The sequence below is a fragment of the Mustela putorius genome, unplaced genomic scaffold, assembly GCF_011764305.1.
Source record: "Mustela putorius furo isolate JIRA1106 unplaced genomic scaffold, ASM1176430v1.1 tig00003937_pilon_pilon_pilon, whole genome shotgun sequence".
NCBI classification, from domain to species: Eukaryota; Metazoa; Chordata; class Mammalia; order Carnivora; family Mustelidae; genus Mustela; species Mustela putorius.
The window spans coordinates 4962443-5106621 of record NW_025422082.1 but is presented as its reverse complement, the minus strand read 5'-3'; the positions used below and the strand labels follow the sequence as shown (position 1 = coordinate 5106621).

The following is a 144179-nucleotide window of genomic DNA, read 5'->3' as shown; positions in this document are numbered from 1 at the left end:
AACTTGTCATTTTCTAAAATCAGAGATTGATATATAGCTTTAAAAAGAGTGCATATACTATTCTTGTATTATTTTGGGATGTACAATGAAGCAACATTTTGCATATATACATAATAATGAATGTGGAAAGGTGGTTAAATATATAGACACATATAATGGTTCAAGCTAAGCATCCCAATAAGGTTATCATTTTGAATTTGAATTTGAAATATGAATATAGGGGACATATATAAATGAGTTACTATATAGGTAAATATTAGCACCTTGCCTAAGATCACATAGCCAGCTATGTAAAATATATTTCATTCATATGCATCATTTATATACTTCTAAACTATGTGACACAAAGGTCACCTGGAAACTTCCTATCTCTGCAGGAAACAGGGAGCCCTCCACACATTTCTTTTTTTTGTCAGTTCTAATTGTCTAGTCTCCTATGGCGTCCTCTATCTTGTACATTATCTTTTAATTGCACTAAGTAGGCAAAGTGGAAATCAATAGATCTTTGAGAACTGACTACCCCCTCTCCCCTCATTCTCCCCGCTCCTGCCCTCTATGCCACTGAATCCACAGGCATAAAGATATCAGTGAACTGTGGACTTACTGAAGTTTTCATAGAAGCTGAGCATGGAAGTTCAAATCTCTTTATGGCAAATTTCTCTCCTAATGTTCCTACCTGGGTGTCTCTGATCTTGCTAAGCATCTAGCCTTTCTTTTTTGTTCTCTTTCTCCCCATTTTTTTCTTTCCTTTTCTTTTTTTTTAAGATTTTATTTATTTATTGGACAGAGAGAGATCACAAGTAGGCAGAGAGGCACTCAGAGAGAGAGGGGGAAGCAGGCTCCCCACTGAGCAGAGAGCCCGATGCAGGGCTCGATCTCAGGACCCCGAGATCATGACCTGAGCTAAAGGCAGAGGCTTAACACACTGAGCCACCCAGGCGCCCCTCCCCCTATTTTTTTCTCTAAAGAATTTCAGTTCTTCTCCTTTCAATTTGCCGAGTAATTCAGTAAATCTGCATATCCCAAGTTTGCTTGTCCAAACCTATCAATGTGTTCTCAACATAAGGCTTTTCTCATTAACATAATGCACATAAGAATAGTTGGGTTTATATATAATATAAACCTTGTTTTTTTATTGGACACAGAATACTTTTTCTTAAATATTAGTACATCCAGGGTTACATTTTTGATTGCCCCCTACAATGCTCTTCCTATATACCCTTTCCTTCACCAGTGTTTAACGCCCATTTCTGCCACAGTGGTCTGCAAATTCTTGTCTCAGCTTCTCCCTCCTCTGCTGCAGACCCACACACAGATCTGCATACTGGATATCTAGATATGAGAGCTCTCAAGCACCTGAAGTTCAATATAGTCAAATCAAATCTTACTATATCCCAGAAAACTCCTGCTATTTCTTTTTGTGCTTTTTATATTTGTTAATTCCACCACTGTCTTCATCAACACCAGAGCCAGGAATCTAGAAGCCATTATTAAGTAAGTACTACCTTTTCCTTGTAATGAACATGGCGTTCCTAATGGAACTCTGCCTCCTCTAAAAGCTGTCGTTTCCTGTCCAGACTCATTAGCCCACCCTGAAACCTTCATCATTTTTTTTTTTTTCTCAACTCTGGAGACAACCAAATTAATTGACTCGCATTTGGTCTGTCCCAATTCCAATCCACACTCTTCTACCTGTGCCAGAGAGAATTCTCTAAACTACACATCTGATGCTCATTCCACCCCCTCACTCAAAGGTCAAGTCCAAGTACATGGAAGATTAAATATTAAAGCACAATGTCCTTCACAATCTGGCTCTAGGTGACTAGAGTCTCCTGTATTTCCATTCCCTTCCAGACTGCCAGGGTTGTGCTATGTTTCTCAGGGAACCGTAATATTTGATGTTTTATTTCTGTAACCTGTTTAAGTGTTGTTGCTTTTGCCTTGAAAGACCTTCCCTTATCTTTTTTTTTTTTTAACTTTTAAATCCTTACTTTTCCTTCAAGACCAAACCAATAAATAAATAAATTAATTAATTAAAAAATTCCTCTGAGAAGTCCTACTTAACTCCTGCTCTTTTCTCTCTTACTTAGCACGAATTCCATCTCTACCTCTGTGTTCCATAGCACATTCTCTATCACTTTATGAAAGCATTTGTTGTTTTACATTGTAATTATTAACTTAACACCTTGGTCTCCCATTAGAATAGAAACTCCCAAATCATGATGGAATCATATTCAAATTGATTTCTTCCGTATTTAGCACAGTGCCTACAGCAAGGTCAGTGGATGCATATTGTCACATTAAATAATGGGTGATTCTTACTGAACTATTGATATTTATAGACAAAGGGAATTCACATGGGTTCTTAAGGTGATCCTTTATATGACAAAAACTCTCCCCTTGACCATAGTTTAGCCAGGCTCCTCTGAAAGTCCCCTTCTCTCCACCCTCCCCACCCCAGTAGAACTTATCCTTGGCCTTGTCCTTGGCCTGCCTACTTCAGCTTTAGCAAGAATCCTGCTAAGTTGGTTTAGCAATAATATCCTTACTTTTGATATTTGATCATCCACAGTATCTGATCAAATTCCTTATCCCCCATGTTTGATGTATAAGCCCTTGGCCTGCCTTCAACAGGAATCCTGCTAAGTCATTTAGCAAGAGTCTCCTTACCCTTTATGTCTCCTCTTAGTACTTTGTCATTGCCTGACCTGCTCACTCTTCTCTTGGGCTGAAGTCCCTCCCTGTCTTTTTTGTATTCAGAGTTGAGTCTGATCTCTCTCCCCTATTGCCATAGTCTGGACATCTATTGCAATAATCTTCTTTCTCTTTAACATATGTCATGTGGACTCCTCTACCGTCTGCACATAAATGAAGATTTCTGAGAGGTATGCTGATCCTTCCAGACTGTGTTTTTCTACATAACTGAGTTTAACTAAATACATTTCTTCTTAGCCTACAAGATGGTTAACTTACCAGAGAATATCTAACTCATATGTCCGAATTTGTCCATATTTAGGATCATAGATAACATTTTTAATTATCTCATCAGCACATACATGTATTCACACTTAAACATGTGAAGGACTGGTTTTATAAAGAATGCTGAAGGGGGGCAGCTGGGCAGCTCAGTGGGTTAAAGCCTCTGCCTTTGGCTCAGGTCATGATCCCAGGGTCCTGAGATTGAACCCCACATAGGGCTTTCTGCTCAGCAGGAAGCCTGCTTCCCTTCCTCTCTCTCTGCCTGTCTCTCTGCCTACTTGTGATCTCTGTCTGTCAAATAAATAAATAAAATCTTTAAAAAAAAAAGAGAGAGAGAGAATGCTGAAGAGTAAGTACATCTAAATGATTTTTGACCACTGAAATTCTCTAATTGAGATAAATATGCTAAAGAAAGAAAATCACCCATATCCAAGTAATGTAAGCATTCATTGTATGCTGCTTTCTCTTATTTCCCTAACCAACATGATGTCCTTAAGCAGCTGCATACTTATTGTAATGATTTTTTTTTTAAAGATTTTATTTATTTGACAGAGAGATAGCGAGAAAGGGAACACAAGCAGGGGGAATGGAAGAGGGAGAAAGAGGCTTCCCGCAGAGCAGTGAATCTGATGCGGGGTTCAATCCAGGACCCTGGGATCATGACCCGAGCCAAAGGCAAATGCTTAACCACTGAGCTACCAAGGCACCCCTGTAATGATTTTGACACTGACTGAATGTCAGAAGTCTCTTCTGGGAACATATAAATTACAATATTTTTCAAATCAATCTTAACCTTTCATAATTATACTTTGGTTTTCTTTAAATATTAAAATACTTCATGCCTACATCAAATCAGATATTAAAACAGCACCTTTCATAGATATTTGGTTAAATATTTTTTAACACCTATGGTTAGATGCTGAGAATACAGGAGAAAAATTCAGACCAGGTTCTTATCCTCATGAAGTTTATTTTGTAGTGCAAGAGAATGACAGACAATAAATAAGAAAATATAAAGTCTACCAGATAATGATAAGAAATGTAGAGAAAAATACAGCAATTAAAAGAGACACAGTTTGTATAGAAGATGCTATTTTATATGGAGTAGTCTGAGAAGGCTTCTCTAAAGGTAATCATAGGGGGAAAATCTGAAAAAAGACACACACACTGAGAGAGAGTGAGAGAGATGGACAGACAGAAAAAGAAAGACAGAAAGAGAAAGAGAGAGAAAGGATTAGTTGGAGGGGAATCCCATACAGAAAAAAACCCCAGTGCAAAGGTGAGGTGGGAAGGTTGAATGAATTAAAACAGTAGAAGGAGGCAATAGTAAGAGAAGAGGCAGGTAGACAGGTGGTGGTGAGTCCAGCTCATTGTAAAGTCTCTAGCTTTTATTTTCATGGGACCACTGGAGGGATTGGAGCAGAATGACATAGCTGACTTACTATTTTAAAAGAATCCTTCATATTGTGTGTGGACAATACACTGTATGAGCAAAGGTATGAGCAGGGAGAGTAGTTAAGAGTTTCTTGTTATGATTTGGGGGAAGATGACAGCAAATTCAACTGGAGCTGTAGCAAAAAAAGCAATACAAGGGGGCTGAGGTGTTGACATATTTTGATGGTAGGCCTAGAGGGTTTGTTGGTAGATTCATGACTGAGTGGACAGAGAAAAAAGGAAACAAGGACGACTCTTTGGTATTTTGTCTGAGCAACACAAAGAATGAGATTACCATTAACTAAGATGACAGCAGAGTTGATTCTGGAAGGTGGGAGCTGGGTTGTAAAGCTACCAAGAGTTGTGCCTTTTTTACGTACACTACCTATAATTAGCACTATCTCCTAGAAAAGAAATGTATTGCACCTTTTTCTTTCCAAGATAGCCGAGGACTGAAAGCTGTAGGTGTGTCTATGGAGTGGTTTGTATGCCTGAATGGTCTGACCTGGTAACATACAGTGGGCTGTTTTCATCAAAGCCTAGTGGCTTTGGAGAGGGAAATTACGTCTCCCAATGTCAAGATGACCTATCTATATTTCACAAAGATAAGAACAATATTCTAATTAATTAAACCTCATGGCAGTTTGGCTTGTATAGAACTTGTGCCCAAAGAAAGCCTGTGTCTTTCTCCCAAGCATTAAATCACAAACTGCTTTCTTAGCCTCTGAGATTCTTCAGCATATGCAAGTACCACATCTAGCCAATGTGCTTCCTGTGCTTGCTTATAAAGAGTGCTAACATGGCCTCAAAAAGAAGAAACTTGTCAATGTTGTCTTTCTTAAAATAATAGGCAACTTTGGAGGTTGAGGTACACATTGGCATTGCATGTGACGTATCTCATCAGATGTCATTGCTCACAAAAATTCTATGAAATAGGCTGGACTGCCACAGTTATCATGGCTGGATAAGAATTCCAAAGTTTAAAAAAAAAAAAAAGAAGAAGAAGAAGAGGAAGAAACTGAATTCTGGAAATAGTAAGTGGCAGCACAAAGTTGCAAAGGTGATTGCGCCAGAGCCAGGATGAAGAACTCTCCAAACTTCAAGTGCAATATTCTTTACACCATAGCACACAGACATAGCCAATGATCATTTAACTCTGTATTTATTAATCTCTTTATGTAGGTTTTCTTTTGGAACCAGCAGCAACTCCTGCAGTCTACTTTATATATGAGTGTTCCTGGGAAATAAGTCAGAGGAGGCTATTGGCAAGTTGAGGAGGGACCTGCTTTTATTGAGTGATCATAAAATATCTTACATAAGCAACTGGAGACTATCCAGTTCTTTCCGGTTGCAGAGAAACTTGTCCTCCAACTCCTGGAAACAGGAATTTTAGATTCAGCCAATGAAGCTCAAGCAAATGGCATTACCTCATCAGAAGAGTATTTCATTGGCTCTTCACTTTCCAAGTAGCTTTAGAATGTTTCCAATACTTTAACCCTTGTGTTTATAAATCCGACATAGTGCAGTGTTGCAGCTAACTCTTATACTAAAGATATTCTATGATTATAAAATATGGTTAAATTGAAGAAGCAAATGCCTCTTATTTCCATTCAAAAATGTATAACTATACCTACGGTCAATTTGATTTAAAAAGAAATTGTAATTTTGCTTTTGCTGAATCATAATATCTCTATTTGCATGCTAGAAAAATATCAGTCCTTGAAAAAAAAAAAAAGAGCAAAGAGAACCATAAGTCGAGACTCTGCTATATGTGCTGTGGATTCTGAAGTAGCCAATATTTTCCATGGACCTCCTCACCCATTCATCTTTGTCAATTTGGGAGTTAGTGTCGGATTTAAGTGCTGGAGAGGGGAGTCAAAATATAAGTATGTGGAAGAAAATGATGAGCACAGCTAAGGGATTGGAACACAGCATTAAAGGGATTGAGGGATAGAGGATTCGTATAGTTTTCCATGAGCACATGCTCTTCTTCTTACAGGAATACCTTCCTAATTTCATGGATCCTTTAGGCAAAAATAAAATCTCATTTCTTTTATTTAAAGCAATCCTAGTAAATCTGAGCCCTCACATTTGTTCTTCTGTCCTATTCCATGACAGTACTGTACTAGGACCTAGTATATTGTTATCTAATATTTATTTATGTTGTCTATTATATTGTATATTCTATGAAGTCAAGATTTAGGAGTTATTGTGTTTTGCCAATCCTTCAGATCCTGGCACAATATATATCTGAAGATTGGTTAATATGGTGGTGATTTGAGTTAGATCTCGAGAGTAAGAATCCCAAAAGGATAGTTAATAGTTAACAGAATGAGGACATTTCACTCTAGAAAAGAAGGCCTGGATCATCTTCTTCTCCTTCCCCTTCCATTTTCTTCCCTTTCACCCTCCTCCCTCTCCCCCTCCTCCCCCTTCTCCTCCTCCCCTGCCTCTCCTTCCTCCTCCCCCTCCTCCTCCTTCTTCTTCTGTTCACAGAACTATTTGCTCAGTCTTAAGGTTGCCAAAGGTGTAATGAGCTTAGAAAAGATCCAGATTTGACACCCAGCTCCATCACTTTCTGTATTGTAATTTTGGATAAGCTATTTAAATGCCATGGGCTTCAGCTCCTTATCTGTAAAACTGGGAGAAATGGAGCCTAGTTCACAAAATAGTTGCAGGGATTAAAGGAAGATGCATAGAGCCACCTACTTTGCCATCTTCTTTACCATCTCTCCTTTACTTTGGGTGATATTTATTCTTTCTGGATGCTGAGAAAGTAAATTTTGTACTTAACAGGAGCTTTCTGGGATCGCTTCCTACTTTACTTATTCCTGCTTAGCTATGAGATATTGAAGGTCTTAACTTGTGGCTTAATTTCCTTCTAAGTCTCTAGTCAATCCCTATTAAGACAGAAAGAAGTACATTGGTGTCATCTGACTTGAGAATTAATGGATTTTGAATGATATTTGTTTTCACTGATCTGCTCCAACTCTGATGACCCTTGAGCATCTGAATGTCATGAGGGGTAGAGCTTTCAGCTTTACCTCCGAAATTTAGACCTCTCTGTTCCATATGGCTGTGTCTTGTCTTCCTGCTCAACTCCTCAGCTTCATTATGAGGTGAGGGTCTTGACCTCAGGTGTAGGTCACTTTATAATGATCTAGACATTGGCGTTGACACCTGCCTTTCCTTCAGACTGAGCTGTGCTATCTTCTCAGACTATGAGAACTATGTCATAAGTCCCACGCTTGACCTAGATTCTGTGTTATCACTAGTCAGAACCATTTGTCATGATCTCCTTGGGCATTACATTTGATTTCTGAACAACCAGTAGCAAATACACTCTTCAAGATCAGTTAATTCATTCACTTTTCATTCTTCCATCCATTCTTCGATCTTTTTCCTGAGAACATTAACTCTATTTCACCCTTGCCTAAGTGCTAGGATGTAGAGTTAATGCACCAGCATCAGTTCCACTGGTTTTGATCTGACCACGTCTCAACTTTACTGCATGCTGCACTTACCCCAACATGACTCATAGCCGAGTCTGAATTATCCTTAAATGCTACCTTATTCTGTTTATAGGAACAGATATTCAAATGGGAAATGAAGAAAATGTCGTTAACATATCTAAATGCATATTGAATAATTTGGAAATTTCCTGAAATCTTATTTACCACAAAGCCATGCCAATGGTCTTTTCTAAGTAGAGCCACTTATATTGTAACCAAAGAGTTAAAAAAAATATTAAGCTAGAACAGAGAAAACTTTAGAAGTATAGTCAAGTAGTATATTGCACTTGCCCAGTGAGAGGCAGACCAGGGACCAAAACAAAGTTAATGTAGGACTCTATCTTCTCTACACAATTGTTCTAACTTTAATAGATGGCTAATTTGTTATAGTCTTAATAAAGTTAATGGAAGTGATCAAAATCTTTCCAAGTACTTCTTGCTTTTATTTTAAAAATCAATATCCCACTTTCCATCAAATTAAAATACAGCATGAAGCCAATATGTAGACTTTCCTGAGGCTGTCAGGGTGTCTATTTAAAATGACCTAATGCAAGGACAATTACCCTAAAGTCTTGGTGACTCTCCAGTGCTAGACCCACTGGCTGCCAGCCTGTGTTCCCTGAGCCAGCTCTAACAAGAACTGGGGCCATAAATGGCAGTTGCTCCCCTCTGGTCTGACTTGAGATCGAGTCATATGCTCCAGTCCACATTTCAGTGGTCCCATGAAGTCTCCTTTTCTGCCAGGTTAACCTTGGATCTTGTAAGTGGAAGTGAGTCACCACCACAGACAGAATTTCAGTCTGGCTTATAGGATCCCAACTTGATTTCCATTTTAGAGATTTTTCTGCCTGGTTCATTAACTCCCCCAGGAGTGTTTTCTTCTTTTTTCTTATATCCTACCAAATCTCCATGATTAAGATCCTATTGTTCTGTATAGGTTGTCCATTCTTTTTGCAACAAATATTTATTGAACAACTGCAGTGTGCCCCTAGGTGCTGGATCAGAACAGGAACAGGGTGAGATCCCCCTTCCTTCATGGAGTTTACAGTTGATTGAGGTGATAGATCTTTAATACGACATTACTACAAGTGTAGTGAGTATTATTAGAAGGATAACTCCTGTCACCTCTACGGGCTCAATCTTGAATTTGCCCCAAAGAGGAAATTTCCTAGAATTAGTAATAATAGTTTACCTGATGGCCAAGAACTGTGCAATCAGGATTTCCTTCCTCTTTGATTTCCCCACACTTTGTCCTCCCTTCCTGAATCTGTTCCTCAGCACTGACCACTCTGAAACTCTTCATTGAGGCCCATTTCCCTATTTTGCTGTGCTTGGAACTGCCTGGCAATGTCTTTGGCTGACCTCTGTAGCAAAGTCAATTTTTCGAGCAAGGCTCTGGCTTGTGTGCCTCACGCTGTCACTGTGTTTTAGTCTCCCTCAGTCCATGTGGCAAAAGCCCCAGGATCCTGCACATAACAGCTCATTAGGCTACAAAGATCTCTGCAAATATATTTTCATGCAACCTTTGACTTGGAACTGATTTTCTCTGTGGCTAAACCATGTGGATGCCTTCCTAAGATACAATGCAATGTTTCTTTAAAAAATCTAATTCACCTGAAACTCCCTGCTCTATGACAACCTTCCTGAATGGGGTATGCACTATTTTCTCATGACTGAAATGAAAATAGTGTTGATTCGAGGTACAGGTTGGTAAGAGATAATGAATGGGAAAATGCTTCTGACTGCAATGCATCATGCACATGTGTCAAATATTTTTACAGTTGCTCTCTAAGAGATGCCCTATTGAGATTAGAGAAATATGACCATCAAGAGGGGCATGCTTATGTTCAAGAGAGTAAAATCCGTTCTTCCTTAACTGTTGATGTTTTCTTCCATGAAATGAAGGGATTGAGCTGGCTGCCTTTTGAGCATTAACATGGATGATACTATTGTGCTTTGTGGGTGCTTATGTATTTCAGTAAGATCAAATAATAGACAAATCTACTATCAATAACTATCAATATTTATTACACAACGAGCAAATACAAGGAAGCACATTGAGTGCTTGGAACATCCAGTGATTTCACATCTGATCTAGACCACTGAGGGAATTTTCTAATTTGGAAGAGAAGTAGCATATATGGAAAGGTGTAACTTTCAGCACACAGTTCAATATTATGTAAGTAATACTAGAGACAGAGATACAGGCATCCCTTTAGGGAACAATTAAGTCATGGAACTAAACATCAAGCATAAACAATATAGTCAACAATATTGTAATAATGATGTAATGGACAGATGGAAGCTACCCTTGTGGTGAGCACAGCATAAGGTATAAACTTGTCAAATCACTAAGCTGTACACATAAAACTAATGTAAAATTGCATGTCCACTGTGCTCAAATTAAAAAAAGAAATAAATAAGTGATACTAGAAGTGCAGAATGGGTACAAACTTTTATTGAGAGCCAATGTTTTTGTATCACTTAATCCTCTTAATAAATGTGCAGGATTTATTTTGGTATCCCTGTTTTGCAAATGAAAGGTATGGCCCTGAGATGACTTCCATCATTGATAACAAACCACACTCAAGTCAATTTTATAACAGATAGAGTATTTTTCCACTAAGTCACAGATCTTGGTAGTTCACAAACTAAGAAGAGTTCCTTACCACATAATCTGCTACCCAGATGCGGAGGGTTTGAGAGTGAAAGCAGTACTGTCAATAATTACGCCGGAACCACAGACATAATACATCAAAGACTTGGGCAAACCTAGATGTGTGATCACCCTTGCCATGTTTTATTTAAATATTTACTAGAAAAGAAAAGGATGGAGGCTTAAGTTAGAGCTGACAAGTGTCTCAATCAACAGTTTGGTGAAGAGCCCTCTCTCTGCTCTCCCACTGTCTGCAGCTCTGTTCTCAGACCTCCAGTCTTTGGTCTCCTTATTTAGATTCATGGTCTTGATAGCTTCCAATGCTGCTTCTTGCATAGGCCCAGAAGTGCTTTGTTGGAAATTTGCAGTGAGTTAATACTGTGGTGATGAACTCTAGGGAGTCACAGGATGGGTCCCCAAGTGAACTTTTGAGCTTACAGAGTTACCACCATACCTAGAGATAGCTGCCTTATACCCGTTACCTCAAATGCAAGGGTGTTCAGGAGTCACCAAGCAGCCCAGGTTTGTATCTTCACTTCCCCTCTCAAGTGTGATATCTGGCAAGTTCCTTAACTTATCTGTGCCTGAGTTTTCTCATCAGTAAAAATGGGGATGATTGTGGTGCCCATGGGATAGAGCATTGCTTCCAAAAGCATTAGCTACTTCTGGTATTAGTATCAGATAATTAGAATTATTATTTTTTTCTACCAAGTACAGGATGGGATAAATAGCTCAATAAGCATGAGTTCTGGACACTTGACAAAGAGAGTTATTGGTGGTAGAGTAGAGGAGTTGATGTTACAAGTCTTGGGTTCAGGTGCTGCCTTCTCTGTGGAATGCTTTTGGGAAGTCAGGTTACTTCTCTGAGTCTCAGTTCCTCATCTGCATAAAAACTGGAGAAATGCTGATATCACACAGTGATGGCCACCTCACAGGGGCATTATAAACATCAAAGTCAAGCATTTTAGATTCTGAAAAGTACTACATTAAAACGAATGATTGTAAGTTGTAATTATAACATGCTTTATTATAAATGATTTAATAATTACTTTCAGTAAAATGTGTATGGCACTTGGCAATATTCAGATATTTTTAAGCACAACAACACTGACAGCTCATGTATCGGCTATAATGTAACAGGTGAATCATTCATAAGATTGGAGATTGGATTAAGATCTTAAAAAAAATCAGTAACTATCAGTTTTTAGTGAGGTAAACTGTATCTATCTGAAATTTGCTTATGAGACAAAAGAGTTGTCAGGAGAGCAATTGGACAGACTGCACCCTCTCAAATACATGCCATATTCCAAAATGAAATATATCATACCTTCAGAAATACAGGCATGAAAGCATTACCAGGATTAGGGCTAGCTTTGGTTAGAAAAGGTTTGTGGGTGCATTGCAGAGAAATACGAGCGGCAATGCTGAATTTAGTTATACAAGTCAGCTTTGGCTCCCATTTGCAACTTCCGTCAAGCTGCCGAAGAAACCAAGAAAAGCAGAGTTCAGCAGTTGGTCAGAAAGAACCCCCAGGACCATTTTTTTCAGGGAGAAGTGACATATCAGGTGAGAGAGAAAGGCCTCGATGCTACTTCAAGTTACTATAAAAATCAGATTAAGTGCAGAAGTTCCCAAGTGAAAAACCTGCTAAAGCAAACAATCAAAAAATGTAATTTTGTGTAAAATTGGTACTGTAAAAGGACATACAGAGATTAATATCCACTGCCCTTAAAAGACATGTGAGCGTTTCAATCATCATTCCCGGGGCTTGTGTGGGCTCTGCTTCTTTGATGCCCTAACGCCATTATCCTGCTCATTATTCCCAGCAGGCAGGACAGTACCATTTTCCAATTGGAGAAATGGATTGGGTAGCTGCCCCAAGCTCGCCACTGGCCATTTTCAGGCGTGTTCTTTCCCGCTGGTAAACCCCACTATCATTCAAGTATGTCAAGCAGAGAAATTTTATAAGATGCTTTTAAACTTAAGTGGTTGAAAGGGCTCATGGTTGCCTAGCAACAGAGCTCCCTGGAGTACACAGTGTGACACACTGAAGAGGTCTCTAGAGAAGAGAGGAAACCTTCCTTCTAGCTGTAGCTTTCTCACCATATTAAGTGGGAAAAGCATTTCAGCACTGGGGAGAGCTCCCCCATAAAATGATGTGCTTGAACTAGATGATAAGTGGAATTCTATTCGCCATTTTGTCTGTGATTGGATGAGCCATCACGGTATTATTGTCTTAGCCTCTAAAACATGCCTCTTGGGTTTAGATCCTGATTTTATCATCGATTAGAGCATCTTTGGTTATTCTCAATCATATTCCTTACTCACCAGCCACTATGTAAGACACCACTCTGTCAATATAGTTCTTTTGTGTGATTTGCTTACAGAACAAATATTTCCTGAGCAAGCATATCATGTAAGGTGTTGTCCTTATGCTAAAGGAGTAAACACCAGTAAATCACAAGCTCTATATTCCACGAGGTTGCTGTCCTGCAGAGGGTGGACAAATTGTCTATAAATATCTTTGAAACATGGAGATGTTCATGAAACTTGAAGTGATGTTAGAGGTCACCTCACAGAGACTTTTGTTTGGCTCCAAAGTTCCCTCGAGACCTGAAAGGTTTTTTATTTTATGATGAGGTTTATATTGCTATGGGTCCTAGAAAGTCTTATGCCTCTCCCATATTTTGACAAAAGAGAAAATTGAGGCTCAAATTAAAGGACTTGCCCCAAATCACTTAGCTCGTAAGTGGCAAAGGTGGAATTTAAAGTCATTTTTTGGGGGTGCCGGGGTGGCTCATTTAGTTAAGCATCTGCCTTCAGCTCCGGTCATGGATCCCAGGGTTTTTGGATTGAGCACCACAATGTCAGACTCCCTGCTCAGCGAGGATCCTACTTCTCCCTCTCCCTCCGCCTGCTGCCCACCCTGCTTGTGCTCTTTCTCTCTCTCTGTCAGATAAATAAAATCTCTAAAAAACAAATTCATTATTTGATTACACATTTAACATTTTGACGTAAGTTAAGCCCTTGGTGTAAGGTAAAAATTGATAGATGCATGCAAGAGATACAAAAGTAAAGTGATGGTCTTTGAAAGGAGCGAAGAGTCGCAACAGGAAGGAAATAGAAGAAAAATCATGAAGAAGTGGTGTTTGATTGGACATTGTAGGATGCACAGACTTAGGTCTCCGAAAATGGTAAGAAAGACATTTTTGGCAGAGGGAATATTATAAGCAAAGAAAGCAAAATATGCATAGTGAGACCATACAGCTCAGGAACTTTGATTTCATTTAGTAAGGAATTAAGAGACAGTTCTTTAAAGCAAAAGAGTGGCACCATTATTTGTATGGTCTTGAAGAAGATTTACGATGGTATAAAATGCCTTTGTAAATACCAATAAGGCGGCTGCTGCAATCGTCCAGGGAAAGGCATGAGGGTGTCCAGCAGAATGCGAATGGTCAGGGCAGGAGGAGAGAATGGACTCAAGTGATTGTAGAGGCACAGAAAATCATATTGTGGGATGTGGTGAGAAAGTGTTAAAGTGATCACATTGGATAAAGTTTGGTTGACAGAAGAGTAGCAATGTTGGGGCTACAGCGATAGATTCTGACCTCATCTGCCCGTGGAAAGTATTAGTAGGATGAAGGTGGGTAAGTGGGTCAGGGAAAGATCATGTCGTATTTATAACTTTGTAGTCTCCACATTAAGTAGCAGGGACCTTAATTGCAGAGACCATGTTTTTATATTTTAATAATACCTAGCTAAATATATAGTATACATATATAATACATACACATATATATATGTAAAATATAGTATACATTCAGAAATTCAGTATACATTCAGTATACATTCTTCATGTTTCTTTTCCTTTTACAAGCCTTAGTGTACAAGCTAAGACTTCTGACACAATGTTGAATACAAGTAGCAGTTGGATGGGTCCTTGTCTCATTTCTCATTGCAGAGGCAAAGCTTCATATTCTCAACCATTAAATATAAATTTTGCTGTAGGTGTTTTGGCTGCTTGAAACCAGGTTAAGTAAGCATCCTTATATTACTATGTTACTAAGAATTTTTGTCAAAGATGGATGTTACATTTTATCCAATGACATTCTGTATATATCAAAATGGTTGTATAATTTTTCTTCTTTAGTCTGTTAGTGTGGTGATTTGTATTGATTAAATTTTAATGTAAAACCATACTTTTCTTTCTGGAATAAGCCCAACTTGATTGTGATGTATTATCCTCTTTACACCTGAATTTATTTTCTTTGAACCTATTTTGCTTTTGACTTTTTCAACCATATTCTTGATTGACCTGTAATTTTCCATTTGGAAATGTTCTTTTTCTGGTTTTGGCATCAGGGTCATTCTCATTTTATAAAATATAATGGGTGAAAGTCTTCATCTTGCTATTCATTGGAAGAATTAGTGTAGAATTGAAGCAGTTACTTAAACATTTGGGAGACTTCATTGGTTTGGCAGTTGGCCCTAGGGCTTATTTGGTGGGAACTTCTAAATTTTTATAAACTGTACCTTTGATATTTTAAGACATAAAATTATTAAAAACTTCCTTTTCTTCTTGTATTGGACCATGTCTCCTTAATCTTTGATTCTTCCCCTGTTTCCAATGTTTGGCATATTGTAGTTGCTCAAGTAATTTTTACTGAGTGAGTAAATGAACAAATGACTTATAAGTGGATTGAGTATATGAATACATGAGAAAATATCTCTTAATAACCTAGATTTTATATGTGTATACATATATCTCTACCTGTACTTACATATATATGTGTACATGTATGATTCTAATGTGTGTGTGTTTGTGTGTGTGTGTGTAAATTCTAATTTTTAATGAAGCATGGCTACAAGAGGGCCTGCGATGGGGCATGATAAAGCATCTTTAGCTTCTCAGTGAGGGAGTTGTAGAGTAAGTACACATAGGTTAGGTCAGAACTAACAAAACCAAATGTAGCCCTAATCTCTGAGAACACAAATAAGCCTTAATGAGATTCTCCACAAGCAACATTAATTATTTCTTGATCTGAGCTACCATTTATACACAAGGGAGTCTGCTCTCATGGATGGTGCAAATAAGGAGAACTTCTAGATAATGGATGTATACCAAGTCAAACAAAATCAGCATCATGTGGTCTATCCAGTGTAAACAAAATAGAAACCAACAAATGTTGCAGAGAAGACAGTTCCAGTCCCCAGATTAAATATCAATGAGACTTAAGTTGTATGTCAGAGTCCTATCTAGTTCAGTCGGGCTTTACCTGCAATTTCCAATGCTGTCGGGAGCTGGAATGCCAATCAGCAAATAGAGAAGCCCACACCAACATCTGGAAATTGATGGTTGAGGTTGTTGCAAAAGAACTGCTCAGTTGACGATTGAATGTGAATAATTACAGATAGAAGAGTTCATGGGCTTGGGGAAGTAAGACCAATTCTTGATCCTATCTAAAGGAGGCAGTCATTTCCTCTAGACTTCTTTGGTTTTATCTAATTCGGTCCAGAGCTGAGTCTTCACTTGATAGGCCAGGAGCTATAACAAAGCCTGTTGGCTATGGCAGGAATGGGCTCATAATTATGATATCAGAAAGTGTTCCAAGCCTATGTGTTCAGGGAGGTCTAATTCTAAGGAGATTACCCATTTTAGAGACAAAAGTAGGAATTGTATTGCCTTATTCTTTTGGAAACAATTTTCTTTTCTCAGTGGAATGTGAAATTAAGACAGGTAAACCTCTAAGTTATATGTAAGATATGGAATCAGAAATAACGCTTCCCAACGGGACTCTAATGAGTGTGCGTGAGGAGAAAGTGCAAGCAAATTAATTGCAGTGGGTATGCATGGGGAAGCACCAGCAAATTAATGGCCTCAAAAACAGAGCTTATAATAAACATCCAATGATGAGGGTATTCTAGCCAAAAAAGAATGCAAACTGCAACATGGATTCAAACAAGGGAATTAGGTAGCACACCTGCCCTCTGGTTCTCTTTCACAGTTATGAGACGATACCTTTCATTTTCAAATTCCTGAGTTAATGAATAATGTCTTGTATCTTATGAAAGAGCTTCCTTAAACTGCGTTGATTTGTTTGTACTCTGGGACATGACAGCAACCTGGGGGAGCTGGGAATGTGTCAAATATTTATTCCTGCTCTTTGATTATTAGTCTTTGCCTTCAGCTCTCCCTGCCCTTCACTGGGTATTTCAGTATTCATAAAAATATTTAACAGAATATTGTGGAAGAGAATAAAAATCGGGAATCATTGAGTTCATGAAGTTAATTTTAACATCACAGTGTTTGCTGACATGTACTTATATTTTCTATGTGCAGGTGCTGTCTTGATTGTTTGATTGCTTGATTGCTTGATAAATATTAACTCAATTAAGTATTACAATAACCTTATGGGGTGGGTACTATTATCATATTGGTTAACATGTGTAAGCGGTGTAGTTAAAGTTCAGATATAGGCTTTCTAGCCCAATCTATACATTTAACCACCACATATTTTGTCTCATAAAGATGTATGAATGCCACAGACAATGAATAGATCAAATTCTAATCTATTCAATAAACCTATCTTTACTATCTTCTGTGCCACTGAACTGTGCTCTAGATCTGATAAATAAAAGCAAGACAAGTTGTTAGTAGGATATAGAGACATACCCCCCAAGTTACAGTTACGGAAATGGACCCAAGTTCAAATTTTGATTCTAAGACTGCTCAAAAAAGTCAGTGCTCGGGGTGCCTGGGTGGCTCAGTGGGTTGGGCCGCTGCCTTAGGCTCGGGTCATGGTCTCAGGGTCCTGGGATCTAGTCCTGCATTGGGCTCTCTGCTCGGGGGGGGCCTGCTTCCCTTCTTCTTTCTCCGCCTGCCTCTCTGCCTACTTGTGATCTCTGTCAAATAAATAAATAAATAAATAAATCTAAAAAAAAAAAAAAAGTCAGTGCTCAACTAGAGGCTAATTCAGATTTTTCTAAGCCCCTGGCTTAGATTTAGTTGTAATCCAGTGGATTTCAGCCACAGCATTTCATAGAAGAATTTGTTCCTGCAACTTTTTCCATCCTGCTGGTGGAACTCCTTCATTGCTATGCCATTTTTTATTTTGTTTTCTGCTCCTGATCTAAGTAGACTTTTGCAGTCTATCTATTTCTATAGCTGGAGGGAGCTGAGAAGAAAAACTCCCACATCTTAGTTCAACCTTGCAGCACCTCCGTGTTGCTTAAATATATCCTTCGCAAGTATTCAGTTCTGGGAATGAAGAGAGTAGAGTCTCCCGAGAATTGGTGTTGCCAACCCGGGGCCCCCACTGTATAAACCAGACTAGTAGTGTCTATGCTGTGTGTGAGTAAATTCACACCAGCATAATCACGACAGCCAAAGGTAAAGGATGTGAAAGCAATCCGTGTGTTGGCTATTGCATAGAAAGGCTGTAACACAACGACACCGTCTCCTGCTCTCCCACCCCAGTGGATTTTTTAGTATATTATGCAACATTAGGTGGCTTAAGGCTGATGGCGATTAGGTTATATAGAATCACTGAGACTTCAGTGGCAGTAATGAGACTTTCCCACATCACAAATATTAGGTCCCGTGACTCCCAGGTCTATATTTGTAACATTTTTCCTTTTGCAAATAGCAGAGAGACCTGGTATTTTAGAGACTAGTTCTCAATGCCTCGGCAATTCTATATCAATTTTATACTTGAGACTGATAGGCTGATGAACCTAGGATATTGATAAAACCTAGGAACTGTTAAACACTGTAATCCTTCCCTGCTTCTGAGACCATACAATGCCAGAGCCATCACCGCTCAGGGCCCCTGCGCCTTGCCTTTTTTTTTCTTTTTCTTTTTTTTTAAACCAGTATGACTTGCAAAAATTGCTTATGAAGCTTTTCTTCACCCACCAAGCAATAAAATAGGAGGTGAAACATTTGGGAAATGCATAATGCTATATAAATTTAAGCACAGTTCTGTTCATTCCAAACCCAGAACTATACACATATGATTACCTGGCATGAAAGCAAGGAATTGTTACTGTTTAATTTAGGAGCAGAGCTGATGCATTCGAGAGTACATTGGTGCAGTGTAAAGAGCATGGATTTGGGTTCAGAAGGATCAGAATTTATTTTCAGTTTTGCCATTTACTAAGTATAGGGCCTGGACAGATTACCTTTCAGAGCTCAGTTTTCTAATCTACATAATAAAGATGATTACACACACACACACACACACACACTCTCACACCCCTAGAGATTGGAGAGAGCCGAGTAAGATGACATAGACAAAGTGCCTAGCAGTATTTCCATCTTAGTTTTCCTTAAGTTTTAAATGCTAAATCATTAGAGTGGGCAGTGCTCGGTAGAAGGCACAGGCTAACAAGAGAAACATCCCAGCAAAGTTGTCACAAAGGAAGAAGAAACCCTATGAAGGTCATTCTTTTTCATCATAGTTGTTTCTCTTGGAATAAAAATCTACATGGCCCCAGAATCGTGTTGAGTGAGTAGATGGAACGCTTCTTTTTTTTTTTTTTTTTTTTTTTTTTTAGATTTTATTTATTTGACAGAGAGAAATCACAAGTAGACGGAGAGGCAGGCAGAGAGAGAGAGGGAAGCAGGCTCCCCGCTGAGCAGAGAGCCCGATGCGGGACTCGATCCCAGGACCCTGAGATCATGACCTGAGCCAAAGGCAGCGGCTTAACCCACTGAGCCACCCAGGTGCCCCAATGGAATGCTTCTTGACACTGTTCCATATTGGGGCATTGTAAGTTCATTCATAATGGGAAAATTGCATTGGAGAAGGTATCAAAGAAGCATGGTGCAGTGGACACAATGCTGGACAAGCCCCAAGTGCCCAGGGATCTGGTAGCATCTGCTTGTTAGCTAGCAGATCACTGAGGCTTTGGGGCTGTCACTTTCCTCCCCAGAAAACATGAGGGAAATGGCCCAATGACCTTGATAGCCTTGAGCCAGTCTTTGAATTTGGGAAATGAAATTCCTTCATGAAAGATGGATTTTCTGCAGGTCAGCAAATAGGCCAGCTGCTAAGGAAGAGCTCTGAGCTTTCAGAGCAGGCAAGAAACCATCTCAGTCATTTCCTGAATGTGAGTTTAGTTTCAGCGGTCCCTGCAGTGCTGGCTGTTGGCAGAGCAGGGGACTCCGTCCCTGAGGAGTAAAGCACCCATGACCTCCTTCCAGTTGGGAGTGTTGGCTGGCCCTTTCATTAATATAGTTATTCTAGACCTTGAGGATTTTACAGCAAAGTTACCTGTCTTTAATAGGCATTTCACATGGAATGTTTTTATGCATTTTGAAAAGCTGGTTGGGTACTAAGATACTGCAATACATTGCTGTGCTCTCCCAACACCCTGTGAATCCAAATGTATCAGCAAACGTCTTCCTTCCCCTTTCAGCCGCCTCTTCGTTCATGAGGTTCTTCAGGGGCCGGCCCTGCTATTGCTTTTCTCATTAGGCATGGAGCATAGCATGGGCACTCAGCTGTTTACTCAGCCTATATGATAATGAATCAGTGGTCAAAAGAGCCTGTGAAATACAGATTTGTGAGTTAAATAAGTGGACATTCCATTCAATATCTACTAAGATATTTAAATTTAGAAAGAAGTCCTACATCCTACACAGACCCTCTCAGACTCAAGTAAGTAATTTTCACCTCCCTGAACTTGAACATCCTCTCTGACAAATGACAGAATGGAACAAGGTGATTTTCAAAATATATTCCAGTTCTAAATTCAATGTTTTTATTCTACATGTATATTAGAATTTTTGATAATCTCACAATTGTATTTGGAAAGGACACAGATTTAAGGGATAGTAAAAACTCTAAAATGACTTCCCAGTGCTCAGGTCAATTTCAAGTACTTTACACCTGGCTTTCAAATCCTTCACAACATACAGTTTATCACTTCAACATTCCCAAGGTTACTTTCAACATACAATATTCAATAGACACACAATATTCGAGTTACAGGTCACAGCCTATTTGTACATTCCCTAGCTTTCTAAAAACTCCTTGAGTAAAGGATTGCAATTTTATTTTTCTTTAAGTTCTTGTTAATACCTTGCCTATAGGAGGTGCTAAACCATATAAAAATATAAATGAATAAATGACATCCCATCTTACTTTCAAACACAGACAAATGAAGGAACACAAATAAGTAAATAAGGAAACCATATGAAAGTGTCAGGAAAGAAATAAGGAGAGGATCTCCTTTAACTAGAGTCTTGATTTAGATCAGAGAAATATAGGACTGATTGCAAGCAGGTAGGAACTTAGATCTGCAGCACATCGGTTGAAATTCTTGAAAAAAAACTCAGATCTATTGGTTTGAGCATATACACATTCAAACAGACTATTTCTGCACACTTATGCTAGGTGAGTAGCATATGAAAGGCATTAATTGTTGAAGATGGAACATCCCACTTTAAAACCTTTTGCTGTATGTTCCTGAACAAACCACCCAACACCTCTGGGGTTAATAAAACTGTTATTAAATGAGGAAATGCAAAGCATACAGCACAGAGTTTGACCACTCTTAAATGTTCAAACGTATGTTAATTCCCCCTCCACTAATTTTGTATTTCTATGAGATAAAAAGAAAAAAGTCATATGCAGACCATTTAGATGACCAGAAAACTTGGACCACGTTATGACCTGTGATCTTATTGGAGTCCGTGCCAAATGGATTTTGTTTGCAGCCAATTCTGGTCACTTCCATCTCTTTGCCCTTCTCTACATTAGCAGCTCTTCTAGACTGCAAATCCAGCAATGTGTCCTAACAGATGTAGCATGGGCCTGAAGAAGTATTATGGACTCATTTTTTAAGAAATGGAAATTAAAAGGAATTTTCTTGTGTAGCAACTGCTTCTGCATGAGTTTCTGGACGCTTTGACAGCTTTGCAGTTTCCAAGTGCAGAATTGTGTTAAAGGCCTATTTATCTGTCATCTCTCCTCTGCTGAACAAAAATTTAGAAAAGCATCATAACTCTCTATAAGATCCCTTAACTAAAGATTTCAGTATTTCTTCATGAGCCCTACTGGAAAAATTAGCTTGGCTTCTACTGGTTTCCACATCTTCCTGGAGGTCCACTATGGTCATTCTGTCATCACAGCTCCAAAATCTAGTTAAATCCGTTGAAATTGCTAAATCAGAATTTCTCCCATGGTATAGCTTATAACCTCAATAATTTCCTATTGCTGGCTACATCGAATTTACAACTTTCTTAGTTCTTCTGTCGAGTAGCTTCCTCCTCTCATTCAACCCCATCTTGCCTTGCTCCCCAGCACAAGATGCCCACAGTCTATTACTATTCTACCTTGTTAGTCTTATGTAAATGTCACCTTTCTCTGCAGTGTACTCTAAGCTCCTTAAAGTATCCCTATTTTTTTCTTCTCTCAAGTTAAAATTGGTTCTCACCTTGTTCATTAAAAACTTTTCTGATCAGTCCAAACCTTGCAATTCTGAGTTCCTTGCCCTACCTCCACACTCTCCAACCTCCTGCAAACACATGCATTTTTATGATTGGTTCTGAGAATGTTCTGTTTGGATAAAGTAGTGCCCTCTAAGCCAAGCATTCCCTTATTCCAGGTCTAGCCATGTGTCTTTGTGTCTATATTTTATGCCTAGAAGGGTTGTTATGAATAGGAGTAGGGCCTAGTGAGAAAGATAGAGGGAATGCTGTTCCTTCCTTCCTTCCTTTTCTTCTTCTTTCTTTCTTTTCCTGCTTGTTTTCTAAGACTGTGGGGAACTCAGTTTCATGAGATGTGGCATAACAGTTTGATGTAACTGGCTATAAGCTGATCTGATTTAGGGCCCATGTAATTGCACTGGGATAAAGAGGGCAGGGACGATGAATATTCTTTCTACTTCTGCATGAAACTAAGCAGAATTGTAACAAGGTAGCCGTCAGGGTCTGGGCAGATCACAGAAGCTGTATGTGGGGTAACTGGCAGGTGCTAATGAAAGGAGTAACAGGAAGAAACATTGCTGTTCTTTAAAAAGGTGTGGTTAGGGTTTCCAGAGGCTCAAAAAGGATGGTGAAGCATCCCAAGACTATCAGAGCAGGTATAGCCTTACCACCCTTAGTCTGAAGGGGCATGGGGGTGGGGGGACAGGGAGGGACTTCTGTAGGAGAGGGCTACACTTTGGTAGAGGAAAACAGCAACTTCCACCCCACCAGCCAAAGTAGAAGGATTGGGGAATATAAGGATTGCTGCTCGTCGTTCTCCCTAAATTCCTGCCTGCTGTCTCTGATCGGAAAAACCCAAAAGGAAGGCAGAGGTAGAAAGCAAGTCAGAGGGGCACATGGAGAGCACACAGTGCAAGCACCCTGATTGCTGGAAGCTTCAAATGACCTAGAAAAGAGGTGTGGACAGTGCAGGTAACAGGATTGAGACAGCAGATATGAGCAAGCCTGCACTGGAGCAGGCAGATGCGTGTGGTTGAAGCCTGTGGCTTGTTGACCTCATGTGAAAAATCCCTGTGGGACCTCGCAGAAGGAACTGGAGGACATTTTGAGGTGAGGATAATGTCTTCAAGGGCAGCTTAAGGGGAGCATGGAGAGGTCCACTCATGCCCAAGAATGTACCACTTGGCATATTGGCCCTAGAAGTCCAATCAGGTGGCATTTCTGCAGAGTCCGTACTCAGGTACACCTCTAATTGGAGTCACAGTATGGAGAGACTTGGGATATTTGGGTTCCATAATACTTTCTAGTCTGTGCCCTATCACCCAGGTTTGAATGACATACAGTTCTGTATTATTTATTAGGAGGTGTTTTCACAATCTAAATAGGAGAGTAAGAACTATCTTTTTCCCACATTTATCGTATATATTTAATACTATCTTTAAGGGCTGGGCACAGAGCGGATCCCAACTATAAATTTGCTATTGATTTAACATCCTTTAAAAATGAGAATTTAATAAAATCAGCTGAAGCGATAGATAGATAGATAGATGATAGATAGATAGATAGATAGATGATAGATTAAAGCAACTGGCTGGTTCTGGTTATTTTAACCACAAAAACTTTCTAGTAAATGACACATTAAAGATGCAGATGAGTATCTGTAAATGAGTTGCTATAAGCTGCTTTTTACGTATCTCCATTCCCAAGTGTTCATGCACTTAACAGGGGAAGAAAAGCTATTGCATTTTCTATACCTGGCATACACTGTGGCTGACAAGAACAAAGGATGTTAGATCATGGACGGGACTTAGTGAGAATGATTTTGGTCCTGTCTATGGAAAATTAATTCAAGAGAAATATCATCCAAAGCTAGAGTTAATACTTTGTTGTATGAATAAATTAGGTCAACTGTGTTCTACAAATGACTGTTGCTATGTAGTTCATTGATATAGCAGGGAAACTGGCTATTCTCATTTAAAATCAAATAATGAAAAACTGAGAAAACAAGATAGGCCAAACATTTTACATCAGCTGGATGTAAAAACCTCCCTATTTAGTCTACTTAGTATCCTACCAAGGATTTTGTCTGTTTTTTTAATGAAGATGCTCCTCTCATGCTGTTCATTACAGAAGCCACCGTTAGGTAAACAGTGACCAAGTATCTTCATCCTAAGGGCATCTCCTCCAGTAACAGTCAGGGCAGAACTCAGTCGCTGTCTGCTTAGGAGACAGGTGGACAGTGGGGCTGAAAATGTCCTAACCTACCTTCTGTCCTAGCAGAGAATGAGGATATGATGCCTTTGTTGTAGGAGAAGATAATTTGTTCTGGTTCTGACTGTTCTAGAACTCAGACTGCCATTTGCTGTGCTAATGGAGGAGGCAAAACAGGCATCGTGCTTTTTCTATCTAAAAACGTACATTATTTCTTTTTACATTATAAAAAATAATCTCCATCGGTTTTTAACTAGTAAATTATGCAGAGTAACAAAGAGAAATTTAATAGTCACCTTGTCTCCTTTATTTCCTGTTCCTCATAAAAATGAATATGTTTCAGGGCACCTCGGTGGTTCAGTGTGTTAAACTTCTGCCTTGGGCTCAGGTCATGATCTCAGGGTCCTGGGATCAAGCCCCGCATCAGGCTGTCTGTGGGGGTCCTGCTTTCCCCGCTCTCTCTGCTTGCCTCTCTGCCTACTTATGACCTCTCTCTGTCAAATAAATAAATAAAATCTTTAAAAAGTAATTAATGTGTTTCTTTTCAAAGATTCATTTATTTATTTTAGAGTGGGGGTGGGGGAGAGGGACAGTGGAAGAGGGAGAGAATCTCAAGCAGACCCCCGCTGAGCAAGGAGCCCAGAGATCACGACCTGAGCTGAAATCAAGAGCCAGATGCTCAACTGACTGAGCCCACTGAGACGCCCCCATAATGATTAATGTTTAGAGCCTGAAAGACAGTCTTTCTCAAGGTCATTCAGGTTCAAACCCCTATATCCTCACAAATGGGTTAGTTCACTCGGTGTTCCTGATCTATTTAAAGTTAGTGCTTGCCCCTTAACATGGGATTTTTTTCTTTATGTATTAATTTCAATTCTCAAGCTGGTATAAGTTCCTTGAGAACCAAGGTGATTTAAAATATTTTCTGTGCTTTCTATCAAATATATTCTCACTTCCCAAACCCACCCTAGTCCACCCAGCACCAAGTGGCTCTTCATCTCACAAAACAAACTGAGGGTTGCTCGGGGGAGGGGGGTTGGGAGAAGGGGGGTTGGGTTATGGACATTGGGGAGGGTATGTGCTTTGGTGAGTGCTGTGAAGTATGTAAACGTGGTGATTCACAGATGTACCTCTGGGGATAAAAATATATTATATGTTTATAAAAAAAATTTAAAAAAAACATGGTTTCAGATATCAAATAATATTTAAAGATTTATAGTGAAAGATAAGAGCCTCTGTCCCATTCTTTCCCATTCTTGGTTTCCATTTGCTACATACTGAACATTCAATTCTGTAGGTTATTTCTACTCTCAGCTACCTACATGTTTCTAAATAGGTTACTTATACTTCTGTTTATACTTATGTTGATTTCAGGAACTATCTGCTGCCTTCCAACTAAGAGAGATTCATCTCTCTTTTACCTGATTTCTCTCACCACTTCTGTTTCCTAATCTGGCCAAAATAGTTATAGCACAATTGTTTTAAATATTGTTCATATTTGACCAGCATAGTATATATGATTACATTTTTTTTCCTTGTCCTTTTTTCTCCAGCATGGAGAATTAAAATAGCCTCCTTTAAAATTTTTGTCTTAAACTTTCCAGGACAGGGTTTTTTGACGTTGGAACTATTGAAAGTTTGGTCTTAGATTTGGCCTTTGATGGGATGACGCAGGGCAGGAGGTTGCCCTGTGCTTTGTAAGTAGTTCAACCATGTTGCTGGCCTCATCCTACTTGATACTAACAGTACCCCCATCTCATTGCAACAACCAAAAATGTCTCCAGACATTGTCAAAATTTCCTAAGGGGGGAAAAAATCACCCTCTTTGAGAACCACTACTCCAGAAGAATCAGAAACACGTTTCAGAATGATAAAGACACCTTGTTCTCAAGCAGGTCCTCTTTTGTTGATTTCCTCTTGGAGACAGCGCTTTTGGAGCTGTCTGTGGTCTTGTGATCTGAGAACTGCTCCCTGGGGGCTCACTAGCACAGCTGACTCCCCTTCACCTATGTCTGGGAAACTCTCTTTGCTTTTCCATTATGTTGACTCCTTTGTTTACCAAATCTTTGTCCCCTTTATTCCTTCACTCTCTAAAATTTTGAAGCACATCCTCTGCCACCTTCCTGTAAGTGAACGACAGGGAAAATTTGGATAACTTACATGGTGAAAATGTCTATTCTATGTTCATCTTGATTGTTAAGTTTGGCTGAGTTTAGATTCCTAGGTTTGAAAAACTTTTTCCCTCAACGTGTGAAGATCTTGATCATCTTTTTCTCCTAACCTCCTACACTGCACTGAGAATTATAATGCCTCCTTGATTCTTCCATCTTTCTTGATAGCCTGTATTTTCCCTCTGGAGGTTTTGCATTCTCCCCTTTACACTTGATGATTTGAAATTTCACTCTAACTTCTAGGATGGGTACTTCACATCTGGGCAGTCACACATTCTAGTTTTGATTCCCGCCCCCTTCTTCTTTCTTCTCCTACTGGAAAATACTTTCCCTTCCCATCTCCTTCTTTCTTCTCCTACTGGAAAATATTTAGCCATAATTTTATGAGTAATGGTCCCTCTGTTTTCTCAATTTTCTACTTTGGGACTATGCTAGTTAGAGGTTAAATCTTTTCACTTCATCCTATGTCTTCACACCATTCTTTTCTTTTTTCCTCCAATCCTATTTCATTATGCTGTATTCTGGAAAATTTCTTTAGAACTATCATAAAGTTCACTTATTTTTTGGCTATATCCAATATGCTGCTGAGCACAACCAATGAATATTTAATTTTAATTATCTTGTGTATATATTTAAATCTACGGGTTACTTTTGTTTCTTATTTCTTATTTTGTTTCTTGTTTTCTGGTCTTTAACTCTTCAAATACATGTGCTTATTTTATATTTTGAATCAGATAATTCTAACATAAATTATATTTAGATATTTTAATCTGCTGTTTTTTTTTCTACTGACTCTTGCTTCTGATGCCCTAATCCCAACTCTTTTTTGTAATTTTCGAAAATGTCACATCCTATTCATTGGACCCTGACTGTGAGATAAAAATTGAGCTTGTCATTAAAGTGGCTTTTATCTAGCTTACATCTCTGAATTCACATTGCTCATTGTTCCTGGACTCAAAATTTCCTTTGCATTCTTTCTTTCTTTTTTTTTTTTTTTTTAAGCTTTTATTTATTTATTTGACAGACAGAGATCACAAGTAGGCAGAGAGGCAGGCAGGGAACAGGGTTGGTGGGGAAGCGGGTTCCCTGTTGAGCAGAAAGCTTGATGCAGAGCTTGATCCCAGAACCCTAAGATCATGACCTGAACTGAAGACAAAGGCTTAACCCACTGAGCCACCCAGGCACCCCTCCTTTGATTTCTTATCAATGCAACAATGAATTAGGAAAAAAAATATAAAGTTTTCTGAAATTTTTTTGGTATTCTGCTCCAGGTACATTTCTTTAGTTTCCTAGTTCACCACATTGCCAGAAAGAGAAGTTGCAGTTCTAATTCTACTTCATTCTTCTCTTATATCGAACCAAGGATTAACTGGGGGCAAACTGGCCAGATTCACCCTCCCACCTGTAACATCCACTAAAACATAAAGCTTAAAATTTATGAAACAACAGTTTTTAAGACACAAGATGGCAAACAATGAAGTATGGTTGAGAAACTTGAAACAAAACAGGCTCACTCACAGTTTCTAGGCTGCACCGAAAAGAAAGGGGAGCCCAGGGGGCTCTGGGTGGCTCAGTTGTTAACAGTGTTTCTTCAGCTCAGGTCATGATCCCAGGGTCCTGGAATCAAATCCTGATTCAGGGTGGGGGGTCCTTGCTCAGTGGGGTGTCTGCTTCTTTCTCTGTCTCTCCCCTCTCTGGTATTTGCTCTTTCTCTCTCTCAAATAAATAAATAAAATCTTTAAAAAATAAAGGGGTGGGTGGTGGGAGGTTGGCAGGCTGGGGAGATGGAGTGGTGGTAGGACTCTTGCATAGGAGATGGTACCAAAGGGGAGAGGGCTGCACAGAAATGGAACTCTGCAGATAAAAAGTTTCCCTAGAGTGTCTAGCAGGGCACTGGGCAGCACATATATGACAGGATACTACCTAAGGTTATATTAGCTTGCTGGGCTGCTGTCCCTATACCACAACCTGAGTGGCTTGAAAAACAGAAATTTATTTTCTCACAGGTCTGGAGGCTGGAGGTACAAGATTAAGGTGTCATCAGGGTTCGTTTCCTCTGAGGCCTCCTTCCTTCTCTTGTCTTCTCCTGATCTCTCCTCATGGTCTTCCCTCTGTGCCTATCTGTGCTCTCATCTCCTATTTTCCTGTTACGCTGGATTAGAACCCACCTTAATGACTTCATTTTCACTTAACTGCTACTTTAGAAGGCTTATCTCTAAATCCAATTGAATTCTGTGGCACTATAGATTAAGGCTTCAATATGTGAATTTTTGGGAGATTCAGCCTATAACCCTGCATTCTCTGCCCCACCCCCACCCCCAAATTCATGTTCTTCTTTCATACAGAATACATCCACTCCATCCCAACAGTCCCAAATGTCTTAACTCATTCCCACATATACTCTATATTCAAAATTTCATCTAAATATCATCTAAATCTGCTATGGGTGAAACTAAAGGTATGATTCATCCTGAGACAAAATTCCTCTCCAGCTGTGAATTTGTGCAACCAGAAAGTTAGCTCCTTCCCAAATACAATGGTGGGACAAGTATAAGATAGACATCCCAACTCTAAAAGGGAGAAATTAGAAAAACAAAAAGGATGATGGATTCCAAGCAAGTCTGAAACATAGCAGAGAAAATTCCATAAGATTTTAAGGTTCAGAAAAAATCCTTTTGGTTCCATATCCCATCCTCTTTGTCCAACTGGTTAGTAGCTCTGCCTTGTAGAACCACCTACCCAAGTGTTGTGGCCCCATTCCTTTGACTGTGGACAGTGACACTGACCTCTCAGGACTTGGCCTTTTGGTCCTAGATGAGATGACTATCCCTGCCAACTTCTTAACCACCTTCAGGATTATTCTTCCCTTTTCTTTTTGTTTTATTTTCTTTTTTTTTTAATTTATTTTTTATTTATTTTCAGTATAACAGTATTCATTATTTTTTCACCACACCCAGTGCTCCATGCAATCTGTGCCCTCTATAATACCCACCACCTGGTACCCCAACCTTCCACCCCCCTGGCCACTTCAAACCCCTCAGATTGTTTTTTAGAGTCCATAGACTCTCATGCTTCCAATTTCCCCCAACTCCCTTCTCCTCTCTAACTCCCCATGTCCTCCATGCTATTTGTTATGCTCCACAAATAAGTGAAGCCATATGATAATTGACTCTCTCTGCTTGACTTATTTCACTCAGCATAATCTCTTCCAGTCCCGTCCATGTTGCTACAAAAGTTGGGTATTCATCCTTTCTGATGGAGGCATAATACTCCATAGTGTATATGGACCATATCTTCCTTATCCATTCGTCCTTGGTTCTTTCCACAATTTGGGCATCTTGGTTCTTTCCACAGTTTGGCAACCGTGACCATTGCTGCTATAAACATTGGGGTACAGAGGGCCCTTCTTTTCACGACATCTGTATCTTTGGGGTAAATACCCAGGAGTGCAATGGCAGGGTCATAGGGAAGTTCTATTTTTAATTTCTTGAGGAATCTCCGCACTGTTCTCCAAAGAGGCTGCACCAACTTGCATTCCCACCAACAGTGTAAGAGGGTTCCCCTTTCTCCACATCCCCTCCAACACAGTCCTAGACTAAACACTGCTCCAACACAAGTTGTTTCCTGTCTTGTTAATTTTGGCCATTCTAACTGATGTAAGGTGATATCTCAATGTGGTTTTAATTTGAATGTCCCTGAGGGCTGGTGATGATGAACATTTTTTCATGTGTCTGATAGCCATTTGTATGTCTTCACTGGAGAAGTGTCTGTTCATATCTTCTGCCCATGTTTTGATATGATTGTCTGTTTTGTATGTGTTGAGTTTGAAGAGTTCATTATAGATCCTGGATATCAGCCTTTTGTCTGTACTGTCATTTGCAAATATCTTCTCCCATTCCGTGGGTTGCCTCTTTGTTTTTTTTACTGTTTCCTTTGCTGTGCAGAAGCTTTTGATTTTGATGAAGTCCCAAAAGTTTATTTTGGCTTTTGTTTCTTTTGCCTTTGGAGACATATCTTGAAAGTTGCTGTGGCTGATATCGAAGAGATTACTGCCTATGTTCTCCTCTAGGATTCTGATGGATTCCTGTCTCTCGTTGAGGTCTTTTATCCATTTTGAGTTTATCTTTGTGTATGGTGTAAGAGAATGGTCGAGTTTTATTCTTCCGCATATAGCTGTCCAGTTTTCCCAGCACCATTTATTGAAGAGACTGTCCTTTTTCCACTGTATATTTTTTCCCATTTTGTCGAAGATTATTTGCCTATAGAGTTGAGGGTCCATATTTGGGCTCTCTACTCTGTTCCACTGGTCTATGTGTCTGTTTTTATGCCAGTACCATGCTGTCTTGGTGATCACAGCTTTGTAATAAAGCTTGAAATCAGGTAACGTGATGCCCCCAGTTTTATTTTTGTTTTTCAACATTTCCTTAGCAATTCGGGGTCTCTTCTGATTCCATACAAATTTTTGGATTATTTGCTCCAGGTCTTTGATGAATACCGGTGGAATTTTGATCAGAATGGCATTAAAAGTATAGATTGCTTTAGGCAGTATAGACATTTTAACAATGTTTATTCTTCCAATCCAAGAGCATGGAATGGTCTTCCATCTTTTTGTGTCTTCTTCAATTTCTTTCATGAGTGTTCTGTAGTTCCTCAAGTACAGATCCTTTACCTCTTTGGTTAGGTTTATTCCCAGGTATCTTATGGTTCTTAGTAAATGGAATCGATTCTCTAATTTCCCTTTCTGTATTTTCATTGTTAGTATATAAGAAAGCCACTGATTTCTGTACATTGACTTTGTATCCCGCCACGTTGCTGAATTGCTATATGAGTTCTAGTAGTTTGGGGGTGGAGTCTTTTGGGTTTTCCATATAAAGAATCATGTCATCTGCAAAGAGAGAGTTTGACTTCTTCATTGCCAATTTAGATACCTTTATTCTTCCCTTTTCTATAACATGTTGCATCCAGGATAGCTCTACTGGTCCGTCCTATAGAATCTCAGAAGTCCAATGGCCTGCCTTCCTTTCATCCCATCTTTGTCCCTTTCGGTGTTTCTGAAGGTAGAACCTATGGCTATTCCTGGCTTCTGCTGAGATGGCTGGTTGAATCCATAAGTCACGCTTTGGTAATCTTTTAGCAAGTTATTGTGTAGTCATGTTCTTAGTGTTCTCTCTGGAATATTCTTTCTTAGTATTGCAATATGGATGGGCTTAGAATTTTCCAAATCTTCAAGTTCTGGTTCCCTTATGCTTAACAATTTCTTCTTCAATTTTTCTCTCTTCTTGCATTTTACTATAAGCAGCAATGAGAAATCAGGTGCCTCCTTCAACATTTTGTGTAACCAAATAACCAAATTCATTGCTTGCAAATTCTACCTTCCATAAAGTACTATGACACAGTTCAGCCAAGTACTACAACTGTATAACAACAATCGCCTTTCATCTAGTTTCCAATCGCAAATTTGTCATTTCCCTCTGAGACCTCACCAGAAGCACCTTTTACATTCATACTTCTAACAACATCCTGTTGCTAATGAGATCTGTGTCCCTAATAGAAACTTTCTTCACAGCTCTCCTCTTCTTTCTTGGTCTTCACCAGAATATCTTTACCTGTCATATTTCTGCCAATAGTCTCTCAAAGGCAATCTGTGCTGCTTCTAATATGCATCTTAAGGCTTCCAACCTCTCCTCATTGTCTACTTCCAAAGCTTCTTACACATTTTAGGTTTTTGTTACAGCAGTGCCCCAATTCCTTGAATCAAAAATCTATATTACTTTCCTTGAACCACAATAACACCATGGTTATTGTTTAAACAACAGAAATTTATTTCTTTGCAATTTTGGAGGCTTGGGGTACAAGATCTTTATGGGGACACGATTTGGCCCACAACGCAAATCAAAGGGAAAATTACATGGTACACTTCTGAGGCTGGGAATATGCCTGCTCCCACTAGCTCCATCAGCTGCCTCATAATTCAGAGGGCATCTGGTATAGTACTCGGTATTTCTCAGAAGGGAGGAATCAGAAGTCCTAGACTAAACACTGCTCTGGGCCTGCATAACAATCTTAAAATCAAGACCTGAAAATTGTCTCCAAATAGTTAACAGCTTTTCAGAACAAAGTTCAAGAATATGTATAGGAATAAAGGTGGCCTTCACTGTCGGTGGCATGTAACTAACATTAAAGAGGCAGGAGCATAGGACCCTTATGAGTAGGAAACACAATCAAAACCAAACCAGAACTGACACAGATTCTGAAGGACCAGACAAGGTCATTGCAATAGTTACCATACCTCATATATCTAAAGATTTCAGGGGAAACATAAAATATACAAAAGGTATTAAATGTTTGCATTGGTTTAAGACAGAGACAGGGATGATTTTGTTGAATAGAAATGGTTTAAAGAAACTTTCAAGGAGAATGCCTCTTCTCCCTTGCCTTTTCTCCCTTGAAGAGCTTTTACTGGGGCTCAGAGTGAGTTGTGTCCTGCGCTCAACAGGGAGAGTCACAGAATTTGTGGAGTTTGCGGGAGAGCTCTGATGCAGGAGTGTGTCTGAGGATGGACAGGAGCGAGCAGCTAGGGGAATCCGGTGTCCTACTCCCAGAATTACTGACATTTTCACTGTTTTCCACTAGTTACCCAAACTCATTGTGCTTTCTTTACATTACTTAAGAAAATGTAACATTTCTTTTAAAATAAACCACTATTCGATGAACTTATTTTATATTCTACACTGTGCTACTGATGATACAGGATTCTTCTATAGACAATCAGCTTCTAGCATAGCAGTTGAGTAATTTGAATAGGTAGTTTTAAATCGCTTTTTAAAAAAGATTTATTTATTTGAGAGAGAGAGAGAGAGCGTGTGTGTGCATGTGTGCATGCAAGTGGGGGAGGGGCAGAGGCGGAGAAATCCTTGAGCGGACACTCTTTCGATCATGGAGCCCAATGCAGGGCTCCATCCCCAGGACTCTGAGATCATGCATGACCTGAGATGAAATCTAGAGTCAGACATTCAACTGACTAAGCCACACAGGTGTCCCCTAATCATTTTTTTTAAAGGAAAACTTAAATGAGTAATTTTTCCCAGTTTGCTCTTATTATCATATTACTTCACTATATTTACATAAGAGTCAGTTACAATGTCTCAAACTTAACTCATTAACACCCCCAGGGCCACCTGGTTCTCCTTAACATTCTTTCTGGATGAAAGAACTGATGGAGCTTCATCTACATGAAACAGAAACCTACTGGCCAATATCAGCTTTCCCATCTACCTCAACTCTGGTCCCTCACTTAGTAAGAAAGAAACTATGGGAAGCCAGCCTCTGCTCTTTGTTTCTACCATTCCTGGTCTCAATGAAGTTTGGTGTCTTCTAATCTGGGTCAGTCCACTAGTTTCTCTTTAATCCAACTTTCATAATTATGACCGTCTTTTTCCCCTTCAAATACAAGTTTGATCATGTCACTCATTTAAATCCCTTAAGTAATTCCCACTACCTTTAAGATAAACACGGCACAGTAGATCCCACACAGCCTACCTTCATCTTGTCCTCATCTCATGCATTGCTGTAGACCTTATAATTCTCACCACTCACTACGATGTGGTGCTTGCACTTGCTGGTCTGCTTGGACTGGCTGATTCTCCCTGAAATCCTAATTCTCTTCTTGGCAACCTGTACATTTGTTAAGTTCTTGATAAACATTTGCCTTTCTGAAGGAGTCTCCATTCTACCAAATAATATACTCCTCCTCTTCCTTTCCCCGGTGGGTCCCATCCTCTGCCTTCCTCCTCTCTGCCTTCGTCATGTTATTTTAGGACCATCCATTCAGAAGCCTGTGTGTTTTCCATGAGGCTTGGGCTTCTTAGGGCAGAGCTTTCTATACCATATACCTTCCTGTGCCTAGAACAGTAGCTCAAATATAGTAAATGTGCCAGTGAGTACATGTTGAGGGATGGAGAAAATGAATAATTAAACAAGTAGAGGCTAAACTGTATCAATCCATATGTGTTATGTTTTTTTTTTAATTTTATACCATTTTTTCCCCTCTGAAATCTACAAGGACTATTGGTCTCTGTTTCTAGTTTTTGTTTGTTTGCTTTTAGAAGAGTCATGGAGGAGTCCTAGTGAAGAGCATTATAGCTTTGGCTGGAAATGATGTTGTGTGGATTTCCCGTTTTATCGTGCTTCTTCCTGAGCATTCTCTCACTTGAAAATGCAAGTGAGGGGTACCTGGGTGGCTCAGTCATTAAGCAGCTGCCTTCAGCTCAACTCATGATCCCAGGGCCCTGGCATCGAGCCCTACATCAGGCTCCCTGCTCAGCAGGAAGGCTGCTTCTCCCTCTCCCACTCCCTCTGCTTGTGTTCCCTCTCTCTGTGTGTCCTTCTCTGTCGAATAAATAAATGCAATCTAAAAAAAAGAAAAAAAGAAAAAAAAAAAAGAAAATGCGAGTGAACTCGGGAAGTAGTATGACACTAGATTGGGCTTGTGTCTGATTATGCATTTCTGAAGGTGGCATAATGAGTCGAAAAGTGTCCAGCTGGTGCTATTTCCAGCATGGAAACCTGTTAAGCTACCAGGCAGCATGAACAAGATGGAATGGATTGATTTCTTTGTCTTCTGAATTGGTTGGCAGTGCCTCAATATCGAGGTATCAAATTTGCTCAATGAGCTGTTTGGGAGATTATTTTTTCCTTTTCTCCACCAGCCTAAAGACTGCAGTAGATAATGATATATTAAATTATGTCCTCCTTCAGAGAGAGCATCAGACACATTTCTAAGCTCAAATTAATATCCGGCCACTTTCCCTGGTAGACTTGAAGAGGCATGACCTGAACCAGAACTTCAATTTTCTGGGTTTGTTTGTTTGTTTTTAAATTTCATCATCACTGGGTAATGAACATCAACCTGCATATCCAGAGGCTGATGCTGATAATATGAAAGAAAGGAATAGTTTAAATATGGGGTGGGAATGACTTTAAATGCCAGAAAATTTACCCAAAGTTTTTGTATTTTTCTATCCAGCGAATCCTCTTTGTTGGAATGAAAGTAGACCTTTGAACACCTTTTTCCTCCTGTAATCATCATTTTGAAAACCTAGAGACTATAGGAAAATGAAAATAATACCTTCCTTTTTATCACAAAAACATAGGCCTGCCCATTGCATTTTGTCAGCCATTTCCTTTTCTAGATCAAAGGTGACTCTTCCAGGAATAAACTCCTAGGTCATTAATTTGGCGGTCACCCGTCATGTCCCTGTCACACTGGTGTGTGAGAGGTCAGTTTTGAAACTGGAGTGAGATCTGACTGTGGCTTTGGTCTGAGGCTTACATTCAGATTTCAGGTTAAGCATTTACAGCTGTGTGTCTGAGCACCTCTTATCTTTAGTTTCCTTGTCTGTAAAATAAATAAAAAAAGAGTAATGCTTTTCTGTGAAAAAGTACACAGAGCTTTGCAGCAGGTATCTGATGAGAAATGTGTAAAGGTCTAGCAGGTGCCTGGAGTCTGAGAGGTGTAGCATGAATACCTCTCTTTCCCTATGGTGGCCATTCATCAGGTGTGCTCTTCAGTTTATTAAAACAAGGAAGAAGGCTTCATCAGAGGGTGGTGCTGCCTCTTCATTGACTCTTGCCATCCCCTGATCCACCAGCTGCTGCCCAGAGTCAATTAATTCTGTGGGTTTTCTTTCCCTGGGTACAGACACTGGAGGCAGCAACAGATGTCTTTCCCAGGCATGCTAAATTGAAAACCCTGGTTGAGAAAAGTCTTCTAGAACCTTCTAGAAGTGGTAAGACACAGAAAACATTCCTTATCACAAGCACCCCCTTGGGAGTGGCGAGGAGAATGACAAAAGGTGCTAACGTCTTGGGTGCATCCCCAAATACAGTTCTACCACACACAACAACGTTGCAACCAGGCAGGGTCTGCTGAATCAGGAGATGTATGTGTCCTGGCTTCCCTTGCGGTGTAAATCCATGCACCATTGTTAGGGTCACTACAAAGGTTGGGAAGTTTGTAGATGGCAAATGTGAATGGGAGCAAGATATATTAATTTCCCTTACACACTGAGAGTGTTGGACGGACCTGGCTTTTTCCTGATCTAAATTATATTTACACCAAACAACATGCCAGTGATTAAAAGCATGTTCTCTGGAGATGGAATTCCTGGGCTGATATATCCTGGGTATGCTATTTCTTTTCTTTTTTTTTTTTTAAAGATTTTATTTATTTACTTGACAGACAGATCACAAGTAGGCAGAGAGGCAGGCAGAGAGAGAGGAGGAAGCAGGCTCCCCACTGAGCAGAGAGCCCGATGTAGGGCTCTATCCCAGGACACTGGGATCATGACCTGAGCCAAAGGCAGAGGCTTAACCCATTGAGCCACCCAGATGCCCCGGGTATGCTATTTCTTACCCTCTCTCTCTTTTGGCAAATTATTTTACTTTTGACCTTGGTTTTCTCAAAGTACAAAATGATGATACTAATAATTAACTCATGGAGTTATTTTAAGTCCAAAACATAATATGTATGAAGTGCTTAGAATAATGCCTGACAAATAATATGTACTCAGTAAATGCTATGTTTGCTCTCCTTGCAACAAATTACTGATACACTTGAGCAAAAAGCACTGGCTTTTGAATGGACTTACCTAAGCTCCAAAACAGCTCTGGTACTGTTTGTTTCCACCTAGCACTCCTATCATCCTACAAAGGCCTCCTTTTCCATATCTTATGTTCCTGGAGACCCCTGAGGTTTAAGATTATATGTATCTTCTTTTCTTAGCAATCAATATCCATTAGGTATAGCTCACAATTACAGCTTTTCCTGGAGAAAGATATTAATGGATTCTGTCAAGACCAGGAGACAGCCACTTCCCTACATAATGGCTCTTGAGTTTCCTAAAAGCCTGAGCTTCCGCTAGAAAGTGATCAGGAAGCTTCCAATAAGCTCAGGAGTCTAATCAATATTTCTCACTCTTGGGTGGTGATTTGTAGAGAGGGACATCAATTGTCATGAATGACCCACCACAAAATCATACGTGACTCAGGGGCTGCGGCTTTTCCCGACATTTACTATCCATTACCATTACGTATCCCTGGGGAAAGGGGGAACACTGTCCGATTCCATGGCCACAGCGGCTAATTTGCTGGCCTTCAAAAAACTAAATAAATAAATGAACAGAACATATGAAATTAAAAAACAAAAGCAGAAGTAGACCCCGACAGTGGTTTTCAGAAAATTGGGTTTTTTTTTTTTTTTTTAAAGATTTTATTTATTTATTTGACAGAGAGAGATCAGAAGCAGGCAAAGAGGCAGGCAGAGAGAGAGAGAAGGAAGCAGGCTCCCGGCTGAGCAGAGAGCCCGATGCGGGGCTCGATCCCAGGACCCTGGGATCATGACCTGAGCCGAAGGCAGCGGCTTAACCCACTGAGCCACCCAGGCACCCCCAGAAAATTGGGTTTTTGAGGCGCTGTTGAAATGTTAACTTCAAGACGATTGGACTTCAGAACTGAGCAAATAGGATTTATCTTCCCAATTTAAAACCCCATTCAAACTACGCAGGCTTTCCGCCCAGCTTCCTTTGGTTCAGGGGCTCCGTCTCTGGTTTTCTACCCCAACCCACTACCCTGGCGAGAAAAAAATGGCATCTGGCAAAATTCTCCCAGAGTTGCATCTTTAATAACCAGGAACAGAGTTTAACAAACTCCTTGGTAAATTTATTTCAAGTCAGGATTTTGAGGGTCTAGAGTGTGAAATCTTTGAGCCGGTTTCCAGCTCACAGAACATTTAGTTTGCTCTGTGGCCACCTAGTGGTCGCCCTAGGAACTTCATCAATGGGTTGTGGGGCGCGGACTGCCCCGCCGCGCATTTGCGCTGGGTTAAGGACGTGATCACCGCTTTTTTTTTTTTTTTTAAAGAATGTGACTTCTCAATTTTAGCATATCCCAAGCGCATTTTTAAATTCTATTATCATTTGGCAGCACAAATGCCTTAAGTAAAAGGCAACGGTGTGGTTGTGCGGGCTGGTTGATATTTAGAATAATGGATGCTGTATAGGGGAATGCTGGTTAGGTTTGGTTTGGTTTTGGATCGCCATCATTGCTCTTCCTGACAGAACTGACGTGAACATATACTTGAGATTCTTTCGCACAGTAGTATTTAGGTAATACACTGCAACAAATAGGAATTCTGATTTATTTTTCTGAGTGTTTTTTAAAAGGACTTGTCCAAACTTAAACTGCAGAATATTGTCCACCCTCTGTCCCCTGTGATGTACAGCCACTATTGTCTCTGCTCAGGTTTTAATTCTTATTTTTGCATTTTACACTGTTTCTCTATGGGTTACGCTGGGTCTACTTCACTTAGTGGCCAGTGTTTTGGAAAGAGGTTTTGCTCAGATTCTGTGAACCCGTAAAGCTTGGGCCCTCAGTCATGATCTGTCGGTGGGCTGGGGAACGTAGTCAAAAGTTCAGTCCGTTTTCACTTGTTTCTTGGATTTTGGATTTTCCTCTCAGTGGTGCTCTCTGGGGACTCAACCCCATGCCAGCCTTTCTCCAGTCAGCCAAAGGTTTGTGGAGAGCTCCTCACACCTGCCATGCTGCTTTCATTCCAAGATGCCCCTCCCCCCATCGCATTTCTGGCTGGTGCTTTCCTTGCCCTTGCTGAGACCACCATCTCAACCCAATACAGGGGTATGTTTGTCCTAATTGTCCTTTAGGTATCATCACTATTGCTGATAAATCATCTGAGATCTCATTTCTCAGCCCAAACCAGCCCACTATCATTAAAAAACGTTAATACAAAATTAGATAAAAGGTCTTAGAAGGGGCAGTAAGATGAGATAGACCCTTAAGCTCAAGCTTCTGAAGCTTCCAGATGAATCCACTTCTGTCCTCAGCAGAGAGTAGAGTGACCCAGCTGCAGAGAGTAACCCACTAGCCCCAATCATAGCATCCTGGAACTGTAACAAGCTCAGTCTTAATTGACGCAATTTCCAGCATCACAAAGGTTTCTCTGTCCATGTGTGGGGTGGGACAGCAAGAAATTCATGGAGCTGAGGAGGAAGACAGAGGTCCTCAGATTGTAGGTCCAGCAGGTCTGTGCATTCATAACAGAAGTTCTGTCTGCAACTGTTTATTCAAGGGAAAAGACTCAAACTCTCAGAGGTGACAAGAGCCAGAAATATTAGGGTATGAAATCATAATTGGCTCCATAACAGAGATGGCAATGGACCTATAAGGGAGCCACTAGTAGAGAGAAGCCATGAAGATGCTTCCTAATCTGCAGACAGTACTGGAAGGAGAAGATCCCTAAATAGAACACACAGTAGTGGCATCTGAAAGAAGTGTAGGTCAAGTCTCTAGGGGCTTGGATAAGTAAAAGGGACAAGCATGGAGAATACTCCCTAAAATAAAAAAGGAGCTTAACTGTCAGAAAGCTTCTGGATTTATTTGAAGAACAGGGGAGAAGATTAGAAATCCAGAGTGATTATCTAGGCAGAAGGCAACGAAGCAGGAGGACTCAGGAGGTACCAGACATAATAGGAGAGAGAGAAGAAATTAAAAAAAATAATAATAAAATCACTAGAAATTAGTAGTTGGCTGAATGTGGAACCCAAGGCAAAGGGGATGGTGAGTTTTTTGGAAGAAATATGACAATAAGAAAAACAGTGAATCATGAAGGTGATTCTTTTATAGGGGCAATAATGTATCACCAAAATACACATTGTTCATCAACATATCGCCTGCTTGAGCAAAATACAAATACATGATTTTCCCTTCGTTTTGGACATCAAAGGACTATTGTTTGCTTTAATGAAGCCAGTATATGTGACACAGAATTTCTTCTTTTCACAAATTTGCATAAAACAAATGAGCTTCTTTTACTTGTAATATACAATCGCCAATATTCTTTCTTTAAAGATTTTATTTATTTATTTATTTGACAGACAAATCACAAGGAAGCAGAGAGGCAGGCAGAGAGAGAGAGAGAGAGGGAAGCAGGCTCCCTGCTGAGCAGAGAGCCCGATGTGGGGCTCGATCTCAGGACCCTGAGATCATGACCTGAGCTGAAGGCAGAGGCATTAACCCACTGCGCCACCCAGGCGCCCCACCAATATTCTTTCTTAAATGAGTGTTTTTAATTAGAACAAGGAATGTTTATGAATGCTTATTAGGGGCACCTGGGTGGCTCAGTCCGTTAAGCATTCAATTCTTGATTCCAGCTCAGGTCATGATCTCAAGGTTGTGAGACTTGAGCCCCATGTTGGGCTCCATGTTGGGCATAGAGCCTGCTTGAGATTCTCTCTTTTCCTCTACCTCTGCCTCTCTCTGTTCATGCACACTCTCTCAATCTCTCTCTCAAATAAATAAATAAATGCTCGCCAGGGACAACGTACTGAGTCCCTGCTGTCTTTGCTGATCTCACGCTGTCCTCCCATCCAGTAGTCAGTATGGCAAGAAGAGTTTCATCAAGAACAATCAGCTTTCTTCCTTGATTTGCAGCCTTTATTTATTGAATTAGAAAATTCTCATTTCATACTTGAAAACTTCATTTTAGTAAATGAAAAAACAATTGCATAGAGCTTTAACAGGTAACAAAAAGAAAATAAAGAACACAAGAGAACATGTTGGGAAACACTGGTGTAAGAAACAGCTGAAATAATTCCTGGGACTGCCCCACATACCATCATCGGGGAGGCGTAGAGAAGGCTCAGAAATTACATGGTGAATCCTCGAATCTGTGTATTATAAAGATCTCACAAACACTTCACGGGAACTGTGAGTATTTCTTCTCAGATAGAGTTAATTTTCTGAAATTCTTATAACTCTGTGACTTTTGTCAGGTTCATAAGGAATTCTAGAACTTTGGGAGTTTAGAATTAGGTTCCAGGAATTTAACCAGGAGCACTTCATGTCTTCCTTTGCTACTCCCATAATTTTAAGAACTACTCTGTAGTTGGGATGATGATTATTCTACCTCCTTCACTGATAGGACACAAGCTAGACAGCCATCTATCTACCTTTTAAATATTTAGTGGAATCAGATGACTTCTGCACTAAATTTCTTGGCATTTCTGCAGGAGAGAATTTCTTTTAAACCAAAAGTAGTGGTAATCATGTCAGATTCCAATTAAGGTAGGTAGTTTTATGTTCCCAAAGAAATAACCTTTCATAAGCAGTGTTTTGCTTCTTAGACTCAGGGGTGTAATTTCATATCCTCAAGGTTTTGAGTCTTTTTTAAGTAACTAGATTGACATTTTTTAGGAAAACATTAGATCAAGGAGACTATTTTTACATTAGACTAAAAAGCACTGGAAAAACTTTAAAGAATTATTTTTGCAGCATATTCTACACTACAGGTTGTAAATTCTATAGGTAAATATCACTGAAAGAAGTTGTTTCTTGTTAACATTTTCTTCCTTGATAAGAACTTTTGAAAAACTGCCAGAAGTTTGTGTAGCAAATACCTAGGGAAGGTTGGGAAGATCTTTCAGCCAGAATTCTCAACCTAGCCTTGCACAGCCATTTTGGATATCCAATTTCAAGCTCTAAATGGAAACACATGGTTAAAAAGAAGTTATTTTCTCCAAAGTCTATAAGCATGTTATGTTTCAGTTACTCATTTTTATCTGCTAATTATAGTAACTTTTCTGGATTCTGTTGTACTACATTTATTCGTAATTTTCCATATATCTTTAGCCATGGCTAATTAAACAGTCATTATAAGATGAACAAGCCTATTAAGAAAATCATTTTGTTTTTAATTACACGAATTCAAACCATTTCCTTGCACTAAGGAGCATCTTTCTCCACTCTTCAGTATGAGACAGGTCTATCCTTACAAGTTGGAAGTACCATTAGAAATGTCCTTCCTTCCCCATCTCAATAGAGAAAGTGTATTGGGCAAGATCCCTTGTAAGAATATTTTGTGGAGGAAAGCTTCCTATTAACCAGTACATTGGAGGAACCCAGCAGAAATCAATGAATGGATGAATGAATTCTGAAATGTAGCCAAACAATGTTCATTTTTGTCTCTCTTTTACAAAAATCACAATTTTTTGGATAAATTTTCTAACATATCCATAGCAATTTAAAAGTGAAATCATCCCTCAGATATAGTCAGTTATTGATTGGGTAAGTGACATGCTGATGAAGCTATCATGAAATAGCTGTTCAGGAAGAATGGACCTTCTCTTTACCAGTGCTACTATGTCCTTTAGAATCCTTCATGAAAACCCATTAGTACGCATATCCTGGGCAAGAAAAGTTTGAGAAAGAAGTATTGTTTTTGTTGCGTTTAATGTGTGTTAAGACTGACAATATCAAATTCTAGCTTGCTCCTGTGGTCCGGTCAGAAGCTCTTGGACTGAAACCTGCTTGGTGGAATCACTGTTAGAAATCTTAGCATATCAGAGAAAACATTTCCAACCATCTTATTCTTCTGGTAAGGACAAAAGGTGTTCCTACTCAATGAGTAGGCAAAGAACACAAAGAATGCTAAATTTGACAAGTTAAAAAATGTGTGTGGGGGTGTGGTACCATCTGTCACAGGAGCCTACCATTTTGGCACTTTGATTTGGATCAGCAATTCCTCTTGGATCTTTATTTGCAGGTTTCTGTAATAAATAAATTTGTTGTGTCAGATCTCACGCATAGACATATACACACAAACACATACACATGCAGACTATCTCTTCCTGATAGATGAAAAATCTAAGGAAGTTTGTAAATTGCTATGGAGAGGAAGGGAGGATGGTTCTGGCCAGTGAAGTCTTAGCAGGAACCATTTTTCTTTATGAACTTTGTGGTGGGTCTCTCCAACAGTGCATTTAGTAAGAGATTTCCAAACATTTTTCAAGAACTAGGGCTTTCATTGAGAAAACATTTCTGTTGAAATTCCAGTAAAAACAATATATAAAAATGGATTGGACTGGTTTTAAGTGGGGATTGGGGAGAAATGCTCATTAAGCGCCACCCCAACTGTAGGGCAGTTGTGGGAAAATTCTGTGGAACCACGGACTGAAAACTATCTTAATAACACTCTTTTAGCCATTAATAATGAAAGCATAATAAAAAATGTTGATTTGAAAAGAAATACATTGTCAAAAATCTTGCTGATTTCAGTGCCCAGCTCTGAATAATTGTTCTACTGTGGACCTCGAAGATACAGAGACTCTAGCAGTTCAGGAGATCCTAGAGATCCTGTAATAACTCTTTTTTGACTCAGTTTCTCAGGCATCTGCATGCTAATTTGGCTCATGTGTTTCCCTTTTATTAATATTTATCAGGGAATACACTTCAGTCAGTGAAAAGCCCTCAGGCTGATATGGCCCCATTGGAAGCCATCACTGGTTTTGACCCTTGAAAACCTGGGCGGGGAATAGGGTAGGGTTTGTGAGACAGTTATCCCAAAATCACCATTTGGGGGCCAAAGAAAACTCAGTAATTGTAATAAATAATGAGTTAATGCATTATTTTAAAAATGTCAAAACTAATTCCCAAGGGTTCATGATGAACACAATGTCAATATTTTACGTAAAAGACCATGCATGACCAAGCATGACTTCCTCATGAGCTTCTCAAACTAATTCCAGTCCTCCTGATAAGTGGGGCCTGTTCTATTTCTTCCTCAAATCAGACAGTGATTATTATATTATTGGACTTATTCAAGGACCCAGCAAATGGTTAAGGGACACCAAAATTTTTATTGAAATGGCCATAGATCAGTACAAGCAACAGAAAGAAGATAAGGGACCATACCAGTGTGATGTAGTGTGGACTTGAAAAACTGGTTGGAAGCTGCTCCAAGGACTCTGCAGTTATTTGCTAGTGAAAAGAGATACTATTAACTTGCAATTAGTATTCAAGCAAGTATGACTATTTCCTAAGTGCTCAATATAAATTTTCTAACTATCTCTGGGATGCAACCTAGTAAATGTACAAATACTAAAATACATGGGAACAATATTCTTCCCTAGGTTATTCTCTTATAAGGAAGGAGTCCAAGAACTTATAAAACAAACTTATATTAGAGAAGAGTGCGAGTTTCTTTATGAGTTATGATGAAAATTGCACAAGGCAAGTCTTTCAGCCTCCAAATCTTAATCAAATTGTCTGAATGTCCGAACTTCCATAAGAAGCTCCATCCATTTTGGACCTGGAAGGTCTTTGAGGACCTCCAGAACTTACTGTTGTAATACAGATATGCTTGGATGAGGTTATCCTGTCTAAAGTATTTTCTGTTAGCCTCCAGTGGACACTAATATAACTAGAAAGCATGATCTGGTGGAAATAGGACCTGCCTAGGAGAAGTACTGGGTGGCAGAAGAAAAAAAAAATTAAGCATTATTAATGTAAGAGGGAAAGGACATCAAAAGACCTTTCCTAAAGCACAATTTTGCTGAAAACTGGCTATTGAGAGGTAACTAATGTATCAAATAAGCATCAGCTAAATCACTGTTATTTATACAATTTTCCAACAAATAATACAAAAAGCCTAAATGTGAGATTTGACACTACAATTCTCCTATACAATCTGTGTTTATAAACATATTATGGCACATATACCATTAATAGTGAATTTACTTTATTCATATATCAAAATATATTTAGTAAGCTCCTCTTCTGTGTTCCCTCATTTAACTAAAATGCCAAAGCATTTAAGGAACTTGCAATCTAGAAATGGAAACAAATATGCCCCAAGCTCCATGTGAATCTCTGCTTGACTTCTGTGAATACTCATTATTGATCACAGACTCAGGGCACTTTCCCCCCCGACTCCTCTCCTGGAGCACAACTCTTTTTCATATTAATTCATGAAGCACGTTAACATGCATTAAGCGCTAAATATTTAGAAAACACTGTGATAAGTACCTTTACATAGTTTCTTAATTAAACCTCAAGGCACATATTCAAGACCTATATCAGCATCACGAAATCTACGTGTAAGCTTAAAAAATTATCACACAATATTTTCCATCTATTCCAGTGGACAATTAAGACTTGCTTTATCATCTTGGTGTCATCACTGGCATAATAAAAAATATAAACAAATAAAAATAATAAATCATCCCACAACCAGAGAAAGATTAACTAACCATCCTTAAATACTTGAGTACAGGCATTTCTGGTATACTCTCATCTGTGTGTTCCTGGGGGTGGAGTGGGACCATGTTCTGCATTATTATGAAGAAACACAGGGCTTATGGGACAGGTGGAGTTGGGGCAAAGCATTCAAAACCTTTGAAGCTGTGTAACCAGACCACCACTAACAACAACAATATCAAATCCTAATTTAAAATACTAGTATTATCATATTTTCATTGGCATTTTCATATAATAATGGTCAGCTAATACTTAACCTCTGAATTTAAGACTTATAGTCCCTCCTTCAAGATAGTCGTATTGGGTAATTTCATCAGTATTGTCTTATCAATAATGATTTCCTCAATAGTTAATTTTTTTTAAGGGAATGAATTTGTAGCTTCTTAATTTGGACACTCACAGTTTTTATCAATGAGCTGAATGCACTAGAAATCATAGCTGTTGTTAAAGGCAGTTAACAAGCCACTAACTATAGGGACTTCTGCAAGATTGTTGACATCTTCATATATTGCTAAAACGGTTATTTCAACCAACTTTTTTCCTTTCCTGTAAAATATGCACAAAGAAATGCACAAGTACTAAGTGTAGAGGATGGATTTTCACAAATGAGCAATGAAAGTTGCTCAAGTTGCCCAGAATCAAAAAATAAAACTTTATCTCTTTCTCAGAAGATTCTCTCTTCCCTGTGGTAATCACTACCCTGTCTTCTAATACCATAGATTAGCTTTGACAGTTCTTCAACTTGATATAAATATAAATATTTGGACTTGACATCTTCTGAACAGTGTGTTTGTGAGATTTATTCATGTGGTAAAGATCAGTAGTTCATTTATTACTCGTTCTCTGTAATGTTCCATTGTATGAGTATATAGCATTTTGTTCATGCCTTTTACTGTGATTAGACATTTTTATTGTGTTCACTTTTTGAAAATATGCTATTGGACCACAATTGTGAATGTTTTCCCAAGGGGCTGCTGGGTCATAGGTTATATGTATGATCATTTTTAATACTTTGTACCAATTTCCCCCAAGGTTGTGCTGTTTAATTCTTATTAACTGTGTATGAGAGTTTTCATTGTCCATATCCCCTCTAGTAAGTGGTATTGTTGTCCTCTATTTTTAACCATTTCATAGGAAAATATAATACAGATAAAATACATACAGAAAATGTGTTCCTGGCTTAATGAACCATTTAAGGTAAATATCCTTGAAATCACTGCTTTGTTTAAGAAATAAACCTTTGCCATTTTAAATTTCCTATCACTATTGCCACCTACCTCCTTCCCTCAAATTAGCCACATTCCTGACTTAAAATAATGAGCTCACTCTTGCATGTCATTGTACCTTTATTCCCCAAATATTTACCTCTCAGCACTACAGTTTGTACATTTTTAAATTTAAATTTTTTACTAGGAAAAAATACATATATGTGTATTGCAGTCGGAGTTAATTTTGTTACTGATTTGAGGAATGGATCAGTTAGTCTTTGTACATATTCATATCCAGTTGTTCCATCACCATCTGTGAAAAGACTGTGCTTTCTCCACTGGAGTACCTTTGCACCTCTGTAAAAAATCACTTGGCAAATCAACTGGCAATCAATAAATATAGTAATAAACATGTGACTCTCTATACCCCTTTTTGCTTAGGCCTTTTAAAGTTTTTCTCAGCAGAATATTACCATTTTCCTTATATACTTCTGGTTCATATTTTGTCAGAAGTACTCTTAAATATTTCACATTTTTGGTGCTATTTCAAATTTTATTTAATTAATTTATTTATTTTAAAAATTTTTATTTATTTATTTGACAGAGGAGAGAGAGAGATCATCGATCACAAGCAGGCAGAAAGAGAGCGGAAGCAGGCTCCCTGCAGAGCAGAGAGCCCGATGCCAGGCTCAATCCCAGGACCCTGAAATCATGACCTGAGCTGAAGGCAGAGGTTTAAACCACTGAGCCACCCAGGCGCCCCTCAAATCTTATTTTTTATTTTATTTCTACATTATTTGTTACTAGTTTATGGAATATAATTAATTTTCATTTATTGTTTTTATATTCTTAAATTTGTTTGTTTTACAAAAACTCCTGCTGATACTTTGATTAAGATTGTTTTGAATTTATAAATCCATTTACAGAGAACTGACCCAACAGCACTGTATTTCCTCAATTTATTTTGGTCTTTTAAAATTTTTCTCATCAATGTTTTAAAGATTTCTACCTACATATTTTGTACATATTTTTCAGCTTTATCCCTAAGTATTTTATATTTTTGATGATGCTGTAAATGTTATTTTGTGGCTTCATTTTGTGTTTTGGATTGTTCATTGTTCGTATATGGAAACACAGTAAGTTTTTGCATATGAATTTGTATCCTAAAGTTTAACTAAATCACTTTTTTTTTTTTAAGATTTTATTTACTTATTTGACAGAGATCACAAGCAGGCAGAGAGGGAAAGAGAGAGAGAAAGAGAAGTAGGCTCCCCCTGAGCAAAGAGCCGGGTATGGGAGCCTCAGGATTCTAGGACCCTGAGATCATGACCTGAGTTGAAGGCAGAGGCTTAACCCACTGAGCCACCCAGGTGGCCCCTTACTAAATCACTTTTATTTACTATAGGTAAATGATAAATGATTGTGTCTTCAGCAAATCAAAACAGTTTACTTCTTCCTTCCTTCCTCTCTCTCTCTCTCTCTCTCTCTTTCTTTCACCCTTATGGTAATGGCTATAATTTCAAGTAAAAGTAGAAGTGGTGGCAGTGGACATCATTGCTTTGTTCCTGATATTTAGGAAAGGTATTCAGTTTTTTAACCAAAAATACGACATTAGCTGTAGGTTTTTTGGTAGATACTTCCATCAACTTCAGAAAGTTTCCTTATGTTCCTACTTTCCTAAGTTTTATCAGGAATATTTTTCAAATACTTTACCTGCGTTTATCGTGGTAATCATATGATTTTACTTTCAGTCAAATAATACAGTGGATTAGATTAATTTTTTTAATGTTAAATTTGCCTTATATTCCTAGGATAAACCTCATTTGGTCACAGCATTATTCTTCTTATGCATTATAAAATTCAGTTGGCTAAAATTTAATATTTATGCATTTATATTTATTAGAATTACTGACAAATAATTTTTGTTGTTGTTGTAATGCCTTTTTCCAGGTTGTAATGCCTGTTTCCTTTTTAACAGAAACATACTATCCTTATAAAAGGAGTTGGGAGTGTCCATTCTCCCCCATTTTTTGGAAAAGTTTATATAGAACTAATATTATTTCATCATTATATGTTTGGTAGAATTCACCATTTTTTCGTGGAAAGGTTTTGACTACAAAGTCACTTTTCTCTGTTATATACAGAGCTATTCAGTTTATCTATCTTTTCGTGAATAAGCTTTGGTGATTAACAACTTTCAAAAAATTTACTATTTAATTACAATTAAATATATTAAATAAGAATTATTTAATATAATATATTAAAATAAGAAGTTTCCAAATTAATCTCCATATGCAAAATATTGTTAATTTAATAAGGTATACTCTCCTGAGATTTCACCTTTATGATTCCTGATAGTCATGCTGACTCACTTACATTCTTCTGCTCAGTCTGACTGGAAGTTTATAAGATCTATTAATTTCTAGAAAATAGCTTTTGCTTTTATTGTTTTCTTATGTGCTTATTGTTTTGCTTTGTTTTCAATTTCATTGGTACCCAGTACTTGTTATTTCCCTGTCCTCCACTTGCATGGAGCTTTGCTATTCTTCTTCTTTTTCCTTCTTTTTTGGCTTCTTAAAATGAAAACTGATATCATTGCTCTCATACCTTACTTCTTTTCTAACATAAGCATTTAGTGCTATAAACTTTCCTTTAATTACTGATTTCACTACTTCCCACAAATTCTGGTAGGTTTTGTTTCCTTTTCCTTTGAAGTATTTTCTGTTCTCCTTTTTAAGGTTTTTATTTGACCCAAGTGTTTTTAGAATTTGTTTTTAATTTTCAATTGGGGATTTTCCCAATATATTTGTTACTGATTTTTTAAAAAAATATTTTATTTATTCATCTGACAGAGATCACCAGTAGTCAGAGAGGCAGGCAGAAAAAGAGGAAGGGAAGCAGGCTCCCCGCTGAGCAGAGAGCCTCATGCAGGGCTTTATCCCAGGATCCTGGCATCATGACCTGAGCCTAGGGCAGAGGCTTTAACTCACTGAGCCACCCAGGCGCCCTTTGTTACTGATTTTTTTTTTCAAGATTTTTATTTATTTATTTGACAGACAGAGATCACAAGTAGGTAGAGAGGCAGGCAGAGAGAGAGAGAGAGAAGAGGAAGCAGGCTTTCTGCGGAGCAGACAGCCCGATGTGGGGCTCGATCCCAGGACACTGGGATTCTGACCTGAGCTGAAGGCAGAGGCTTTAACCCACTGAGCCACACAGGCGCCCCCCTTTGTTACTGATTTTTAATAAAATTTTATTTTGAAAGCATATTTTGTATGACCTCAATTCTTTTAAATTTGTTAAGACTTGTTTTATGTCCCCAGGTTCCTGGGTGGTTCAGTCATTTAAGGGTTAAGGGTCTGCTTTCAACTCAGGTCATAATCTCAGGGTCCTGGAATTGAGCCTGGCATCTGGCTTCCTGCTCAGTGGAGGGTCTGCTTCTCCCTCTCCCTTTGTCCCTTCTCCTTGCTGGTGCTGTCTCTCAAATAGATAAATAAAATCTTAAAAAAAAAAAAAAAGTGGACTTGTTTTATGTCCCAAAATAAATTTGTGTATGTGAATTTTTCCAATAGTGCACAAATCAATATTTTGTTGAACTAATATATGCTGCTCTGAAATAGAGTCTTGGTTTGCTTCTGTCCTGTCATCCTTTCCTTCCCCACATGTAGACTGAAGGCTCCATTGGTGTGGAATTATGTTAAACTGTTGTTTTCTTCTCACTTAGCTTAGGGCTAGTTCCACTTCAAATACACATGCAACTGCTTTTTAAGTCAATTTGTTAACTATTGCAAATGACACTTGCTTACATGAAGGGGATGAATATCAGGGAAAATTGGCTCAGTTCTTGTCTGCTGCTCATCACCAAAGTATCCTTTATTCTCCACTCCCAATGTATCTCTAAGTGGGCTGTCAAGAAGGAAATTGGATATTGACATAAGTGATAGGATAAGTCTGTGGCTAATATTTAATCATCTAGGAGATTTCTAAAAGATTGATACTCAGTTTACACTCTGGAACAAATCTGAGGTAGGAACTAAAATTAGAATTCTTTTTAGAAATCTCCCTGATTCCAATGTGCAGTGAAGTTTGGGACCCATTAGGATAAGCATTTGGAGATGAGAACATAAAAATGTTAGTTTTTCAATTTACTGTTACTCTTACTTTGTCCCACCTAGAGTTTCATCATCTGTGGTGACAAAGCTTATATCTTCCCAGTAATGGTCCCATTACAACACATAGAAAATACATACCTCAGAATTCGCTTCAACTTAATACATTTTTGGTGATGAATTAATAATACAACTACCCCAACACCAATAATAACCAGGACAAGCACAACCACCAAGATGGATATATCTGCAATATTAAAAAACAAGTTTTAGCCAGGACATCAACTTTAGGACGGTGGAATATTAACTGAGCTGTTATAATCCAGCTTCTCCCTTCCTTAAGGACTTTAATTCCTCCCAACTCCAATTTTTTAAAAAAAATATAAAGCAAAAGACCAAGGCATTACAGAAATTTTTATATGTACTAGCCATTGACAGTCACCCAAGAGTCCATTATGTTTAAAACCACAATCAGTAGGAAATGTTATGACTGTCAGTTATTATTAACTGACTATAGAAAAGGCCTTGTTGTGTTATGGGCTCTTAGAAGATCTATTTCAAATTTAACTAGAAGAAGATATATTAATTCTAAAAGGTAATTGTTGTAAATTCAAATTTGGACATTTAAATATGTGAAATAACTAAAATACCATGCAAATCCACACAGAAATACAACATATACATATTAGATTTCAAAAATAACGTGGAAAGCTTTCTTACTGTCTAAGCTTTTGATATATGCAAGGTATTATATCCTAGGATGCTCACAGGTAATATTTAAGTTTTTTCCCCAATCCACATGTTTCTGTTCTTCCTCACATTGGCACTCAAGTTCATGGTTATCCACCTGGAAGAGCAATCAGTCATAATTTTATCAAATTATGTGTGTGTGTATTGCATCTCACTTTGCTTAGTTTTATATCACACACACAGATGCACTCACACATACATTCATTCTTTTACTGATTAATTAACTAAACTGCATATCAGAATCAACCTTTGGTAAAAAATAAGCACACAAAATTACAAGAAGTAACCACTTTTGAAGATGGCCTTTGGGCATGAAAATGATTCCAAACCAGATAAACAAGACGGTTTGACTTCTCTTTCTAGAAGGCCTCAATCTTATTAAAGGAACAGCCCTGCTAGAGTTACACATAGTACTGGGCAGTGTTAATTGAGGATATATATATATATAAATATAATTGAGAAGAGAGAGATATGTATATAAATACATAAAATATATATGTATATTTATATATATTTTATATGTATATATATTATATGTAATTATATGTACATTTATGTGTGTGTGTGTATATATATCCAAATATAGGATAGGAAAAAAGAAATTCTTTTCCAAATCTCTCTTTCTCTATAATATATATGTATATTATATGTCTATATATTTTAAATATATATATAAGTGTATATAATGTACATATATACATAATTTTTTGTTGTTTTGTGAAAAGCTTTAGGTTAGTGTTGACATTGGTATAATTTAACTATAAGTGACATGGTAAATCCAACTTTAAACATTAGGTTTAAACTTCATAGGTACATAAGTTACTGGATTTCTAGATTACCAGTCCAATGATAAAATATATATATACAATATAGGCAATATCTATGTGTAATACTGGTTTGGGTCTTTGGATCAATTTTATGGAAGATACATGAAAAAATGGATTCCAAAAATATATTTGATTTAAAAATCACCACACACACGCACACACACACACACACACACACAAACACAAACACCATGCCCAGCAATGAAGTCCTCTGTAAATAAACAACTGTCAAGACATTAATTTAAAAAGGAGTCAAATCTTACAGCTTTTTCGTCACATTGAGAAGAGCAATTGGTTGAGTTGTAGACCTTTTCAAGTTCCACACATTCACCATTGCTGCACACCTGGAAATGAAGTTACCCATATGAATTAATAACTTACTCAGAATTTACATGATTTTTTCTTCTGTAAATGACCACATATAGAATCTTTTGTAGAAGAAGAAATCTTCCATATATGTTTGTCAGATATTTGAAATGAATATAGTATACATTCAAATACTGTTCTATGCAAACTCCTAATAAAAATGTCTATATCCTTCCTAATTTTTCAAATATTAATCTATCAAAGATTCTATAACCATAGGTACAACAATTTCTTTTATAATTTGTATTATTTTATGTTGATTTGATAATATTCCATGCTTGCTGTATCAATTAATCTTATTTATGCTTATTAAATCTGTTTTAAATTTTGCTTTTTATTTTTTGTACATTTTATAACCAAATTATTGTTGTTTTTGTTGCTTATAATTATTACCTGGCTTATCTTCATTCATTTATTTAATTTCTACCTGTTATTTTTATTTTTACCCACTTCTTCTAAAAAGCACATAAAAGGAAATGCTTTTCCAACTCTATTGAGGTATAATAGACAAATAAAAATTATATACTTTAGAGTACATATTATGATGTTTTGTTATACATTGCGAAATGTAAAACAACCTAATGGACACATCCATTACCTTAAACAGTTACTTTTTTGTGGTTGGAACACTTAAAGTTTACTCTCTTAGAAAGTTTTAAGTATATATTACAGTATCTAACTATAGCCACCAAGATGTATGCCAGCTCCTCAGAATTTACTGAGAACATAGTTTATACTCTTTGACCAACATCTCCTCATTTCCCCCACCTAGCAGCCATCATTCAACTCTCTGATTGTGACTTTTACTTTTCTTTTTTTAGTTTCCACATATAAGTGAGATCATATAGTATTTACTTTTTTGTGACTCGTTTATTTTTGTTAGCATGCATGAAATGTCCTCCAAGTTCGTCCATATTGTTGCCACTGACATAATTTCCTTTTTTAAAAAAACTAAATAATATTATATATTACATATTTTCATTATCTTTTTACCTGTCAAAGGACGTTTAGATTGTTCCCATATCTTGGCTCTTGTAAATATTGTAAATAAAGGTGCAATGAGCATGGAAGCACAGATACCTCTTCAAGATCTGATTTCAACTTCTTTAGGTTCTGTGTCCAAAAGTGAGATTCCTGGAGCATAGGGTAGTTCTGTCTTTAATTTTTTAGGGAACCACCATACAGTTTCTATAATGGCTATGCCAATTTATATCCCCATCAACAGTGCACAAGGGTACTCAAAAAAGAGTACCCCACATCCTCTCCAACATTTTTATTTGTTATTTTTTGATAATAACCAAACTAGATGGTATGGGGTAATACCTCATAGTGGCTTTGATTTTCATTCCCTTGAATGTTAATTATGATGAACTCCTTTTCATATACTTGTTGGTCATTTGTATAAATAACCAAACAAGTCCTTTGCTCATTTATTTTTTTGAATTGGACTATTTGGGGTTTTATTGCTATTGGTTATATGAACTACTTTTAACTTTTACCTGTTAATCCTTTATCAGATATGTGGCCTGCAAATAATTTTCACATTCCCTTGATTACTTTTTCATTTTCTTGATTGCAGCCTTTGCTGAAGAAATCTTTACTTTGATATAGTCTCACTTATTTATTTTTGCCTTTTGGCCTGTGCTTTTGTTGTCACATACAAAACATCGAATCCTGGGCTTTTCTTTGTTGGAAAATTATTAATTATTATTCTGATTTCCTGTTTGTTCAGATGTTCTATTTCTTCATCATTTAGTCTTGGTACATTGTATGCTTCTCAGAATTTATCCATTTCTTTCAAATATTCAACTTGAATAATTATTCATAGTATTCGCTTATAATACTTTTATTTCTGTGATATCAGTTGTAATTCTCCTGTCATTTATAATTTTTTTTGAATCATCCCCTTTTGTTTCTTGGTTAGTCTACTTAAAAGTTTGTCAATTCTGGGGGTGCCTGGGTGGCTCAGTGGGTTAAAGCCTCTGTCTTCAGCTCGGGTCATGATCTCACGCTCCTGGGATCGAGCCCCGCATCGGGCTCTCTGCTCAGCAGGGAGCCTGCTTCCTCCTCCCTCTCTCTCTGCCTGCCTCTCTGCCTACTTGTGATCTCTGTCATATAAAGTAAATAAAATCTTTAAAAAAAAAGTTTTTCGGGGCGCCTGGGTGACTCAGTGGGTTAAGCCGCTGCCTTTGGCTCGGGTCATGATCTCAGGGTCCTGGGATCGAGTCCCACATCGCGCTCTCTGCTCAGCGGGGAGCCTGCTTCCTCCTCTCTCTCTCTGCCTACTTGTGATCTCTCTCTCTGTCGAATAAATAAATAAGATCTTTAAAAAAAAAAAAGTTTTTCAATTCTGTTTACCTTCTAAAAATTAAAACAATTTCCTTAAATTTTCCTGTTATCTTTCTTGTTTCATTTATTTCTGCTCTAAAAATCTTTATTTCCTTACTTCTCCTAACTTTGGGCTTAGTTTCTTCTTCTTTTTCTAGTTCCTTGAAGCATAACATTAGGTTGTTTATTTAAAATTTTTCTTTTTTCTTAATGCAGGCTTTTATTATTATATACTTCCCTCTTCGAACTGGTTTTGCTGCATTTCATAAGTTTGCTATGTAGTGTTTCCACTTTCCTTTGTCTTGGATATTTTTTGACTGCCCTGTCAATCTCTTCTTTTTCACTTGTTTTTCAGGAATCTATTTTTCATTTTCTAAATATTTGTGAATTTTCCAAAGTTCCTCCTGTTTTGATTTCTAATTTCCTACCACTGTGGTCATAAAAAATGTCTGATATTATTTCAGTCTTCTTAAATATGTTGAGACTCTTTTGTAGGCCAACATATGATCTATCCCAGAGAATAGTCCAAATACACTTGAGAAAAAATGTACATTCTGTGATTGCTGAATGAAATATTCTGTATATATCTGTTAGGTCCATTTGGTCTGTAGAGTTATTCAAGCACATTGTATTCTTTTCGATTTTCTGTGTTGAAAATTAGAAAGTTGGAGAAACAAAAGAAAAAAGAATAAAAACTAGTGAAGAAAGCATATGGAACCTATATGACACCAATGACAAAAAAAGAATGTATGCATTATGTATGTCCCAGAAGGAGAAGAGAAAGAGAAAGAGAGGGGAATAAAGATTATTTTAAAAATAATGGCTGAAAATTTGCCAAATACTGGGAAGGATATAGATTCTGAAATTGTTGAAAGTGGGGCATCAAAGTCTCATACTATTGTATTGTATTTCTCTTTCCTGTTTATATTTTCTGTATATATTTTCTTTATATATTTAGATCCTCTAATGTTAGGTGCATATCATATATACTTAGAACTGTTATATCCTCTTGATGAATTGAGCCCATTATCATCATATGGTGATCATTTTTGGTTTTTTTGTATGACACTTATGATTGAAAATATATTTTTTCAGATATAAATATGGCCACACTGTTCTCTGTTGCCCTTTTCATGCAATATTTTTTATCCTTAACTTTACGCCTGTGTCCTTAAACATACCATGAGTATTTTGTAGGCCATATATTGTTGGATACTGGTTGTTGATGTTGTTTTTTAAACCTGTGTCATTTGAATAGATAAATCTAGATTTAATGTAATTATTGATAGTTAAAAACTTACTATTTTCATTGTTAATTGTTTTCTGAGTGCTTTATAGCGTCTTTGATCCTTTCTTCCCTCCTCCTCTCTTCTTTTGTTCTTTGCTGATTTTTTGTAGTGGTATATTTTGATGTTTTTTTCTCTTTATCTTTTGTGTATCTACTAGAGATTTTTTTTTAATCATTGGCATACTTTTACTTTTCTTCCCTCCATATTTCATGCTGTTGATATCACATTTTGCTTGTCTTTATATTGTGTACCCAGTATCAAATTATTATAGCTATAGTTATTTTTAATAATTTTTGTCTTTTAAATTTTATATTAGAGTTAAAATACATTTATACACTATCTTCACAGTATTAAAGCATTTTGAATTTGACTATTTACCTTTACTAATGACTATTATAGTACAAATGTTTTATGCTGTTACTCAGCATCCTCCCTTTCAACTTGAAGTGTTCCCTTTAACACTGTTTATTTTTATTTTTTTTTTAAAAGATTTTATTTATTCATTTGACAGAGAGAGATCACAGGTAGGCAGAGAGGCTGGCAGAGAGAGAGAGAGAGAGGGAAGCATGACAGAGAGAGATCACAGGTAGGCAGAGAGGCTGGCAGAGAGAGAGAAAGAGAGAGGGAAGCAGGCTCCCCGCCAAGCAGAGAGCGGGACTGGATCCCAGGACCCTGAGATCATGACCTGAACCGAAGGCAGCGGCTTAACCCACTGAGCCACCCAGGCGCCCCAGCTTTTAACACTGTTTATAAGGCAGGTATAGTTTTGTTGAACTCCTTCAGCTTTTATTTAAGAATGTCTTTAATTCTCTTTCATTTCTGAAACATAGCTGTGTTGGATATAGCACCCTTAGCAGGGCTTTCTTTGTTTTGTATACTTATTTGTTTGTTTTGTTTTGTACTTTGAGTACATTATCCCACACTCTTTTGGCCTGTGAGACTTCTACTGAGAAGTTTATTAATAGTTTTATAATATGATGAGTTGCTTTTCTCTTGTTTTCTAAGTTCTCTTTCTGTCTTTGACTTTTGATGGTTGGTTTATAATGTATCTCTGGATACTCTTTGGACTAGTCTCTTGTGGGGTCTTTTGAACTTTCAGAATCTAAATGTAGATATCCTTCCCAGTATTTGGCAAATTTTCAACCATTATTTTAAAAATAATCTTTATTCTCCTCTCTTTCTCTTTCTCTTCTCCTTCTGGAACATACATAATGCATACATTCATTTTTTGTCATTGGTGTCATATAGGTTCCATATGCTTTCTTCACTAGTTTTTATTCTTTTTTCTTTTGTTTCTCCAACTTTCCAATTTCAAGTGACTTATTTTTAAGATTGCTGACTTTTTTCTTCGTAATGATCCAGTCTGCTGTTGAAGCTTTCCATTGACTTTTTCATTTCTATAATGTATTCTTTAGCTCCAGTATTTCTGTTTCACTTTTTTAATGGTTTTTATTTCTTTGTTAAACTTATGTTTTTCATGCTTTGCTTTCTTGATTCCATTTAGTCATCTATTTGTGTACCCTTGCATCCTTTTGAACTTCTTTAAAATGATTACTTTGAATTCTTTGTCAAGAAAATCTTACATCTCCATTTCTTTGGGATCAGTTGCTAGAGCTTTATGAGTTCTCTTCAGATGATATTATGTTTGCCTGAATCTTTGTGATCTATGTACTACTGCATTGGTGTCTGTGCATTTCAAGGAGCAGACATCTTTTCCAGGTTTTACAGATTGATTTTGTTGGGTAAAAGCCTCCTGTTGTATCCCTTGGGCTGGCGTGATTGCTTCCAGGATTACAGTTGAGTGAGACTAGGACCAGGTTATGTAGCTATCATCTGGTCTATAGTAGGATTGCAGTTTACTGGTCTGTGAATAGGGATTTGGGTAAATGTGGATTCTGCATAGTACCTGGGAACTGAGACAGGACTGTCTCTGTGACCTTGGTCAAGTGGACTGGCACTGTAACAAGGGTCTACCAGAGCATCTGAGTCAGATGGCTGGCTTGTTTCTAGGTGCATGAATGGGTGTATCTTTTATTGGGTCCTTGGCTTCTGTTGAGTCATTGAGCAAGGTGCCTCTGGGTGCATGGACCAACATGTTTCCTGGAAATTCTGTGGGCAGGAAGATTGTCTAGAACTGCACTTGGGAAGGAAGGAATAGAATGAAGTTTCACAGCCACTTCAGGATCTGTGTTTGGACCAAGATCTGCAGGTCTGCCTCCAAGGATATGGATAGATGTGTCTTCCAGTAGGTTACTAGGCAGATGTTGTTGTTGGTGGTAGCAAAGCCAAATGGGGCTGTTCCCAAGCAACAGGAGATATGGATGTTTATGGGTCTAGCCAGGACTATGGTCAATAAGCTCATCATCTAGGCATGGGCCTGCTTTCTCAAAACAAATCTTTGGTCTTTGACAGCACCAATGTTTTGCAAGATCCTCCATGGATTTTAAAGTTCTGACAAAGGTACTTTTTTCATGGCCTGCTACCAAATTATTGTTGCTGTGGGGAGATATTACTGGGACACCTCCCATTTCACCATCTTCCTGATGCAATTCCCTGAAAATTCTTTCTGGCCACCAATTCAAAAATTACTTTAACATTTTAAATAGGGAAATTTTAATCCATTTATATTTATTATGATAAGATATGTTTAATTTTACTCTTTTCATCTTTTTATATGATTTTAAATGTTAGACATTTTAGCTTATCCTTGTTAACTTTATTATTTTTCTCCAATTATTTGAAAGCTATATGTTTTGTTTTCTAAACATTGATTCAGCCTACATTAAAATATTTAAATCTAAATTATTTTATCATTTTTAAGATCAAATAAACATTAGCTTCTTCTTATGTAGGATAAGACATTTGTCACATTTTTTATTTTTCTTCTTCTTAATTCATATGCTTGTTTTAGAAAATTGAAATTTATAAAGATCATTATTATTCATTATTCAATGTCTTTAAACTCTTATAATAAACACAATAATAATATAAATTACTAGATTTTACTCAAAATTAGTATAGATTTTCTTGCTTGCAACTATTTCCTTAATATTCTACCTTCTCATTTAACTTTTTAGTTTAATTCATTTTCCAGTTGATCAGAGTACTTTCTTGACTATTTTTTTCATATTTATTTATCTCTTTTATTAAACTATAATGTATTATTTGTTTTAAGGGTACAGGTCTGTGATTCATCAGTCTTACACAATTCACAGCACCACTATAGTATATATCCTCCCCAATGTCCATCACCTAGCCACCCCATCCTTTCCACTCCCCTCCCCTCCAGCAACCCTCAGTTTGTTTCCTGAGATTAAGAGTCTCTTAAGGGTTGTCTCCCTTTCTGGTTTCATCTTGTTTCATTTTCCCCTCTCTTCCCCTATGATCCTCTGTCTTGTTTCTCAAGTTCTTCCTATCAGTGAGATCACATGATAATTGTCTTTCTCTGATAGACTTGTTTCGCTTAGCATAGTACCGTCTAGTTCCATCCACATCATTGCAAATAAATGCTGTCTAATTTACTGTAGTTTTTTTACGTTATAAAGTGTGTGAGTATGTCATTCTATTGCTCTACTAACTGAATAATTATTTGGCTGTATGTACAGTTTTGGGTCCCAATACTTCCATTCTCCAACGGTCCATAGATTTTGCTGCATTATCTTATGGCATTTCTTTTTGAAGATAAATAAAATGATAACCTGATAACTTTGTTGTCATTGTTGTTGTTGAAAACTGATACTTGCCTTCTTTGGTGCTTATAGAACATTTTCTTTATTGTTAACTTCATGCTGTGAAGGTTAGTCTTATGCTCATCTTTCTGTGAATTTTTCTTACTAAGTTGAGTTTTTATTTTATACATTCTTCAGTTCAGGGTTTTTTTTTTTTAAGATTTTTATTTATTCATTTGACAGAGATCACAAGTAGGCAGAGAGGCAGGCAGAGAGAGAGGAGGAAGCAGGTTCCCCGTTGAGTAGGCGCCCCAGGGATATTTTTTTATTATACCTTTAATTATACTTTTACCTATATTATGTTTTCTTTATCTGGGATTTCTATTAAAACTGTATCAGATTAGGCACCTGGGTGGCTCAGTCAGTTAAGCGACTACCTTCAGCTCAGGTCATGATCCCAGGGTCCCAGAATTGAGTCCTGCATCAGGCTCCCAGCTCTGCAGGGAGTCTGCTTCTCCCTCTGACCTTCTACCCTCTCATGTTCTCCCTTACTTGCTCTTTCTCGCAAATAATAAATAAATAAATAAATCCTTAAAAATTTGTATCAAATTTATTAGGACTATTTTTCCTGTTTTTATTCATTTTCTTCTTTAGAATTCATTCTAAAGAATTCATTCTCATGTGTTAAGAAGTTTAGCTTCTAATTTACTATATTTTGTGGCTTACTACACTTCATGGTTTACTGCTCAAATTATATGTAAATCAGTAATTATGATTTATTTTGTAATTTGAAGGCAGTGCTTGTGATTTTCAAATAATACCATTTTTATAGATTTAATATCCTTTTAAATCTGATTAAAATATAAATTAAACATCTTTCCTAAATGATTTCTCTCTTTTTTGATGAATGTCTGTTTCATAGGGTACTATTGTCTATAAGTCCTTAGATTAATCTCCATTGTTCACACTGTTAAATTCTTTCGTTGCTATTTGTTCTCTTTGATTATTCTTAGAGAATAGATTTTCATATATACATGATCAAATGAACACTGGAATTATGCTGTTTAAGCCCATGTAAATCTCTTTTCATATACTCCAGTCTCAACTAAAGGAAACATTGAAATGTTTCTTATTGTGATTTTGCCATTTTTATGTGTTTAATAAAGGTAAAACTACAGAGGCATGTTGCAGCAATTCTTTTGTGCCCGAGAGGACTAACTAGTATTCTCCCTTTTTTCCCCCTTCACCTCTATTCTTCTTCCTTTCCAATGTATTATCCTTCCCTTTTCTTCTTTTCTCACTGTTTTCCTTTTGACTTATTTTTCCTACTTATGTTGCTAAGGAAAAAGTCATTCAAGGGCAATGAGATATGTTTGCCCTCATTTTCTATGCCAAATCAAAATTTACCTGGAAAGAAAAACAATTATGAGAAACTAGAATGTTTTTATTCATTTTAATTTATTCATATCCAAAAACAGTATCATTATAACAATGAGATGAAAAGTCTATAAGTACCTCATTGTAAAAATGAGATGAAAAGTCCATACCAAAAGAGGTCTCTTTGTGATACCTCTATAAACTGGCATTTGCTTCCATGAATTCCCTCATTTATGAATTTACCCAATAACTGGCACCATTGTGATTGGTACACTTCTATATTAAGAATACTTTTGGGGGGGCCTGGGTGGCTCAGTGGGTTAAGCCTCTGCCTTTGGCTCAGGTCATGATCCCAGGGTCCTGGGATCGAGCCCCGCATTGGGCTCTCTGCTCAGCAGGGAGCCTGCTTCCCCCTCTCTCTTGCCGCCTGCCTCTCTGCCTGCTTGTGATCTCTGTCTGTCCAATAAATAAATAAAATCTTAAAAAAAAAAGATTACTCTTGAAAGAATAGGCACTCAATGTGGTGACATATGGTCACAACATGCTAATACGATCAAGATGCAGAAAAACTGCTTCCCTACAAATTCCTTTGTTCAACCCCTACCACTCATTATGGGGTTCTATGAAGGGTAAGTCATACTTCTGCTTGTATTTTTGGATGGTTTTTCTTACCTGGTGTGAACAGAAAATTGTTTGGTATTTTCTTTAACCTGATGTGTCATACACTCTTTCACTGAAAGTCCTTGAACTTTCTAGGATGTGGTTGTACACATACCTAAAATTTCACAAATATAGATTCTTCATCATTTTAATATTTAACTATTTTAATGGGAAACTGATAGTTAAGTGTATGGATTTAAAATATAGATATCCATTAAATAAGTAAATTCTAATTCCCTTTTTTCATTCTGAATTTTGTTTTTCAATTCATTTCTCGATCACGTTATATGAATGAAACTGTAACGTTTGTGGGAGATGGTATGGGAGGAGAGGACCTATATCACAGACAGAAACTATTCTATTTCACAATAGCTGATTTTTGAAAAGTATTATGTTTTCCATATATTCTTGTGTTAATAAACCTTGATGAGTCAGCTGTTATTTTTAGTACGTGTCCTAAAGTTTTCATCTTGGAATGATAAACTTCTTCTGATCTGGCCTTATTTTAGAAAACTTCATTTTCTGACATTTTACTCAAAGCTCCAATCACACTGAAATGATCAGTTTCCTGACTATGCCATACATTTTGTACCTTTGCATGTTATATAGGTATTTCTTTCTAAAAAGTCTTTTGTTATTTTTTCTGCCTTGAAAAATGTTTGTCATGTCAAAGCTGAAATGTCATTAATTTAATGGCATCATAAGATGCCATTCATGTTCTCCAACTAAAGGCAATCACTTCTTCCTTTGGACTCAAAAGTTCATTGGTCACCAATGAACTATGAAAGCACTTGTGTTGAATCATAATATATGTAATTTAATTTATGAAATTCTCAGGTACACTCATATTTACATCATTTGTTTCCCTTATGGCCACTGGCATCATAGTATGTGCCCCCAAAATATGGCTGAATGAATAAAACAATTGAAGAATATATGGCTATTTCATAGTCAAATTAATTTTAAAAATTATGTCTATAATTTCACTGTAAGATATAATTAAAAACACTTATAACATTCACATATCATTTTGTATAACAGAGGTTAAACAAAATGAATATTCATTATAGTGTTATTACTACTTTGCTCAATTAAAAAAAAAAAGTTGCCCATTTGTTTCTGTTTATATAGGCCATATATAGGCCCTCAGGAACCAATTATAGAAAATAATGCTTTAAAGTGGCTGAACCAAGAAGTTTTAGTATAACAAAGGACTTTCATCTTACCAATCCATCTCCACATTTTGTTCCAGGAGCAACCAGGCCCAAATCTTTAGAATTTTGGTATAAAATAAAAGTTTTGCACTCAGTGGTGACATTCAGCTTTGAAGTCTTCTTAAGGTGGTTAATCTTTTCTTTACCAGGCAGAGATAAATGCTGCCCTCTGCTGCAGTGTATCTTTCCACACTTGATATTTCTGAAGGAAAGGGAGAATATTCTCAGGTTTGGGACCAGGAAATAGAACTTTATAGAGATGAGACTGTCAGTGAAGTGGCCTGGTCACTTTTCTCTAGACCCGGGTTTATCAATGGGCTGCAGAAGCACCAAGTGAGGCAGGGTGAAAGGTTAGACAAAGTCCTGACTCTGGGACATGTAAAAGGATTGTATTTCTTTATAGTTTTGTGATTCCCACAAGTCAATATTAGCTCAAATTTACAGAAGAATATTTCTTATTAGTAATTTCAATTCATCTAACTTTCATCAAGATGTTAAGATTTCTTTCTTATTCCTTCTTGCACAGAGAACATCAGTTAGTTCTCATAAAAAAACAGTGAGTTTGATATTATTATAATACCCATTTTACAGATTGGGCAACAACTGGAAGTAAGAGGAAGTTAACTGACTGCCCAGTTTCACCTAGAGTATTTAGGAACAAAATTGAACTTGACCAAGTTTTCTGTTTGTTGTTTTTAGTCCAAATCCTGTTTGTGGCACAGGGAAAAAAAAAAAAAAAAAGCTTTCTGAGTATAACAAATCTGGAAGAATGACACAGCTAATACTTTCTAAAATCAGATCTAATTTCCACTTCTCCCTTCCAATTTCAACTTCTACTTTTCTTTCTTTTTATGGCATCACTTATTTCCTTCTCTCTGTTCTTTTCTTTCTTTCCACTCTATTTTCCTCCTCCTATCTGCTCTTTCCTATTTTTTGTAGCTTCTCTTCCTCCCTTTCTTTCCTAAGAATTTTAACTCTTTCCCATTTTTCTTCCTTATATCTCATGGCCTTCAACTCATAAATGTGCCGGTTACACAATCAGGAATGTGTGCTTGCTTCCTTATTCCCCCTTCTCCTAACCTCCTCAGTAAAAAGAGGTTAGCAGCTGTCAGAACAAGAGAGTTCTGATTTTGCAAAAACACTCTTAGAAGGCACTTACTTTTCTTTACATGGTACTTACTTCTCTTCACAGGGAATTAATCTGTTTTCCTTGTTTTTGCAGTATCCAAATCTATTTCCTTTTTTATTCATCTCATAGCAGAGATCAGAACTTTCACCTCTAGGATCCAAAATGGAATGATTGAAGTAAAATAATAAAAACTTGAATGTTATAAATCATAACATTTCTTATTTTTCTAATTGAAATTTTATTTTCATGTGGTGGTAAGGCAGAATGAGATAAGTAAATCACTTTAAACTTATCCTATTGTATCAGAAAGATATTTTACAGAAGCATATGGATATAAAAATGGAATAAACATACTTTAACCCACATATTGAGCTAGTTAATTAATATTAGAGGTAATAGCAACTAATATTAAAGGTAATATCTGGAGTGATTATAGGTAAAATATGGGAAGAATGTCACAAATGACATTATCTTCAATCTTGCCCCCAAATTGTTACAGGATAATAACAGAAATTATAGCTATTATGTTTATCAGCCATTCACTGTAATTGTCTCTCACCATTATCAAAAAATTGAGAGCACTGATCATCCCGGGTGGGACATTTCCCCATGAAGCAGTAGCCTTTTGCATTCTTGCAAGGAAATCCATTTACTTGGAATTTGTCGTTAGGACATGCAGAAGAGTAGCCAGTACATACTTCAGGAAAATCACATTCATCTTTTGCCGGTCTGCATATGGACCCTGATTTTTTCATCTGTTGAAGAAAAGTAAAAAGACTGATAAATCTTGAGCATATTTAGGTAGGTTAAGTTTCAGTAAGTAGGAGGAATTTTGACCCATTTAATTTATCTTAAAAAAAAAAAAAGGATTTAAGGTTGGATCATGAGTTTCTAATCCATTCCACTGAGAATTATAATCATTTGTAAATGTGTTGACTTTTATGTAATTTTAGGAATGACACGACAGTGTTTTTGAAAATCTGTATTAGAACAGCATTGGGCAGAGCAGAAAGGACATAAAATGGAGAAATGAGCAAGAGTTCTGTTTATCTTGGAGATGGTACATACCATCTCCAGCACACTCATATAACTGGGAATCCCTCTCTATTTATAACGAGGAATCTCCACTCCCAAGAAATCACATCTCTCTGAATGAACTGGAAAAATACCCTGACTCATTGCTGGAGGAAAGTGCATGGAAATGCTTTCTTATTCAGCCACTCGATATGCATTTAACTGTAACGAGTCCTAGAAAGATTTGAAAATGAATAAGATATACTTCCTTTCCTTTGTGAGTTGAAAGAAAGATCTGTTCAGATCTTTGGACAGAGTCATTTGGATTTCCGATCGCCTTTCCTAGGAATATATCTCCAGTACTAGTCACTCTCACTCTCCAATGCCAGTAAAATCTTTCCCCTTCTAGTTTACTATTGTTGGAATGCCACACATGAGCTGAGGTTAAATAGGTTGGCAGTGATTTACAAAGCAACAAGAATAATGTTTATCATATAACTCTACTCCTAAAAGACCAAGTGATACCTGCTTCTCTACTTCCCAGGCCACAGCATGGCCCAGTCAGAAGTCAGAACAACTCAGAAGTGGATTTACTAGGGACAAGGAAGCCTAACCCTAACCTGGGATTAGTAGTGTAGCGTCATTTGGTGGACAGCCAATTCTGTCCCCCTGTGTATACTTAATAAACTGAAAATGGAGAACCCAGTCCTGGCACAGGTCCTTACCTTACAAGCTTCACAGCATTCTCCTTCTGCACAACTAAATCCTGGCTTCAACATGCATTTGTTTGCATCACAGCAAGGATTGGTGCACTCCTGGCAATAATCAAAAATTAAAGATCAGAAACTGTTTGTAGTGAAGGTCTTGTTTAATAAGTTATAGTTCTGTATAATTTATAATTTATAATTTGTCTTTCAGCATTAAATCCAAATGCATGATCCTAGGTTATGACATGTATATGAAGACTACTGCTTGTAAGTGGTCTTTGGGACATTTATTTATTTATTTATTTATTAAATATTTATTTATTTATTTGAGAAAGAGAGAGAGAAAGCATGTGTGCCTGTGAGCAGGGAGAGGGGCCGAGGGAGAGGGAGACAATCTCAAGCATACTTGTTGCTGAGTATGGAACCCAATGTGGGACTCTGTCCCAGGACCCTGAGATCATGATCTGAGTCGAAATCAAGAGTTGGAGGCTTAACTGACTGAGGTACCCAGATACCCTTATTTTGTTTTCTTCCCAGTTGGCTGTTCAGTACACCACACTAATGAATTTTCATCAGCAGCATACAAAGTCTGACATTTCTGACCTTCCATTTTTCTTGATAACTTCCATTCTTTGGAAGGGCCCTGCTACTTCTCTATAGTAAAGGTTTAATAGAGATAATAGAACTTCTGAAGACCTAATTTTACATTTTCCTCAAGAATCTGAGTATTTCAGGTTGAACTTTGTTGTTGTTTTTAATACATCATTAAATAGTAAGAGCAGGATAATTTAGCATAATAGGCCCTATATGCTTAAACAAAACTAAAATTGCAAAGGAAACTGTCTGCAAATTATAACATAAGGTACCTCGTGTATTAGAATGAAACTATAGAAACATTCTCTAAAGAATGTGCATAAGCTAAAAAAATCAATTTCCAAAGATAAGAGCCTCTTTGCATTCAATATGAGACATTTGAAAACGAGGTGTTGCAACCTCATTACATGTCACTGTTCCCACATCAATCATGTAATCTCTGATTCACTTACTATTAGATTTGTTTTGAATTTTGTAGTGTCTACAGTGTATGTGTAGTGTCTACACATACTACATATGTGGTTTTCTGACCAGCAGTATCAACATATCCTTTCAGGTTGCTGGTAATAAAGGATCTCAGCCTCACTTCAGGCCTACAGAATCAGAATTCATATTTTAACATCCCCTGGTGATGTATATACGCATGAAAATTTGAGAAGTGATTGTCTAAGACTCATACCTGTAGGATAAGCTCTTAACAGAAATAGCTTCGATGTTGGAGGAAAGCAGATTAAGAATTACTCTAAAATTTTTCTTAAAGGCATATTCTAAATGTTCCAGAGACCATAGCTCCAATAAATATGTAGAAGGTTAGAATGGTTCATGCTCAATTAAGACAAGAGTTTTCTAGTAACATGAACTGTCCAGCTGGAGATATAGACCAACCTCATAAGGCACTGAGTAAGCTCGATTAATTGTGGAGAACAAATTCCTACTGTGCATGAGATCAGACTTAAAGACACCTAAGGGTCTTTCTTACAAGAAGGGCTGATTACTATATAAAACAAGCAAATGCGATACAGGGGGTCTCCAGCAAGATCATTATACACAATTCATGACTTGGTAGGATGTCTTGCACTGAGGCTACACCAATGACCTGCTTTGAAATGAGACAAAAAACGCATTATTTAAAACTTTACAAGGAATATCTTGGTTGATGAATGGTCACCACCCTGCCTAGGCTCTAGCTGAGCAGAAACTTTGTAGTTTAAAGACATTATTTGCAAATACCTGAACAGGGCCACAATCGCACTCTTCTCCTTCATCCAACTTCTTGTTTCCACAATGTGGGTGATTATTTGATTTATCAGAAAATGGAATGTTGAACATGCATGTTGGATTATAATCCTTCAGGTGTCGAAGGTACTGAATCCTGTTGCATTTACTGAATTTTAGTGCAGGAATGCTAGAGTTTAAATGAATTAAAAATAAAGACTAATTTTATCAGGGCAGAGTGGTGGAACAGCTATGAAATTTTAATGAAGGATTCAGAAAGAATAAATAAAAATGATGAACTCTAAAAGTCCGTTTACTTCTCCTACTTTGCTTTACTGCTATAGGAGAGTAGCAAGTGGGCTTTTATTATAGAAAATGTTTTATTGAAACAGCCAACACACAATTCACTAGTATCCTAGTGAACTACAACTATATATCGTCCAGAAAGTCCTTCCTGAAGCCCACAGTTTAGACTGAATGTGTTTGCTGCTCCTAGATCACTTTCTGTTTGTTCCTCTTGACATAATCTATATATTTGTTTATCATTTATGCAAGATTACAAGCTTCTCAATGCAGGGACTGCATTTTTTTTTAATAAGCACTAATTAACATAGGGCCTGGCACAAAGTCATTCTCTATAAACATTGTTGAAACAAATGATTTATTTAGTAATACCGTACACATCCTAAAAATGTACTATCCTTCTGAAAAGTGCAAATACTTAAAAAGACTGAAATTTACCTTCCTTCTGTCTTTCTTTTGTTTTGACTCCCTTGCCATTATTGGTACCTAATGGACACAGATGGACTTTTAGAGGCTTAAAAACATTACTTTGGAATGATGGGCCCTGAAAAATAATACTAATTGTATAGCTGATGATATAAAATTAGGTATCAGTCATTAGTTATTACTTTATGGCAGGCACTGTACTTGGGTGCTTTCACTATTTTACCTCATTTAATCAATATATAGAAGTGCTGATCATCATCATAAACACTTTTCTTATATGAAATACATGATGTGCTCTCTGTGAAGGACCTCAAAAAAATGTGTAAAGTTTAGGAGCTGGCTGTGGTAATTCACAGTATGATGGGAGGATATAGGACATTCATTCATTCTACAATTATTTATACAGTACCTAGTACATGTCTGGGACTTTTCTAGACAGTGTGATAAAACAGTGTATAATGCAGACAAAACCTGACCTCATGAAGTTTATATTTTGTTGGAGGAATAGAATAATAAGCAAGCTAAGTAGGTAATGCACAGACTATATTAGGTAGTGATTAATACTAAGAATGGGGGGAAAAAACAAAGAAGAAAGGATTAGAGACAGGATTGAAAAATTCAATCAAGTGGCCTGGGAAGGCTTGGCTGAGAAAGACATCTGAGTAAAGATTTGGAATAAATTAGAGTTTATGGCAAAGATGATAAAACAAGGCACATAGAGTGTATTCTTCTCCTAGGCATCTTAGTATAATTTACTAATTAATTGTTGTATATTTTTGCAGTATGCTCAGATGGAATTTTAGAGTCACTAGGACCAATACTACCAACTGTTAAGATTTAGCCCCAAAGGGAAACAGCCTATCACGGCTGGTTTTGTAATAGACCTTATGGAATATATTAGAAATTGTTTACATAATATCTATATATCCCTACAATATGGCGTTCTAACTAAGAGTCACACACAAAATATTTAAATGTACTCTCTACATTGTTTGAACCCTACCTTCCACCACGATCCATCACACATCTCTCAAAATTACAGGTACATGGATAATCATCATGCTTCATCCCAAGGTTATGACCTAGCTGATGTGCAATTCTGCTTGCAACTACATTTAGGTCAGGCAAAAGATCCTGGGGCCAAAAAAAGATGTGTATTACAAATTTCTAGAAGTTAATGCACTTTAGCACACAGTGTTTTGAACTATTTGTTGAGACCTGGTTTCTAGCTTCGGTTAACTAGTACTTGTTTGAGATGCTGTGGCCTTTGTTACCTCCCTGTCCTGCCCTCAGTTCCTTTAATTATATAATGAGGTTGGAAAAATGACCTTTGAGTGTCTCTAACATTTTGATATTCTTTTTTGTTGCACAGTAATAATCATTGCTGGATTTCTATAAGCTCATTCATACAAATAGCTAAAAATCATAATTAAAAATTATAAACTAATGTCCTAATAAATAAACATTATTGATTTGTCTTTTATATGCCAGATATTCAAAGATGGTAAAAATAAAAAATGTGTGTGGTTCATATTTTCAGACTACAGTCTCACACTGCCCAACTGTATGTAATGTAATCATGAGGAGGAAGTTTCTACTATTAAGAAAACCAGAAGTTTGATGATTTGAAATCCAAGGCAGAGTTGGTTGTTCCCTCTGTCTGTAGTTATATTTCATGTTTTAGCCACTATAGTAAGTACAAAAAAAATAATTTTCAAAAAGGGGTGGGATACCAGATTACTTACTATAAAGGTAAAATTCCCCTAACTTGGTTATTTCATCTTACTCATTTGAAGTTTAAAATGTGTTCTGCATGGGTTGTAATGTCATAATTGGAGTGGCAATAGCCTATACTAGATTAGATAGACTCCACTATGCAGAATTTGTGTTAATAAAATACCATGATCAAGGCATAATCATAAAAGGAACAATGTAATGAATAGGTGATTTACAAGCTTTTAATTTCAAGGTCTTAATACGACTTAGATGAGACTACTTGGACAGCATCTACTAGAAGCTTAGTGATTTGGGAAAGATACCAGATAAAATAGATAAGTCAGCAGTTTGAACATCTTACTCTTACTGAAAATGAATCGCAAGGTTGTTTTGATACAATAATGATAATGATAATAATGATAGTGAACATATAGAGTATGCAAAAAACTTTTCTAATCTTTGTAAGTCAATTTGTATATGATTTTTAAAGCTCTGAACAGACTGGTTTACCTTCATTTTTCATCTATAGTTTTTATAAAACTGTTATTTTCCTATTTAATAAAGGAAACAACAATTTCATTGTAGTATATATTGGTGGGGATATATGGTAGAATTCATACATGATCTTTCCTTCTCTCTCTCTCTCTCTCTCATTCTTTCTTTCTTTCCTTCTTCCTATCTTTCTTTCTTTCTCTTTTTGTAGGCTTCACCTCCAGAGCAGAGCCCAACATGCAACTTGAACTCATGACCCTGAGATCAAGACCTGAACTGAGATAAAGAGTTGGATGCTGAACCAACTGAACCACCCAGGTGACCTTAGTCCCCTTCAATGGGACACACAATTTATAGAAATTAACTTCAAACTTTGTGATTAAGTTACATAACAAATAAAACCCAGCCTACCTTAACAACACTGGAGGAATAATAGGGCAGGCATATACCCTCTGAATAAGAAGTTCCTTGTGCATGTATGTAGAGCCATTTCCCACTATAAACAAGATGCAAATACACTCTTCAGTCTGAGGCAGTGGTTTAATTAACACAAAGATTGGATTGCAATGAATCCTCAAAATGCTAGTGCCTTTGCACATAAAAGTGCCTTTTTTTTCTTAGAGTTCTAGAATTGAAGATGATCTTAGTTGTTATTAAGCTTATGTAGTATATTAGAGGTATTGAAAAAGTCAGTACAATCTAAAGTTGAAATCATAAAAAATGTATTTTCAAAAAAATAATAAAATGTGAGTTCAATTTTACAGGGCTTATCATACACTTAGCTTTGGATAAAACCACTTAAAAGATCAAATAATTAAGTTTAAAAAATGTTTGGAGAGAAAAATACAACATAGTAAATAGACACATATAAGGATTAATTAGCTATAGTTAAAGTTTTTAAAATATTTTAATCAAACATAGAAACTCACAGAAGATTAGATAACAATAATCAAACGTTTAAAAGAGTTGTCATATGAATTATTCCTGGATTACCTAAAAAGATAGATGTAGATATGTATATTGAGGGAATCCAGATTTGATATGCTTTCAAGAACATTTAGAGTTAGACCACTTTAAAGAGTGATTAAGCTGAAAGACCACACTTGGAACATATATAACTAAGAAGATTCAATTATGAGAAAAGTGGTCAGGCTACATGACCCCTTTCAATTTTTAGCTTTTTTGATCAAAAAGGTATGTTCTATTTCTTTCTTTACTATTGAAATGTCCTACATTTTTAGTCTCAGTAATACTTGGAAGTATTTAGAACTCTGGTCTTCCTAGACTTGGTAGATCTTAGAAAAATACCACTTATGGAGATGAAGCATCAGAGCAAACACAATCTAGATTCTGAACTTGCTCATGGTTACTTAGAAACAAAAATCACAACATGAGAATGCCATATATATTATCACTTCTAGTGCTACATGAACATAGATGAGAAGACATTCAAGGAACTCAATACATAAGTCCCAAATATGATGTGCAATTAGATATTTAGGAACACTTTTCTCATTTCCTTATTTGCAGACATGCTATTGCTGTGAGAAGCTATTGCTCAGAATAAGAGACGTTCATGAAAGTAAAAAGTTTTTTGCTTATAACCATGTGATATTTCTAGACTAATTTATTATTTTAAAACACAGGTCCAAGAAATAGGCAAAGAGGTCAATCTTGTGCACAATGAATGCTATGGTGATAGGTACACGTATCTCCCTGGAGATAAGTGCTGTGGACCATCTCAGTGATAAAAATCAGAAGTGATATTACTTTAGAGGTGTGATTCACTCTCATCAATCTGCCAGAGAGCTGGACTTGACTTCCAGCTGCAGGCTTTGGAAGGTTCACAGTTCTGAGTTCAAATTGGAAGTTAACATTTAGATAATGTTAAGACACACATTTGTAGGCCATGTTTGCAGACCATAGGAGAAACACCACTATTACAGGAAGATGAAGTAGATAAGGTGGGTAACATTGTTATATAGTAGCCATAAGGGCACCAGAAGAAATGCTCAAAAACTCCATTACTCCAAAGTTGTACAAATAGGATAACAGGACAATGGTTAACACAAAGTTAAGGTCAGTTCAGCTGCACAATTATTTATCATTTCCTAATAGGCTGAGTAGTGTGGTAGCTATTTTGAATTAGAAAAATGATCAAAATGGGCCCCCCTTTCTTAGGAATGACCTAATATTATAGATAACTTTACTAGGAATATTAAATCTGTGGCAGTTTAGTTATCCACCCTCATGAATAGTAGAGGAGATGCTCTTGAAGCACTATTCATTGGATAGGGACACTTTACTGAGGGAAAACTTCCAGAGAATAAGGTACTTTCCCAGTAATACAGGTTTTAGGGAATATTGGAATGGCACAGCATGGAAGAATTAAGGGTGTTAGTGCTAGATGCTGGTTAAGTAAATTGATTCTAAAAGTACATTCTCATCCAGTGACATTTCCAAACCTGACCTGAAATGTAAATGTATCATATGTTTAGTTTCCAGTGTTAATCAATATTAGAAAGAAAGATTATTTAAAACTTGATTTGGAAATTTTATGTATAACTGAACATAACATTTTGTCACTGTGTACTATGCAAAATAAATTGTTTTAAAAAGTAGTTTGTTGCTGTTCATTTGTTTGTTTGTTTATTTATTTATTATCTATTTATAATTCACCTAAAGTATGCAGGAAAATAGAGCACTTACATACCTGAGTAATATAACATGATCAAAATTTTTCCTCTTTTTCAGGATTATTTCTTGCCAAGTTGAAAAACGTAGTAAGGTATTTTCTATATTTGAATCTATGTCTATTTTATCTCCATTTGTCCACATTTCAAGGCCAACTAATGTCACATGAATGTCCAAGGTTTTATAAATCTGCTCAAAGGAGAAATAAACTTTCATAGACTCAAGCTACAGAAGGATCCTTCACCATTACTATATTCCTCTATAATTAAAAAAAAATAGTAATTTTAACATGTGAGGTACATAAACAAAAAATGCAGGTCTTATTTTACAAATGGTTATACTGAAACAGAATATAGTATAACTTGCCCAGAATACTGGGCAAATTGCCATAACCAACAAAAAATTTAACTTAAAAAATATTTGATTTTCTTTGAATATGATGAACCTTACAGACACTGGGCTCAAGATGTGTCTAGCATAAATAATTTAATAAAACTCATATTATAACTGACCAGAAGATGTGAATTTATTAGTAGTGGCACGCAGAGGGATGAATGTTCTTTCTCTCTATTTTAGTCATTAGTTGGTTCTATGGCAGATTAGAATGTTGATATTGGTTTTCAAAATCCAATAGCCTAGCTGCCATATTTTGTTTGATTTTTTAGGACTACTTTCCTGTCTCAATCTTTTTGGAGACAGCTCAAAACAGGCACAAATAGCTATAGCTCATAAACCTTCTTACTTCATTCCCATTTTGTAAACACTGAGTTAGTAGATACTTTTATGCCAGCACAAAAGAAGACAGAGTTGAAGCAAATATTATATGAAGATTTTGAGGCAAAAGATGTTATATAAATTTTATAATTCCTAACAGCAGTACAAAGTAGATTGAAAGAATGAATGAACTATGAACACTGAGTTAAGGTCAGAAATGATGAGGTCATTCACACAATAATAGTAGAGCATGCAATCCGTTATTAAGAAGTGTGCTATATCATGACTGTAATAACATCGTGTTAATTTTCTACTTTTCTTAACCTGCATAATATGAATATATTGAATTTCATGTGTCAACATAATAACCCAACAAAGTCATTTCATAAACCCGAGAACTAGGCTTCCTTTAAAGAATCATGAAGTTAGACCTTTAGTTAAATCATGATTTCAAATCCATTCTGGAGCCTGTAATGTCCATTCCTTTTAACCCTGACCTTAGCATTTAATAGACCTTATATGTCAGGTACCACAGAACAATATATTTGTTTTAACCTGGTCTCCTTGGAGTCTCTACCATTCATGGGTGGGCTTTAGGTCCATAAAACCGGAGAAAGTACAAATGGAAACAATAGTTATCATTTATCATGCTATGAATGTGCTCTCTTCTAGTGAAAACATACCCTATAAGATAAAAACCATGCTGCATCTGTGGAATGCTTGGAAGGGTTTGTATATACTATTTGGGAGATTGTGAAGAGTTGGTTCACTCTTCACAGTAGAGAAAAAAACTGAACTTTCCGAGATGAAGGGGTAAAGATATTGTGAAAGTAAGTGAGAGAGAATGAAGTAAAATAATGAGTGTGGGCACTGTGGAGGATAAAGGATTGGCATGACTTCCCAATCTAAACTGAATATCTTTAGTAAAAGTTCAGTAATTTGCACCAATTTTGTATTTATGCTTACTTTGGTGATGGAAACCCAAAGAGAAAGACTGAGTCTTATATTTGTGTCAGTGTTAGGGTAGTGATAAAGACAATCACAAAATATAAGAAACAGGATAAAAGGAGCTTGGGCTGAGAGGCAGAGGAGCAGAGCAGATCACTCTCAGAGCAGAGCCATTACCAGGTATGAGCCCTTCCATGCTACACACAGGCAAGGGGATTAATTCACACACAAAGCCAGAGTAGCTCCTGGTCCTTTCTGATTGAAGGCAGAGTAGTCTAGGCAAGAGAACTGAGACATAGCCCCACCCATTGTGGGGAGAGTCTTCTGGTTCTATCTGACTAGAAGAGCTAATGACATTCCTGAAAGCTGTGTGAACCAATGGTGGCTTGAGCCAAGAGTTGAGCGGATAGAGGTGATTACTCTCAGAAAAAAGCCAATACAGGTATTCCTTAATTTTTAAGTTTGTGTTATGCCATTTGCTTTCACAAAAGGCCAACATTAGAATCCGTTTTCACTGAACAAAAGAAATCTGAAGAGGATTTTTGCTTTTATGAGAAAAGGCAAAAAGCAAAAGTGATGCTCAATGTTTGCTTTGTGGTGAGCCATTGTAGAGCCATTGCAGTGTCATCCCCGGTAGGTGACACTGTCCAGCACCAAGCCACTGTAGCTCTGAAGTGTGTCTGTGAGCATCAGTGCTTTATCTCAGTTTCTTTTGTGCATTTGTTAGGAAGATGTGTTCCAAGGTACCAGAAAAGCCTAAGAGAAGTTGTGTTGCTTTGTGTGTGTGTGTGTGTGTGTGTGTGTGTGTGTGTGTGTGGTTTTTTTGTTTGTTTGTTTTTTGGCTCAAAAACATTCCCATATAAATTAATAGTAATTGCTTCTCAGCTTTATGCTATTTGGCCAATGAAATATTTAACAGGAATACTCCTTGTTCAGATAGAGGGAGAAACCTATTCCAGCATGACAGCTTCCTGAGTTACAAAGAGGCAGGGGGCTAATTTTTAGCCAAGGCTGAGGGGAGATTCTGGTCCCTTCTAACGGGAGAGCCTGGTTTGAAAAATTGAGAGTTGCCTGAAGTAGCCACCCAGGCAAGAAAGATGAGACATAACCCACCCAATGTGAAGAGAGGGTGTTTGTCCCAACTGACTGAAGTTTGGTAAAACACCTGAAAGCTGTGCAGCTCAGAAAATTCAAGAAAGGCACAAGAGAAAGGCAGACATCACCCATAGTTCACAGACCAGAGCCAGCGATGCTGTTTGGCTGGGGATCTTGGAGTGCAGTTCAGCTTAAGTTAAGACAACAAAGATATATTCCAGTTTTAGAGCTGCTTCTCCCACTGCACTAGGGCAGAGAATCTAATTCATAATCAAGGATCATGAAAAATTAGGCAAATTTGACGCCACGAAAGGAAACTGATAAAGCTCCAATAACTGACCATAAAGAAATAGAGATTTATAAACTGTCAGGGACACCATTTGGAATAATCCTCTAAGGAAGTTTAGCAGACTATAAGAAAACACAGACAACTAAATAAAATTGGGAAAATAATTCATGAACAAAAAGAGAAGTTTGGCCATGTGGGAGAAAGAATTAGTAGACATTACCCAGTGAGAGGTGCAAAATGAAAAAAAGAATGAAAAAGAGTGCAGAAAGCCTACTGGAATTATGAGACACAGTGTAAAAATACCATGAGGATTCTAAAAGGAGAAGAGAAAAAAAAAGTGACAGAAAGTATATTTAAAGCAATAATGGCTAAAAACTTCCTGAACTTGGTGAAAGAAATAGACATCTAGATCCATGAAGTCTGAAAGACAAATAGATTAAACCTAATAGGGCTACATTAAGATACATTGTAATTAAATTGTCAAAAATCAAAGATGAAAGAATTTTAAGAGCAGCAGAGAAAAGAGAGGCATTACATATAAGAGATTGTTGGATTTTGCTTTTTAAATCCCTTCACCCTATAGACAGATTTCTCAACAGAAACTTTTTAGGCAAAGAGATAATGTAATATCAAAATAACTGCCAACCAAGAATACAATGGCTGGTAAAGCTGTCCTTCAGAAATGAAAGAGAGATAAAAATTTTCTTGAACAACCAAAAATTGAGGAAGGGAGTTCATTACCACTAGACCTGCCTTAGGAGAAATGTTAAATCCCTCTTTGAATAGAAGTAAAAATTGCTCATTAACATCATAAAAAAACACAAAATGATAACATTAATCTCACTTGTAATGGTAAATATATAGTGATCATTAGATTCTGCAATTTGGTAATAGGGTGTATAACTCACAACTCTAATTTAAAAGTTCAAAAATGAACAGAGTCGGGCGCCTGGGTGGCTCAGTGGGTTAAACCTCTGTCTTAGGGTTAGGTCATGATCTCAGGGTCCTGGGATCCAGCCCTACATCAGGCTCTCTGCTCAGCAGGGAACCTGCTTTTCCTTCTCTTTCTGCCTGCCTCTCTGCCTACTTGTCATCTCTCTCTCTGTCAAATAAATAAATAAAATCCTTTAAAAAGATGAACATAGGGAAAAAACCCATAAATACAATATGTACAATGTTATTAGTTACAAAATATTAAAGAATGTAAATTTTTACTGCAATAATGTAAAAAATGTAAATAATGTAAAATTTTAACTGCAGGTAATGTAATAGTAAGGAGAAAGGAAGTGTCAAATATATGAATCCTATTAAAGTTAAAAATTGTTATCAGTTTAAATTAGGATCTGATAAGTTTGATATTTTACATAAACCTCATGATAACTTCAAGGGAAAATTTTCTGGTAACTAGATGAAGGAATACAATAAAGAAGTCAAGGAATACCAATATCAGAGACATCAAAATACAAAAAAAAAAAAGGAGAGCAGGATAAGAAATAGGGAACAATGGATCTGTAAAACAACCAGAAAACAATTCAGAAAATGTCAATAGTATGTCTTTACCTACCAATAATTACTTTAAATGTGAACAAATTAAACCATCCAATCAAAAGACACAGGGTGGGTAAAGGGATTAAAAAAGGAAAATCTAGCAACATAAAGCATACAAAAAATATGTAAGCCCTAAAGACACACATAAACTGAAGATGAAGGGATGGAAAAAATCATTTCTACCAAATGATAACCCCATTCCTCCTCCCCCAAAAAGTATATGTATTTATACATATATCAAAATATATTTTAAACAAAAAATGGTAAAAAGAGACAGAGACCATTACATAATGATAAAAGTGTCAATACATCAAGAAGACTTAACTGTAAATATTTATGTGCTCAATACTGGAAAGCATAAATATACAAATCAAAAACTAGAGAACTGAGAGGAGAAATTTTTAAAAAAAAGTAATATTTAACCCCAAGCAAAGGATAAATCATTCAGACACAGAATCAATAAATAAACAGTGCATTTGAACAATACTCTAGACCCAAAGGACCTAACAAATGTATACAGAACTTTCTATCCAACAATAACAGAATACATATTCTTATTTACACATAGAATTTTTTTTAGAGTAGGCCATATGTTAGGTTTTAAAACAAGTCTTAGCAAATTCAAAAATGATAAAAAGTCATACCAAGTATCTTTTCTGAACATAACGGCACGGAACTAGAAACCAGGAACAAGATGAAAACTGGAAAATTCATGAACACATAGAAACTATATAACACTCTCCTGAACAATCAATGGATCAAAGAAGAAATTAAAGAGGAAATAAATAAAAGACTCATGTGTGTTTCCATTTTCATTTGTCTTAAGGTCAGGTCTGAACAAACCAATTACTTGTAAGGAGATGAAATCAGTGATCACAATATCCTAATGAAGAAAAGTACAGGACCAGATAGATTTACTGGTGAATTATAGCAAACATTAAAGGAATTGCTATCAATCATTCTCAAACCTTCCCAAAAAACTCAAAGAGGAGCAAACATTCCCAAACTAATTTTACAAGGCCAGGATTACCCTGATATCAAAACCAGGAAAGGGTATTATTAGAAAACAATACTGCAGGCTAATACCCTTGATGAGAATAAGTGAAAAACGGATCAAAGTGGATTGAAGAGTTAAGCTGAGTTTTACCATAAAATCCCAGAAGAAAACATAGAAATAAAGTTCCTTGACATGGGCCTTGGTAACAAATGTTTGGAGATGATGTCTAAAGCACAAGCAACAAAATAAGAAACAATCAAGTGGGATTGCATCAAACAAAAACTTCTGCACAGCAAAAGAAGCCAATAAAAAAAGTGTAAAGAGAACTTATGGGATAGGGAAAAATATTCACAAGCCATTATCTGATAAGGGGTTAATATCCAATATATATAAACTCATTAACTCAATGGCAAAAAAATTCAAATTAAAAAATGGGTAAAGTAACTGAATAGACATTCCTTCAAAAAAGATAGATGAAAGGCCAACAAGTGCATGATGAGATTTTCAACATCACTAGTCATTAAGATAATGTGAATTAAAATCAAAATAAGATATCATCTCTGCTTGTTAGAATGGCCATCACTAAAAAGACAAGAGACAATAAATGCTGGTATGGATGTAGAGAAAAGAGAACCCTTGTGCACTGTTGGTGGGACTGTAAATTGGAAAAGCCACTGTGGAAAAAAATGTGGAAGATCCTCAAAAATTTTTAACTATTTATATGATCCAGAAATTCCACTTCTGGGAACATATCAAAGGAAATAAAAGCATATATCAAAAAGAGATCTGCACTCCTATGTTTATGCAAGCATTCTTATATAATCAAACCATGAATACAGCCAAGGTGTCCATTAATGGATGAATGGAAGAAGTTGTAGTAGATATATATAATGGAATATTATTTAGCCATAAAAAATCAAGGATTAAAAAAAAAATCAAGGATATCCTACCATTTTTGATAACATAGATTACCCTAAAGGATATTACATTAAGTGAAATAAGTCAGACAGATAAAGACAAATATTATATGATCTCACTTATATATGAAATTAAAAAAAATTCATAGGAAAAATGATCAGACTTGTGGTTATCATAGATTGTGTGGAGAGAGGGAAATTGGAGGAAGGTGGTCAAAAGGTACAAACTTCCAGTAAGAAGATAAATAAGTACTAGAGATGTACAACTGATGACTACAGCTAACCGTACTGTATGATGGGTAGGAAAGTTGTTAATAAGAGTTGATATTGAGAGTTTTCATCACAAGGGGAATTATTTTTCCTTTATTCTTTTGGGTTTTTCTTTTCTTTTCATAGTATCTATTTGAGAAGATAGATGTTAGCTGAACCTACTGTGGTAGTCATTTCACAATTTATGTAAATTAAACCATTATGCTGTATGCCTTATACTTACACAGCAGTGTATGTCCATTATATGTCCCAATAAAACAGGAGAAAATGCCTAAAAACCTTGATAGGAGGAAAGATGGTTATAAACACTGCAAGAATTATTTGAAAAATAGGATCAGAATTGAGTCATGAATAAACTTAAAAACCTGGGGTGCCTGGGTGGCTCAGTGTGTTAAAGCCTCTGTCTTTGGCTCAGGTCATGATCCCAGGGTCCTGGGATCGAGTCCCACATCAGGCTCTCTGCTTAGCAGGGAACCTGCTTCCTCCTCTCTCTCTGCCTGTCTCTCTGCCTACTTGTGATCTTTGTCTGTCAAATAAATAAATAAAATCTTAAAAAAAAAACTTACAAAAACCTTTATCAATCAATCAATCAATCAATCAATCAAAATAAACAGAAGAAAACAGAGGTGACTATGAGATATAACCATTCCTCTCCACATTGTTCCTATTTTCAGAATAATATGGGGGAGGATTTTTAATTTCCATAGACATGAATTTAAAGTTTAGAGAAATTATACTTCTGGGTAAGATGTGTAAAGTTGGAAAGAATGTTTTTGCTACCCTGACAAAAAGAAAAAGCTAGAGAATCTACAAAGTTGTATCATATCAAACCATAAATTAGCTGAGGTAACAGGGTCAATAGTACCTTGAAATCTAAGGAAAGAGCGCCTCCTTTGATGGTACTATTGATAGAGCATCTCCCAGTGGCAGAGCATGAGAAAAAGAGATGTTGACATCATATAACACATAAGAAGAATTCACCAGACATTTGTAAGGAATTGTTAAAGGGTAAGTGTGGGATAAAATGAGAGTGTAGGACCTTCTGAAAGACACGGACATAAGTAATTTTACAAAGGGAGGTTATCTCCAATCTCCCATTCTGGATGTGCAGAGTGGGAGATTGGAGATAATCTCCCTTGGTGGTATAGGCTTGAAGGATGGGAGAAACTGTTGTCTTGGGAACATCTTCAAATCTACCAGACTCATTCTCCAGAGATACAAAAGCATTTAGCTTCTATATGGCCTTCAGCAATTTTTTTTTCTGTTCTAATCTCATTATTACTTCTTTCCTTGTACTAACTATGGCTTAGTTTATTTTTCTTTTTGTAGTTCCTTAAGGTATAACATTAGTTGTTTACTTGCTATTTTTTTTAATTGATATATGTATGCATTTACAACCATAAACTTTCCTCCTGGAACTGCTGCATCTCCTAACTTTTGATATGTTTCCATTTTTGTTAGTATCAAGATTTTTTAAATTTTTACCTTTCATTATTCCTTGATCCATTTGTTGTTTGGGAATGTGTTCTTTAATTTCCACATATTTACAAATTTTCCAGTATTCTTGCTGTCATTGTACTTCATGTAAATTCCATCTTTTTGAATTTGTTGCAATTTGCTTTGTGGTCTATATAATATATACTATGAAATATTCCATCTGCTATTGAGAATAAATGGTGTATTCTGTTGCTCTTGGGTGGAATACTCTGTATTTACCTGTTGGCTTCATTTTGTCTATAGTGTTGTTTAAAACCACTGTTTATTGATTAGCTGTCTAGATGACATATCACTTGTTGAGAGTGGGGCATTTTTTTTATGCTCCCAGAACTCAAGTGAAAACCGATTGTTGCTGAAAGATGGGAAAAATAAAAACAAAACAAAACAAAAAAACAAACTTGTTGCCCTGGAGGAGAGGCAGGACGCTATCTTAAGGCCAGAACATTTCAATGTCTCCTACCAGTGAAGGAAGAACACAGTGAGAATAATGTACCCAAAGACCCATTCATGACAGAACTTTCATAAGACAGGATAGATCAGGGCAACAAAATACTCCGGGTCCCATAACTAGGCTAGCAATCGCTGTGTAACAAATAAGAATAAATTACTACTGCAGAAGAGATAAGAATGTGAGTGAGGACCATTGAGCAGGCACCCTTGATAAAGGCTTGAAGTTGACAGTGAAGTAGAAACAAGTTCTCCAACAATGCTAGATTATGGAACAGTGATTTTAAATGTATTAGTGGATTTGATTTATGCATGGTAAATATTCAAGTCTTTATAAATTTTTTATATATTTTTATAAATTTTGTGATTAGTAACCATTATTTGAAACCTCCTTAAATACTAAATGTCATTTACTTAGAAAACCAAACCTCAGTGCTGTGGTTCATTTATTGCTGTGAATTTTTAATTGGATTTTGGCTAATTAGTTCACATGGTCAATTTTTGTATTTTGGACTGTCTCAATATTGAAATTAGCACAAAATCCAGCAGCTATCTATCTTAAAAGTATTTCTTCCATTTGCATTTTTAGCTTCATTCAAACTGTATCAGATCTTACCATGTTGACAAAATTGGCCATTCCCCAAATTCTGTTCCTCAGTTTACTATGAGGATGATTATTCCTGTGATACTGGAAAATAAAACACCAGGTTAACATTCATTAATAATAGGAGATGAATAAAAACTCAACAAAATACTTCACTTACTATGAGATACTTCCAACGGAAAAAAACTTTTTGGCATTCTTTCTGGTCAGCTAAAAATCTGGACAAATATTCAGAATTATATATTTGATATAAAATAAATAATATATTGATAATAGTATTTTGATATAAAATAATAAAAAACAGATACAACATTTCTAAGGACATGCTTCAGTTTTGCACTACTTTAAGGTTTTCCTCATAACCTTATCCCCTTTTCACATTACAATATATTACAATACATTGACATATTAAACCAACTGATAAGTGTGCTTTAGTCCATATTTATCATGCTGATGAAAGAAAACTTATTAAAGCTCCACAGAAACCATTATATTGCAAATAAAGCAACACTTATCAGCTCTTCTATGTTCATGGTTGTCACAACCATGTATGTATTGAATGTAATCAAGGGCCACCCTAGAGCCAGAGATGTGATCTAGAAGGAAATTGTGTCTCCCCCTTCTCTCTAGGGAAAGGCTGAGAAGACAAAGTGGATTTCTCTACTCTGGTGTATTGTCTTTTTTTCCCTTTTAACAAATGGATTTTCCATTTGTGCCATTAGGACCTTGTTCTTAAGATGATCAATTTAGATCTGATAAAAGATACTTTATAAAAAAAACAAAAGTATCTTGTAGAGATAAATGCAAATGATCAAGCTTGTTTTATAATAAAAAGTAAAAGAGACACAGCTTTTCTGAATCCTACAATTATCATTACTTGCTCTTTTGTTCTCCTGTTATCTCAAAAATCTAAACACCTCAAAGGTTTAACATTAGACTCTCTTCACTTCTCATTTACCATTCATTTCTCAACCTACTATTCATTGGTTTACCTGCCTCTATCCCATTAAAACTATTTTTGACAGGAACATAAATATCCTCCTACTTATCCAAGCTGTTGAACGCCTTTTCCTCATCTTCCTGATCATCTTGTCTACCTTTACTATTGAACATTCTGTCTTTCAAGAAATTTCTTATCACTTAAGTTCCTAATACCTATCACTCTTCGTGTTTAATTGTACAGAAGTTTCTTTTCTTTCCCACCATCTCCTTAAATTTTAGATGGCAAATATGGTTTCACACCAGAATTCTTGGTGACCAATTGGTAGTGCTCACCTGGAATACACAGTTGAGAAAGATTCTGAGCCTATCTTAGAGATCACAGGGATAGAGTACTACATCATTTAGTGATATTCATCCATGGGTATAAGGAAGAGAAAGGGGAATGGGGTTTTGCATTCTTTACAAGTCTTTATTATATGGCTAGTCTTCCCCATTGTATAGACACTTGTGTTCTGCTTATTCTTTCAACTTGCAATGTCCGGGTGTATATATCCATATCCTTATTCTACTTAGCTGCTTAAAATTCATCATACTGTCTTCAAGCTATGTAAATCTATTGAAATATTTTCTAAAAGTTGTCTTTGTTTTTCTATTTTATCTTACCAGAATACACTAAGTCTACATTGTTCTTTCTGTTGCCCTTTTATGCAGCTAACATATACATGTATGTATGTGTGCATATATTACTCAGATAAGTAAAGATATATATAGCTAATATCAGAATCTAGCATATTAGACGCTCATTAACTATTTTTTAATTGAAAATAGATGATTTACTATAGGAACTTCTCTAAAAACCACCACTTAAAAACTTAAAGACAATATTAAGGGAACGTACGTAAGAGCTATGTATGTAAAAGTACAGATAATGCCCCCCAAATCATATCAAGCAAACCTTTACCTGGCTTCTGGGGTAAATACTAAATTTAATTCGTTGTTCTTATTTCTTACTAATAAATTATTATAAAGAAAGCTTATTTTAGCACTCTTTTAAAGGTGAGTTAACATGTTCTCATAAACTTTTTAGTGTAAGCCTATCTAGTGCCCAAGTTTTACCACTTTTTTAAATTGATAGCTGTAGTTTCTCCTTGTTTAAAAAATTGAAAAAATGTGTCCTTTTAAAAAATTAATATAGATCTCATTTATTTTGTCTTATTGTGGTGGCTAAAAATTTCAGTTAATCCATCAAAGGAAAATTTATCGACCATGAAAACAAATCCATCTTGAGTCAAGATGGCGGAGAAGTAGCAAGCTGAGACTGCTTCAGCTAGCCGGAGATCAGCTAGATAGCTTATCTAAAGATTGCAAACACCTGAAAATCCATCGGCAGATCGAAGAGAAGAAGAACAGCAATTCTGGAAACAGAAAAACAACCACTTTCTGAAAGGTAGGACCGGCGGAGAAGTGAATCCAAAGCGACGGGAAGATAGACCCCGGGGGGAGGGGCCGGCTCCCGGCAAGCGGCGGAGCAACCGCGCACAAAATCAGGACTTTTAAAAGTCTGTTCCGCTGAGGGACATCGCTCCAGAGGCTAAACCGGGGCGAAGCCCACGCGGGGTCAGCGTGGCCTCAGGTCCCGCAGGGTCACAGAAGGATCGGGGGTGTCTGAGTGTCGCAGAGCTTGCGGGTATTGGAACAGGAAAGCCGGCTACAGAGACAGAGCTGACAGTAAGCTCGCAGCTCCGTGTTACCTTGAACCGGTCGCAGGCTCGGTGAGCTCGGAGCGCGGCCGGAGGTCAGGCAGACGGGAGTAACTGGGCGCTGTTCTCTGAGGGCGCACTGAGGAGTGGGGCCCTGGGTTCTCGGCTCCTCCGGGCCGGAGACCAGGAGGCCGCCATTTGTATTCCCGTCCTCCGGAACTCTACGGAAAGCGCTCAGGGAACAAAAGCTCCTGAAAGCAAACCCGAGCGGATTACTCACCCCGGCCCCGGGTAAGGGCGGTGTAATTCCGCCTGGGGCAAAGACACTTGAGAATCACTACAACAGGCCCCTCCCCCAGAAGATCAACAAGAAATCCAGCCGAGACCAAGTTCACCTACCAAGGAGTGCGGTTTCAATACCAAGGAGAGCAGCAGAATTCCAGAGGAGGAGAAAGCCAAGCACGGAACTCATGGCTTTTTTCCTGTGATTTTTTTTTTTTAGTCTTGCAGTTAATTTAATTTTTTCTTTTTCATTTTTTTTTTTTTCTCGCCTTCGGGTAAAATTTTTTTTTTTTAACTGTTACCTTTTTCTTTTTTAACGATTTTTTACTAGTTTATCTAATATATATATATATATATTTTTTACATTTTTCTTAGGTGTTTTCTTTTTTTAAAAATTCTTTTCTTTTCTTTTTTTTTTTTTTTTTTTTTTTTTTTTTTTTTCTTTTTTCTTTTTTTTTTTTTTCTTTCTTTCTTCCTTTTTGAACCTCTTTTTATCCCCTTTCTCCCCACTCACGATTTTGGATCTCTTCTAATTTGGTTAAAGCATATTTTCCTGGGGTTGTTGCCACCCTTTTAATATTTTACTTGCCCCTTCATTTACTCTTATCTGGACAAAATGACAAGACGTAAAAATTCAACACAAAAAAAAGAACAAGAGGCAGTACCGAAGGCTAGGGACCTAATCAATACAGACATCGGTAATATGTCAGATCTAGAGTTCAGAATGACAATTCTCAAGGTTCTAGCCGGGCTCGAAAAAGGCATGGAAGATATTAGAGAAACCCTCTCGAGAGATATAAAAGCCCTTTCTGGAGAAATAAAAGAACTAAAATCTAACCAAGGTGAAATCAAAAAAGCTATTAATGAGGTGCAATCAAAAATGGAGGCTCTAACTGCTAGGATAAATGAGGCAGAAGAAAGAATTAGTGATATAGAAGACCAAATGACAGAGAATAAAGAAGCTGAGCAAAAGAGGGACAAACAGCTACTGGACCACGAGGGGAGAATTCGAGAGATAAGTGACACCATAAGACGAAACAATATTAGAATAATTGGGATTCCAGAAGAAGAAGAAAGTGAGAGGGGAGCAGAAGGTATACTGGAGAGAATTATTGGGGAGAATTTCCCCAATATGGCAAAGGGAATGAGCATCAAAATACAGGAGGTTCAGAGAATGCCCCTCAAAATCAATAAGAATAGGCCCACACCCCGTCACCTAATAGTAAAATTTACAAGTCTCAATGACAAAGAAAAAATCCTGAAAGCAGCCCGGGAAAACAAGTCTGTAACATACAATGGTAAAAATATTAGATTGGCAGCTGACTTATCCACAGAGACCTGGCAGGCCAGAAAGAGCTGGCATGATATTTTCAGAGCACTAAACGAGAAAAACATGCAGCCAAGAATACTATATCCAGCTAGGCTATCATTGAAAATAGAAGGAGAGATTAAAAGCTTCCAGGACAAACAACAACTGAAAGAATTTGCAAATACCAAACCAGCTCTACAGGAAATATTGAAAGGGGTCCTCTAAGCAAAGAGAGAGCCTACAAGTGGTAGATCAGAAAGGAACAGAGACCATATACAGTAACAGTCACCTTACAGGCAATACAATGGCACTAAATTCATATCTCTCAATAGTTTACCCTGAATGTGAATGGGCTAAATGCCCCTGTCAAAAGACACAGGGTATCAGAATGGATAAAAAAAAAACAAAAACCCATCTATATGTTGCCTCCAAGAAACACATTTTAAGCCCGAAGACACCTCCAGATTTAAAGTGAGGGGGTGGAAAAGAATTTACCATGCTAATGGACATCAGAAGAAAGCAGGAGTGGCAATCCTTATATCAGATCAATTAGATTTTAAGCCAAAGACTATAATAAGAGATGAGGAAGGACACTATATCATACTCAAAGGGTCTGTCCAACAAGAAGATTTAACAATTTTAAATATCTATGCCCCCAATGTGGGAGCAGCCAACTATATAAACCAATTAATAACAAAATCAAAGAAACACATCAACAATAATACAATGATAGTAGGGGACTTTAACACTCCCCTCACTGAAATGGACAGGTCATCCAAGCACAAGATCAGCAAGGAAATAAAGGCCTTAAATGACACACTGGACCAGATGGACATCACAGATATATTCAGAATATTTCATCCCAAAGCAACAGAATACACATTCTTCTCTAGTGCACATGGAACATTCTCCAGAATAGATCACATCCTCGGTCCTAAATCAGGACTCAACCGGTATCAAAAGATTGGCATCATTCCCTGCATATTTTCAGACCACAATGCTCTAAAGCTAGAACTCAACCACAAAAGGAAGTTTGGAAAGAACCCAAATACATGGAGACTAAACAGTATCCTTCTAAAGAATGAATGGGTCAACCGGGAAATTAAAGAAGAATTGAAAAAAAAATCATGGAAACAAATGATAATGAAAATACAACGGTTCAAAATCTGTGGGACACAACAAAGGCAGTCCTGAGAGGAAAATATATAGCGGTACAAGCCTTTCTCAAGAAACAAGAAAGGTCTCAGGTACACAACCTAACCCTACACCTAAAGGAGCTGGAGAAAGAACAAGAAAGAAACCCTAAGCCCAGCAGGAGAAGAGAAATCATAAAGATCAGAGCAGAAATCAATGAAATAGAAACCAAAAAAACAATAGAACAAATCAACGAAACTAGGAGCTGGTTCTTTGAAAGAATTAATAAAATTGATAAACCCCTGGCCCGACTTATCAAAAAGAAAAGAGAAAGGACCCAAATAAATAAAATCATGAATGAAAGAGGAGAGATCACAACTAACACCAAAGAAATACAAACTATTATAAGAACATACTATGAGCAACTCTACGGCAATAAATTTGACAATCTGGAAGAAATGGATGCATTCCTAGAAACATATAAACTACCACAACTGAACCAGGAAGAAATAGAAAGCCTGAACAGACCCATAACCAGTAAGGAGATTGAAACAGTCATTAAAAATCTCCAAACAAACAAAAGCCCAGGGCCAGACGGCTTCCCGGGGGAATTCTACCAAACATTTAAAGAAGAACTAATTCCTATTCTCCTAAAACTGTTCCAAAAAAATAGAAATGGAAGGAAAACTTCCAAACTCATTTTATGAGGCCAGCATCACCTTGATCCCAAAACCAGACAAGGATCCCACCAAAAAAGAGAGCTATAGACCGATATCCTTGATGAACACAGATGCGAAAATACTCAACAAAATACTAGCCAATAGGATTCAACAGTACATTAAAAAGATTATTCACCACGACCAAGTGGGATTTATTCCAGGGCTGCAAGGTTGGTTCAACATCCGCAAATCAGTCAATGTGATACAACACATCAATAAAAGAAAGAACAAGAACCATATGATACTCTCAATAGATGCTGAAAAAGCATTTGACAAAGTACAACATCCCTTCCTGATCAAAACTCTTCAAAGTGTAGGGATAGAGGGCACATACCTCAATATCATCAAAGCCATCTATGAAAAACCCACCGCAAATATCATTCTCAATGGAGAAAAAACTGAAAGCTTTTCCGCTAAGGTCAGGAACACGGCAGGGATGTCCATTATCACCACTGCTATTCAACATCGTACTAGAGGTCCTAGCCTCAGCAATCAGACAACAAAATGGAAATTAAAGGCATCCAAATCGGCAAAGAAGAAGTCAAATTATCACTCTTCGCAGATGATATGATACTATATGTGGAAAACCCAAAAGACTCCACTCCAAAACTGCTAGAACTTATACAGGAATTCAGTAAAGTGTCAGGATATAAAATCAATGCACAGAAATCAGTTGCATTTCTCTACACCAACAGCAAGACAGAAGAAAGAGATATTAAGGAGTCAATCCCATTTACAATTGCATCCAAAACCATAAGATACCTAGGAATAAACCTAACCAAAGACACACAGAATCTATACTCAGAAAACTATAAAGTACTCATGAAAGAAATTGAGGAAGACACAAAGAAATGGAAAAATGTTCCATGCTCCTGGATTGGAAGAATAAATATTGTGAAAATGTCTATGCTACCTAAAGCAATCTACACATTTAATGCAATTCCTATCAAAGTACCATCCATCTTTTTCAAAGAAATGGAACAAATAATTCTAAAATTTATATGGAACCAGAAAAGACCTCGAATAGCCAAAGGGATATTGAAAAAGAAAGCCAACGTTGGTGGCATCACAATTCCGGACTTCAAGCTCTATTACAAAGCTGTCATCATCAAGACAACATGGTACTGGCACAAAAACAGACACATAGATCAATGGAACAGAATAGAGAGCCCAGAAATAGACCCTCAAATCTATGGTCAACTAATCTTCGACAAAGCAGGAAAGAATGTCCAATGGAAAAAAGACAGCCTCTTCAATAAATGGTGCTGGGAAAATTGGACAGCCACATGCAGAAAAATGAAATTGGACCATTTCCTTACACCACACACAAAAATAGACTCAAAATGGATGAAGGACCTCAATGTACGAAAGGAATCCATCAAAATCCTTGAGGAGAACACGGGCAGCAACCTCTTCGACCTCTGCCGCAGCAATATCTTCCTAGGAACAACGCAAAAGGCAAGGGAAGCAAGGGAAAAAATGAACTACTGGGATTTCATCAAGATCAAAAGCTTTTGCACAGCAAAGGAAACAGTTAACAAAATCAAAAGACAACTGACAGAATGGGAGAAGATATTTGCAAACGACATATCAGATAAAGGACTAGTGTCCAGAATCTATAAAGAACTTAGCAAACTCAACAACCAAAGAACAAATAATCCAATCAAGAAATGGGCAGAAGACATGAACAGACATTTCTGCAAAGAAGACATCCAGATGGCGAACAGACACATGAAAAAGTGCTCCATATCACTCGGCATCAGGGAAATACAAATCAAAACCACAATGAGATATCACCTCACACCAGTCAGAATGGCTAAAATCAACAAGTCAGGAAATGACAGATGCTGGCGAGGATGCGGAGAAAGGGGAACCCTCCTACACTGTTGGTGGGAATGCAAGCTGGTGCAGCCACTCTGGAAAACAGCATGGAGGTTCCTCAAAATGTTGAAAATAGAACTGCCCTATGACCCAGCAATTGCACTATTGGGTATTTACCCTAAAGATACAAATGTAGTGATCCAAAGGGACACATGCACCCGAATGTTTATAGCAGCAATGTCCACAATAGCCAAACTATGGAAAGAACCTAGATGTCCATCAACAGATGAATGGATCAAGAAGATGTGGTATATATACACAATGGAATACTATGCAGCCATCAAAAGAAATGAAATCTTGCCATTTGCAACAACATGGATGGAACTAGAGCGTATCATGCTTAGCGAAATAAGTCAAGCAGAGAAAGACAACTACCATATGATCTCCCTGATATGAGGAAGTGGTGATGCAACATGGAGGCTTAAGTGGGTAGAAGAAGAATCAATGAAACAAGATGGGATTGGGAGGGAGACAAAACATAAGTGACTCTTAATCTCACAAAACAAACTGAGGGTTGCCGGGGGGAGGGGGTTTGGGAGAAGGGAGTGGGATTATAGACATTGGGGAGGGTATGTGCTTTGGTGAGTGCTGTGAAGTGTGTAAACCTGGTGATTCACAGACCTGTACCCCTGGGGATAAAAATATATGTTTATAAAAAATAAAAAATTAAAGATTAAAAAAAAAAAAAAAAAACAAATCCATCTTATTCTCACTTTTGAAGAAAAAATATCCAACATTCCCACTAGAGGGAAATGAAAAAACCCTACTCTCCCTGTAACTCTGTTATTTCTTGATGCATAACTTTTCCTACTTTATTGTTAGGTGTATAATCTGAAATATAAGTGGATAATTTTCAGTCCTTAGAGAGCTTATTCTATTTTCCATTATATTGGTGGACTCTTCCTTACGTAATTACTTTTCTCTTGGATTATGAAAATGTCTTTTTAGGGCATTAACAGTTTGAGCTTTAACAGTATTGAGCTTTAACAGTTTATTAAGATTTCAATCAGTTTTTATGTTGAAAACTTTGCTTGTCATTTCTGTATCTAAAGAAAAATATATCATGCTTTATATCATTGCACGACACAAGTTTAGGATTTCTACTTTCTCATGTATAATATGTTTCCTACCCATTGTTAAGGATAGACAGCACATTCCCTTTCTCTTTGCAGCTTCAGTGGAAAGAGATTCTCCAGTTCCCTTTTCAGAGATGGGGCAGTTTTTTATGGCTCTGGGCATTATGCAATATGTTCTGTATATTACATGTCACCAAGCCTTTGAATTTTACTTACTGTTCTGATAGAGGTTCTCTTGTTATTTGTAGGACTTGGAGATTTCCTGTATGTGTGTGTGCATGTGTGTGCATGTGTGTGCGCGTGTGTGTGTGTGTGTGTGTTTTTTTTCCTCAGGTAAACTACAGATTGTACACATATTTTCAATTTTGTATACATTGCTCATCATTTCCACATGTTCATAATAGGAAGGAGAATTCTATTTTGGCTTACTCAGCTATACTGCCAAAAGACCTTATCACCTCTTATATAAATCTGTTTGGGAAGCTAAAAATAACATTGAGCCCAAATGGAATTCTGATTAAAATACTTTTTAACTCTTTTTAAGAATCACAACTATTTAGAATCACAACTAGTTTTATAAGCATGAATGAAAAGGAAATGTTCATCTGAAAACTTACCACATTATAATCAGCAACAATGAACAGTTCAACATACTTTTCTTTATGGACATTCTGGAAATTAATGAAAAATTTAATGAAATATGGTTAATGTTCCTCACTTTAATGTTTTAAGTTAAAACTTTTATGGTAAGAGATGTTAATATTATTGATATGGAAAGGTGAGGTACAGAAGTATAACTAATAATTCCAGGAATTTATCTAAGTAAAACCCACTATATTCTTAAAACATGTGCACCTGTGTATCAGGTTTTAGTAAACCTGCAACAATATTCTATATTTGAATATCCTTCCCTTTTTTGTTTAGTCTTTCAGATAAAATAAAAGTTATATTTATTTATATAATAACCAAGCAACCTGAGTGTCTATTGGTAGGTGAAAGGATAAAGAAAATACATTACACACACACACACACACGAATATTATGCAGCCATATAAAAGGAAGGAATCTTGTCATTTGCAACAGTATGAGTAGATCTGGAAGGTGTTGTGGTAAGTGAAATAAGTCAGACTGAGGAAGACAAATAGTATATGATCTCACACACATATGGAATCTAAAATTCAAAACAAATGAATAAACAAACAAAAACTAGAATCAGACCTATAAATACAGAGAACAAACTGGTGGGTACCAGGCGGGGGGGGGTGTAAGGATGGGCAAAATGGGTGAAGGAGAGTGGAAGACACAGGCTTCTAGTCATGGAATAAATAAGTCATGGAATAAAAGGCATAGCATAGGAAATATAGTCAATGGCATTGTGGTAGCATTGTATGGTGACAGATGGTAGCTACACTTGAATGTAGCATGATGTATGGAGATGTTGAATCATTATTCTGTATACCTGAGACTAATGTAACAATGTGTGTTAGTTATACTCTAAGCAAATAAATAGTTATAAATAAGGAATAATGAATATATTTTTTAATTTTTTTCCTATATAAAGTAAATATTAAGTAAGCTCATATAAAAAGGACTTATCAATAGCGGCAAGCAAAATATAGGACTGACTGGTTAATAGGACTGACTTTATTCCTTCTACTCCTCTCCTATCTCCCAATCTCATACTTGCAGTAGTATCATTTACAAAGAAATGTATAAAAGTTGCTAATTTTAGACCTTTGTTTTATAAATAACCAATACTGGAAAATTCTGTTTTCAACTCTTACTGTTATGCATTGAGGTGCATGCATATTATCTGAGTATAAACCAGAGGCATATTGTACAAAGATTTAGCTAAGGTGTTTTGTGTGTGTACTAAATAATTAATTAGTTGATTGAATCAATCAGAAACACCTGTTAAGGACCTAGTAATTTTCCGACACAATCTGAACCATGGATATGTGAATATGGGTATTCATGGATCTTAAAGGCTAAAACCTAGTGTGGATTTGAGGTGATAGGAACTAGTTGTACAGAAAAGCCTAAAACACAGAGGACACTCATTGTGCAGTCATCCCACCAGAAATTGAAGTTGCTATTACTTATCTTTCATAATTAACAATTAGAATATTTGGACTGATGAAAGAGGAGACACTGACTTATCATCAACCTCCTCCCCAACCAAAAAAAAAAAAAAAGGCAGTGAAGATGAGGGAAAAGGAGAGTTTTCGAGACATTGTAAATTTCATTCTTTTCAACAACTTATAACCCTAATGTTATAAATCTATATGTACAGTTGTAAATATTCCCTTTCCTTAAAATTGATGGGACAGATTTACTGTAGAAAATGAATATTTTCTTTTTCATATTTTTAAAGATTTTATTTATTTATTTGAGAGAGAGAGGCATGAGCACAAGCAGGGGAAGGAACAGAGGGAGAGGAAGAGGAAGACTCCCTCTTGAGCCGGGAGCCTGATGCAGGGGTCGATGCCAGGACTCTGGGATCATGACCTGATCTGAAGGAAGATACTTAACCAACTGAGCCAACCAGGTGCCCTGGGAATGAACATTTTCTATGTTGATTAAAAAAAAATAGTTTGATATTTTAGTTTTCAAACAGGAGTCAGACTCAGGTAACACATATTCTTCATTAACTGGGCTCATCTTTTTGTTTTGAAGTAAAATAAAAGAAATAAGAGACATTTTCCCTAGCATTAAGGTGATTTAAAAATAAAGCACTTACTTTTCTTTTGAAGTCTTCCATGATTTTAATATCCTTTGAATCATTTGTCCTGGTAAAATTGAATTCTGTACAAGAATAATTGGCAGCATACTGCATCCTTGGATTATACCTGAACACCAAATGTTGTCCCTCATCTGAATATTTCACCGGCTCAATGAGGTATCTTTGGTCATACACCCTGAAGAATCCCCTATGGAAAATGAGAATGTGATATATGTTCAAAATCTATTCAATTTTACCTCTATATTTCTCACAATATTCTTCTTTTCCATTTTATTGACTTGCCTATTTATGAATGGAAGCTATAGAGAGACCAAGTCCTCATGAGCATGCAGTCAGGCCTTTAATTAAAAAATATTGTAAGAGTCAACTCATCTGGATTTTCAGAAACTTAACAACAGTTCAGTCTTTACTTTGAAGTCTCAGAGGTCTAGCAAACATTTTGTGAATTTTTTATGTCCGTCATGCATTAGTTGTAGAGAAAATATATGATAGTAAAATAACTATTATATGGAAATTTTACCATTCAAGTTTTCTTATTCTTGAATATATTGGGACCTATTCAGGTAAGGTGTACATATATGAAGGTGGAAGTTTCTTGTTCTTCTATCCTCTACCCTACATTTCCTCCTTTACTCTTAAGTCCAAGATCTACAGAGAACTAAAATAGGCTTTACTTCTAACTGCAATTTCTAAGGACTCTAACTCCTGATTATTAAAAAGGTATGAAATGTGTGGTGAGAATTCACAGGACTAGAAGCCAGGAAGCCTGGTTTGGGGTTTAAATTCTATCACCGGCAAATTGGATGTTCAGAGGCAAGTGTCTGATTTCAGTGGCTCTAACATGAGAGGACAGACTAGATGATTCCCAGCAGTCTTGTAACTCTGAATCCCTTGATCATATACTGAAAAACGTGTCTTGCTTACGGCTGTGCATTAGACATCTTTTTGTCAAAAATGAATATAAACAATGGCTAGAATACATACTCAGGGCGAAAAAAAGAGTAGCTTTTTCCCATTAATTATTTTTTTATTTATAGGGTTGTTGGAAAGATGAGAAGCAAATGACTCTGAAAATCCATTAAGGAAAGTGAAAAACAAAAGAGATACTTGTGTAATACCTCAGACCATTACACGTGCTGATACTGGCAGAAGAATCAAATTCATGTATGATGGATCCTTGGTAAAAGCAGTGATCCTAAAATAGATGAAGAGGCTATTGAAATAAATACATATACTCATATTACATAAATATTAACATATACATATTTCATGTTCACAATATATTAGCATTTCATTGTCACAATTTGCATACACACTCATTCATGTTTTCATTCATTGCATCCTGTCATTTGTAAAATTTTGAAACTCTTTTAGAATCCTTTTAATTGCATGATTACATTGTGTTAAACAGTATATGGATTCTTCCCACACAAATTTAGCAGCTTATTAGTTGACAAATCCAGCCTCAGAAGTGTGACCATTTTCCCTATAAATTTCTCCTTTAATCCACCCAAAAATTCCTACCAAATATCATTCTTGGGTTGTTATTATAATTTTCCTCCAGTTGCCTATGAGATCATGCCAATATTTTTGATGATTGCCAGAATTAGGTCTCACTCCGCAACCAGGCCTCCTCAAACCTTTCTCTCCTGCGGATGTGTTTCAGTCAAGTTGGTATCCTTGTCACTCCCTACTTCATGTTTTGCCTACAGAGGTTCTGTCAGGTGATCATCTTTTCCATTATATCCATCCATTCAAATCCTGCCTATGTGTGGCACTTCCCATGCAACCTCAGACCCTCACAGGCCAACAACATCCCCTCACATAACGGAATGTTATTCAGTTTTCTTCCATTTCTATTTTTACAAAGATTGCAGGATTACATTTCATAGCTGACTCATGCCTTACATAGAGGAAATAAGTTTCAGAAAATATACTTTTGATAAAAGAGGATAATGTCATCTTTGGTTAGAAGGACACAGAGGTCATGTTTTGGAAAGGGAAAGAAGACTGTAAAAGTAAAACCTGTATCCACTAGAATAATATTAATGATAATTGAACAAAATTCATTTGGAAATTGAAAAGACTTCATGTTGGTGACTCAGAAGTCCTAGGCCAGGGAATACGACTCACATAAGGGTCAGTTAGATGGAGGTTTTAAAACTATTTCATGTCTTTAGGTTTTATCCATTTAGCTTGATGACAGTCTCATCAGGGTGTCTTATACTGCTTTTGTATGCTGCCTTCCCCCTCCTCCAAGCTTAATACCATTTGGGGTACATAGAAGCCAGTTTAGTAAAGAAAAATACATTAATAGTTATTGATTTGCTTGTTAGGCAGTAATCAGCTTCCTTTACAGTTTGTAGGGGCATGTTTTCTATTCCAGGATAATTCAGCTGCAGTATTCAATACAAGATTCATTTCTGACATAACATTTTCTGAAGCTTCTTAGAAAGCTAGTTTGGGTTTTAGGATCACATGAGGAAATTTCGGAAAAGAGACATAGGAGGGTTCTGTAAGATACCATGGTGGAAGGGTAGCTGGTGATCACCTCCCCTCTTGCGGAGTAGTAGGTTTCACTGTAATTTGAGGCTAGGAACTCCCTGGAAAAGATGGCAGAGAGGTAGTGAGATTTACTCATTTCTGAAGACAGCAAATAAAACCAATTATGCAGAGAGAAATCTCAAGGTTACTTCCAAATATCAGCAAATTCCTCTCATACTAAAACTACATAAGCAGAATCAATTCCACTCGCATGAAAAGGCATTCTACCCTGATTTCATGGTTTGATAAACCATAGAAGAGACTGAAAAATATTCTAGCAGTTTTAGCCAAGGCAACAATTTGAGAAGAACCTAGAGAAAACATTACCTAGGTAAAAAAAAAAAAAGAAAAAAGAAAAAAAATATATATGCCTTGTACATCAAAATATATTTGATGTACAAGGCATATATTCATATACTACATGTATCTTAACACATATTTACCCAACAGCTATATATTTAGATAAAGACAATATGTGTTAATAATAGTAAAATTAGAAAACATGGAAAAGTACAAATGAAATTATCCTGAACTCTCACCATAGAAAGACAGCCCATGTTAATATTTTCATGTAATTCTTTATAGTTTTATCCTCTACACAAGTAAAGGAATGGCATTCTGAATGTTCAGTAGAGTAATCAGTTCTCTCCCACATCTCCTGTATCAAACCTATGGGTATCTTCAGACTGAGAACTAAGACTGTATATCTTCACTCCCTCAGTACATGCTATAGCAGAACAGAAGAACAAAGGAGGAAATTATTGGATTTTATTTTATCCTGAAAAACAGACTTTTGAAACTCATAACAGAAACATTAGTCCTGAAAGTCAAGGCTTTTGAAATATAAAAGCTAAGCTTTATGTTTCCAAAGCCTAAAAATGAAGACCTCAGGGCAGTCTTCCTATAAATAAGAAACCAATAACATAAAGGAGAAGCCAGGCTACACCACTGTCAGTTTAGACCAGGAAAAAACTCTGGTGAAAGGAAGTGGATGGAGGAAATATGGTGACAGAAGGAGATTGTGTTATCTGGAGTAAATGTGACCACAAAAGGACGTAACACATAAGCAGGTAGGTTAGCACCAAAGGCTTCCTAATGTGCCCCAAACCTGTTCCTAGAACCAGGAAATGGGTGGATTAGGAATTATATTTCCCCCAAGACTGTCAGCTTTTCATTCAATGGCACATTCATTATAAGTTGCTAAGGAAGAGAAGTTTAATTGTTTATAGTCCTGCTGTCTGGAGGGATCCCTTGGCAACCGCCAATAGGTTGCCTATTTCTTGCTCAGTAAGAAGACAGTGTTCTGTGCTGTGAAATTCACTTATTTCAATCTGAATTATCCCATGTGGAAAATAGCCATTCCATTTTAACATTGATGAGTCCGCAAGAAGAAAAGTGGAATATTAACTCTATTAGAGATGAAATGGTGACAGAGTAGAAAAAGCCCTAGTATCAGTACCATTACTTGGGTTGACTAAGTGGAATGAGCTCAAAATCACTTATACTCAAAATATATACTGTGTTATATGAATGTGAAAAACAGACATTTATGTAGTTATGTTCATTATTAAAATTGACATCACTCTCTACATAACTGTTTATCCAACAGTCTTACTTTAATTATCTCATAAATATGTATTTAAAAATAGATTTTTGCAAAAACAAAATCAAGGAAATATTTAATCTGAATTATAAATATCCACCTGTGCCTTCTTATTTGTCTTTCCAAAAAGAGCTGGCAGAACAATCAGAATTTGCTCAATAGAGCAGAACTGCTAGATTCCATTCATGCCCATGTTCCATGAACATAACCTGCCTCATTCCCATTAAGTCCCAGTAGGCAGGGTTATGTGTTCAGCAATGCAACCAGGATGTACATTTTAGCTCAAGGGCAGAATCATAGCGGACATTACTTCCTTTTTTCCCCCAAAAAACTATATTTAAAAACGTTATTTTCTTATAAAACAAAGGATCCTGTATTTTTTCAATTCATGAATACAAAGTACTAGTATCTCATTTTTTAAACTTTCATTTTGAAATAAGTACAGACTCATAGGTAGTTACAGAGATGACATAGCGGAATCTGATGTCTGTGCACCCTTGACTCAGTCTCCCCAGAAGTTACATCTTAAATAATTATAGTACAATAACAAAACCAGAAATACTCACTAGTACAATGCATGTGCATGTGTTTACATGTCATTTTATCGTGTGTGTGATTTGTGTTACACCGCTGCAATCAAGACGTTCTATATCTTGATTCTACCAGAAGAATCTCCTTCATGCTATCTCTTTATAATCTCCCCCCCCTCAACAACATCCTTAATCCTTGACAACAATTCAAAACAACCATACTGTTTTCCAGATTTATAATTTTTCATTTAGAGAATGTTTTATCAGTGGAATTATATAGTATGTGATTTTTTGAGGGTTTTTTTTTTTTCCCCATTCAGCATAGTGCCATAGTGATCCACCCAGTTTGTTCCATTTCACTGCAAAGTGGCATTCCATGATATGGATAGCCTAGTGTGTTTAACCATTCATTTGTTGAAGGAGATCTGAGTTGTTTCCAGTTTAAGGCAATCCTGAATAGAGCTACAAATATTTGTGTGTGAATGTAAGTTTTCATTTTTCTGAAATAATACCTAGTAGTACAATTGCTTTACCTCATGGAGATTGCATGTTGGTTTCTTTTTTAAATTGCTTAATTGTTTTCCAGAATGCTATATCATCTTATTTTCCCGTCAGTGATTTATTAATGATCCAGTTTCTTTATATCCCTTGCCAGCATTTGGTAATGTAATTACTATTTTTTTTTTTTTTTAGTTTTAGCCATTTTGATTTAATGAAATATTTCATTGCAGTTTTTAATTTACATTTCTTGAATGATTAATGATGCCATATATCTTTTCAAGGGCTTATTTGTCATCCATATATTCTCTTCGGTGAGAAGTATCTCCCTATCTTGGCCTATTTCCCAGTTGAACTGTTTACTTTTTATGGCTGAGTTTTGAGAACTCTCTATTTTTCAGACTATTGTCCCTTGTTGGTTATGGTTTGCAGATGTCTGCTCCCAATCTGTAACTTGTCTTTCATCCTCATGATAGAACTTTTGTAGAGTAAGCACTTTCAATTTTAATGAAGACCAGTTTATCAACTTTATCTTTCATTATTCATGCCAAATGATCTAGTGTCAAGTCTAAGAATTTTTTGCCTTAGGTCTAGATTCTGAAAATAGTATCTTATTTATCTAAAAGTATTAAGGTTTTGTGTTCTATGTTGAAATCCATGATCTATTTTGAGTTAATTTTGGTATAAATTTGGCATAAGCTTTGAGATTTAGGTTGAGGTTTTCTTTCTTTCTTTCTTTCTTTCTTTCTTTCTTTCTTTCTCTCTCTCTCTCTCTCTCTCTCCCCTCTCCTTCCTTCCTTCCTTCCTCCCTTCCTTTCTTTTTTTCTTTTCCTTCCTTCCTTCCTTCCTCCCCTCCTCCCTTTCTCCCTCCCTCCCTCCCTATAGTGATAACTCTATATATCAACTGGAGAATCAACCTCTTTACCATGACAGATCTTCTACTTCTAGTACATTATCACAAATTAGGTCCCATCTATTTACATCTTTTTGATGATTTTCATCAGAATTTTGTCATTTTCAGAGAACAAGGTTTGTATGTATTTCTCATATTTGTAACTTTTATTTATTTTTGAACAATTGCAAATGATGTTGTATTTTAAATTTCAGTTTTCACATCTTCATTTTGACTACAAAATTTGGACTTCATTTTGACTGTACAACAGCAATACAGTTGATTTTTTATGATGAAATATTCTGTGACTTTGTTGAACCCATTTATTCTTTCTAGGAGATATTTTTGTTTGTTTGCTAATTTGTTTGTTAGCTTCCATAGAATTTTCTAAGCAAAACACTATTGTGTCATCAGCAAATAAGGACTTTTTTCTTCTACCTTTCAATCTCTATGCCTTCCATTTTTTTTTCTTCCTGAGTTGCACTGACTAGAACTTTCAGGTATATGTTGAATAGGTATGGTGACAGTACACATATTTGTATATGTTCAGTCTTTTACCCATAAATACGATGTTTGCTGTAAGGTTTTATAAATACTCATCAAGTCAAGGCCATTCCCTTATGGGTACCATAATTATGGTCCCAATTATCTAAAATTTCTAATCATAAATGAGCGTTGAATTTTATCAAAACTTTTTTTTCTGCATCAATCAATATGATCATGTGATTTTTTTTCTTTACATTGTTAATATGTTAAATTACATTGATTAATTTTAGAATATTGAATCAGTCTTTTGGATTGTTGAATTGGTTATGGTGTAAAACTCTTGTGCATTGTTGAATTTATTTGTTAACACTTTGTTAGGAAGTTTTGTGTTTACACTCACAATGGACATTTTCTGTAGTTCAATTTTGTTTGCAGTATCTTTGTTTGGTTTAGGTATCAGAGTAATGCTGGCTTCATAAAATGAGAAAGGGAGTGTTCCCTCTTCTATTTTCTGGAAGACATTGTCTAAAGAGCACTTTTCATTAAGAACATGTAGATTTAAAGTAATTATTAACATAGTAAGACTTAAGTCTGCTATTTAATTTTTTGTTTCTGTTTCTTCTTTTTCATGTTTTAGTTTCCTTTTCCTTCCTTCTTGTGGGTTGCTTAAATACATTTTAAAATCCATTTTAATTTATCTGTAACACTTTTCAGTGTACCTCTCTGTATAGATTTCTTAGTGTTTGCTTTGGGTAATATATTTCATATATATGTTTGTATATATAAAATCAAATATGTAAGACTTGGAATGGTATTATATGAGTTTATACTGTTTCAAATGTGTTCACCTTCTTGAACCTGTAGGTATGCAGTATTTTTCTTGTCAAATTTGGAAATTTTCAGTATCAAAATATTCATTTGAATACTTTTTCAGCTCCATAGTCTCTCCTCTCCTTCTGGGTCTCTCATGGGATCAATTTTACAACTTCTATTTTATTCCCACATATTCCTGAGAGTGCTTTTTTTCCCAGAAAATTTTCCTTGTTATTCAGATTGTGTAATTTCTATTACACAATTATTTCTGATTATTTCTACTCTCTTCTCCATTCTGATCTTAAGCTCATCTATTGAGAGGTTTTTTCCCCATGTATTTTACTTACAGTTCTAAAATTTCCTTTAGATTCTTATTTATATCTTCTATTTTCTTTATTTTTTGAGATTTTCTATTAATTTCCTGAGACATTCTATTTTTTTTTTTCATTTGTTTCAAGTATGTTTGAGATTTTTCATTGAAGTATTTTTGTGATGGCTGCTTTAAAATTTTGTCAGATAATTCAAACATCTGTTTCATTTTGGTGTTGGCAGCTACTATTTTTTTTTCTCTTTTAGATTGAAATATTTCTGGCTTTTGGTTTGACAAATGTTTTCAATTAAAACTTGGGTATTGTGATATTATATTAATAACCCCTAGACCTTATGTAAATCTTGTGTTTTTATAGATCTCCTCTGATACCATTTTAATGTGAGGCACCTTATTACTGTCATATAGGAATAGAAATCCAGGGTCTTCATTTGTCCTATAGGAGTTCTTTGCTACTGCTTGGTTAGGGTCAAAATTCTGCCTTTTCACTCCTGCTGAAATCATCCTGATTAAGAAGGGGAGGGATTTATTGACACTGTAAGGGGTGTTCTTGCTAATTCTCTACTCGGCCTCTTCTCACATTAACCCATCAGGAAAGGTGAGAGATACCCCATTTGTCTGGATGGGCATGGCATCAGGTTCCACAAATACTCTGAAGTCACACTTAAGTGGGGAAAATGGGTCTTCATTACCACTGAGCCAAGATGAAAGTCTTGGCTTCCCATTTAGCTATCTCTGATATCATTACACAGAAGAGGGAGGGTAGTTGGGGTATCTTTATAGCCTGACAAGGGTAGAAGCTTAGTCTCTTGATCCTGCCTTTTCTGGCTGGGATGGGAGTGGGGACAGGGTTCTTTGTGTGTGTGTCATGTTCCCTAAAGTAGAACAGTTATTGTCTCAAAACCTTCTGTCTTTCTAAGCTGCTTTTTTCTCTTTTAGTCCTTTGGCTAAATAGAGCATGATTTTTTTTTAGGTTTTCAGTATGGTTGGTTGGTTGGTTTTTGTATATGTTCATGGGAATTTCCAGGTTGCTGATTTCTCCAGTATCTAGTCTGGGATGCATGAAGCAAAATGACAACCCAAGAAACTCACCACTGTGTTTGTCATTCTTTGGGTATCAAAATCTCTAGCTGGTCTACCTTTTTCTCCACATCTCTCAGTCTTCTTATACTTGTTTTATATATGTAACGCCCAGAAGTTTTAGTTTTACTTAGTGGAAGGAATAGAGAAAAATGTCTGCTCCATTTTTCTGCAAGTGAAAATTCATAGTCTCATTTTCTTTTATAAATCAAAATACATCAATTTTAGGAAATTTTATAGAGCATTGTATCATTTGGAATTCCATACTTTAATATGACCTAATATTTTTATGCTGCACTAGTAGACAAACACAAATTATGCTTAATGTTATTTGAAATCTCAAAATACATACACACTACATAATCCTAACACATTTATCATCACATAATATTTTGCCATTGGCAAGATCCTTTCAATCTAAGTTCTAACCAAGATGATGAATGGACAACAGTGTTTAACTCATATTAAGAATTGAAGCCGAGAGAGCGGGACGTCTGGTTTGTGAGCGGACACCTTCGTTTCGCGCGCTACGAAAGAGCGATCTAAAAATGGGTGATGTTGAGAAGGGCAAGAAGATTTTTGTTCAGAAGTGTGCCCAGTGCCATACCGTGGAAAAGGGAGGCAAGCACAAGACTGGGCCAAATCTCCATGGTTTATTTGGCCGAAAGACCGGTCAGGCCCTTGGATTTTCTTACACAGATGCCAACAAGAATAAAGGCATCACCTGGGGAGAGGAGACACTGATGGAGTATTTGGAGAATCCCAAGAAGTGCATCCCTGGGACAAAAATGATCTTCGCTGGCATTAAGAAGACAGGGGAAAGAGCAGACTTGATAGCTTATCTCAAAAAAGCTACTAAGGAGTAATAATTGGCCATTGCCTTATTTATTGCAAACAAAAATGTTTCATGACTTTTTTTTTATGTGTTCAATTGATCTCATACACCAGAATTCAGATCATGAATGGCCGATAGAATATTTCTTTTGGACAGTCCTGACATAAATAAGGTTGGCTTGTGGTTAAATGAATATGATCAGCTTTTTGAACTTTGATAGTAATTCTGGTTCAGCAAGTGCTGTCAGTTTTCCCCTTTTAAAAATATGATCAGAATTGATTAGTAATGTTCAACTTTTCACAGAGGTGGTAAATGCCATCTCTAAACTTATAGGAGATTGGTTTTATATTTAGATTTATATAACTGGTTATATTAATATATTTAAATACTGAGGAAATCCCTTCACTGTCTCAGAACCAGCAAGATTGAGCTGTGTTTCAGGTTGTGTTCATTAGCCTGTTACAGGCAAGGGTTGAAGATAAGCTGGCAGTGTCCACTTTTTTTTTTCTTAACTATGCCAATTTAATTAAAATTTCCTGCATCTAAAATGTTGCCTTTTGCTTAATGAAAGGCATTTTAGTGTGGTTTATGTATAATATTAAATAAAGAGTTATTTAACACTTCTCATTTTATAGATGATCTAAGGTCAGATGCTTTTAAAATTCAGTGTGACAGGATATAGCAGCAGACATGGCTTGTGAATTATCTACTAAGTCAGACTAAGTTATAATTCAGGATTGTCTTCTAAATAGCTATTCAGAGAGACAACTGTGGAAATACCATATATGTATGATTGGTAATGGTCCTTTTGCCAACTCGTTAGAAGGGTTAAAATGGGAGATACATCATCAGCACAAATTTGTAAATTATGTGATAAGGCTTAAGATAATTAAAAACAATCACAAATCAAAAAAAAAAAAGAATTGAAACCAAATATATGATGAAAAATAATAATGCTCAACTAGCCATAATAAATTATTTAGAACTGACAAACCATAAAGATATAGTTTAAAAAGCTCTGTTTTGTAACAGTGTTCCTGATCTAAGAGTGACTTAACATTTCACTGACTACTTGAATGATGTAGGAGTAAACATACTAAAGGATTCTAATAAATTAGAGGGTAATAGTTGTTAAAGCCCACAGAGTTCAAGATATCTTAGAAATAGATATACAGATACATAACAAACTATGTAGAGTTCTTGAACCTAACATTCTTTCACCCCTTTGAAGTATACCAGGCCACTTTTTCGTCCTACCTCCAACATGATAAACTTACAGGACTTCAAAAACCAGCTCAAAACACACTTGCTAACACCAGGTGTACCTTTCAATTATTTTCTATATGTGTATTTCATACCTCCAAAAATCTCCATTTTCATGTGTACTACATTTTTATCCTACAATATAGAGTTCAGCAAACTTTTTCTGTAAACATCAAAATGGTAAATATTATAGGCTGTGTGGGTCACATATGATCATTGTTACATGTTTTTTGTTTAGTTTGATTTTATTTTCATTCCAAATATTTTAAACTTTAAAATGACTCTTAGCTCAAGGAACATACATAGAGTATAGACCCAGATTGGTCCACCAGCTTTTCTTTGCCTTCCCCTAATATGTTATCATGTCTATGCTTGAAGCTGCCTGTGAGCTGCTTTATGAAGGGACTCATTTCCTTTTTACTTGTGTCTTTTCAGTTCTCAAGACCATATTTGACACATTAAAGTATTCAATAAACAAGTGTTGTTAAGAATAAAATAACTGAATTGAAATTTGAGCTGTCACCCAAATGACAGAGTTTGCCATTTGAGTTCAACAAAGTTAATTCCCTGATAAAATAAAAGTATCAAACCTCTTCAGAGGAACAACAGAATTTAAAGTCTCTACCACATTTCATTCAAATTGTTCAGTACACAATCTAAATTTACTAGACATAGGAAGAAATAGGAGAATTTAAACTATTGTTAATAAAAAAGACAAATTTTTCAGTACACAATCTAAATTTACTAGACATAGGAAGAAATAGGAAAATTTAAACTATTGTTAATAAAAAAGACAATCAATAAAAATCTACTTCAAGCTAATCCAGAGGATGAAATAGATGAGTTTATTAAGCAGGTACTCAACAATGTAAAAGAAAATATGCTTGAAATGCATGAAAAGATTTGAAATGTCAGCACAAAAAATGGAAATTACTTTTTTAAAAAGCAAATTAAGAATTTTATAATTGAAAATACCATAAATAGATAATTTCATTGCATGGACATAAAATGGGAATTTATAAAGGAAAAAGTAATAAACTTGATGATTGATCAATAGAAATTATCCAACCTAAAGAAGATAGAGAAAGAAAAAAGAACAGAGTTTCAGGTACATATAGGATAATATCAAAATGACTGAAATACTAATAATTTGACTGCTAGCAAGAGGAGAAAGTGTATGGCAGAAAAAAATGGTAATGACTGAAATTTTATCCAGTTTGGAGGAAGACATAAACTATAATTTAAAGAAGTTTAGTAAAACACAGGCAAGATAAGTTTGAAAAAGGGAGCAGATGTTTGCAAATTACACTACAGAGGGCTGATACCCAAGATCTATAAAGAACTTCTCAAACTCAACACCCAAAAAAACAGATAATCAAGTCAAAAAATGGACAGAAGACATGAACAGACACTTCTCCAAAGAAGACATACAAATAGTTAACAAGCACATGAAGAAATGTTCATCATCATTAGCCATCAGAGAAATTAAAATCAAAACTACACTGAGATACCATATTTCACCAGTTATAATGACAAAAATTAACAAGGCAAGGAAAAGCAAATGTTGGAGAGGATGTGGAGAAAGGGAAACCCTCTTACACTGTTGGTGGGAATGTAAGTTGGTACAACCACTTTGGAAAACAGTGTGGAAATTCCTCAAAAAATTAAAAATAGATCTACCCTATGACCTGGCAATTGCACTATTGGCTATTTGCCCCAAAGATACAGATGTAGTGAAAAGAAGGGCCATATGTATCCCAATGTTCATAGCACCAATTCCCACAATAGCCAAACTGTGGAAAGAGTTGAGATGTCCTTCAGTAGATGAATGGATAAGAAAGATGTGGTCCATATACACAATGAAATATTACTCAGCCATCAGAAAGGATGAATATCCAACTTTTGTATCAACATGGATGGGACTTGAGGAAATTATGCTGAATGAAATAAGTCAAGCAGAGAAAATCAATTGTCATATGGTTTCACTGGAACATGAGGAATAAGATGGATTATGAGAAGGAAAGGAAAAATGAAGTGAAATCAGAGGCGGAGAAGAACCACGAGATACCGTGGACTCTGAGAAACAGAGGGTTTTAGAAGGGAGGGGATAGATGGATGGGTGGGCCTGGTGGTAGGTTTTAAGAAAGGCATGTATTGCATGGAACTCTGAGTGTTATATGTAAACAATGAATCTTGGAACACTACATCAGAAACTAATGTTGTACTCTGTGGTGACTAACATAACACAATAAAATATTAAATTATATTAAATTTTAAAAATCACACCCATACCTATCATTGCCAAATTGAGGAGTATCAATTACTAAGACAAATCTTGAAAGCAGCAGGAGAATAACATAACACAAAGAGGGAAACAGAAATTCAAGTTGGCACTAACATTTCATTAGAAACTACAGGGGTCATGGGGTGCCTGGGTGGCTAAGTGGGTTAAATCCTCTGCATTCAGCTCAGGTCATGATCTCAATGCCCTGGGATTGAGCCCTGCATCGGCTCTCTGCTCAGCAGGGAGCCTGCACACCCCCCCCCCCACATCTCACTCTCTGCCTACTTGTGATCTCTGTCAAATAAATAAAATCTTAAAAAAAAAAAGAAATAAACTACAAGGGTCAAAGGAAAGAAGAACAATGTCAGCATCTTTTGCCAAAAGAAATAAAAATTCTATCAATCCATAATTTTATACCCAGCAAAACTAATCTTCACAAGTGAACAAAAAGTAAAGATCATTTCAGATGAAAGAAAACCAAGGTAAATTTCTGCCAGAAATGGGTAAAGGAAGTCCTTCAGCCTGAAAGGATTGGAAGCAGATGGAAAATTGAATCTTTAAGAATAGAAGGATAGGAAATGGTAAACCATGCAGTAAATAAAAAAATTTTTCATTGAATTTCTTTAAGATACATATGACCATTTAAAGCCAAAATTATAGCTATGAATTATGGAGTTACTAATGTATATAGAGGTATATATATGACAAGGTAATATAAAAGAGTTTAGTTGTAAATGGACTTATAAGATAGTGAAGATTTTACATTTTACATAAAATGATACAATAAGTAAAATTGTAATAAATTATTGTATTTCATGTACTGTAAATAAATAAAATAAATAAAAAAGTATTTAAAACTATAAATAAATATTATAATCCCTAAACCAAAAGCTTAAACCTAAAGCAGAGAGATATTGCTAAAAAGCCAATAAATAGATAAAAAGCCAGTAGGTAAAGTAAAAACAAAGCAAACAAAATAAAAACCAAATAATCCAAAGAGTTAAAGAAGGTAAAGGAAATTAAAGAATTTTTAAAAATTCAAGGAAACAAATGAGAATGAAAACACAACTGTTCAAAACTTTGGGATACAGCAAAGGTGGTCTTAAGAGGGAAGTACATAATAATACAAGCTTTTCTCAAAAAAATTAGAAAGTCTTAAATACACAAGCTACACTTACACCTAAAGGAGCTGAAGAAAGAAAAACAAAAACAAAAACAAAAACAAACAAACAAAAAAAGGCCTAAACCTAGCAGGAGAAGAGAAATAATAATAAAGGTAAGAGCAGAAATCAATGAAATAGAAATGAAAAGAAGAGTAAAGCAGATCAATGAAATTAGAAGCTGGATCTTTGAAAGAATTAATAAGATTGATAAACCCCTAGCTGGACTTATCAAATAGAAAAGAAAAAGGGCCCAAATTAATATAACCATGAAAGAAAGAGGAATGATCATGATCAACATCAAGGAATTATAAACAATTTTAAGAACAAATTATGAGCAAATATATGCCAACAAATTAGGCAATCTGGAAGAAATGGCTGTATTCCTAGAAACTTATAAACTACCAAAACTGAACCAGGAACAAATAGAAAACCTGAACAGACCCATAGCTGGCAAGGAAATTAAAGCAATAATAAAAAAATCTACCCCAAAATAAGAGTCCAGGGCCAAATGTCTTCCCAGGAGAATTCCACCAAACATTTAAAGAAGAATTAATACCTATTCTTCTGAAGCTGTCTCAAAAAATGGAAATGGAAGGAAATTTTCTAAGCTCATTCTGTAAGTCCAGTATTACCTCGATCCCCAAACCAGACAAAAACCCCATCAAAAAGGAATATTACACACCAATATCCCTGATGAACATGGATGCCAAATTCTCACCAAGAACTAACCAGTAGGATCTAAATGTACATTAAAAGTATTACTCACCATGACCAAGTGGGATTTATTCCTGAGATGAACCACTCTTGAGTGGTTCAACATTTGCAAATTAATCAACATGATACATCATGTTAATAAAGGAAAGGACAAGAACCATACAATCCTCTCAATTGATGCAGAAAAAGCACTTAACAAAATACAGAATCTTTTCACAGTTAAAACTCTCCACAGTGTAGATACAGAGGGAGCATACCTCAATATCACAAAAGCCTTCTAAGAAAATCCCACAAGGAATATAATTCTTACTGGGGAAAAACAGAGCATTTCCCCTAAGGTCAGGAACATGACAAGGATGCCCACTCTCACCACCATTGTTCAACATAGTACTAGAAGTCCTAGCCTCAGTAATCAGACAACAAAAAGAAATAAAAGACATTCAAATTGGCCAAGAAGTCAAATTCTCACTCTTCGCAGATGATATGATACACTAAGTGGAAAACCCAAAAGACTCTACCAAAAATTTGCTAGTATTCATAAAGGAATTCAACAACATTTTAGGATATAAAATCAATGCACAGAAAATTAGTTGCATTTCTGTACACTAACAATGAGACAGAAGAAAGAGAAATTAAGGAATTATCCCATTCATAATTGCACCAAAAAACACAAGATACCTAGGAATCAGCCTAACTAAAGAGGTAAAGGATCTGTACTCTAAAAATTACAGTACACTTATGAAAGACATCAAGGAAGGCACAAAGATATGAAAAATAAAACCTCCATGCTCATGGATTGGAAGAATAAATATTGTTAAAATGTCTATGCTACCCAGAGCAATCTACACATTCAATGCAATCTCTATCAAAATACCATCAATATTTTTCACAGAGCTAGAACAAACAATCCTAAACTTTTGTGGAACCAGAAAAAGACTACAAATAGAGGAATGTTGAAAAAGAACACCAAAGCTGATGCCATAATAATGCTGGAGCTCAGGCTCTATTACAAAGCTTTAATCATCAAGACAGTATGGTACTGCTACAAAAACAGGCACATAGATCAGTGGGACAGAATAGAGAACCCAGAAATGGACCCTCAACTCTGTGGTCAACTAATCTTCAACAAAGCAGAAAAGAATATCTAATGGAAAAAGGACAGTCTCTTCAATAAATGGTTCTGGCAAAAATGGGCAACCACATGCAGAAGGATCAAACTGGACCATTTCCTTACACCATGAACAAAGAAAAACTCAAAATGGATGAAAGATCTAAATGTGAAATGGGAGTCCATCAAAATCCTAAGGAGAACACAAGGAGCAACCTCTTCAACCTTGGCCGCAGCAACTTCTTAAACATGTCTCCAAAGGCAAGGGAAACAAAAGTAAAATTAAAGTATTGAGACTTCACCAGATAAAAAGCTTCTGCACAGCAAGAAAACAGTCAACAAAACTAAAAGGCATGCTACAGAATGGGAGAAGATATTTGCAAATGACATATCAGTTAAAGGGTTAGTATCCAAGATCTTTAAATAACTTATCAAACTCAACACCCCCAAAACAAATAATCCTGTCAAGAAATGGGCATAAAACATGATCAGATATTTCTCCAAAGAAGACCTCCAAATGGCCAACAGACAAGAAAAATAATCCACATCACTTGGCATCAGGGAAATACAAATCAAAACTACAATGAGTTACCACCTTACACCAGAATGACTAAAATTAACAAGACAGCAAACAACAAATGTTGGCTAGGGTGAGGAGAAAAGGGAACCTTTTTACACTGTTGGTGGGAATGCAAGCTGGTATAGCCACTCTAAAAAACAGTATGGAGGTTCCTCAAAAAGTTAAATATAGGGTTACTTACAACCCAGAAATTGCACTACTAGGAATTTACTCCCCCAAAGATACAAAGGTAGTGATCTAGAGGGCCACCCTCACCTCAGTATCATAGTAGCAATGTCCACAATAGCCAAGCTGTGGAAACAGTGGAGATGTCCATTAACAGATGCATAGAATGGATAAGGAAGATGTGGTAGAGATAGATATAGATAGATCGATAGATATAGATAGATAATATAGATTATATATAAATATAGATATAGATAGATATAGATGGAACTGGACAGTATTATCCTGAGTGAAATAAGTCAATCAGAAGAAGACAACTATCATATGGCTTTACTCATGTGCTGAACATAAGGAATAGTGCAGAGGACAATAGGGGAAGGGAGGGAAAACTGAATGGGAAGAAATCAGAGAGGGAGACAGACCTCAAGAGACTCTGGACCCGGAGAGCCAAATTGAGGGTTGGGGGTATGGAAGTAGGTGGGAGGCTGGGGTAACTTGGTGATAGGCATTAAAGAGGGCACGTGATATGATGAGCACTTGGTGATATACTTAGCTAATGAATCATGGAAAATTTCTGTTCATTAACCATATGATATGAAAACATCTGAATAAATAATATTCACATATTTGGGAGGCTCCATGGCATGCACTAAATTCACTTACTTCATGTTGCTAAGGAGATAGGGTAATGTTGGACATGAGAGGTATCAATGTCAGATCAAACTGCTTCGTATGTCTATAATTCTATAATATATGACTCCCAGCTGATTAACAGGATTAGACAACAGCTAATATAATAATATTGGCTACTTGAGGCATAAGCATCATGGGGTAATTTCAAGAGCAGGTAGATCTGAGTTATAGGGAATCAGCACCATTGTGATCCTGACAGTTTTTACTTCAGTGAACCTATGATTCTTCCTAAGTAAAACAGAAGTAAAACAACATCCACTTTGTGTAGGTATTGTGGGAATTGAGAGAGAACTTTGAGGAAAGGCACATAGAAATTATTCAATAGATGTTAGTCTTATTCCATCCTGAGAATGTATGCAGTCTGAATAAATTACCTAATGATCTATTATCTATTAATAGGTAATAATAATTATCTAGTATCTAACATTCAACAATATAATAATAATAATTATCTATTATCTATAATCTAATAATTATGTTATTAGATTAATTGTATTTCTGCACCTTTGCCACCAGGCAACTCCAGAGTAGAAGAAAGGATGTTTCTTTCTTTGTTTTATATTTTTTGGTTGCTGTTTTTAGCTTATAGGCAAGAGTCTCAATTCTTCAATATTCTTCCACTTTTTTTAGCATTTGACAATTCTTCTCAATTTTAATGTTCAGGGCTGGGATGCAGGACTATTGTGTGTAGGAATGGCCCAAAGAAACGCAATGGAAATTCAGCAAAAACAAAACAGAGGTTGTGGAGAAAGCTAATGAAGAAATTAAAGGCATTAGAATTACCCAGCTGACACAAGGTAGCTTGATGAGGTAAATTCTTCCTCATTTTTAGTTTATTCTCCAACAGAGCTTGGTTTAATATCTATTTTAAACAACTTAGCAGTTATTCTAAAAGCCATATTTCCTTTGTTCTACTGACTCACAAAGAAGTAACATATTAACTTTCTTCTTAGAGTTAGTACATGAAGCTCAAGGGCTCTAAGTACCCCAAGCAGAGGGTAACTCAGGACTGAAGGGTAGTGTCTATAATTGTTGTTAAGATACTGATATGTAATTTTTAAAAATTTTCATTATTAACACATAATATATTGGAGGGAGGAGTCAAGATGGCAGAGAAGTAGCAGGCTGAGATGATCAGGTAGCAGGAGGTCAGCTAGATAGCTTATCAAACCATTCTGAACACCTACAAATCCAACAGGATATTGAAGAGAAGAGCAGCAATTCTAGAAACAGGAAACTGATCACTTTCTGAAAGGTAGGACCAGTGGAGAAGTAAATCCAAAGCAACGCAAAGATAGACCACGGCAGGAGGGGGCCAGCTGCCGGCAAGCAGCGGAACAATGGAGCACAAAATCAGAACTTTTAAAAGTCTGCTCCACTGAAGGACATTGTTCCAGAGGCTAAGCCAGGGTGAACCCCATGTAGGGACAGAATGGCCTCAGGTCCCACAGGGTCACAGAAGGATCAGGGGTGTCTGAGTGTTGCAGAGCTCACAGATAGAGCAGTGAAGCTGACTACAGAAACGGAGCCAAGGAGTGAGCTCTCAACTCAGGCTTACCTTAAGTTGTGATCCATGGCACAGGCCACTGCTCTGGGAGCAGGGACCCCAAGATCCAGGGAGACCCCCCTGGAGGAGTGCAGTGATCTATGGGATTTGGAGACTCTAGGCGGGGCTGCATTCCAGAGACCAAGATGCTTGGTCACAGGCTGGGTGAGCTTGGAGCACAGTCAGAGGCCAGGGAGATGGGAGTGATTGAGCAATTTTCTCCTAGGGTGCCCTGAGCTCTCGGCTCCTCCAGGCCAGAGACTCGGAGGCCACCATTTTCATTCCCATCCTCCAGAACTCTACAGAAAGTGTTCAGGGAACAAAAGCTCCCGAAAGTGAATCTGAGCAGGTTACTTAGTGTGACCTCTGGTAAGGATGGTGTAATCATGCCTCAGGCAAAGACACTTGAGAATCGCTACAACGGGCCACTCCTGCAGAAGATCAACAAGAAATCCTGCCAAGATCAATTTCACTTACCAGGGAGAACACCGGAATTCCAGAGGAGGAGAAAGCAAATCATGGAATTCATGGCTTTCTCCCCATGATTCTTTATTCTTGCAAAGTTAATTAATTTTTTTTAATTTTATTTTTTCTTCTGCCCATTTTTTTAACTTTTACCTTTTTCTGTTAACATTTTTAACTAGCTTATCTTAACAATACCTTTCATTAAAAAAAAATCTTTTTTGAACCTTCATTATTATAGTCATATTTTATCCTCCATTGTATCTAACTTTATTTTTTGTATACACATAGGGTTTTTTCTTCTAAAAAAATTAGGGATACAACTTCTAATACATCAAAATATACCCTAAATCTAGCACAGGACTTTGTTCTAGTCTCCAGCCTGTGCAAATTCTCTCCACTTTTTCTTTATTCTCCCAACCAACTTACCTTATCAATGCTTTTTTTAGAAATTGAAAAAAAATTTCATCTTTATAGTCATATTCCATCCCTTCATTATGTTTACCCTTACATATGTTTTTCATTCTTTAAAATTTTGGGATGTAGTTTCTTCTAACAGACCAAAATACTCCCAAAATTAAGTGGGTGACCTTTTCTATTCATCAGTCTAATATATATATATATTTTTTTTTTTTTTTTATATTTTTCTTCTTTTTTCTTTTCTTTTCTTTTTTTTTCTTTTTTCTTTCTTTTCTTTTTTTTTTTTTTTTTTTTTTGAACTTCTCTTTACACCTTCTCTTCCCCCCACGATCTAGGGTCTCTTCTGATTTGGTTAAAGCACATTCTCCTAGGGTCTTTGCCACCCTTTTAGTATTTATTCACTCCTTCATATATTCCTATCTGCATAAAATGACAAGGTGGAAAACTCACCACAGAAAAAAGAACAAGAGACAGTACTGAAGGCTAGGGACTAATCAATACAGACATTGGTAAAACAACAGATCTAGAGTTCAGAATGATGATTCTCAAGGCACTAGCCAGGCTTGAAAAAGGCATGGAAGATATCAGAGAAACACTGTCTGGAGAAATAAAAGCCCTTTCTGGAGAAATAAAAGAACTAAAATCTAACCAAGTTGAAATAAAAAAAGCTATTAATGAGGTGCAATAAAAAAATGGAGACTCTTACTTGTGGATAAATGAGGTAGAAGAGAGAATTAGTGATATAGAAGACAAATGACAGAATAAAGAAGCTGAGCAAAAGAGGGACAAACAACTACTGGACTATGAGGGATGAATTCAAGAGATAAGTGATACCATAAGATGAAACAACATTAGAATAATTGGGATTGGAGCAAATTATTGTAGAGAATTTCCCTAATATGTCAAAGGGAACAAGCATCAAAATCCAGGAGGTGCAGAGAACCCCCTCAAAATCAACAAGAATAGGTCCACACCCCATAATCTAACAGTAAAATTTACAAGTCTTAGTGACAAAGAGAAAATCCTGAAAGCAGCCTGGGAAAAGAAGTCTGTAATATACAATGGTAAAAATATTAGATTGGCAGCAGACTTATCCACAGAGGCCTGGCAGGCCAGAAAGAACAGGCATAATATATTCAGAGCACTAAATGAGAAAAACATGCAGCCAAAAATACTATATCCAGCTAAGCTATCATTGAAAATAGAAGGAGAGATAAAAAGCTTCCAGGACAAACAAAAACTAAAAGAATTTGTAAACACCAAACCACCTCTACCAGAAATATTGAAAGTTGTCCTCTAAGCAGAGATCCTAAAAGTAGTAGATCAGAAAGGAACAGAGACAATATACAGTAGTAGTTACCTTACAAGCAATACAATGGCACTAAATTCATATCTCTCAATAGTTACCTTGAATGTAAATGGGCTAAATGCCCCAATCAAAAGACACAGAGTATCAGAATAGATAAAAACACAGAACCCATTAATATGCTGTCTGCAAGAAACTCATTTTAGACCCAAAGACACCTCCAGATTTAAAGTAAGGGGGTGGAAAACTATTTACCATGCTAATAGACATCAAAAGAAAGCTGGGATTGCAATCTTTATATCAGATCAATTAGATTTCAAGCCAAAGACTACAATAAGAGATGAAGAAGAACACTATATCATACCCAAAGGGTCTGTCCAACAAGAAAATCTAACAATTTTAAATATCTATGCACCTAACATGGGAGCAGCCAACTATATAAACCAATTAATGACAAAATCAAAGAAACACATCAACAATGATAGTAGGGGACTTTAACACTGAAATGGACAGATCATACAAGCAAAAGATCAACAAGGAAATAAAGGTCCTAAATAACAGACTGAACCAGATGGACATCACAGATATATTCAGAACATTCCATCCCAAAGCAACAGTGCACATGGAACATTCTCCAGAATAGATCACATCCTGGGTCATAAATCAGGTCTCAGCCAGTATCAAAAGACTTGGATGATTCCCTGCATATTTTAAGACAACAATGCTCTGAAGCTAGAACTCAATCACAAGACGATATTTGGAAAGAACCCAAATGCATGGAGACTAAAGAGCATCCTTCTAAAGAATGAATGGGTCAACCAGGAAATTAAAGAAGAATTTAAAAAATCCATGGAAACAAATAATTCAAAAATCATTTTTTTGATTTTTTTGAACCAAAAATGGTTCAAAATCTGTGGGACACAGCAAAGGCAGTCCTGAGAGGAAAATATAAAGCTCTACAAGCTTTTCTCAAGAAACAAGAAAGGTCTCAAATACACAACCTAACCCAACACCTAAAGGAGCTGGAGAAAGAACAACAAAGAAAGCCTAAACCCAGCAGGAGAAGAGAAATAATAAAGATCAGAGCAGAAATCAATGAAATAGAAACAAACAAACAAACAAACAAACAAAAAACCAAAACCAAAACCAAAAACAAAACAAAAATCAAAAACCAATAGAACAAATCAAAGAAACTAGGAGATGGTTCTTTGAAAGAACTGATAATATTGATAAACCCCTGGCCAGACTTATCAAAAAGAAAAGAGAAAAGACCCAAATAAATAAAGTCATTAATGAAAGAGGAGAGATCACAACCTACACCAAAGTAATACAAACAATTCTAGGAAACCATAAGAGACTCTTATCTCACAGAACAAACTAAGGGTTGCTGGGGGGAGGAGGGTAGGAAGAGGGTGGTGGGGTTATGGACATTGGGGAGGGTATGTGCTATGAAGTGTGTAAACCTGGCAATTCACAGATCTGTACCCCTGGGGCTAGTAATATATTATATGTTAATAAAAATTTAAAAATTAAAAAAACATATAATGTATTATTTGTTTCAGGAATACAGATCTGTGATTCATCAGTCTTACACTATTCATAGTGCTCACCATAGCACATACCCTCCCCAGTGTTTAGCACCCAGCTACCACATCCGTCCCACCTTCCTTCACTTAAACAACCCTCAGTTTGTTTACCGAGATTAAGAGTCTCTTATGGTTTGTCTCCCTCTCTGGTTTCATCTTGTTTCATTTTCTCCCCCTTCTCCTTTGAGTCTCTGCCTTGTTTCTCAAATTCCACTTATTAGTGAAATCATATGTTAATTGTCCTTCTCTGATTGACTTATTTCACTTAGTGTAATACCCTCTAGTTCCATCCATGTCATTGCAAATGCAAGATTTTATTTTTGATGGCTGCATAATATTCCATTGTATAGACAAGTAGGAATTCAGCTATAAATAGGTAACAATAATATGATGAATTCATTTCATTGACAATTTTTACAAAAACTGGAATACTACAGACCAATAAATCTATAAGATATTGAATTATAATAAACTTACCTTGATCTTAAAAGGTGAAGTATTAAGGTTTTTCTAGTTAGCTTTAGTTCATACAACAATTCTTCATCTGTTTCCTGCAAAACAGTATCCATCATGTGACTTAAATGTGTGCTCATTTAGTGTGTATTAGGATGGGGAGTGGAGTGGGTGCAGGGGGAAATTAGACTTTATCAGTCTACCCAGCAGTCCAGTGGTCTGGCTAGGCAAAATGATAAATATAGGTTAGGCTGAATTTATGAGGGTAATATATGGAGGATTTTGCTTGTAAGCTACTTTTTAATTAAAACTTTTGATGGGAATTTTTTCTAGTTATAAAAAGAAATTAAAATATATATATTCTCTCCTTGTCCAGAGATAACAAGTCATATGTCCTTGCCATTCCACCCCTGCCCACACAGTTTGTGGTGTACCATTTTATAGTCTACTTTCTCACACAGAAGTAAATTATGACCATGGCCATTTTCTTATTTCAATAAAAGTTCCTTTGTAGTATATATTTTATGGCTGAAAATCACAATGTGAATTTATTTAACCAATATCCAGATCAGAAATTTCAATTGGGGTATTTGCTATAGTTAGACATCATTTCTTGGTTGGCAACATGGAAAAAATATTTGATAAATGCTGCAAGATAACCCTGAAGAAGGGAAGCACAAAATTAGAATTTCACTAGAAATTTATAGTGGTTCTTATATTCTTGCTTTAGATATTAACATTAATAAAATGATAACTTATTGTTACAAACTTTTCTTTAATGACCATCAGAAGTGGTATTTTTCTTCTGTTTGGTTTATTTTGTTGTTTACATATTTGTATATGAATTCCTAACTTATATCCTTTAAATATTTTCTTTTGTTATATTTTATTACCTTCTGATTATGAATTATTTATAATTTAAGTATGCACAGTTACTAGTTATTTATCTAGCACATTTATTCAGTTTATTGTTCACCCATGTATTCAATAGCTGTTATTTCAGGCACAGTGATAATATAGAAAATACAATTTTGCACAAGATAGAGGTCACTGCCCTTATGAAAACCACAGCTTGGCAAAGAAGAAAATTAAAAAAAACGTAATTGAAGATTACAAACATCATAATAGGGGCTCCTGGGTGGCTCAGATGGTTAACTGTCTGCTTTCAGCTCAGGTCATGATCCTGGAGTCTTGGAATTGAGTCCCGCATCATGCTCCCTGCTAAGTGGGGAGCCTGCTTCTCCCTCTGCCTCTCTCTCTTTCTCTCTCTCTCTCTCTGTCTCTCAAGAATAAAAAAAGTAAAATCTTTAAAAAAATAAACATCATAATAGGAGAAATGCAATGACTATGTTAGGAAGGAATAGGAGGCAAAGAACACAGCAAGCAAAGGTCCTGAGGTAGGAAGGAGCTTGACATATTGAGAAGCTCAGAAAAACTCAAGGAGGCTGGAGAATCAAGTGTAAATTGAATAAATATGAAAAATGAAAAGGTAGGAAGGAGCCAAATCATGTACAACCAGTTAGTCACTCAAGAAGATTTGGACTTCATCCTAAGAGCAAAGAGACGAAAAAGGTTTAGGCAAAAAGTACAGAAGTAGGTACAGTATTTTTAGATGGCTTACCTATTACAGATAATGTATCAGCAAAAATCACAACTGCAGGCAGGAAAAACATTTAAAGACTGTTGATGGGATATAAGTCACTTGGGCGAGGGAGTGGATGCAGGGAAAGGGGAGAGTAGAAAATTTCAAAGGATATTTACATTTTAGAATTCACAAAATTTAATGGTTTTTTTTTTTTTTTTTTGATTGGGGAGACAAAAGAGAGGAGTAAAGACTTCCCTTAGGTGGTGCCTGAGAGGTTCAGTTGGTTCAGTGTCCCACTGTTGACTTTGCTTAGGTCATGATCTCAACTTGTGAGACTGAGCCCCATGTGTGGCTCTGCACCAGACATGGAGCCTGCTTAGCATTCTCTCTCTCCCTCTCTGCCCCCATCATTCTCTTCCCCCCCTCCAAGAATAATAATAATAACAGTAATAATTTGCTCCGTCTTCTGGTTTGTTTAAACTATGCTATTGAAGGAGGGTCTTCTGAAGGGAGGCAACTTGGAGGAAGGGAGAGGGGAGTTGTGTGTTTGTTGAATATGAGTTGTGCATTGATTTGGGAATTTTTTGGACTGAAAGTTTAACAAAAAATTGGGACTTCATTATAAACACATAAAGCACAGTGGGAAGGCAAGAACCTAGGTGCTTACTTAGATAAAAAGGGTTGACTTCTGTTTACAACATGATGAACTATACTTGCTGTTGTGTGTGAATAACAGTGGTATAATGGGACCTTGTAAAATTTGAATGTGTGATTATGGGTTTCCTATTTGTTAATATTCAGATGCAGTTGTTAATATTGTCAAATGTGACATTCTTGTTAATCTTGTCATTAATATTATTTGTATATAAACAGAATATTTAACTTCGTGTTTTATTTTAGAATTTTATTTATTTTATTTAATTTTAAAATTGTTTTTATTTAGAATCATTTTAGAGTTAAAGAAAAGTTGGAAAGATAATACAGAGCATTCCCATGTATTCCACAACTCAGGGTTCCATATTGTTAACATCAGACATTACTATAGTGTACTTGTCACAACTCGTGATTCAAGACGGACATTACCAATTAAATTATACACTTATCCAGATTTTCTTTGTTTTTGTCTAATGTCCTTTCACTATCTTAGGATCCCGTCCAGGACACACATTGCATTCAGTTGTCATGCCTCCTGTCTTGACTCTCTACACTATGGCAGCTTCTCTGACTTCCCTTATTTTTTGACAACCTTGACGGTTTTGAGGAGTACTGATCAAGTATTTCAAAAAAAAACTAAGTTTTTTGTTTTTTTTTCCCCCATATGTTTCTCATTCCCAGCCTGGAATTACAGGGATTTGAGAGAAAACAACAAAATAAGGTGCCATTTTCACACATCATATTAAGAGTACATACTATCAATATGACTTATTACTGAATATGATTACTGGTTACCTTGATCACCTGTCAGCCTTTCTCCACTGTAAGTTTACACTCTTCTCCATTTTACTGGTTCCCTCTTCCATATTCTAATCTTTGGAAGGGTCTACGCACAGGCCATGCTTAAAGGGTGGGGAGTTATTCTTCACCTCCTAGGAAGGAGACTGTCTACATTAATTTTTTAATTCTGGTGTGTGGAGAATTTGTCTATTCTTTCCCATTTATTTATTCAATTATTTATCTATACCACTATGACTTCATAGGTATTAACTTATATTTTATTATAGCTCAAAACTACCTTAATAATTTTGTCCTCAAATTTATCCTTCTTTGGCTATTGGGAACTCCTTCATTTGGCTCCTATGTTCTTTTGACATCCTCCCATCAATGCAAGTTTGGGTTGTTTGCTTGCTTGAGAACTTCCTTACTTTCTGGTATAAAAGATACTCCAAGACATCTTATATATTTCCTGCCCCAGACCAGTATCCTTTTGTACATTCATAATGAGATTGATGTCTTGATTTGCACAATGGTGACAGAAGGCTGGTTTGGCCCTCCTCGATGAGTACCAAACTTCAAACAATAAAAGTTTTTTTTTTTTTTTTAATTGAAGTATACTTAACATGCAATATTATATGAATACAAGGCTTAAGAAGTAGTTAAGGATAAATGAATTGGAGATCAAGAGAAAACATTTTTTTGCAAGGAGATTACTACAGAAAAATAGACATTATCTCCAAATGGCAGCAGATGAAGAGTTGCTTTTTCATTATGTTAAGTTATGGGAAAGACATCTCAGTGGGAACATTTGGAAAGCTGAAATGCATCTTGCTGTGACTGAGGAACCTAACAAATGAGAACCTGGAAGGCTTGTCTCTTCTGGTGGTGAAGGAAAGAAAAGTAGTTGCATTGGGAAAAGTTTGCCCTCTCAAAGAGTATTGGGGCAAAGTGGCAGTCGGTATTCTCGATGGATGAAGTTAGAAAGCCCAGGCCCACAAAGCAAGTGCCTGGTAATAAATATCTAAGAACAGTCCTTGAATGTCTTCTATAGTAATGGGATTGAGAATGACCTTACTTTGAAGCTTGTTTCTCGTTATATGTATTACATGTTGTCTTCATAAACATTTGTTTCTTTTGAAAATAAAATTATAAATATTTGCATTTTAACACCTGAATAAACACTCTTCTAAGCGACAGGCCAGATGTGTTCCCATGAAAGTTGCCCAACTTTGCTGCTGAATCTGTAAGGCAAGTAAACCTGCATATTACATCACTGGGAAAGAAAAATACTCAGAGATTATATTCCATAGGCGCCAGCTCAGAACAAATAAGGTTGCCTTAAATCAGCCCAGAAAGCTGTTAGTGGAAATCCTCACATAAACTGGAAAATTTATATGGAACTCTCTAAAATCCAAATTTTACTCCATCTTGTTTCCTAATCCATCAAAAGTTTGCTGCCTCCCCAAACTGCCCCCTGACCAACCCAAGTGCATGCTGTAAAGAGTGAGAGTTCTCAGAAAATTCAATATTCCTCTCTTGTTTACTTCTGATTGGAGCCAGATGTTGCTTTCTGCCTATGCTGTGAAAGTAATAAATCAACTTTATTAAATCAAAGTGTGTACCTGTATGTCATAATCATGGATGTGCCAAACATCTCGCTTCTGCCTCAGGGGAAGCCTTTTAGGATAGACCACTTCTTGACCTTCTACTCCAAGGATTGCCTTTTCTACAAGGAAACATTTAAGGGGGAAAATACATCTGGCATTAGCATTCACACACAGTAACTGGATAAAAATTATTCTCTTAGAGTTGACTTGCTCCCAATTAGCAGCCATGTACAACATCACTATGAAGGAGCAACCGCAACCCTACGTAACAGGTAAGGAAAGTGAGACTGATATTTCCAAATTAGGAAAATGTAAGCAAAATTGGAGAACAAGCCAAAAAAAATTAGGTCTTAAAGCGTCTTCCATCTTTGACTTTGTTCTGCAGTTACCACCTTCATCTTAATCTCCTCATGCCTGTGTCTGGATTCTGCCACCTGTCAAAGCCTTCACTGGAAGGGATTGTTTAAGTGGAAATTACCCATTTTATCTCCCAGGTACATTTGTATTTGAAATCTTAATTCTCCTAGCTGAATGCAAGTCTCTCCCTTGTTATTAGAATTTAGGTACTCTTGAATCAGTGCTAAGTAGTTTTCACAAGTGGTGGTCGTCTGGGCGTGAGGCCTGACTACCTCACTGGAGAATGATATAGAAGAAAGACCACATGATTTTAGAATCTGCTATTATTTGAGTCAAAGTTTTACCAGTTTATTAGCAGTATGTCCATTAATACCGTATCTATTCTCTCTGATCTATAGATATTATTCTCAGTTGCTTTATCTATAAAGTAGAGATAATAACTTATCCTTGTACACATGTACACAGAGGTAAATGGCTAGCACAGTGTTTCTACTCTGCAGATATTCAGAAATGCCCACTCCTTCCTCCTCACCATAAATCAGAGTAAGACCACTAAAGTATTTCATAGAATCATAGAATCTCAATCTTAGCCATAACTAGTCCAAGTCCTATGCTATGTCCTCAGCAAAATCATCAATGGGTTTTAACGTTTTTTTTTTTAATCATTTATCACTTAAACTTTGTGACTAAAGAGACATTACCTCATAGCCTAGTAAGAAAACCCTGATAAAAAGATTAAGACATACCTTTAATCTGAGAAACGAGTGTGATCATGAAAAGCAAACTCCTGGGAAACATTCTGCACAATACTGGTGGGAGAAGGGATACAGGTGCTTGAGAAAAGATGTGTGTGGCTCCCTGCCCTTGCTTCCACAGCAGGGTTAAAGAACCCAACAGATAGGTAGGCAGTTTTGATCCAGCACGAGGAAGTGTTCCTTGCTTGTGTTGCATCATTTGTGAGGTGCTTGAGGCTAAAACCTGGAGGGTGGACATCCTGTACTAATTAAAGGCATCACTGATGTGCTGTGGTGGAGGTGGTTAGGCAGAGATCCCTACTTTGTGCCTGATACGAATATAATTCTAGGTGTACTAAAAATTCAGAAGTGAAAAAATCATGTATGTCTTAGAAAAAATATTGAAGAAGTTTATAGAATCTTTGGTTGAGGAAAGTGCATGTGAAGAATGCCAAGTGTAGAAACAATAACAGAAAATTTGGTAAAAAGTAGATAGAAATACTGAGAACTTATTTTTTCCTAGCTAAATAAAAGCCTGTGCCCTGTGGGGCAGAGACATTATGGCCTTTCAAAAGCCATAAAAACACACAATAGTCATCCATATTCCATCTGTACCCTCCACACCCACCCTGATAAAAGAACCCAGAGTCCTGAACCAAGGGAAAATAACTTGATTTCCTCCCAAAGTTTTATTGAGCTCTAACTGACATAATGCTCTGTGTAAGTTTAAGGTGAGTGGCATGGTGACCTAACTTTCTCATAACATTAAGTCATATCACAGTAAGTTTAGTTAAAAATCCATCATCTCCTACAGATACAAAAAAAAAAAAAAAGAAGAAAAAGAAAATGATCTTCTTTGTGATGAGAACTCTTAGGATCTACTCTCTTAATTTTCAAATATACCATACAGCCGTGTTCACTATATTTATCATGTTTTACATTATATCCCTAGTACGTATTTATCTTATCTTTATCTTGTAAACTGTAAGTTTGCATCTTCTGGCCACCTTCATCCAAACTTATTTATGAAAAAATATTTATGCCATATATCACATCACATATATCACACACATTATATCACATAAATTTAAATTAAAAGACAAACTCCAGAAATGTATGCAACATATATAATAAAAGGCAAAGGTAACTATTCCTATAATAGAACTCTTTCAAATCAACACAAAAAATAAAACATTAATAGGCAAATGTGAAAAGGATCTGTAAAATACCATCTGTATGTCTGGGATCTCTTTTTATTTTTGAAGCACTCTCCTTTTGCCAATATCATCCCTTCTCTGTGTTTGGTATTCTCTCTTCGCCCGCTACCTCACATTATTGTTTATCCCTCTAGCAGTCTCATAAACTGAAAAAAATAAAACAAAACAAAACAAAAAACCTATGATAACTAGAAGCTTTCTTTTGATATTTAAATAAATTCAAGTGTCCCCCTTTCAAAATAATCCTACCCTCAATACTATATTCCACAGGCCCTTGCCATCACCTTATTTTTCATTGTCTTCTCAGTTAAACTTTTCACAAAGTTCATCTTTACTTCTTCTGGCAATTTTCTCCCCTCCAGCTCATTCTGACAGGTTGTACTCTGGTATCTGCCTCCATTATTCTGCTGATATAACTGACTAATGTTGCCAATAATTTCACAATTTCTACATCCAATTGATATTTTGTTTCTTTATGTTGTTTGCTCTCTTAACAACATTTGGCACTGTTGACCATAACTTCCCCCCTGAAATATCCTATTTATCTCTCTTGACAGTCTTCCTAACATCTTCCTAGCTCTCTGGCTACTTGTGGGCATATATTCTTTTATCCAAACTTTAAATTTTGAAGTTCCTCAAGATATTATCCTATACCTATGCTTGTTGCAAGTCCATCTCATCTTGGGTTCATTATCATCTCTCTACTATGCCTCACATTTATACTTCTGGCCACCTGAGTTATGGACCTTTACAGTCAAATCTCTACTCAACATCCTCATTGGGAGGGCTCAAAGCCCCTGCAAACTTAAGAAGTTGCAAAACTTGTTCTTTGTCTTTATTAATGATGTCAATATCCATTCCACATTGCAAGTCTGAAACCCAGTATCAATATCCCTCATAATCAACCCATCACTATGTTTATATTACCTTCTAAAAAATACCCTGACCTCTTTTCTCCAGATTTTATGCCTCCATCTTGCTAAGTCCAAGTTCTATCAACTTTCTTTGGCTACACTCCAACAAGTCTGACCTTTTCTTTTCTTTTTTTTTTTTTTAAATTTTTATTTATTTATTTGACACAGAGAGAGATCACAAGTAGGCAGAGAGAGAGAGGAGGAAGCAGGCTTCCTGCTGAGCAGAGAGCCTGATGCAGGACTCGATCCCAGGACCCCGAGATCATGACCCGAGCCGAAGGCAGAGGCTCAACCCACTGAGCCACCCAGGTGCCCCAGTCTGACCTTTTCAAAGTACAAACCTGATCATGTCATGTGCCTATTGAAAATGCTTCAACAGTTTGTCGTTGGTGTTAGGATTAAGATTCACTTGGCTTTAAAACCTCAAAAGATAAATTGCCTGCTGGTTTTTAACTCTGTGACTTTGGGCAAAGTGTCAAATATTTCTGTACTTCTGTTTCCTCATCTATAAAATGGACATTGGGCATGATAACATGTATTACATAGGGATAGTATGAGTATTAAATTACTCTGTGCTGAAGGCAATCTTACATTACATGGTTCATTTACTCATCAATTCTCTTAGTTGACTATTTCATATTCTCTTTTCTCTCCTCAAGTCTCAAATCTCCCTTTATTTACTCTTAACTGATCACCATGTTTTCTACTTTATTGAGAAACAGAGAAATCACCAAAAGAAAGAAATCTCACCTTCTCCCATGATCACATCTACCACACTACCAAGATGTGTACCAATACACTAGTTCTTCCCTGTTTCTATGGGTGGACTGCTCATGTCTATAAGGTCTAGCCACCATTAATATACTGGATTCCATTCCTTCTTCACCCTCCAATGTCATCACTCTGGCAATTGTTCTCTTTCATTACTCCATCATCTGAATTGTATATTTGCAAACATGCTGTCATTTTTGTCTACCTTTTAAAAAAGTACCTCTCCTTTTACATCACAGTCTCCTCCATCCAGCTACTATCCCATTCTTGACTTCTTTTTATAGCACACTTCTTGAGAGATGAGTGTACAGTTTATCTTCAATTCCTCTCTCCCCATTTGCTCTTAAAACTGCCTCAATCAGACTTTTATCCTTCACTCAACAAAACACTTCCCCTCACTGCTACTGATTAGCTGCACCTTGCCAAATCCAGTGGTCAATTTTCATTTCCTACTACTTAAACTTTTAGTAGCATTTGACACAATCACATCAATCTTTTGAAGAGTTTAGTCCATAGTATACCACGGATCAACTCTGTGTTTATTCAGTGCTGCTTCTTAGTTGCTTTTGTTGGATCCTTATTCTGTTTCCAGTGTTTAAATATTCCAGATCCCCAGCACTCACCTCTTAGCACTTGCCTCTGTAGATAGTTACTAACTCCAAAGCTCTATAGAAAGCTCAAGACAGGGGCGCCTGGGTGGCTCAGTGGGTTAAGCCTCTGCCTTCGGCTCGGGTCATGATCCCAGGACCCTGGGATCGAGCCCCACATCGGGCTCTCTGCTCGGCAGGGAGCCTGCTTCCCTCTCTCTCTCTCTGCCTGCCTCTCCATCTACTTGTGATTTCTCTCTGTCAAATAAATAAATAAAATCTTTAAAAAAAAAAAAAGAAAAGAAAGCTCAAGACAAAAGCTTCAAGACCAAAATCCCTCAGATTACTTAGCTAGGCCCCTGACAAGGGTGGTGCAATTCTGCCTCAGGCAAAGACATTTGAGAATCACAGTAATAGGCAACAGGCCCCTACTCCAGAAGATCAGCAAGAACATCCAGCCAAGACCAAGTTCACTGATCAATGAGAACGGCAGAACTCCAGAGCTAGGAACAAGCAACACATAGAATTCATGGCTTTTCCCCCATGATCCTTTAGTCTTTCAAAGCTAAATGTTCTTAATTTTATTTTTTTCTTATTCCATTTTTAAAATTTTTCTCTTTCCTATTTTAATGCTTTTTAACTATTTTATCTTGTCAATACCTTTTAAAAAATCTTTTTAAATTTTCATTATTATAGTCATATTTTATCCCTTCAATGTATTTAACTTTATTTCTTGTATACATATAAGTTATTTTTTCTTTAAAATTTTGGGATACAATTTCTTCTAATAGATCAAAACGTACCCTAAATCTAGTGCATAGCTTTGTTCTAGTCTCCAGCATGATCACATTCCTTACTCTTTTTTTCCTTTTTTTCCAATCAACTTCTTATCAATTTTTTTTCAGAATCTTTTAAAATTTTCATCTTTACAGTCATATTCCAACCCTTCATCATGTTTACCCTTATTTTGTGTGTGTGTGTGTATATATATATATATATATATATATATATATGTTTTTCTTTCTTTAAAATTTTGGGAGATAGTTTCTTCTAACAGACCAAAATACACCCCAAATCAAGTGTGTGTCTCTGTTTTATTCACCAGTCTAATATATATATATATATATATATATATATATATATATATTTCATTTCTTTTTTCCCCTCCTTTTCTTCTCCCCCTGGTTTTGGGTCTCTTCTGATTTGGTTAGTGTATATTTTTTCTGGGGTCATTGCTACCCTTTTAGCACTTTGTTCTCTGATTCATCTATTCTTACCTGGATAAAATGACAAGGCAGAAAAACTCTCCACAATAAAAAGAACAAGAGGCAGTACTGATGGCTGGGGACATAATCAATACAGATATTCTATATGAAGAGGTAGAAGATGTGGATTATCCATTCATCTGTTGATGGATATCTAGGTTCTTTCCATAGTTTGTCCATGGAATACTGTGCAGCCATCAAAAGAAACAAAATCTTGCCAACAATGTGAATGGAACTAGAGGGTATCAAGATAAGTGAAATAAGTCATTCAGAGAAAGACAATTATCATATGATCTCCCTGATATGAGGAATTTCAGAGGCAAGGCAGGGAGTCATAGGGGATAGGGAGGGATAAAATGAAACAAGATGGGATCGGGAGGGAAACAAACAATAAGAGACTCTTAATCTCACAAAACAAACTGAGGGTTGCTGGAGGGTTGGGGGGGTAGGGATAGGGTGGCTGGGTTATGGACATTGGGGAGGGTATGTGCTATGGTGAGTGCTATGAAATGTGTAAGCCTGATGATTCACAGACTTGAACCCCTAGGGCAAATAATACATTATATGTTAATAAAAAAAAAAAAGTAGTTCTCACCTAATGTCATGGTTTTAAATATCCTCTGTGACATGATGGCTGCCAAATTTTTTTTATCTAATCCAAATGTCTTTGAATTTCATAGAGATTTGAATTCTCATAGAAACAACTCTTTCAGCATCTTCACCTTAATATTTAATAGGCATCTCAAACACAAAATGGTGGTTTGTTAAAGCATGGGGACAGGAAATCACAAAGATAGATTTCTGATCTTCCTCTTCAAACCTGGTATTTCCAGTCTCTTATTTTAGGATATTACAGCTCCCTCTTTTCAGTTACTGAGGAGTCATCTTTGATTCCTCTCTTTCCCCCACTTTGCATTTTTTTAAAGATTTTATTTATTTATTTGACAGACAGAGATCAAAGTAGAAAGAGAGGCAGGCAGAGAGAGAGGAGGAGGCAGGCAGAGAGAGAGGAGGAAGCAGGCTCCCCACTGAGCAAAGAGCCCAATGAGAGCTTGATCCCAGGACCCTGGGATCACGACCTTAGCCCAAGGCAGAGGCTTTAACCCCCTGAGCCACCCAGCCCCCTCACCCCCCACTTTGCATTTTATGCATCAACAAATCCAGCTGTCTGTTTTCAGAAGACATCAAGAATCTGACCACCTCTGACCACATTACTGCTGTTTTGGTGATCCAGCATGTTATCCTCTCTAGCCTAGTTTATTAAAATAGCCTCTTACTTGGACTTGCTGGTTTTTTCTTGGTCGCTCACAGTGTATTGTCCACACATCATTCAGAATGATCTCACTCATACTCATCACATTATGTAATTCTTCGCTGAAACCTTTCCAGTAACTTCCTATCTCAGAGTAGTAGCTGAAGAACAGTGATGGCTACAGCTCGATGCTCTCTGGCTTCATACTTCCTACTTCCAACACCTGTCACCCACTCAGATCCTGTCACCATGTGCCCTTGCTCTTTATTGAAAAGGCCAAGCATATTCTGTTTTGCTTGTTGTTTGTTCCTTCTCCTTTCAGCCACGTGTCTCTCTTCCTCTCTGCCTTCAGGTCCCTATTCAAATATTGTCATGTTTTTGAGGTCTTCTCCAAAACTCTAGGCAAAGTAGACATACTCACTTCCATCCTGGTACCCCTGTTGTCATTTGTTGCCTTGAATTTGATGTCATCTGGAACGTGATTTACTTATTTACTTATTTATTTATTTATATTTCTTTTTTATATAAATTCAATTAGCCAACATATAGCACATCGTTAGGTTTTGATATAAAGTTCATGATACATCAGTTGTGTAGAACATCCACTGTTCATCACATCATGTGCCCTCCTTAATGCCCATCCCCCAGTTATCCCATCCCCCACCCATCTTCCTGGCTGCAATCCTCAGTTTGCTTCCTGGAGTCAAAAGTCTCTCATCGTGTTTGTCTCCCTCTCTGATTTCTTCCTAGTCGTTTTTTTCTCCCTTTCTCTATTGTCCTCTGCACTATTATTTATACTCCACATATAAGTGAAACCATATGATAATTGTCCTTCTCTGATTGATTTATTTTATTTAGCAATATGCTAAGTGAAATATGTATTTTGTATCTAAACTGCCTGCCTCTCTTCCTTGAAATGTATCTTTTGATGAAGTTCTAGAACATACGTGAGGTTCTGTGGGGTGAGGTCCGAAGCCAATGACCAAGGAAGAATTCTTGAGATATCTTTGGTGAAAAATGGTGGTTTGTTTAAGCATGGGGACAGGAAACATGGGCAAGAGGAGATGCTGCCCTGGGGATGTGAGAAGTGGTTTATTATATACTTGTAAGTTGGGGAGGGGATTAGGGATGATATAAGTCTCTAAGGAATTTTGGAAGCAAGGTTTCTAGGATCTTGAGAGGCTAGCTATTATCTGGGGAAAAGGTTATTCATTACCAGGAATAAAACCTTCTCATGAGACCCTTTAGCTGTATATCAGTGGGCCATATGCTTGGGATTGATTGACACTATCTTGGAGGTTTAGAGATAAAGTTTCCAAAGGAATTGTTAAAGTAGACTTACAGGATCCTGGTTGAGGGTGGGGGCTGGTCAGGATAGGATTGTCCTTTGCCCTTATCAAAGCCTTAAGGTGGCGGTAATTGAGTCCCTAGAGGAGAGTCACTCTGCCTGTTTTAAGGGCTTGTCAGTAGATAAGGAAATTTAATAATTTTCTCACTGCATGAGGATTTTTGGCAGTTCTATTCTCCACTGTATTTTCAAGGTCTAGAATAATAGGTTGCTAAATGATTTTTATTAAATGAATATATTAATACATTTAAGAAGTTGGACAATATCTGGGAATAGTAAGACCTAATTAAACTATAATTATTTTAACTTTTAATTATGAGGAGGTTATAGTAGAGTAAATGAAAGTATACATTCAAATCCAGACCACCTGGGTTCAATTCTCAGCACTTAAAATTTCTACCTACAGACCTGGGTTGATATCTTATCTCACTGTGCCTCAATTTTCTCATTTTCCAAAATGAGAATAAACTCAGCATTTGTAGTGAGGACTAAAAGAGGTAATTTATCTAAGTAATCTGAAAGCAGTGCCTATTGCATATTAAAAGCTAGGTAAGTATTGATTTTTTAAGAACTATGTAAGTGTTGACTTTTGTTTTTATTGCTTTTCTGTGCCATTTTCGTCCACTTTTCATCTTCCTTTTTTCTCTGAGCTTCAGGGTCTTTGGCTTCCTTTCTTTGCCCCAACACGCCATATTTTCTCCCATCAAAGGGTCTCAGGACAAATGTGGTTTTCCACTTGGAGTCTTCTCCTTTCCTCTTTGTAGCCACATAAATTCCTCATTCTTCAGTTTTCAGTTCAAGGGTCATTCTCTCAGGAAAGCCTTCCCTAACCCCAGAGTCTAGAGCAAGTTTCATTCTGAAACTCTCTCTTTCTTTTCTTTTAATTGAAAATAATTTAATTGACAAAGATGAAAGAAAACAAGTTGATAGAATAATAAAGGATAGAATAGTTACCTTTTTTTTTCTTTCAGATTTTATTTATTTATTTGACAGACAGATCACAAGCAGGCAGAGAGAGAGAGGAGGAGGCAGTCTCCCTGCTGAGCAGAGAGCCTGATGTGGGGCTCAATCCTAGGACCCTGAAATCATGACCTGAGCTGAAGGCAGAGGCTTTAACCCACTGAGCCACCCAGATGCCCCTATAATAGTTATCTTTTATATCATAAAAGAAGATCATGAATAACCGTACATCAATAATTTTGAAAACTACATTAAACACATCAATTTTTGGAAAGAATGTAAAAAGTCAATATTGACACAAGAAGAAACAGAAAACTTGAATATGTCAATCTATTAAAAGTAATGACATTGTATGCAGGAAATCCTTTCTCTTCCTTCCAAAATAAAGACCTAACTTGGATAACTTTATGTCAAACTTCATTTTTTTTTTTTCTGAAAACTTGTGTTAGTTTATCATACACTTACCTGTTCAGTTATTTGATTATCTGTCTCCTCTAGCAGTCTATAATCTCCAGAAAGCAAAGATTCTGTTTTTGCTTACTCTGGTACCACAAACCTAGTAGTGTCTTGCATATAGATACTGCATTTAATACAAATTTGTTGAATGCAAATAAAATAATTTGCAGCATGGTCATTGCCTGGTTACATCCTCATGTGCTTCCAGAAATTTAGAATGTAATTTAAAGAATGTTAATCCAAATGGTCATTTACCAGTAGAATTTCTGTCACTCTTTCAGGGCAATTGCAAGAGAGAACTGAAGACTAATGAGTGTCCTCAGGGTATTTGATTCATTACTAAATCAAACAAACACTCATCAACACATCAAATGGAATTTGCAAGCTTTATTCACTGTGACAGTTGAAAAGAACAATTTAACCCACTGAGCCACCCAGGTGCCCTGAAAAGAACATTTTAAATTGGGTGACAGGAACTATATTGAACTTGCCTTTGTTATAGCCAAAATTGTGGGAAATAGAATCAACAATTTTTAAAATACCAATTGTGCAATCTCAATTATTTATAGTGCATGGTAAATGATAAGGTTTTGAGGCTTTTGTCTTATGTCTTTGTGCATTAGTTACAGCTAGGCTAGCTTTCTAGCATAACTAAAATATTACAGATACAACATTATCTATGGTTAAGCCAGGTGAAACAAAGAAGCATTTTCAAAGAACAGTTTTTGTAAATTACTCAAGCCACATAATCAATAAATGGAAAGCAAAAATTAAAAGAAAATTTCTGCCTAACTCTGTTTTCTTTTTCTTTTAGTTTTTTCAGTGTTGCAAGATTTATTTTTTATGCACAACACCCAGTGCTCCATGCAATACATGTCCTCCTGAATACCCACCACCAGGCCCTCCCAACCCCCAAACCCTCTCCCCTCCAAACCCCTCATCTCTTTTGCAGAGTCCACAGTCTCTCATGGTTCATCTCCCTCTCTGATTTCCCCCAACTCACTTCTATCATATATTGGTGTCCCTTTTATTGAGAAGGAAAATAAAAGGTTTTATTCTTTCTCATAATCACACTAAAATCAAACTTTCAAACCTGAAGAATATTATATTTAATTCCAAACTCTACCAAGTGGCTAGCGTAGTATAGTGCAATAGTATAGTCTATATGTTATTCTCACTCTCCAGCCCATTTTCTGCCCTTAACATGATCACTAAAGTACACAAAACTTTTTTTTTTTTTCAAAAAACAATGAATCCTGGAACAGATTTCAATATCAAAGGGACTCTATGGAGTCCAAATGTCAGACAAAAGCAGATTTTAAAGAAGATTAGATATGTATGACAGTGGTCTGTTCTCTTCTTATTTTTTTGCTACAATTTAGTGAAGCAACCTCTCATAGGAGGTTCTCTAATGGGCTCTCATTGTGGTTTCCATGAGAGGTTTTGAGGCTGTAGATTCTTGTGTTCATTCCAAATCACCACTAGGATCAGCTCTTGTGCAAAATATCTTGGAAGCCCCCAGCTTTGTGCAGAGCTTGCCCACTTTCTACTTTTGACAGTCCAGATACTCTTCAGGCTTACCCCCTTGAGCTTCCTCTGTCTCTCTTTCCTTAATGTTTTTATTTCCAATCCCCTAGACCCACTTGAAAACTTAGAGTGTATTAAGTGTTGGAGACCCCAGGAAGGATGACAGATGATGCAGAGTGTATTCTAAATCAGAATTGAGAAGGAGCCCACCCTGTAGACCCAAAATGTTTATTCATATACCACCTTTGTGAAGAGAAACATGAAAAAAGGGCAATAAATCCAAGAGAATGAAGAGAATAAGGTGAATAAAAAAATACTTAAATAATAATAAAATGGGAAAAACATCATATAGAAAGATGAATAAACTTAAGCATTTTCTGTCTGGTTTTTTAAAAAAATATATTATTGGGATGCCTGTGTGGCTCAGTCAGTTGAGCACCTGCCTTTGGCTCAGGTTGTGGTCCTGGGGTCCTGGGATTGAGCCCCACAGGGGAGCCTGCTTCTTCCTGTAGCCTTCCCCTTCCCCTGTTCATGCTTTGTCTCTCTCTCTCCCCCTCTCTCTCATAAATAAATAAAATCTTTTAAAAAAGAAATATTAACAAGTACTCCCAAACTACGTTATCAAACTTGTAATTCTTTCTCTAGAACCTAATTTCAACCTATTAATGGTGTTTTAAATGCATCAGGAAGAACAATAGATTCAAAATCAGGAACTCTATGTTCTCCTGTGACTAATTCAACTTCCTTAGGCAAATCACTTATTTTCTGGACCCCTGTCTAATTTATAAATTGAGATTGTTAGATTGTTTGAACTCCAGGATTTTTTAAACATCAAAATGGTGTTTCCAGGCTTACTAATTTTTCTTTCCCTTTCTAAGTCCTTCATTGAAAGTAGGAATTTTGACTTGGGAGAATAATGAAAAATTTGGGATTTTTTGTCACTATCATATTTTTTATTTATAATTGCAGTTTTATTAATTAACATGAGTAGCAAACATCATGTGATGAAAGCAACAGGAGTCATTAACGAATTGCCTAGCCCAAAGCGACACAGCAATTCCTAAGGGCCATCAACTAATCAGATTCCTAAGGAATCTGATATCCTCATTACTTAGACAGTGACATGGCACAAATTACTTAATATTTCTAGAGTTTTGGTTTCTTCATGATAAACTAAAAATGAGAGTTTTTTTAATACAGGATTGCTGTATAGATTGAGATAATTAATGAATTATGCATAATACATATAACTAAATTTCACTGAAGGCTTGATGTTATTTCTCACCTTCAGCTCAACTCTGATTCGTAACAGCTTTAAGAAATGCATTAAATTTAGCAAGGTCAAAATTGTTCAAAAAACACGAACTTAAAACTTAATGGAGACAGGATATAAAATAAAATGCAATGTAATTAGATTGTCTCCTGGCCCAAGAAGACAGCACTCTTCATTTCACTCATAAGTCCTATATTCCTGTAAGACTATGTCACACTTTCTCCTCATTCCTCAACAAACTGTAACATTCTTCATCTTTAAACAAATTGTAGTAAGTCTCTTGATCTCACATGCCCATCCAGCAGCTTCCATATTTTTTTTCTGATCCCTTTACAGCAAAATGTTCTCGAAGAATTATCTATAATCATTTTCCCTAGTTTCATTCTTTCTTTGAGCCACTCCAAATCAAAAGATAATCTCTTTTGTCCCCACTACTCTGCTGAAATTACTCATCAATGTCACCAGTGACTTCCAGATTTTAAATTCAATCATCAAGTCTGTTTTAAATTAATTTTTTATTTTTTATAAACATATATTTTTATCCCCAGGGGTACAAGTCTGTGAATCACCAGGTTTACACACTTCACAGCACTCACCAAAGCACATACCCTCCCCAATGTCCAAATCCCACCCCCTTCTCCCAAATCTCCTCCCCCCAGCAACCCTCAGTTTGTTTTGTGAGATTAAGAGTCACTTATGGTTTGTCTCCCTCCCAATCTCACCTTGTTTCATTTATTCTTCTCCTACCCACTTAAGCCTCCATGTTGCATCACCACTTCCTCATATTAGGGAGATCATATGATAGTTGTCTTTCTCTGCTTGACTTATTTCGCTAAGCATGATACGCTCTAGTTCCATCCATGTTGTCACAAATGGCAAGATTTCATTTTTTTGATGGCTGCATAGTATTCCATTGTGTATATATACCACATCTTCTTGATCCATTCATCTGTTGATGGACATCTAGGTTCTTTCCATAGTTTGGCTATTGTGGACATTGCTGCTATAAACATTCGGGTGCACGTGCCCCTTTGGATCACTACGTTTGTATCTTTAGGGTAAATACCCAATAGTGCAATTGCTGGGTCATAGGGCAGTTCTATTTTCAACATTTTGAGGAACCTCCATGCTGTTTTCCAGAGTGGCTGCACCAGCTTGCATTCCCACCAACAGTGTAGGAGGGTTCCCCTTTCTCCACATCCTCTCCAGCATCTGTCATTTCCTGACTTGTTGATTTTAGCCATTCTGACTGGTGTGAGGTGATATCTCATTGTGGTTTTGATTTGTATTTCCCTGATACCGAGTGATATGGAGCACTTTTTCATGTGTCTGTTGACCATCTGGATGTCTTCTTTGCAGAAATGTCTGTTCATGTCCTCTGCCCATTTCTTGATTGGATTATTTGTTCTTTGGGTGTTGAGTTTGCTAGGTTCTTTATAGATTCTGGACACTAGTCCTTTATCTGATATGTCGTTTGCAAATATCTTCTCCCATTCTGTCAGTTGTCTTTTGATTTTGTTAACTGTTTCCTTTGCTGTGCAAAAGCTTTTGATCTTGATGAAATCCCAGTAGTTCATTTTTTCCCTTGCTCCCCTTGCCTTTTGTGTTGTTCCTAGGAAGATGTTGCTGCGGCAGAGGTCGAAGAGGTTGCTGCCTGTGTTCTCCTCAAGGATTTTGATGGATTCCTTTCGCACATTGAGGTCCTTCATCCATTTTGAGTCTATTTTTGTGTGTGGTGTAAGGAAATGGTCCAATTTCATTTTTCTGCATGTGGCTGTCCAATTTTCCCAGCACCATTTATTGAAGAGGCTGTCTTTTTTCCATTGGACATTCTTTCCTGCTTTGTCAAAGATTAGTTGACCATAGAGTTGAGGGTCTATTTCTGGGCTCTCTATTCTGTTCCATTGATCTATGTGTCTGTTTTTGTGCCAGTACCATGCTGTCTTGATGATGACAGCTTTGTAATAGAGCTTGAAGTCCGGAATTGTGATGCCACAAACGTTGGCTTTCTTCTTTAAATACCCTTTGGCTATTCGAGGTCTTTTCTGGTTCCCTATAAATTTTAGCATTATTTGTTCCATTTCTTTGAAAAAGATGGATGGTACTTTGATAGGAATTGCATTAAATGTGTAGATTGCTTTAGGTAGCATAGACATTTTCACAATATTTATTAATCCAATCCAGGAGCATGGTACATTTTTCCATTTCTTTGTGTCTTCCTCAATTTCTTTCATGAGTACTTTATAGTTTTCTGAGCATAGATTCTGTGTCTCTTTGGTTAGGTTTATTCCTAGGTATCTTATGGTTTTGGATGCAATTGTAAATGGGATTGACTCCTTAATTTCTCTTTCTTCTGTCTTGCTGTTAGTGTAGAGAAATGCAACTGATTTCTGTGCATTGATTTTATATCCTGACACTTTACTGAATTCCTGTATAAGTTCTAGCAGTTTTGGAGTGGAGTCTTTTGGGTTTTCCACATATAGTATCATATCATCTGTGAAGAGTGATAATTTGACTTCTTCTTTGCCGATTTGGATGCCTTTAATTTCCTTTTGTTGTCTGATTGCTGAGGCTAGGACTTCTAGTACTATGTTGAATAGCAGTGGTGATAATGGACATCCCTGCCGTGTTCCTGACCTTAGCGGAAAAGCTTTCAGTTTTTCTCCATTGAGAATGATATTTGCGGTGGGTTTTTCATAGATGGCTTTGATGATATTGAGGTATGTGCCCTCTATCTCTACACTTTGAAGAGTTTTGATCAGGAAGGGATGCTGTACTTTGTCAAATGCTTTTTCAGCATCTATTGAGAGTATCATATGGTTCTTGTTCTTTCTTTTATTGATGTGTTGTATCACATTGACTGATTTGCGGATGTTGAACCAACCTTGTAGCCCTGGAATAAATCCCACTTGGTCATGGTGAATAATCTTTTTTTTTTTTTTTTTCTGGGGATGAATAATCTTTTTAATGTACTGTTGAATCCTATTGGCTAGTATTTTGTTGAGTATTTTCGCATCTGTGTTCATCAAGGATATTGGTCTATAGCTCTCTTTTTTGGTGGGATCCTTGCCTGGTTTTGGGATCAAGGTGATGCTGGCTTCATAAAATGAGTTTGGAAGTTTTCCTTCCATTTCTATTTTTTGGAACAGTTTTAGGAGAATAAGAATTAGTTCTTCTTTAAATCTTTGGTAGAATTCCCCCGGGAAGCCGTCTGGCCCTGGGCTTTTGTTTGTTTGGAGATTTTTAATGACTGTTTCAATCTCCTTACTGGTTATGGGTCTGTTCAGGCTTTCTATTTCTTCCTGGTTCAGTTGTGGTAGTTTATATGTTTCTAGGAATGCATCCATTTCTTCCAGATTGTCAAATTTATTGGCGTAGAGTTGCTCACAGTATGTTCTTATACTAGTTTCTATTTCTTTGGTGTTAGTTGTGATCTCTCCTCTTTCATTCATGATTTTATTTATTTGGGTCCTTTCTCTTTTCTTTTTGATAAGTTGGGTCAGGGGTTTATCAATTTTATTGATTCTTTCAAAGAACCAGCTCCTAGTTTCGTTGATTTGTTTTATTGTTTTTTTGGTTTCTATTTCATTGATTTCTGCTCTGATCTTTATGATTTCTTTCTCCTGCTGGGCTTAGGGTTTCTTTCTTGTTCTTTCGCCAGCTCCTTTAGGTGTAGGGTTAGGTTGTGTACCTGAGACCTTTCTTGTTTCTTGAGAAAGGCTTGTACTGCTATATATTTTCCTCTCAGGACTGCCTTTGTTGTGTCCCACAGATTTTGAACCGTTGTATTTTCATTATCATTTGTTTCCATGATTTTTTTCAATTCTTCTTTAATTTCCCGGTTGACCCATTCATTCTTTAGAAGGATGCTGTTTAGTCTCCATGTATTTGGGTTCTTTCCAAACTTCCTTTTGTGGTTGAGTTCTAGCTTTAGAGCATTGTGGTCTGAAAATATGCAGGGAATGATGCCAATCTTTTGATACCGGTTGAGTCCTGATTTAGGACCGAGGATGTGATCTATTCTGGAGAATGTTCCATGTGCACTAGAGAAGAATGTGTATTCTGTTGCTTGGGGATGAAATATTCTGAATATATCTGTGATGTCCATCTGGTCCAGTGTGTCATTTAAGGCCTTTATTTCCTTGCTGATCTTTTGCTTGGATGATCTGTCCATTTCAGTGAGGGGAGTGTTAAAGTCCCCTATTATTATTGTATTATTGTCGATGTGTTTCTTTGATTTTGTTATTAATTGGTTTATATACTTGGCTGCTCCCACGTTGGGGGCATAGATATTTAAAATTGTTAAATCTTCTTGTTGTACAGACCCTTTGAGTATGATATAGTGTCCTTCCTCATCTCTTATTATAGTCTTTGGCTTAAAATCTAATTGATCTGATATAAGGATTGCCACTCCTGCTTTCTTCTGATGTCCATTAGCATGGTAAATTCTTTTCCACCCCCTCACTTTAAATCTGGAGGTGTCTTCGGGCTTAAAATGAGTTTCTTGGAGGCAACATATAGATGGGTTTTGTTTTTTTATCCATTCTGATACCCTGTGTCTTTTGACAGGGGCATTTAGCCCATTCACATTCAGGGTAACTATTGAGAGATATGAATTTAGTGCCATTGTATTGCCTGTAAGGTGACTGTTACTGTATATGGTCTCTGTTCCTTTCTGATCTACCACTTGTAGGCTCTCTCTTTGCTTAGAGGACCCCTTTCAAGATTTCCTGTAGAGCTGGTTTGGTGTTTGCAAATTCTTTCAGTTGTTGTTTGTCCTGGAAGCTTTTAATCTCTCCTTCCATTTTCAATGATAGCCTAGCTGGATATAGTATTCTTGGCTGCATGTTTTTCTCGTTTAGTGCTCTGAAAATATCATGCCAGCTCTTTCTGGCCTGCCAGGTCTCTGTGGATAAGTCAGCTGCCAATCTAATATTTTTACCATTGTATGTTACAGACTTCTTTTCCCGGGCTGCTTTCAGGATTTTCTCTTTGTCACTGAGACTTGTAAATTTTACTATTAGGTGACGGGGTGTGGGCCTATTCTTATTGATTTTGAGGGGCATTCTCTGAACCTCCTGAATTTTGATGCTCGTTCCCTTTGCCATATTGGGGAAATTCTCCCCAATAATTCTCTCCAGTATACCTTCTGCTCCCCTCTCTCTTTCTTCTTCTTCTGGAATCCCAATTATTCTAATGTTGTTTCATCTTATGGTGTCACTTATCTCTCGAATTCTCCTCTCGTGGTCCAGTAGCTGTTTGTCCCTCTTTTGCTCAGCTTCTTTATTCTCTGTCATTTGGTCTTCTATATCACTAATTCTTTCTTCTGCCTCATTTATCCTAGCAGTGAGAGCCTCCATTTTTTATTGCACCTCATTAATAACTTTTTTGATTTCAACTTGGTTAGATTTTAGTTCTTTTATTTCTCCATAAAGGGCTTTTATATCTCTCGATATAAAATATCTCTCTAATATCTTCCATGCCTTTTTCGAGCCCGGCTAGAACTTTGAGAATTGTCATTCTGAACTCTAGATCTGACATATTACCAATGTCTGTATTGATTAGGTCCCTAGCCTTCGTTACTGCCTCTTGTTCTTTTTTTTGTGTTCAATTTTTCCGTCTTGTCATTTTGTCCAGATAAGAGTATATGAAGGGCCAAATAAAATACTAAAAGGGTGGCAACAACCTCAGGAAAATATGCTTTAACCAAATTAGAAGAGATCCAAAATCGTGAGGGGGGAGAAAGGGGATAAAGAGAGGTTCAAAAAGGAAGAAAGAAAAAAAAAAAGAAAAAAGAAAAGAAAAGAATTAAAAAAAGAAAACATCTAAGAAAAATGTAAAAAAGAAAAAATATATATATTAGATAAACTAGTAAAAAATCGTTAAAAAAGAAAAAGGTAACAGTTAAAAAAAAATTTTATCCGAAGGCGAGAAAAAAAAAATACAAAAAATGAAAAAGAAAAAAATTAAATTAATTGCAAGACTAAAAAAAATCACAGGGAAAAAGCCATGAGTTCTGTGCTTGGCTTTCTCCTCCTCTGGAATTCTGCTGCTCTCCTTGTATTGAAACCGCACTCCTTGGTAGGTGAACTTGGTCTCGGCTGGATTTCTTGTTGATCTTCTGGGGGAGGGGCCTGTTGTAGTGATTCTCAAGTGTCTTTGCCCCAGGCGGAATTACACCGCCCTTACCCAGGGCCGGGGTGAGTAATCCGCTCGGGTTTGCTTTCAGGAGCTTTTTTTCCCTGAGCGCTTTCCGTAGAGTTCCAGAGGACGGCAATACAAATGGCGGCTTCCTGGTCTCCCGCCCGGAGGAGCCGAGAGCCCAGGGCCGCACTCCTCAGTGCACCCTCAGAGAACAGCACCCAGTTACTCCCGTCTGCCTGACCTCCGGCTGCGCTCCGAGCTCACCGAGCCTGCGACCGGTTCAAAGTCACCCCAAGCTGCGAGCTTACTGTCGGCTCTGTCTCTGTAGCCGGCTTTCCCGTTCCAATACCTGCAAGCTCTGCGACACTCTGACACCCCCGATCCTTCTGTGACCCTGCGGGACCTGAGGCCACGCTGACCCCGCGTGGGCTTCGCCCCGGTTTAGCCTCTGGAGCGATGTCCCTCAGCGGAACAGACTTTTAAAAGTCCTGATTTTGTGCGCGGTTGCTCCGCTGCTTGCCAGGAGCCGGCCCCTCCCCCCGGGGTCTATCTTCCCGTTGCTTTGGATTCACTTCTCCGCCGATCCTACCTTTCAGAAAGTGGTTGTTTTTCTGTTTCCAGAATTGCTGTTCTTCTCTTCGATCTGCCGATGGATTTTCAGGTGTTTGCAATCTTTAGATAAGCTATCTAGCTGATCTCCGGCTAGCTGAAGCAGTCTCAGCCTGCTACTTCTCCGCCATCTTGACTCCTCCCTCCATCAAGTCTGTTTTAATTTCACTTCTTGGTCATGTTTGGTTTGCTATTTGAGCTTTTTTCTTTCTCTTCCTTCTTTTCTTACTTTCTTTTTTCCTTCCTTCCTTCCTTCCTTTCTTTCTTTCTTGACACACTTTCCTTACTTGCCTCCTAGCCCTGTGTTTTCTCTCTCAAATAACTGCTTCTTATTGCTTTTCTGCTCTAATTTCTCCTCACACTACGGACCTTTAAACATTGGACAGTCCCAGGGCTCACTCTTTCAAATTACTCTCTTTTCTGTCTACATTTTTTCCCTCAGCGGTCTCAACAAATCACATGTCTTAAAAACTCTTGTTATGCTGTTGATTGCAAATTCATATGTTCCAGAAATATTTCCATAACTTCAATTGTCTATTTGGCATATTCATTTTGATATCTAGTGGGCCTTAAATATTTAACTTATACTAAAACTCTTGATCTGCATCCCCAAAAGTGTTCCTCCAAATGTCTGCCTCATCTCAGGAAATAATAATGCTATAGATCTATATAGCTACTCAAGCCAAAGGCCATGGTGTTGTCCTTGCCACCTCTCTTTCTCTAACATTCCATATACAATCTGTCAGAACATCCTGTTGGCTCTTCGTTCAGCATGGAGTCAAAATCTAACCTATTCTCTTCTCCTCTACTGATACCACTCTGAGCCAATCCAGAATCATCTCCCTCTTGCACAGATGACTGCCACAACCTCCTGATCAGTGGTTTCATTGTTTCTATCCTTGCCTCTCTCATAGTCTATCTCCCAAAGTAGTTGGAAATCTTTTTTAAAATGGAAGTGATGGCATGTCTTTCCTCTGTGTAAAATCCTTCAATGGTTTAACGTCTGAGAAGAAGTTCAATTCCTTGAAATGCTCTTAAAGGCCTTACATGATCTGATGCTTTGTTACTCTCAAACCTCATCACTTACTCTTCTCCCTGGCCTTCTTCAGCTACTCTGCCCTTATTGCTCTACTGAGAGACAATATAACGAGATGTCATTTCAGGGCTCCATCCTTCAGTTCTGTTAGTTCTTTCCTCAAATACACCTTTTCAGCAAGTCCTTCTTTGCCTGCCCTATTTTAAATACATACCATGAATATAATACATTTAAGCTCTCCTCATTGGCCTTCCCACTTGGTCTTTGTGGACTAAGCACCTGATCAATGAAGACTTCAATTACGTACTTGTTTTTTCACCTATCTACCTCGGCTACAATAATATAGAAAATTTTATCTGTTGTTCAGTGCTATATCTTCAGGGATTAGAATTGTATCTCACACAGGGTAGACTCTTAATAAATATGTTTAGGGTAAATTTACTTAAAGATATTATCCTTAAAGCTCATATTTTCTGTTTAAGAAACTGAGTATTACTAGTGAATAACTGGGACTCTGTCCCCTTTTGCCTTTCTGATGGGAATTTCCCAGTAGTGTGGATGGCCAAATGTAAGGAGACCTAAGTTGTCACATCCAGACACTTTTTGCAAAATATTTTAAGACCACCAACTAAGGAAGACTAGGGACTTTACTTTTAGCTAATAGGTCATTTGGTTGGTTGGCCTGCTCAAGTCTGGCTGCCCCTGCTCCTTTTTTCAGCACACCTGCAGAGCTCTCCTTTTATCTTCCTACAGGTTCACCTGAACCATCTCTTTTAGGGTTGATTGAACAGAACTCAGTATACTTATCAGCCTTTGTGACTTAATCATATTCTTCATTCCAGGCCACCATTCCCTGATTTGACAAATGGGGTGAGGGGTCATCCTCTGCCCACCCTTCCTGAATCCACACATCTAATACTGCATTCTTCATGATACTTCTATTACCCACCATAGCACACACTGCTCCTTCTTTTCCTTGACTCTTAACACTACCTACTTCTGCCCTACTGTCTGTAAAGCAGGTGTGTGAGTACCTTTGAGGAGTTTTGTTT

At 36.7% G+C, this 144179-nt stretch overlaps 2 protein-coding genes across 2 annotated transcripts; one reads left to right on the top strand and one right to left on the bottom strand.

The window, feature by feature from the left end:
• Positions 1 to 35963: 35963 nt before the first annotated feature.
• ADAM7 (ADAM metallopeptidase domain 7) lies at positions 35964 to 123832 on the bottom strand. Its single transcript, XM_004763333.1, has 23 exons — positions 123781 to 123832; positions 122693 to 122796; positions 118076 to 118149; positions 97224 to 97302; positions 95818 to 95894; positions 94697 to 94886; positions 92574 to 92627; positions 82926 to 82997; positions 73607 to 73776; positions 71305 to 71389; positions 69689 to 69819; positions 67972 to 68146; positions 66166 to 66255; positions 64986 to 65181; positions 64478 to 64574; positions 63310 to 63499; positions 52659 to 52739; positions 51587 to 51665; positions 50960 to 51065; positions 50516 to 50615; positions 42960 to 43016; positions 37437 to 37559; positions 35964 to 36134 (listed from the first exon to the last, which is right to left on the bottom strand). The coding sequence occupies exons 1-23, from the start codon at positions 123830 to 123832 to the stop codon at positions 35964 to 35966; spliced, it is 2553 nt and encodes an 850-aa protein (XP_004763390.1).
• On the top strand, positions 103960 to 105228 carry LOC101690204 (cytochrome c-like). Its single transcript, XM_045069507.1, has one exon. It carries the CDS (start codon positions 104022 to 104024, stop codon positions 104337 to 104339), a length of 318 nt encoding a protein of 105 aa, XP_044925442.1. The 5' UTR covers positions 103960 to 104021; the 3' UTR covers positions 104340 to 105228.
• Positions 123833 to 144179: the final 20347 nt, after the last annotated feature.

What these genes read in the sequence shown, in the direction of transcription:
- ADAM7 (XM_004763333.1), bottom strand. Translation starts at nt 123,832, where the DNA reads ATGTTTCCCAGGAGTTTGCTTTTCATGATCACACTCGTTTCTCAGATT. An exon ending in TCCATGATTATGACATACAG is followed by an intron (nt 118,150 to 122,692) that starts GTACACACTTTG and finishes ACTGTTTTGCAG; the next exon opens with GAAACAGATGAAGAATTGTT. An exon ending in AGCACGTGTAATGGTCTGAG is followed by an intron (nt 94,887 to 95,817) that starts GTATTACACAAG and finishes CATTTTCCATAG; the next exon opens with GGGATTCTTCAGGGTGTATG.
- LOC101690204 (XM_045069507.1), top strand. Translation starts at nt 104,022, where the DNA reads ATGGGTGATGTTGAGAAGGGCAAGAAGATTTTTGTTCAGAAGTGTGCC.